The sequence below is a fragment of the Aquarana catesbeiana genome, linkage group LG03 (genome assembly GCF_042186555.1).
Source record: "Aquarana catesbeiana isolate 2022-GZ linkage group LG03, ASM4218655v1, whole genome shotgun sequence".
Classification (NCBI taxonomy): domain Eukaryota; kingdom Metazoa; phylum Chordata; class Amphibia; order Anura; family Ranidae; genus Aquarana; species Aquarana catesbeiana.
In genome coordinates, this window is record NC_133326.1 from 515,636,034 (window position 1) to 515,774,592 (window position 138,559).

Sequence of the window (138,559 nt, forward strand, 5' to 3'; positions counted from 1 at the left end):
CCGGAATGTCCATTTGCAGCAGTCCAAGAGACTCCAAAAAATGGGGTAAATCAGCCTTGCTCCGCAGGGTAGATTGTTTACCGTCCTTAGTTGCAGATAGGCTAAAGGGAAATCCCCACCTATAGGGCAGTTGAGCATCTTGTAAGGCCGCCAGCAATGGTTTGAGAGCGCGACGCTGCATCAGCGTGCGTCTGGAGAGGTCTGGAAAAAAAGATAGTTTGGCTCCATCAAAATCCACATATCTGAGTCCGCGGACTTGAGTCCTGATCTGTTCCTTAAGAGAGTATTTGTGCAGTTTACAGATGATGTCTCTTGGCTTGTCAGGATCTTCAGATGGAGGTCTCAGGGCTCTATGGGCCCGGTCTATCTCAATATGTTCTGGCGCCTGGCGGCCTAATATTTGTTTAAAGACCCCCTGCAGGGTAGGTACAATGTCTCTTGGGCCTGTGGCCTCAGGTAGGCCTCTGATGCGTATGTTAACCCTTCGGCTCCTATTCTCAGCATCATCCATTTGGTCAAGCAGGGCTTCAATCCTGCGATCTTGCAATTTGCAGCGGTCTGTAAGGGCTTGTAATGTGGGAGCAGTCTCTTCCCATTGTGTCTCCAGCGTTTCCACTCTCCCCCCTAGATGTGCTGTGTCAGCTTGTAAATCCTCTATGTCCTGCCTCATGGCCTTCTCCACCCTGTGCACAAACTTCTCCAGATCATCTTTAGTGGGTAAGGAGAGAATATGGGAGCGAATGTCTCTATCCCCCCAGGCATCACCTCCATCAGGGAGCCTTTCTGATCTGTCTGAACCAGAGGGAGAAGAGGGGGGAGGCAGGGAAGGTAGCGGTGTGCGTGGGGAGCTGATAGGAGAGGTAGCTCTGGAAGCGGGGCCTCCGGGCGCCATCTTGGCTGTACTTGCCGTTCCTCTGCGAGTCCCAGAAAAGTAGTTTTCCACTGGCCTCGAGGGGTCCGCTGTGGTTGCAGAGATGTCTTGCGTTTCGGGGGCATCTTCGTGGGCGTTAGAACCCCCTTTAATGCTGCTGATCAGGCTTTGTAAAGAGTGGGCCGCACGGAGCTCAAGGAAAGCACATCTTCACTCCTGCATGCCGTGGCCATGCCCCCTCCATGGAATATTTTATATTGTGACACAAGTTGCGGGAAAGAGACAAATTTTTTTTTTTTTTTTTTTTTGCACAAAGTTGTCACTAAATGATATATTGCTCAAACATGTCATGGGAATATGTGAAATTACACCCCAAAATACATTCTGTTGCTCCTCCTGAGTATGTGAAATACTCACCATGCCTCTCAGCAAATAGCTTGGGGTGTCTACTTTCCAAAATGGGGTCATTTGGGGGGGGGGGGGTTTGTGCCACCTGGGCATTCCATGGCCTCCGAAACTGTGATAGGCAGTGAAGAGTGAAATCAAAAATTTACACCCTTAGAAATCCTGAAGGCGGTGATTGGTTTTCGGGGCCCCGTACGCGGCTAGGCTCCTAAAAAGTCCCACACATGTGGTACCCCCATACTCAGGAGAAGCAGCTAAATGTATTTTGGGGTGCAATTCCACATATGCCCATGGCCTGTGTGAGCAATATATCATTTAGTGACAACTTTTTGTAATTTTTTTTTTTTTTGTCATTATTCAATCACTTGGGACAAAAAAAATGAATATTCAACGGGCTCAACATGCCTCTCAGCAATTTCCTCGGGGTGTCTACTTTCCAAAATGGGGTCATTTGTGGGGGTTTTATACTGCCCTGCCATTTTAACACCTCAAGAAATGACATAGGCAGTCATAAATTAAAGGCTGTGTAAATTCCAGAAAATGTAGCCTAGTTTGTAGGCGCTATAACTTTTGCGCAAACCAATAAATATACACTTATTGACATTTTTTTTACCAAAGACATGTGGCCTAAATGTATGGCTAAAATTGAGTTTATTGGATTTTTTTTTATAACAAAAAGTAGAAAATATCATTTTTTTTCAAAATTTTCGGTCTTTTTCCGTGTATAGCGCAAAAAATAAAAACGGCAGAGGTGATCAAATACCATCAAAAGAAATCTCTATTTGTGGGAAGAAAAGGACGCAAATTTTGTTTGGGTATAGCATTGCATGACCGCGCAATTAGCAGTTAAAGCGACGCAGTGCCAAATTGTAAAAAGTGCTCTGGTCAGGAAGGGGTGGTTAAAGTTAAGTTCCAAATTGAGACCTCTTCAACCGGCACAAACGGATGAGTGGATAGGATTTCCAATATTAGAGGAAGATCCCACTTTGGAAAGGAACGTCTGGATGGAGGACGCATCTCTAATACGCCCCTGAGGAATGCAACCACCAGAGGGTCTTCTGCCCACCTGGTTAGTTGCTGCAGAAATTGCGGACACTTGTACCTTAAGTGAACTCTGGCTGAGCCCCAAATCGAGACCAGTTTGCAGAAAACTCAGAACATCAGCAGTGGAAGGAGAGATAGGATCAAACCCTTTTCCTGTGGCGTTGGATAAGAACTTGTCCCAAATCCTTGCATATATTGTGTTGGTTTTAGGTTTTCTGGCTTTCAACAGGGTGGATATGACCTCTTGGGAACAGCCTAATGATTCAAACCTCCTCCTTTCAACCTCCATACATGAAGATCCAACTTCTGTGGGTCTGGATGGGCCAGCCTGCCCTGGGTCAACAACTGCCGGAAGGGGGGAATTCTGATCGGAGGATCCACACTGAAGTGCATGGCTAGTGGAAACCAAGGTCTCTTCGGCCAATAGGGTAGCACTGCTAGCACTTGGACTGGTTCCCTCATGAGTCTGAGGAGGAACTTAGATATGAGTGGGCGAGGAGGAAAGGCGTAAGCTGTCTTGAAGGTCCAAGGACAAGATAGCGCATCTACTCCCTCCACTTGTGGATGTGGGAAGCGAGAGAAGAATCTCCTGAGTTTGGAATTCTCCTGCGTAGCAGAGAGATCCACCTGTGGGGTCTGCCATAGATTGGAGATTTGGTTGAACACATGGGGATGGAGAGACCATTCGTTGTTCTCCCCAAACCTCCTCGATAAGACATCTGCCTCCGTGTTCATCTTGCCTCTTGCCTGGAAGATATACTGCCCTGATGTCTACCAGGTTCCTCTCTGCCCAGAGCATTACAGGTTCCATTTCCCTCAGAAGTGTCTTGCTGTGGGTGCCCCCTTGCTTCTCAAGGTACGAGACTGCAGCCTTGTTCTCCAAACTCAGAAGTACTCTCTGCTCCCTGACCTGAGATGCAAAAGAGGTTAAGGCTAGAAATTATGCCCTCATTTCTAGGACATTGGGCACTATCCCTCTGGTGGGAAAGGACCATCTTCCCTGAATCTGGAATTCTCTACAATGGGCACCCCACCCCTGGCCACTCGCATCTGAAGTAATTGTGGTCCATGAGTGGGAACCCAAATGATGGGGCCAGGAGAGATTCTCTGGATTCGTCCACCAGTGCAGACGTTGTTAAACGGATTGTCTGGGAAAGATGTTGCCGTCTCCATTGTGTTAAGAATTCCATCTGAAAGTATCTCAGGTCCCAGTGAGACCATTGAACTAGAGGTATGCACGAGTACATCGTGCCAATAAGGCTCAGACACTGTGAGGCTGATAGATGGGACCTCTGTATGGTCTTGGACATCTTCTGAATGATGCTCTCCATCTTCATTTGGGGTAAAGAGACTGTGCCTAGGTGCGTATCGAACATTGCTCCTAGGTAGATCATCTGTTGTGTTTGAACTAATTGGCTCTTTCGATGGTTCACCAACCACCCCAACTCCGACAACGACTGAAGAAGAATCTCTCTGTGGGCTATAAGCTGGCTCAGGTTGTTTGACAGCAAGAGGATATCGTCCAGATAGTGATAAATTCTTAATCCCCTCTCTCTCAGAGGGGCCAAGACAGATATCAACACTTTTGTGAACACCCAAAGGGCAGAGCCTGAAATTGCAGGTGGACATGACCCACTCTGAACCTTAAATATGAAGGATGGTAGAATAGGGACGTGGAGGTAAGCATCCTGCAGGTCTATCAATCTCCTGATTTTATGGTTTGGAAAATCATTTGGAGCGACTCCATCTTGAAGCTTTCGAGATGGATGTATTGATTTAGCTTTTTCAGATCTATTACAGGTCTCCAGTCGCCTTTTTTTTCTGCACCAGGAAAAGGGTGGAATAAAAACCTGTAAATCGCTCTGATGGGGGAACAGGTACTGCTGCCCCTTGACGCTGCAGAGACTCCATAAATTGGTTTAGGGCCAGTGCTTTCTGTGGGAAGGCCGGTAACTGTGTTTCTTTGAAAGACGTGTGAGGAGGCTACTGAGAGGAAGTCCAGAAGTGACCGTACCGGATCGTTGATAGGACCCATGGGTCTTGACACTGAGAGGTCCAGATGGGGAAAAATGTTTTAACTGGGCTCCAATTGGGGGCGTCTCCGCCCCTTTGGCGCCAAAAAGACTTTGTCCCCTCCTGGGGAGCGGTGAGGGACTTGTTCTTTCTGGCTCCCAAAAAAGAAGTCTGGGTGCCTCTCCACGATTTCTTGTTGTCCCTAAAGGGGCGAGACTGCCTGAAGTCTCTAGAATTTGATTGCTGGAATCGGGATAAATAGGCCTTTGTTCTCCGGACCTTCCTGTCCTGAGGAAGTAAGCCAGATTTGCCCCCTGTTACTCGAGAGATTGCTTTGTCGAGTTTCTTGCCAAACAAAGATTTTCCATTAAAGGGAATCTTGCACCAATTCTGCTTTGATGCTAGATCGGCTGTCCAAGGTTTTAGCCATAAGGCACGTTTTGCCATAACCGAGTGCAGCATTGAATTGGCCGAACAACGGATTGTGTCAATCGCAGCTTCTCCTACGAAATCCACCGCCAACTTAAGCTCCTCCAGAGCTTTGATTATGTCATCTTTGGGAACGTCTTGGTGCAGGGCTGTCTCAACATTTTCCATCCAGGACCTGATGGCATTGGAAACAGATTTCAGCTCAATGGGTGGTCTACAAGCCGCCCCTGCCGCTAAATAGCTCCTTTTGAGGTCTAGATTGATACGTCTATCTAGGGGGTCCTTGAATGACGTTGAATCCTCCATTGGCAACGTTACTTTCTTCGCTAGACGCACTACAGCTGCATCAACCACAGGCATTGAACTTAAGGACTGAGTATCCGAATCTGCCAGTGGATACAGTTTGGATAAACGGCTAGAGAAAACTTTTTATCAGTTTTGTTCCACCCATCCTCTATGGGAAAAATATTTGTTTTCTTTTGAGAAAAGGGAAATAGGTTTTTATTTTGAAATTTGAGGAGGTTCTTCCGGGTCTTCCCAGGCAATGGCGCCACCTGCCCCCCCCCCCCCCCAAAGCCAGTAAACAAGCACAGAAACCACTAAACCCCCCAAAAAGCAGTAAGAAACAAAAACCGGTAAAAAAAACCCCGCAAAAAACAGTAAGAAAACCAAAAACCAGTAATGCGGCGTACACATGACCGGTTTTTGCCATCGGAATAAACTCAGAAGGTTTCTCCAACGGAACTCCGACGGAATTCCATTCAAGTGGTCTTGCATACACACGGTCAAACCAAAGTCCGACCGTCCAGAACGAGGTGACGTACAGCACGTACGACGGGACTAGAAAAAGGAAGTTCAATAGCCAGTAGCCAATAGCTTCCGTCTCGTACTTGCTTCAGAGCATGCGTCGTTTTTGGTCCATTGGAACAACATACAGATGATCGGTTTTCCCGATAGGAATTGGTTCCATCGGAAATATTTAGAACATGTTCCATTTCTAGGTCCGTCAGAATTTTCTAAAAAAAAAAAGTCTGATGAGGCATACACATGATCGTAATAGACGATGAAAAGCTTCCGTTGGACTTTTTCTGTCGGACATTCCGCTTGTGTGTACGCGGCTTTAAAAAAACACAAGAAACCAGTTAATAAAACACAAAAACAGTAAAAAAAAAAAAAAAAACTGTAAAAAAAAAACAACCAGTAAAAAAAACCAAAAAACTGTAAAAATCCCAAAAACTAGTAAAAAAAAAATAAAGAAAAGTAAAAAAAAAACAAAAACCAGTAAAAATCCCAAAAACGTTCGGACCCCCCCCCCCACCTGGTGCCTGCGACAGTTGGATTACCGCCAGGAGCGATCCAAGCTGAGGGAGAGGCCACTGATTCATGGCCACCCCCTCACGATCGCTCCCGGCGAATGAGAATCATCCTCTGCTGCTGTAATGTAAACAGCGGCAGAGGAAGTGATGTCATCACTCCTCGTGAAGCCTTTTCGTTCCGGCTTCCAAGGAGAGAAGACATCAAGTAAGTGCACCAAACACTACAAGTACAGTAGAACACTCTAGGCACTTTTCACCCCCCAATCACCCCCCTGTACCCCCTGTCACAGTGACACCAATAGCATTTTTTTTTGTTTTTTTCTGATTATTGCATTGGTGTCATTTGTGTCAGTTGTAAGTGGTAGGGCAGTTAGTGTTAGGTCTCTTTAGGTCTAGGGTACCCCCCTAACCCCCCCTAATAAAGTTTTAATCCCTTGATCACCCCCCGTCGCCAGTATCACTAAACGATCGTTTATCTGATCGCTGTCTTAGTGTCACAGGTGACGCTAGTTAGGCAGGTAAGTATTTAGGTTCGTCGTTTGGTGTTTATAGCGTCAGGTACCCCCATATACTACCTAGTAAAGGTTTTAACCTCCTGATTGCCCCCTAGTTAACCCTTTCACCAGTGATCCCTGTATAACTGTTACGGGTGATGCTGGTTAGTTAGTTAGTTTTTTATAGTGTCAGGGCACCCGCCGTTTATTACCTAATAAAGGTTTAACCCCCTAATCGCCTGGCGGGTGATATAAGTTAGGTTTTAGGAACAGATAGGGTCTGCGTTGCCCCAGGCAGCGTCAGGTTAGTGCCAGTACTGTTAACACCCATGCACGCAGCATATACCTCCCTTAGTGGTATAGTATCTGAACGGATCAATATCTGATCCGATCAGATCTATACTAGCGTCCCCAGCAGTTTAGGGTTCCCAAAAACGCAGTGTTAGCGGGATCAGCCCAGATACCTGCTAGCACCTGCGTTTTGCCCCTCCGCCCATTCCAGCCCAGCCCACCCAAGTGCAGTATCGATCGATCACTGTCACTTACAAAACACTAAACACATAACTGCAGCATTCACAGAGTCAGGCCTGATCCCTGCGATCGCTAACAGTTTTTTGGTAGCGTTTTGATACAGACGCTAACAGTCAGGAGCTTTTTTACCTGTGAGTGTCACTAGTGTACCACTAAATTTAGAGCCCAAAATGGCAAATCGAAGGTACAGTAGTGAAGAGGCCTACACGTTTCTCAGCATGACAGATAGTGAAGAGGAAGTCACTCATCTGTCAGATGTAGACAACAGCGGCTCCATGACAGATACCTCTGACGACTGAGTTTTGGTCCCCGCCAAGGTCAGGCGTACCAGACCCCAATCTTCTTCTTCTGTTGTTGATGTGCAGGAACCGCAGGGCCCTTGTATGGAGCAGAGCTGTACTAGCACCGCTATTCCTTCTGGTGAACTGGCAAGCACCAGCGGCGTACATGCAGCACTGCAGTAACACTTGGTGACGTGGCGAGTCCCATAAGTGCAGTTCAAGCTGGCGAGGTGGCAAGCACAAGTAGTGTCCCGCTGCCACCAAGAAGACGAACACAGGCCCGTCATGTCCATAGTGCCCTTCCTGCTGCATTCGATAATCCTAAGTGGGTACCCACCACTTCTGCAGCACCTGTACTTCCCCCATTCACTGGCCAACCCGGAATTCAGGTGGAAACAGTTGATTTTACGTCACTTGATTTTTCTTGTCAAAAGAAGTTTATTGAGTATACAATGTTATAAAGATACATAAAGTAAGTTTACAAGGATCTATAAAGTAAGCTCATTGTTTTACAGTAGGGTTTATATAGGTATATATCATGAAATTTCAAATATTAAACATTGGGTTCACGTAAACCTAAATTAAAGATATATATCATTTCCTTAGTTACTTTTGTAGGTATTTAAATGATTTATACCTACTATACATATTGTTTACAAGTAGAGTGTATATAGGTCAAATAAATTCTGATAATGAGCTTTAATCGTAAGGTGGAGAAAAGGAAAGAGAAAGAAGAAAAAGGGTTGAAAGGTAGAGGTATGGTCCACAAGGTTGTCCCGCTCGTCAGTTTATTATTCTTTTTAGTTCTCTTTGAAGCCTTAGAATGGGTGTCTCTGTAAGTCATTTAATCTGTTACCATGGCAACAGGACAGAGTCATTGAAGTTTGACAGGAACTGTTGTTTTATCCATGGATGCCAAAGTTTTTCAAATTTTGGAATTTGATTTTGATCGATGGCTACCATCTTAGCATGGGACATTGTATTATTCATTCTGTGAATTGTTTCTGCTAGTACCAATGTAGGAGATTTCCATGCCTTGGCCACTGTTTGTTTTGCAGCCGTTATTAGTTGGATCATAAGTTTGAATTGAGAGAGTGTTAACCATTCCGGTTTTAGATTAAGTAAAGTTAAATATGGATCTGGTTGTATTATTTTTTTAAATATTTTAGATGCAATCACGAAGACTTCCTTCCAGAAGGTTTGGATTACTGGGCACGTCCACCATATGTGTAAATATGTGCCTATTTCTGGGCATCCTCAAAAACAAAGAGCTGAGGTATTAGGTGAATATTTTGCCACTCTAGCGGGTACAAGGTACCAGCGAGTTAGGACTTTATAATTTGTCTCCAGTGCTAAGATGTTGGGTGAAGATGACTTAGATGTGAGCCATATGTTAGACCAGTCCGTGTCTTCTAAAGTTCGTCCCAGGTCCTCCTCCCACCTCTGAACGTAAGAGGGTCTATTAAGATTTGCTACTCCATATATTTGATTATAAAGTGATGAAATTGTACCTTTAGCAAATGGATCTTTTGTACAGATTGATTCAAAAATGGATAATTGGGATAATGGTGTATCCCCCTTTAGCTATGGTGTATAGAAATTTTTGATTTGGAGATATCTAAATATCTCAGAGTTTGGTAGATCATATTTTTCTCTAAGCGATGGGAATGAAAGGAATGATTTAGATGCTATGAAGTCATTTAGTGTCTGAATGCCTGATGTTGTCCAAGCTTTAAAAGAATTTGGGTAGATCCATGCCGGATAAAAGGCCGGATTTCTGATAAAAGAAAGGAGAGGATTGTGTGGAGATTGTAACTGATATTTGGTTTTTAGTTTATCCCAGAGAGATAAGAAGTGTTTAGTTATGGGATTATGAATTTTAAAGCGGTCTTTAGGATCAAGCCATAATAAATTTGATATTAATAGAGGGTCATTTTCTGAAGCCTCTATAAATACCCATAATGGGATTTCCTGTTTTGCATGGTATTTGGACAGACTGGCCAAATGTGCTGCTCTGTAGTAGTTAGTAAAATTAGGGTATCCCAGGCCTCCTTTATTTTTGGGAAGATGTAGTGTGTGTATAGGTATACGTGGTTTAGAAGAGCCCCATATAAACGAAGTTGCTCTTTTTTGTACTATTCTCAAAAAATAGGAAGAAATTGGAATAGGGAGGACTCTGAATAGATAAAGCAATTTGGGTGGAATAGTCATTTTGATTGCATTAATCTTCCCTATCCAGGATAAAGGAAGTTGCGACCATTGTTTTATTAGATTTGTGATCTGTCTTAATACAGGAGGATAATTGGATGAGAATAAGTCAGAATGAGATGCTGTTAAATGAATTCCAAGATATGGGATTGATTTTTCTGCCCATGTGAATGGGAGTGCAGCCCTAGCCGGGATCAATTCCATGTTTGTGAGTGAAATATTAAGCACTAGGCATTTCTTAGGATTAATCATAAGGCCGGAGAGGGCTGCAAATCCATCAAGAGCTGGTATTAAGTTAGGACCAGGGACCTGTGGTGATGATAGAAAAAGTAATATATCGTCTGCAAATATACATAATTTGTGTGTAATACCTCCTACTTCAATGCCAGTTATAGTTTGGTTTGTTCTGATGTATTGGGCCATGGGTTCGAGTATAAGGGCAAATAATAAGGGAGATAATGGGCAACCCTGTTGGGTACCTCTTTCGATATTAAAGGCTTCAGATTTGTATCCAGCATATTTTATATAGGCTTTGGGTTTATTATATAATGCTTTGATCCATGTTAAAAAGTGGGGTCCAAAACCCCATTTTTGTAATGAATATTGCATATATTGCCAGGATACTGTGTCAAATGCCCTCTTAATATCGAGAGATAGAAAACATAAAGGGATTTTCCATTTTTTAGCAATATGTGCCAATAACACTGCCCTGCGTATATTATCGCCTGCCTGTCTATTTGGCATGAAGCCTACTTGATCTCTATGTATTAATTTTCCTATAATGCTATTGAGACGTTTTGCTATTATTTTTGCTAATAATTTAATATCGAGGTTTAACAGAGAGATAGGCCGATAATTCACACAGGAAGTATCATCAGAAAGGGGTTTTGGGATCATACAAACAATTGCCATTAGTGTTTCTTGCCGAAAAGAATGTCCATCTAGAAGTTTGTTAAAAGTTTCAGTGAGAATGGGAGAGAGTATTTCTGAGAATGTTTTATAGTATAAAGCCGAGTAGCCGTCTGGGCCTGGTCTTTTGTTAAGTTTTAGGTCTTTTATGGCGTTAGCAACTTCATCTATAGTTATAGGCTCATCCAAACTGCTTTTTTGATTCTGAGATAACTCAGGTAAGGTTATTTTTGAGAAGAAGGATTCAGCCTCTGTAGGATTAAATTCATTGTTTGTCTTGTATAAAGTTGCGAGATGTGAGTGAAATTTATGGACTATTTTAACTGGATTACAAGTGTAAACATTTTTTGATAATTTCAAACGTATTGGTTTGAAAGATTTGTTAGTTGAATTTAATGCCCGAGCCAAATATGTACCTGGTTTGTTTGTATTCATGTAGAAATTGTGTTTGGAGCGTTTGAGGGATTTATCAACTGACTCAGTGAGAAATAGATCGTATTCCAATCTAGATTTTTCCAGATGAGATTTTGTACTCTGAGATGGATTATCTTGAAATGATATGTAGGCTGCATTAAAATTGAGTTCTAGTTTTTTTGCTAGATTTTTGCGTTCCCGTTTAAATAGTGCCATTTGTCTTTGTATTGTACCACGCAAGACAGGCTTATGAGCTTCCCACAGTGTTATTGGGGAGATGTCTGTTGTATTATTAATTGATATGTATTCCTTTAAAGCTTGTTCAATGGCCATCTGATGTAGTGGGTGTTTGAGCATTATGTCCGGTAAGTACCACGTTGAGTCATGCGCTTTTGGTATGGCTGAGGCTATAGTAGTGTATACTGCATTATGGTCAGACCACGGAATCGGAATTATATCTGATGCAATAATTTCTGGTATCATTCCTATTGTTAGAAAAATATGATCTATTCTGGTGAAGGTTTGATGAGGGTGCGAGAAATAAGTGAATTTCTTTTTCATTGGGTTACTTTCTCTCCATGAATCTACCAGATTGTATTTGGATAGAAGTTGAGAAAAAGGTAATCTAGAGGTTATTTTGGATGGTGTAAAAGGTGATTTATCTAGAAATGGGAGGAGGACCTGGTTCGAATCCCCACACATTATCACTGTTCCTATTTTGTGTGTATTAATCACTTGTAATATATGTGAGAGGAATGGTGTAGGTTGTTTGTTAGGAGCGTAGTAGGAAATCACCGTGATTGCTGTATCCATTATATAACCCATGAGTATCAGGTATCTACCTTCTGGGTCTTTAATTTCTGATGATAAGGTGAATGGTGTGGATCGGTGAAATGCAATTAGAGTTCCCCTTTGCTTGGTACAGGCAGAAGCCGTGTAAATTTGTTGATAAAAAGGAGAAATATATTTTGGAGTAGAATCTTTGGTGAAGTGTGTTTCTTGGAGGCATACTATGTGAGCCTTCTTGTTATGGAAAGTACGGAAGGCTTTGGTCCTTTTTTGGGGGACATTTATTCCCTGAACATTCAGGGAAAGTATATTCAGTGGTGCCATGGCAATAGATCAAATAGTTTTGACTTACTTTTTGTTATGCAGAGCTGACTGCGCAGATCAACCTGTGTGGACTGAAGAGATGAATAGATAGAAAAGAAACCAGTGAATTCTGGAGTAAAGAGTAAACAAAAAACATATGAGATTAGATGATACATTGTATAAATTATTTTTTGCAAGTAATCACAATTTACCCGTGAAAGAGAATAAATATCTCTCTCAGGGGAATAAGTGCCTTCGTCACACTCCCACATAATATGGTTGGGAGAATGAGGAGGGCTAATGGGGGTACACGGATCTTCCGCTTACAGGAGAGAAGTGCTATGTCAAAAGACATCAAAATGATGTTTCATTAATTGGAGTGCAGAATATAGTTTTTGTTGAAATTATTTATTCCAGGGTGGTTGTATATGGTTAGTCTTGCCCTAGGCTAAATAATTCAGTTAGAAAGGTACTGTTAATAACTTTGGTATTGATGAAGATAGTTTGAATTATTTTGGGATTTTAACCCTTTTAGAGTAAACAATTACATATTTTATTCATATGTAACTGTTTAGATATGTTAACTCATAAAATTGAGGTTGTATTGCTTCAGATTAGAATAAACAAAAACATAATTCTAGGAACTAGTTAGGTAATAATATATTTGTTTTAAGAAATGAAAGAAAAAGCTTCCATTACTTCTGGATTATTGAACATATTTGTCCTAAAAAGTAATAAATCTATTGTTATTACCTGATAATATATAACTGAACAACAATTTCCTTATTTCACTTATATGTTCTAAGGCTATATGAATCAGAAGTAATAAGAAATATAACTGGAATGTAACATGATCCCACACAGTGTGTGACTATCAGAATGCAGTTACATTCAGTTATAAATACAGGTTTTTTATAGAGAACCATCTCTTAGTATAATAAATGAAGAGATATCAGGAATTAGGATGTCAGTCCATTGAATCTTCTTGGTCCATGGATAATGTGGCATAACGGCCTCTTTTGTGAGAATGATGATTCCCATTTTGTTCTGAAATTTTCTGGGTGCTGCCTGAAGGTGAAGATGATGCCATTCTTCTGCGTGTGGGAGAGTTGCTGCTTGTGGGTTCTGTCAGATTTAATTTTAAAAGGGTTTGTTGTAGTTCATCTGCTGATCTGCTTCTGTAAATTGTACCTTGGTAGTTAAATCTGACTGAAAAGGGGAAGCCCCATTGATACCTAATGTTGTGGCGTTGCAGTTCCATTAGTTGGGGTTTCATGGATCGTCTTTTAGTAATAGTAAGTTGGGATAGGTCAGCAAAAATTTGATAATTGTGTCCTTGAAAATTAAGTTCCTTTTTTTCTCTTGCAGCAATTAGTATTTGTTCTTTCGTTCTGTAATAATGAAATTTTGTGATTATATCACGTGGGGGTCCGTCTTTCTTTTTGGCTGTGAGGGCTCTGTGTACTCTGTCCAGTTCTAAACGTTCAATAGGGATATCTGGCTTTAGTTCTTGTAATAGAGCAGTAATAGTAGATTGCAGGTCTGTCACAGTTTCAGGTATTCCCGTTATGCGCAAGTTTGAACGTCTGGCTCTATTTTCGTAATCTTCGAGCTTAGTTTGAAGTATTAAATTCTCTTTTTTTAATTGTTCCAATTCTGTTATATTTTCTTGGGTTGTAATTTCAATTTCATCCATTTTTATTTCTAAGGCTGCGGTGCGGTTTCCCAGCTCTCTTATTTCTTTGGTTAGGCTTTTTGTTATTTGGTCTGAGGTTTGTTTTAAAGCCTTATGAAGCATCTTTTCAAATTGTAATAATATTACTGGGGATACTGAGGAGGCTTGTGGAGAAGTTTGTGAGAGGATTTGTTCTGTATCTGACTCAAATGGAGAGTCTTGCTGTGACATTTTCTGTCTGTGAGAGCGCCCTGGTGCTGTATCTTGTGAGGTGACTGGAGCTGCTTCAGCTGCAGTGAGTGCCTGTGAGCTCTTTGTGAGGTGATCTTTATTTCTGCCACGGTTTCCTCCCAGTACCATATTTCCTGCCCAAACTTTCACAGTTTGTTCCCTGGGGCAAAAAGGTTCAAATGGATACCTTTTGAGCCTGCAGGCTCCGCTTTGTCCTTCTCTTCTCTCCTCAGCGGTGTGGAGCTCTAACTATGCATGTCTGCTCCGCTAGGCTCCGCCTCCTGCCCCCATCACGTCACTTGATTTTTATTCGCTGTTTTTCACCGAAGATCTCTATAGATCTATTGTGGACCAAAGCAATTTCTACGCTGGTCAACACATCGCCACTATTCCCCAGTCCTCCCTTGCTAGAGATTGGAAACCAATTACGGTTTCTGAATTTAAGATATTTCTGGGCCTTTCCCACTTCATGGGCATAACCAAAAAGAGTGAGTTGCGGTCAACATGGTCCACTGACCCAATTCACCATATGCCCGTGTTCTCTGCTTCCATGACCAGGGCACGATACGAGCAGATTTTGCGGTTCATGCACTTCAACAACAATGAACTCTGTCGTCCTCATGGAGACCCTGGATATGATCGGCTCTACAAAATTCGGCCCCTCGTAAACCACTTCAACCAACGTTTTGCAGACTTGTTTACTCCCCATCAAGTTGTCTGCGTTGATGAGTCCCTGATTAAGTTTTCTGGCCGCTTGTCATTCAAACAGTACCTTCCCAGCAAGCGTGCCAGATACAGGGTCAAGATGTATAAGCTCTGTGACAGGGCCACAGGCTATACATGTAGTTTTATGGTTTACAAGGGAAGAGATAGTCACGTAGAGCCGACAAACTGCCCTGACTACATAGAAAGCGCTGGCAAGATTGTGTGGGACTTGGTGTCACCCTTATACGGAAAGGGGTACCACTTGTACGTGGACGATTATTACACGAGCGTGCCACTTTTTAGTCACTTGTTTGATCATCAGATCAAAAGCATATGGCACTGTGCGATCTAATCGCCGGGGCTTTCCCCAGCGGCTTGTAGATTTCCGTCTTAGGCTGGGGGAGAGAGCCTGCTTAAAGTGTAATAACTTGCTCGCTATGAAGTGGAGGGATAATAAGAATGTTTTTGTTCTTACCTCCCTTCATGCAGACACGACTGTCCAAATTACTACGGTGGCTGGTGTTGTGGAGAAACCCCTCTGTGTCCACGAATACAAACAAAATATGGGAGAGGTGGACCTCAACGACCAGTTGTTGGCGCCGTACCTAGTTGCCCATAAGGCCAGACGCTGGTATAAAAAAAGTGTCTGTATACTTATTTCAATTGGCTTTGCTGAACGCTCATGTGCTATACAGAGCTTCAGGACGGACTGGATCCTTCCTTAAATTCCAGGAAGAGATCGTCAGGGCCCTTCTATTTCCAGGCGGTGCTCAACCTCACCTTTCCCAACCAAATGCAGTAAGCCGGCTGCATGAGAGGCATTTTCCTTATGTCCTCCCGAGTACCCCTACCCAACGAGCCCCCGTTTTGAGTGCTACCATACACTAGTTGAGTTTTAGCGTACGGTACAGCATTGCATAGACTAGGCACACTTTCACAGGGTCTCCCAAGATGCCAACGCATTTTGAGAGACCCGAACCTGGAACCGGTTACAGTTACAAAAGTTACAGTTATAAAAAAAAATGTAAAAAAAAAAAAAAATACACAAAAAAAAAATAAAATAAAAAAAACAAAAATAGTTGTCATTTTATTGTTCTCTCTCTCTATTCTCTCTCTATTGTTCTGCTCTTTTTTACTGTATTCTATTCTGCAATGTTTTATTGTTATTATGTTTTATCATGTTTGCTTTTCAGGTATGTAATTTTTTTATACTTTACTGTTTACTGTGTTTTATTGTTAACCATTTTTTTGTTTTCAGGTACGCCATTCAGCTGCAGTGCGGATTTATTTATCTTGATAGCAACAGCGTTTGCTCCCACGATACATAAAGCCGTGACTCCAGCGCTGTCGGAGGTGATTTCACCACCACAGTTAAAAAAAAGAGCATATATGCCGAAGCATGGGGGCAGCAGGGGCAGAGGAGCGATTTGCTACTACCTTTTGCGGGAGGATGCCCCATGCTTCGGCATATATATATTTTAGGCACAGGTTGCGTTAAAAAATGTTTTATTTTTTACTATGTTTTTTTTGTATTTGCTTTGCAGGTATGGTAAGTCTTACTGTTATACTGTAATGTTACTTTGTTTTATTGTTAACCATCATTTGCTTAGCAGGTACGCCATTCAGTTGCAGCGCGGATTTATTTATCTTGACAGCAACAGCGTTTGCTCCCACGATACATAAAGCTGTGACTCCAGCGCTGTCGGAGGTGATTTCACCACCAGAGTTAAAAAAAAGAGCATATATGTCGAAGCATGAAGGCAACAGGGGCGGAGGAGCGATTTGCTCCTAACTTTTGGGGTGGATGCCTCCATGCTTCAGCATATATAAATGGTGCATGTATGCCCATCATTAGAAGTGGGTGGATGAAGGGAGGTATTCTAATGGTTGGCATACCCACCGGTCAATCTCTTTTTTTTGTTCAGCCCACAGGCTGCATGAAAAAAAAGATTACAATATATGCCCAACAAGGACCAGTAACGTACTGGTATGTTGCTGGACTTTGAGTGGTTATACCAGAATGATGCCTGTAGGTTTAGGTATCATCCTAGTATCATTCTTTTCAGCCAGCGGTCGACTTTCATGTAAAAGCAATCCTAGCGGCTAATTAGAATGTCCCCCCCCCACCGTCTTCCATGGTTTTCTCTGGCTCTCCTGTCCCAACAGGGAACCCGAGAATGCAGCCGGTGATTCGGCCAGCTGACCATAGAGCTGATCAGAGACCAGAAGGGCTCCAATCATCTCTATGGCCTAAGAAACCGGAAGCTACGAGCATTTCATGACTTAGATTTCGCCGAATGTAAACAGCGCCATTGGGAAATTTGGGAAGCATTTTATCACACGGATCTTGGTGTGGTGGTCAGATGCTTTGAGGGCAGAGGAGAGATCTAGGGTCTAATAGACCCCAATTTTTTCAAAAAAGAGTACCTGTCACTACCTATTGCTATCATAGGGGATATTTACATTCCCTGAGATAACAATTAAAATGATAAAAAAAAATGAAAGGAACAGTTTAAAAATAAGATAAAAAAGCAAAATAAATAATAAAGAAAAAAAAAAAGCACCCCTGTCCCCCCCTGCTCTTACGCAAAGGTGAACGCATGCTTCGGTCTGGCGTCAAATGTAAACAGCAATTGCACCATGCATGTGAGGTATCACCGCGAAGGTCAGATCGAGGGAAGTAATTTTAGCAGTAGACCTCCTCTGTAAATCTAAAGTGGTAACCTGTAAAGGCTTTTAAAGGCTTTTAAAAATGTAGTTTGTCGCCACTGCACTTTGTGCACAATTTTAAAGCATGTCATGTTTGGTATCCATGTACTCGGCCTAAGATCATCTTTTTTATTTCATCAAACATTTGGGCAATATAGTGTGTTTTAGTGCAATAAAATTTTAAAAAGTGTGTTTTTTCCCAAAAAAATGCGTTTGAAAAATCGCTGCGCAAATACTGTGGAAAAAAAAAATGAAACACCCACCATTTTAATCTGTAGGGCCTTTGCTTTAAAAAAAATATATAATGTTTGGGGGTTCAAAGTAATTTTCTTGCAAAAAAAAATATTTTTTTCATGTAAACAAAAAGTGTCAGAAAGGGCTTTGCCTTCAAGTGGTTATAAGAGTGGGTGATGTGTGACATAAGCTTCTAAATGTTGTGCATAAAATGCCAGGACAGTTCAAATGACCCCATTTTGGAAAGTAGACACCCCAAGCTATTTGCTGAGAGGCATGTCGAGTCCATGGAATATTTTATATTGTGACACAAGTTGCAGGAAAAAGACAATTTTTTTTTTTTTCGCACAAAGTTGTCACTAAATGATATATTGCTCAAACATGCCATGGGCATATGTGAAATTACACCCCAAAATACATTCTGCTGCTTCTCCTGAGTACAGGGATACCACATGTGTGAGACTTTTTGGGAGCCTAGCCGCGTACGGGACCCCGAAAACCAAGCACCACCTTCAGGGTTTCTAAGGGTGTAAATTGTTGATTTCACTCCTCACTGCCTATCACAGTTTCAGGAGCCATGGAATGCCCAGATGGCACAGACCCCCCCCCCCAATGACCCCATTTTGGAAAGTAGCCGCTTCAGCCCCGGAAGATTTTACCCCCTTCCTGACCAGAGCGTTTTTTGCGATTCGGCACTGCACGCTTTAACTGACAATTGCGCGGTTGTGCGACGTGGCTCCCAAACAAAATTGACATCCTTTTTTTCCCACAAATAGAGCTTTCTTTTGGTGGTATTTGATCGCCTCTGCGATTTTTATTTTTTCCGCTATAAACAAAATAAGAGCGACAATTTTGAAAAAACGCATTTTACATTTTGCTATAATAAATATCCCCCGAAAATATATAAAAAAAACATTTTTTTTCCTCAGTTTAGGCCGATCGTATTTTTCTACATATTTTTGGTAAAAAAAAATCGCAATAAGCGTTTATTAATTGGTTTGCGCAAAAGTTATAGCGTTTACTAAATAGGGGATAGTTTTATAGCATTTTTATTAATAATTTTTTTTTTACTAGTAATGGCGGCGATCAGCGATTTTTATTGTGACTGCGACGTTATGGCGAACATGTCGGACATTTTTGGGACCATTGTCATTTATACAGCAATCATTGCGATTAAAAATGCACTGATTATTGTGTAAATGACACTGGCAGTGAAGGGTTTAACCACTAGGGGTCGGGGAGGGGTTAAATGTGTCCTAGGGGAGTGATTTCTAACTGTAGGGGGATGGGCTAGCAGTGTCATTACTCTGATCACAGCTCCCGAAGACAGGGAGCTGTGATCAGTGACACTTGTCACTAGGCAGAACGGGGAGATGCTGTTTACATCAGCATCTCCCCGTTCGTCCTTTCCGTGAGGCGATCGCGGGTATCCCCGTGGCGATCAAGTCCGCGGGACCCGCGACCTGACTCACGGAGCTCCTGGCCGGTGCGCGTGTGCGCCGCCGGCGGCGCGCACGCAATGGCATGGCGGGGAATTCGAATGGACGTACAGGTACACCCATTTGCCCAGCCGTGCCATTCTGCCGACGTACATCGGCGTGCACCGGTCGGGGACCGGGTAGACACTCCAAGCTATTTGCTGAGAGGTATGGTGAGTATTTCGCAAACCTCGCTTTTTGTCACAAAGTTTTGAAAATTGAAAAAAGAAAAAAAAAATTCTTTATTTTCAAAAACAAATGAGGGCTGCAAAATACTCACCTCTCAGCAAATAGCTTGGGGTGTCTACTTTCCAAAATGGGGTAATTTGGGGGGGGGGTTTGTGCCATCTTGGCATTTTATGGCCTTCGAAACTGTGATAAGTAGTGAGGAGTGAAATCAAAAATTTACGCCCTTAGAAATCCTGAAGGCGGTGATTGGTTTTTGGGGCCCCGTACGTGGCTAGGCTCCCAAAATGTCCCACACATGTGGTATCCCCATACTCAGGAGAAGCAGCAGAATGTATTTTGGGGTGTAATTTCACATATGCCCATGGCATGTTTGAGCAATATATCATTTAGTGACAACTTTGTGCCAAAAAAAAAAAGTTTGTCATTTTCCCGCAACTTGTGGCAAAATATAAAATATTCCATGGACTTAACATGCCTCTCAGCAAATAGCTTGAGGTGTCTATCTTCCAAAATGGGGTCATTTGAGGGGGGGTTTGTGCCATCTGGGCATTTTATGGCCTTCAAAACTGTGATAGGTAGTGAGGAGTGAAATCAAAAATTTACGACCTTAGAAATCCTGAAGGCGGTGCTTGGTTTTCGGGGCCCCATACATGGCTAGGCTCCCAAAAAGTCCCACACATGTGGTATCCCCGTACTCAGGAGAAGCGGCAGAATGTATTTTGGGGTGCAATTCCACATATGCCCATGGCCTGTGTGAGCAATATATCATTTAGTGACAACTTTGTGCAAAAAAAAAAAGTTTGTCATTTTCCCGCAACTTGTGGCAAAATATAAAATATTCCATGGACTCAACATGCCTCTCAGCAAATAGCTTGGGGTGTCTACTTTCCAAAATGGGGTCATTTGGGGGGGGGGGGGTTGTGCCATTTTGGCATTTTATGGCCTTCAAAACTGTGACATGTAATGAGGAGTGAAATCAAAAATTTACGCCCTTAGAAATCCTGAAGGAGTAATTGGTTTTCGGGGGCCCCGTACGCGGCTAGGCTCCCAAAAAGTCCCACACATGTGGTAAAATGTTTTTCTTGTCTTTCTTCATTTTCAAAAACAAATGAGAGCTGCAAAATACTCACCATGCCTCTCAGCAAATAGCTTGGGGTGTCTACTTTCCAAAATGGGGTCATTTTGGGGGGGATTTGTGCCACCTGGGCATTCCATGGCCTCCGAAACTGTGATAGGCAGTGAAGAGTGAAATCAAAAATTTACACCCTTAGAAATCCTGAAGGCGGTGATTGGTTTTCGGGGCCCCGTACGCGGCTAGGCTCCCAAAAAGTCCCACACATGTGGTATCCCCATACTCAGGAGAAGCAGCAAAATGTATTTTGGGGTTCAATTCCGCATATAACCATGGCCTGTGTGAGCAATATATCATTTAGTGACAACTTTTTGTAAAAATTTTTTTTTTTTTGTCATTATTCAATCACTTGGGACAAAAAAAATAAAATATTCAATGGGCTCAACATGCCTCTCAGCAATTTCCTTGGGGTCTCTACTTTCTAAAATGGGGTCATTTGCGGGGGGAGGGGGGGTTGTACTGCCCTGCCACCTCAAGAAATGCACCTCAAGAAATGAGATAGGCAGTCATAAACTAAAAGCTGTGTAAATTCCAAAAAATGTACCCTAGTTTGTAGATGCTATAACTTTTGTGCAAACCAATAAATATACGCTTATTGACATTTTTTTTTACCAAAGACATGTGGCTGAATACATTGTGGCCTAAATGTATGACTAAAATTGAGTTTATTGGATTTTTTTTATAACAAAAAGTAGAAAATATCTTTTTTTTTCAAAATTTTCGGTTTATATCGCAAAAAAAAAAAAAAACGCAGAGGTGATCAAATACCATCAAAAGAAAGCTCTATTTGTGGGGAAAAAAAAGGACGCAAATTTCGTTTTTGTACAACATTGCATGACCGCGCAATTAGTTAAAGCGACGCAGTGCCAAATTGTAAAAAGTGCTCTGGTCAGGAAGGAGGTAAAACCTTCCGGGGCTGAAGTGGTTAAAGGAGCCAGCTAATTTAGATACATTATTTTGCATAGTGTTCTGTTGTGTTGTATTAATATTAATAGCCTGTGGGTTGAGAAGACAGAAGTGAGTGAATCTGACATAGAAAATAAAGTGTCAGTTCCCTACACTTCTGCTGACCTTTTCACATAGGTCTCTGTGATCGTTTGAGGGTTTTGGACCCTACTACGTATTTTGTACGTCTTTATTACTGCAAGGTTTATGTTACCAAATAGCCTTTTTCATAGTGATATATTGTTCAGATAAAAGTACCTTTCTGATCTACAGTGTAATGTTTTGCACTTTCATGTGTCCCTTCTACTACAGTAAGCAAACTTGAACTGTTTCATTGATATTGTGCAGGTCTCTTATTATTGGTGATAGTTGGTGAAAATGACCGAACCCAGGGTGTTAGAGGTGATGGAGGATTTTCAGAGTCGAGGCAACCAGTGGGGTACAGATTCTATTAGCGACCCTTATGAGGGTAGCGCTACATTAACAACACAGGGCTGAATCTGAATAAAAATAAAATCACCTTGGTGACTAAGTGTAAAAATAATCCTTATAAGGTGTATAGCATCAAATAGGCAACTCCTATATCAAAGGAATATTCCATCTACCTAAAAATCATAAGCTGTGTAAATGCATCTCGCTGTGACATCAAACAGGGCAGAAGAATATGTAAAAAACAAGCGGTGGTAAGAAAGGTACAAATGGGAAGATCAGAAGTGCATATGTGCTCAGAGGGATTACGTTAGCATAATAATACAAACATAAAAGGAAATTGGTGACATATGTCTATCATGACAGAAAATATAAAAATATTGATCAAAAATTATAGGACAGTGGGTATGATATGATAAGCAAGTCCATGTGTGTAGCAAAAATCACAGGGAGAGTAAAACGTTCCAGACTTGTGCAAATGCTCTTCACTACGAAGTGTAAGGCATATCAACTGATAAACAGGATCTCCTTAAAGCACACACTCCATCATGGAAAAATATAATGCCCTTACCGGATAAGTTGGACTCACAGGCCGTTGGCGGTGAGTCATACAGGCTTGCACCGTCAAAACGGTAGGGTTAGGTCTGATTCTGATCCAGAGGAAGTGTCTGGTAGACTGGGAAGAGCCACCGGCTCCGATCTTCAAATCTTGGTAGGGTTTGGGATCATCCGCTGGGTTTGCCGCGATCTCCGACAACACTCACAGTGCAAACGAGGAGAGAGCCAGGAAGGAAAGGAACAAAGGCCTCCACATAGTGTAAGTCCGGTTAAGCAAGGAAAATTTATTTGTATAAAAAATTCCAACAAATAAAAAGAGTGGTAAAAGTTCGGTTCAATTGAACAAAAAATAGCGCAGTACGTGGTAGCTGGGATAGCACAGAGAACCCGCCGCGTTTCGTCTTCTAAGACTTCTGCTGCCAGCAGAAGTCTTAGAAGACGAAACGCGGCGGGTTCTCTGTGCTATCCCAGCTACCACGTACTGCGCTATTTTTTTGTTCAATTGAACCGAACATCAGCAGAAGTCTTAGAAGACGAAACGCGTCGGGTTCTCTGTGCTATCCCAGCTACCACGTACTGCGCTATTTTTTTGTTCAGTTGAACCGAACTTTTACCACCCTTTTTGTTTTTTGGAATTTTTTATACAAATATATTTTCCTTGCTTAACCAGACTTACACTTTGTTCCTTTCCTTCCTGGCTCTCTCCTCGTTTGCACTGTGAGTGTTGTCGGAGATCGCGGCAAACCCAGCGGATGATCCCAAACCCTACCAAGATTTGAAGATCGGAGCCGGTGGCTCTTCCCAGTCTACCAGACACTTCCTCTGGATCGGAATCAGACCTAACCCTACCGTTTTGACGGTGCAAGCCTGTATGACTCAGCGCCAACGGCCTGTGAGTCCAACTTATCCAGTAAGGGCATTATATTTCTCCGTGATGGAGTGTGTGCTTTAAGAAGATCCTGCTTATCAGTGGATATGCCTTACACTTCGTAGTGAAGAGCATTTACACAAGTCTGGAACGTTTTACTCTCCCTGTGATTTTTACTACACACATGGACTTGCTTATCATATCATACCCACTGTCCTATAATTTTTGATCAATATTTTTATATTTTCTGTCATGATAGACTTATGTCACCAATTTCCTTTTATGTTTGTATTATTATGTAAACTGTTAGCGCTATATAAATATTGTATAATAATAATAATAATTATGCTAACGTAATCCCTCTGAGCACATATGCACTTCTGATCTTCCCATTTGTACCTTTCTTACCACCGCTTGTTTTTTACATATTCTTCTGCCCTGTTTGATGTCACAGCGAGATGCATTTACACATCTTATGATTTTTAAGTAGATGGAATATTCCTTTGATATAGGAGTTGCCTATTTGATGCTATACACCTTATAAGGATTATTTTTACACTTTGTCACCAAGGTGATTTTATTTTTATTCAGATTTTTGGTTGTAGCGCTACACTTTGTTGTTTTTTACTTTTCACAATTAGTCAGATTGTAGTGTTGGCTGCTTCTAGAGTTGGCGCGGCAGTTCTCCTTATTTACATAGCAGAAAAAAGCGTTCTAAATGCAGATTGCTCTTCAGAGGCCAAAACACATCTAACAAGTCCATAAATGCTAGGGTTGAACAGGAAGGGGTTAAAACAGAGCAATCACAAATGTGTGAGTAAAAACCCCGTCAGTTACTCTAACTAGCAGATTGTCAGCCATCTCTCAATAGTACTAAAGCTGTCCCTGAAAGCTAACTGGACATAAACAGAGGAGGGGGGGGGGATGGGGGAGATGGTGAGAGTTTAGTCATAGTGTAGAGCTCACTCACCCCAGGCTGGTCTCTCCAGTGGCTCAAAGGAATCAATCCTGCAGCCACCATGTAGTTTCCGGCTGCAGTGCTTCAAATTTCTGCAGTATTGGCAGTTTGGGGACTATCCCATGATGCTGTGGTGATCCAGGACAGGTGGAGAAGGTCACCATCACACCTGTTGCTGCCATCGCTGTGGGAGCCCCCCCACCATGCAGTTAACTTCTCACCACCAGAGGACTGTCAAGAAGGGAGTCGGTGAGAGAACCACAGAAACCCACCATTAGGTTGTAACCACCTGCTAGCAATTTACAGTTGCAGACCCATTATTAAGTTGCATTCACATGTTAACAACTTACAATCAGAGACCCCTTACAGCTGCTGCGGTGCGAATTGCCAAGCTATCGTGGGCAGAGTCCTATGTGGTACAAAAGTCTGTCCTATAGAGTGCTGATATTGTTCTTGCTTTCATATCTGACTGTTATCACTGCATATGTCCCAGTCCCCAGCTGCTACATCTGGGTCTGGTCCCTTTTGTACTTACTTGGTTCAAAGGTGTTTTTGTCTTCTTCTAAGTCCAACATTTGCAATATACTGATGCTATACTCCATCTATTGACGTTTTCTCATCACCATGCGCGCCAACAGTCTTAAAGGGCCCCAGGGTAGCCGGCAGAAAATCCACCACAAACACTTGCCCAGTTTATTCTGAGGGCAGAGCTGTGTTTAACTATAAGTCTAAATTTGGAAAGCCTAAACCTAGCCCCTTTGTTACATAGTTACATAGTAGGGGAGGTTGAAAAAAAGACACAAGTCCATCAAGTCCAACCTATGTGTGTGATTATATGTCAATATTACATTGTATATCCCTGTCTGTTGTGGATGTTCAGGTGCTTATCTAATAGTTTTTTGAAATTATCGATGCTCCTCGCTGAAACCACTGGCTGTGGAAGAGAATTCCACATCCTAACCGCTCTAATGTTGCGTACACACAGTCGGATTTTCCAGCGGGAAATGTTCTATAGGAGCTTGTTGTCGGAAGTTCCGACCGTGTGTAGGCTCCACTGGACATTTTCCGTCGGAATTTCCGACAAGCAAAATTTGAGATCTGGATCTCAAATTTTCTGACAACAAAATCCGTTGTCGGAAACTCCGATCGTGTGTACACAATTCCGACGCACAAAATTCCACGCATGCTCGGCTCGTCGTACGTGTTGTACGTCACTGCCTTCTTGAAATTCGGAATTTCCGACAAGATTTGTGTGACCGTGTGTATGCAAGACAAGTTTGAGCCAACATCCGTCGGAAAAAAACATGGATTTTGTTGTCGGAATGTGCAATCGTGTGTACGGGGCATTACAGTAAAGAACCCTCTATGCAATTTAAGTTTAAACCTCTTTTCTTCTTGTTTTTAGTGAATGGCCGCATGTCTTATTAAATTCCCTTTCGTGGAAAAGTTTTATCCCTATTGTGGGGTCACCAGTACGGTATTTGTACATTGAAATCATATCCCCTCTCAAGTGTCTCTTCTCCAGAGAGAATAAGTTCAGTGCTCGCAACCTTTCCTCATAACTAAGATCCTCCAGACCCTTTATTAGCTTTGTTGCCCTTCTTTGTACTCGCTCCATTTCCAGTACATCCTTCCTGAGGACTGGTGCCCAGAATTGGATAGCATACTCCAGGTGAGGCCGGACCAGTCTTGTAGAGCGGGAGAATTATTGTTTTATCTCTGGAGTTGATCCCCTTTTTAATGCATGCCAATATTCTGTTTGCTTTTATTAGCAGCAGCTTGGCATTGCATGCCATTGCTGAGCCTATCATCTACTAGGACCCCCAGTTCCTTTTCCATCCTAGGTTCTCCCCAGAGGTTCTCCCCCCAGTGTATAGATTGCATTCATATTTTTACCACCCAAATGCATTATTTTACATTTTTCTACATTAAACCTCATTTGCCAAGTAGTTACCCACCCCATTAATATATTCAGATCTTTTTGTAAGGTTTCCACATCCTGAGGAGAAGTTATTGCCCTGCTTATCTTAGTGCCATCCGCAAATACAGAGATTGAACTGTTTACCCCATCCTCCAGGTCGTTTATGAACAAATTAAATAGGATTGGTCCCAGGACAGAGCCCTGGGGGACCAACTTTCCACCCCGGACCTGAGTACTCCCCATTTATTACTACCCACTGAACACGCCCTTGTAGTCAGTTCTCAATCCATGTACTCACCCTATGGTCCATGCCAACAAACCTTACTTTGTACAGTAAACGTTTATGGGGAACTGTTTGTTTGAAAGCTCTCAAGTGGATATATAAAAAACGCACAGACTTCATGATGGATCTCAATCAAACCCTGTGGACCCTCTCCTTTCTATGTTCTACTCCTTCTCTCCTTTCTCTTCTTCCCTATCCACTTTCCGATCCTGAAGCTCTTTTCCTAGTAGATTGTAGTCTCCTTCAGACATTTCTGACATAGCTCAAGTTGTGGGCACAGGTACCATTTGAGAATCTACTTACTCTTTAATAGCTCCTACTTAGGTATTCTACACCTTATCCAGGTTATACCCAATTACCCCAATTTATATGTTATGTAATAATCTATTATTAACTAATAATTTTAGCATCTTATCTTTACCACAATATGTTTACTCATGTATTCGTTATCTACTTATTTATATACTCAATAAAATCTTTTGACAAGGAAAGCTCTCAAGTGATATTGTTTTTCCTACGTTGTTTTTCACACTTTGGGTTGCTTGAGGTGTATCATTTCATACAGAGAGCTACTCTTTATGCTCTTGAGGTCACAGTGTAAGCTGAAATGTGACTTCCCATAAGAGTTACACAGTTATTGTTTTTTTTCTGCCTATTGACAATCGTGTGCCGATCTGCAGTGTTATATTTTGTGACTCTAATCTACCAATACAGTGTTTATCCCTTAAATAGTTGTGTGTCTAATTCTTGTATGGCTGTTGAAGGCATACAGACAAGGTATTCTGGTGGTGTTGGTGAGGGCGAGGCCTCACATAGGGCAGAACAAGAGCAGAGAACCTAAATTACCAGCGGATCCTAGTGCTACAGTATATACAGTATATATATATATATATATATATATATATATTTATATATATATATATATATATATATGTATATATATGTACTGCATCTACAATGAAAAATGGACCTGAACTACTCAGAGAGTATAATAGAAATAATGAACAACTACACACAGAGAAACATGACAGACTTACCTTTCAAACAGAGCCCTTCAGTGCTGAGCTGTCGCCGCTCCCAGCGCTGTTTGAACAGGATGTCATTCCAGTGCATGCACTTGCATCACTATTGCAGCACAACGCTCCAGTCAATGACATCACTGATGCATGCGCAGTAAGCACTGCACACTTAGTGCAGTGCTTACTGTGCATGCACCAGTGATGTCATTGACTGGAGCTGAAGTGAATATCTACGCACAAGTTTAACCTATTTCCAAAGTACTTTTATTTTTATTTATTACGGGTACTTATACAGCGCTGTCAGTTTTTGCAGTGCTTTACACATATATATTGTAAATTCAAATCAATCTCTGCCCTCAAGGAGCTTACTTGGCGACTTATTATATGCTTACCCGTTGGACAAAATTTTAAGTTAGAGATTAACCACTTGCCGACCGCTGCATGCTGATATACATCGGCACAATGGCAGTGGTGGGCAAATGGGCGTACCTGTACATCCCCTTTAATTGGCGGGGCTAGCAGGCGCGCCGCGTACAGCGTGACCATGCCCGCGGGAACCGCGGACTCGATGTCCGCCGGTCTCCCTGTGATCGTGTCAAGGAGCCACAGAACGGGAAGATGCCTATGTAAACAAGGCATTTCCCCGTTCTGCCTTGTGACATGACAGAGATAACTGCTCCCTGTCATCAGGAGCAGTGATCGCTGTCATGTGAGTGGAAGCCCATCCCCCCACAGTTAGAATCACTCCCTAGAACACACTTAACCCCTTGATTGCCTCCTAGTGTTTAACCCCTTCCCTGCCTCCTAGTGTTTAACCCCTTCCCTGCCAGTGTAATTTACACAGTAATCAGTGCATTTTTATAGCACTGATCTCTGTATAAATGACAGTGGTCCCAAAATAGTGTCAAAAGTGTCCGATGTGTCCGCCATAATGTCGCAGTCACGATAAAAATCGCAGATCGCTGCCATTACTAATAAAAAACAATTAATAATAAAAATGCCATAAACTATTCCCTATTTTGAAGACGCTATAACTTTTTGCGCAAACCAATCAATATACTCTTATTGCAATTTTTTTTTACCAAAAATATGTAGAAGAATACATATCAGCCTAAACTGAGGAAAAATTCTTTTTTTTATATATTTTTGGGGGATATTTATTATAGCACAAAGTTCAAAATTGTCGCTCTTTTTTTGTTTATAGCGCAAAAAATAAAAACCACAGAGGTGATCAAATACCACCAAAAGAAAGCTCTATTTGTGGGAAAAAAAGGATGTCAATTTTGTTTGGGTGCAGTGTCACACGACTGCGCAATTGTCAGTTAAAGCGACACAGTGCCCAATTGCAAAAAGTGATCTGGTCAGGAAGGGGGTAAAATCTTCCGGGGCTGAAGCGGTTAATACCACTTTAAATGCAATAAAGGCTTTGCAAGGCAGCAAGACTGAATCAGAGGAGAGTTAGAGGATTTGGCCAGCTGGAGAGGTGATAAACGACCTCTTCTTTTGCAGGAACCTGTTGGCTTAAGGCCTCATTCCCATGAGGCGGTTCGGCTCAGCGGAGTCTGCCAGCTCAGCAGTAGATCTGTCCGTTGATCTCCGCTGAGCTGGCGGATGACATGTCCATCTCTGCTCACTGAGCGGGGAGGGGCCTGTCAGAGCGCCGCCGATTCCTATGGAGGGATCGGACGAAAACGGACAGCATGTCCTTTTTCAACAGATCTCATCCGATCCACGAGGATGGATGCGAACGTATAGTCATACGTCTGATTTTAGTGGATCGGATTAGATGTCAGCGGACATGGTAACCACTGACATCCGTCACATCCGTCTTTTGTGTGAAAGGGGCCTAAAACATTTAGGGACCTGACAGGGTCTCTGTTATGTTTAGAAGGCTGTATGCTGTACTATACTATCTGTGTTAACCATCTTGCCTGGCAGCCACACTCAACTTGTTGACATGAATGAATACACATGAAAAAAATAGCATCCTGTCAGCGAATGACGACAGAGTGTATAGTTACTATGGGCTTCCTGTGGATTTTACCATTTTAAACTATTAGTCAGAACATTGGTTTTAATCTCAAAATAAGATTAAAGTGATTTATTTTTTTTTTATTTCTTTTTACATTTGTATTAAACTAGAATACGTGTGTCTGTAGAATGGGATAAATACTGGATCCCTTAAAGAAAAACTGCAGTCTGCTCACATAATTTGTAATAAAAACATCTTTGCCATTCTGAAGCTTCCCTCCAACCACTTTGCATATCATTTTATATATACTGTGATTCTGTACTTGCCAAATATTCTACAGAAATCTCCCTTCACTTAGTCTGGCTGCATCCATTTTACCTGTGGGCAGCTGAAGCTGCTGCCTGTTCACTTCCTGGATTTACACAGGCACACAGAGGCACACCTCTAGCTCTGCAGCTCTCATTGGCCCTCTTATGACTCATCCTCCTTCCCTTCCCTCTCAGGAGAGTGAGAGAGAGAACTGTGCATGTTGTCATAAGCCTAAGCTTTTTACCAGACAAGAATCAGGAAGTGGGCTGTATAAGGTATTTACTGGCAGAAAAAAAAGTTTTACTATCCAAAGTTATAACAACAAGGGCAGAAGATTTAATAGATGGTAAGATGAAAAAATAACAGAAATTCTGCTTTAAGCATGGATCCCCTGTGGTTTATATGTACATACTTGCCAACTGTCCCAGATTTCCCGGGACATTGTCCCGAGAAATCCGGTTCTTCACGATTCACCGCTGCCGCTAGACAATGTCTCCGCCGGCCGCCATTTTGATGAAGTTCAGGAAGACGGCTGGGGGGGCTAGACGGAGCTCCTGCGTCGCCGCCCACCCTCCGCCTCACCCCGCCTCGCCCCGCCTACCCCCCTGCCCCTTTCCACATCAGACTGGCAGCGGGGCGGGGGGTAGGCGGGGTGAGGCGGAGCGGGGTGGAGGGTGGGCGGCGACGCAGGAGCTCCGTCTAGCCCCCCCCAGCCGTCTTCCTGTCTGATATGGAAAGGGGCGGGGGTTCTAGCCATGCTACTACTAGGACACTACTAGGATACCTGTGGGGGGGGGGCGCACCGCTGTGGGACTCCTGATGTGAGGGGGGGGCTCCTTTGGGGACACACACCTGATGCAAGGGGGGCACCACTGGGGATACCTGATGCAAGGGGGGCTCCACTGGGGACACCTGATTTGAGGGGGGGTCCACTGGGGACACCTGATGTGAGGGGGGCTCCACTGGGGACACCTGATGTGAGGGGGGGTCCACTGGGGACACCTGATGTGAGGGGGGCTCCACTGGGGACACCTGATGTGAGGGGGGGCTCCGCTGGGGACACCTGATGTGAGGGGGGCTTCACCAGAGACTCCTGATGTGAGGGGGGCTCCACCGGGGACTCCTGATGTGAGGGGGAGCTCCGCCGGGGACACCTGATGTGAGGGGGCTCCGCTGGGGACTCCTGGTGTGAGGGGGGCTCCGCTGGGGACTCCTGGTGTGAGGGGGGCTCCGCTGGGGACATCTGATGTAAGGGGGGCTCCGCTGGGGGCACCTGATGCAAGGACGGACTCTGCTGGGACATCTGACGCAAGGATGGACGGCTGGTGGCAGGCGACGTGGCTAGTGACACGCTCAGGGATCCCACTGATTCTGCATTATGGTGAGTTGAATAATTTCATTTTATATTACAATGTAATAATAGAAATAATGCACCTCAATCATCCTGACACCATAACAACCATGGTGCCGGGATGATTGAAGTGCTAAACACCAGGTGTTTGGAGTATCTTTATCTGCTGATTGTTAAACTTTCTAGAATACACATATTTCTATTGTTGTGTAGGATCTGGGGCTGCTGTCCCGTCATTTCCCTCTCCCCCTCTCCCCCTCTAATCCCTCTCCCCCTCTCGCCCTCTAATTCCTCTCCCCCTCTCCCCCTCTCCATCCCTCATTCATCTCAGACTCTAACCACGCCCATTTAAGCCACGCCCACTATGACGCGTAAACCACGCCCATTTTTCGCTGCACTTGTATATTTTTCCTAAGCCACGCCTACAAGCGAATGCCCCACCCCCTAATTATTGTACGGCTCCGCCTACAGCCACAAAAGCGTCCCACATTTTTTTTTTTACAATGTTGGCAACTATGTATGTATAATATTTTTGGAATGCTACTGAAGATATGACTCCTACCAGTCAGAAGGTGCTGGACACATGGCACCCTTCATGTTTTATTGGAAAATGATAGTGTAGTGCTACCCCAGAGGAGCCGCTTGAGTATATTTGGTTCCCCTCTGGCACACCTGGCAAAAATGTTAGTGCAAATATTACCAATGAAAGATACACGTTATAGTAAAACACGGAAATAGTCTTTACTGTGAAATTTCTTTGAAATGGGAACAAACAACAGCAGTATATCTGAACAATAGGCAAATATGTCTCAAGTAAATTAACCGTGTAATAAGGACTGAAATCAGGAGCAATAGAAATCATGGGTATTGTATGGTCTGCTCTCAGGGGAGAGCAGAGGCAAACACTTTAACAATTGACAGATCACAAAATAGTAGACCCTGTAACGGATTAGTCACCACTACTTAAATTTGGCTCTGTGAGTCCAGGCAGGAGGAGAGCAGAGGAATGACCCTTTCTTATGTCAGACCTCTACCTTCTGTTCCCTGCCACCACAGGCCCAGAAAACCTTAAACACTGTACCTCATGCTGCATTTAGTAATGTAACTTCCAAGACCAAACTACTCTGCTCATACACTACATATACTGAGCCCTGGGCATGTGTGTGGGTACCTGTATGACACCAATTACTTCAGTCCCTTGGAAACTGGATGAAGGCCTTGAATCTTCAGCTAGCCACTTTAGTTGGTGCACTTAGGAATCCTGTTTGGTAGGAGTGATGCAAATTGTACTGTGTAACTCGTGGAGCAGAAAGAACACTTTTACTGCCTTTCAGCTGATGGTGTGTAAGATGGTGTTCTTTAGTGTAGGTAACCACAGGCAAGGTTGTCTGCATGCAGTGTCTCTTTAGCTCTGTAAAATGGGCAAGTACCCGCTCACCAATCCTGCGATCAAGGCCCAAATAAAATGTCCTGGATCAGGCAGGCTCTTCAGGTAGCCAGACTGGCTACCTCATAACCGGAACGCTTCACGCCGTCTGTACAGGTGCACCAGGAGAATGCACCTGGGATCCCCCTCTCAGGCAGGATGTCCCTGACCGGCCGCGGATACTTGGAAGGACGGTACGCCAACCCCGGAGGCAACACCTCTCTCCTGGGTCCGGTTTTCTCCTTCCCTCGTGGCCTCTGCCCCCACTCCCAGTCAGCCTCTGGATCTCTTTTCCTCTCCTTCCCCCCACTGCCTGCTGGAATGTGTAGTCCTGTTCCCATAGAAGGCTATGGGGCCATTTTGTGATGGGGACTACATGTCCCAAGATGCACAACTGCAGCACTCCTTAATTTTCATTGGTTCCCTCCCCCTGCCAATAGGGAAGCAGGGGAGGGAACAGAATGGGCGGCCGATCTCCCTGCGAGTGCTGCTCGCACACACTTCGGAACGAGGAGGAGAGGGAGGGGAGAATTCCCCCGCAGGAGCTGACAGGCTGTGTCTCTCTGAGCCTGTGTCAGTCCCGGCGGCGGCCGGCGGGAATTGCGGGGCCATGGGGAACCTGCTGCAAAAGGTGAGGTGAAATCTTCTGAACAGGGGCACAGACAGCAAAACAAACAGGGATGTTAACCCTTCCCTATGCTATCCAAAAAATTTAAAAACTATACTTTTGGGTGGAGCTACTAATGTACCTGTTCTGACTTATAAACAAATTCAACTTAAGAACAAACCTACAGACCCTGTAACCCGGGGACCGCCTGTATACAGATACATTTCAGTGTGTTTTCCCACTTTTGTTCCTTTTTTGGTGTATTTTCTTGTAATTTAATGTACAATAGGAAAAACAAAGTCCAAATAGCAATTTTACAAATTTAAAGAGATATTAGCAAAAGCATGAGCCTAGTGTTAAAAGTGAAAACACCCCCACCACTTTTTTTTCCATGAAACAAACTAGTTAATTGCTTGTTAATTGTTTAAAAGATAGTTAAATGCAACATGTAAAAGCATTAAATAAGCTGCTGATGATATGTAACCACTGTAGTTGTGCTGGAATCAGTCCTGCCTCACAGTACAGCCAGGTCCTGGAACTCTCCAAAGACTACATTGTGGCTTAACTACTTAAAGGACGGCTCACGCTGATATACGTCGGCAGAATGGCACGGCCGGGCAAAGTAACGTACCTGTATGTCACTTTGAAATTCCCGCCGTGTGTGCGCCTGCTGCAAGCTCCGTGACCGTGCCCGTGGACTCGATGTCCGCCGGGTGCTCGCAATCGTGTCACGGAGCTGAAGAACGGGGAGATGCCAGTGTAAACACAGCATCTCCCCGTCTGCCTAGTGACAGGACACTGAACGGCTGCTCCCTCTCATCGGGAGCAGCGATCAGTGTCATGTCACTGCTAGCCCATCCCCCAGTCAGTTAGAATCACTCCCTAGGACACACTTAACCCCTTCCCCGCCCCCTAGTGGTTAACCGCTTCACTGCCAGTGACATTTTTACAGTAATCAATGCAATTTTATAGCTGTATTAATGCCAATGGTCCCAAAAATGTGTCAAAATTGTCCGATGTGTCCGCCATAATGTCGCAGTCGCGATAAAAATCGCTGATCGCCGCCATTACTAGTTAAAAAAAAAAATTAATAAAAATGCCATAAAACTATCCCCTATTTTGTAGACGCTATAACTTTTGCGCAAACCATTCAATAAACGCTTATTGCGATTTTACCAAAAATATGTAGAAGAATAAGTATCAGCCTGAACTGAGGAAAAAAAATGTTTTTTTTATATTTTTTGGGGATATTTATTATAGCAAAAATGAAAAAACATTGCTTTTTTTTCAAAATTGTCGCTCTATCTTTGTTTATAGCACAAAAAATAAAAACCGCAGAGGCGATCAAATACCACCAAAAGAAAGCTCTATTTGTGGGGAAAAAAGGACGTCAATTTTGTTTGGGAGCCAAGTCGCACAAACGCGCAACTGTCAGTTAAAGCGACGCAGTGCCGAATCGCAAAAAGTGGCCCGGTCATTGGGGAGACAAATGGTTCGGGGCTGAAGTGGTTAAACAATACAGCATGGCCTAGGACCCGCTCATCATCATTTCAATTAGACAGTGAAGGAGGGAAAGCACACTGTTATTGTCACCCCCCCTGCATTCCCTTCCTGTAAGCATATTCAGAGACACCTCAGTGCAAAGCAATGAATCCTTGGTTAGCTAGTTGCTCCTTCTCCCACTGTGTGTGCTGTTGTATAGATAATTATGGATAATTATAGGAGACTGGTATACCAGATTCAGATACTTTTGCTATTTTCCAATAAATACAAAAATGGCGTGTGTTTTTTGTTTTTTTCAAATCTGCCTGGACTCTGGAGTTTATATTTCAAGCAAATTCATGGGATGGTTAGGCAGTGGTAAGCTGGCTCCTGTTCTTTCTCCCTGCATGTGCTTCCAACTTTTTTTGCAGAGCTCCCCAGTGGCCTGCAACACAAGAGCTTGTGCCTTCCAATTGGTTATCAATTTGATGGGTGTTGTCACTAGCTAATAGGAAGTAGCAGGTGGTACACTTTAAGTACGTTTGGTGAGAACTCATTTTTACCAATGCATTTTTACTGCCTTGGGTTTGAACTGTACTTAATAGACAAGCTTCCCCTACAGACTAGTGTCTATAGTCATAGGCTTATTCAGCCTGAAGCTAATTCTATTTCTGGATCCAGTTAATCAATTTGATATACTGGCGTACATTCTAGATATACATTCAGTAGGAGGAATACATAACTTTTCAGTAGGAAGTTTATTTGTTACTGATGATAAACCTACACTGCAGCAACTCAGTAAGGAGGATGTGGTTATAGCCTGAGGTCTCAAAACTCGTGTTTAACACCTTGACTTTGCTCATAGATCCACAGATAACATTTCAGAAGCTCCTCCTCCTCCGTCTCTGTTTCTTCCAGACCCTCTTTCTCTAAAAAAAAAAAAAAAAAAATTCTGTTACAGCTCATGATGTCGAACATTTGTGCACTCACCTGCATGGCCGTCCTGGAATTTAATATTTTTTTGCTTTGAATGGATACCAATAGTCATATGATCCACCCTTCACCCCCCTGTGACTCTATGGAGCAGAGGCCAATGAATCAGATTAATAATTCGATCATATTACGACAGGTGCTTATTAAGAGATCCCAGCAAAAAAGAAGGACTTCTCCAGCCAACTTAAAGTCAAGGGTCTTCATCCTTACGCCAACATTACTCAACTACTATGAACACCGAAATGGGGTGAGTAAAGTCACACTAGTTGCTCATAGAGAACATAGCTGTCTATTTAGATATGCATCCATCTTTGGTTTTTATCTACTGTAATTATTGTATTAAGAAATCTTTTTATTTTAATGATTTTAGTCGACTAAAATGTACTGGAGATTTTAGTCAACTAAAATATGACTAAAACTAAAACAATTCAGTTGACTAAAATACGATTAAATCTAAAATGGCATTTTAGTCAAAAGAATATGACTAAAACTAAATACAATAAAACCTTGGTTTCAGAGCAACTTGGTTTGAGAGCGTTTTACAAGACAAGCAAAATGTAAAAAAAATTTTTTGACTTGATATACAAGCGATGTCTTGATATACAAGTAGCGTCATATCGCAACTGAGTATAAAAGAGAAGAGAGGCACCTCTAAGTGTAGCAATATGGTTACATTTAATGAAGGTCTAACATTTAGCAACATATTGCTACACTTAGAAGCGCCTCTCTTCTATGCTTTGTAGCTCCTGCTAGATTTTGCTTCTAATCTCCTTGTGGCGGCTTCCATTTGTGGATGGACATTTTATGGTTACACAACTTATCACATTGCTATAATCTTTTTATATGGACTATATGAAGAACCTATGAATAAATGGTTGTGGAACGAATCATCTGAGTTTCCATTATTTCTTATGGGGAAATTCGCTTTGATATACAAGTGCATTGGATTACAAGCATGTTTCTGGAACGAATTATGCTCGCAACCCAAGGTTTTACTGTAGAAGTTTGATGTCAACATTAACACTGCCCTTTTGACTCTTACTATAACTTTTACTGTGATCAGCTGTTTTTAAAGAATTCTTTTTTTGTATGATCTGAGCCACTATCCTTCATGAGGAATAATCATCTGTTGCATCTGTGCTATAAACCTGGTTCTGGATGTAGACTTGGCCATAAGGGTATAAAGGAATGCTCTGCATGTCTCCATCCAATATCCTAAAATGAGAAATAATACCCTTATTTTTGGGATTTGTGATGGAATAAAATATGTAAACACGTATTGTTCTAAGAAGGACGTGCAGGAAATTTCGAAATTTTCACACAAAAATAAAAACGACTAATTTTTAGGTACATACAGCCTAACCATCCTGGGACCTGTTTTACTTAGATACATACTGTTTTACCTGTAAGAGCAATATAGTGGTATTCAAAATAACATTACTGGGTGGAATATAACGTGACCCTGTTTTAAATCAAATTAGCTTTTTTTTTTTTTAAGATAAGCTTAGTAACATATAGTGAAAGTTAATAAAACAAGCAGGTAATCGGGTGTTGGATTCTGCTCATTCTAGAGAATTTTCATACTTAACGTGTCTCCTGGAAATATTTTACATTTTTTTTTTTTACTTATACAATGCGTCCAATTACTATTCAGTAAGGATGGGCTCAGCCGTGTTCGCACACTCCATGTGCAGAGCCCGCCAGGAAGTCGGCACTGCGCTGCGCTAATCACAGGCAGTGAGACATTTCCTGATCTCTGCAGCCGCACATCCGAAAAATGTCTCACTGCTTGTGATTAGCGCAGCGCCGTGCCGACTTCCTGGCGGGCTCTGCACGTGGAGTGTGCGAACACGCCCGAGCCCATCCTTACTATTCAGTATTTCTTCTATACTGTAACAAACTACGTCAAGTTAGAAGTAGGGTGGAGCAAACTCTTCCCTCTCTAAAATATGTAATCTTCCGAGACATTTGAAGACGATTGGATGTTCAGCCACAGTTCGATTACACATTTTTTCTGGCTGTTGGGAACATAAAACCCAAATGAGCATATTATGAAACTGATCGAGTTTAGGCCACTCAGAGGAGTGGTGGAAGTTTTCTGCAGATACCTCAAGCACTGACTTTAAGGGGAGAAATCCCAGTCATTAGACAAGGTTTGTCAAGTCCCTTCTCTCCCTTGCAAGTTCTGGCTAGCAAGGCTGTATTTACATCTCAGGAGCCTATAGGCAAAGAATTCTGAAGCATCTCCCCAGAAAAAAAAAAAAAAACGCTCACCCCTAAGCACAAAATCGTTCTGCAAGTTAAATTTCTCCCTCATAGTACAAATCTTCTCCCTCAATCCCCCCTCCTAGTACAGATCCTCTCCCCCAAATCTCCCCTCCCAGCACAAATCCTCTTCCCCACTAGTAGCGTAAATATTCGCCCCAAATCCCCCCTCTTAGTAGAAATCCTCCCCCCTCCTAGCACAAATCCCCTAAAATCTGTCCTCTTAGCACAACCCCCTCCACATTACCCTTCCCAGCACAAATCCCTAGCCCCCCCTGCCCCCCAGTTCTCCCCTCCTTGCACAAATATTCCCCAATTCTGCCCCCTAATATATAAGTCCCCCCCCCCATTCCTCCGTCTAGCACAAATCCCCCCCCTTCACCCCAATACTCTTCCCTTCCAATCTTGCAGGAGCAATGAGAAGGTGCGGGCTCTTTGTGGTGTATTGTACCCACAAGTCCAGATAGGAGATGTGTCAGCTAGGAGAGAGCTGGAATAACAGCCCTCCTCAATACAGCGAATGACACAGGATCCTCTTAGATTGGACAGTACATGGTATGGCAGCTCACCCCAGCACCCCCCCTAGATCTGGCCATGTACAGAAGGGCGCTCCTCTAGGAAGGGCGCCTGTACGCACATGCCTACAGTGCCTATTGGGAAATCCAGCCCTGCTGGCTGGTGAATGTCTACTGGTGACCGATACCCATAAAGTGATTTCCTGATCTGCCGATATAGACAGATTGAAAAGTTTCCATTAGATGGCTTTGGCCACCTTTAGGCTAAGCCACGGGTATAAGAGTATTGACGGGTCCATAAGTATGCCAAGCATCTGTGTTTATGTTATGGAGATGGGAAAGGCTGCCTCCAGTGAAGACTTATTAAAGCGATTTTTATTTTTGTACTTTATACTAATGTTTTATATTAACTTTATTTCATACTCTGCAAAGGAGAAAATAGTTACCACTTGCACCGCCGACTGTATACTTTCAGGAAACTTGGGCTACTGGTTCCCGACTCCACTCAGTGGTTACTCCCTCTGGTCCCCCACCAATACAGGACACAGAAGTGAAGTAGGGGCTGGCAGTAGTCACAGTATACAGTGGAGAATTAGGGGGACTAGGTACGGATTCTGAAGTTTCTCCAAGAAGCATTTTTTTCCACATCACAGTGGAGGTAGATGATTGGTAAAGTATAACTAAAGGCAAAACTTTTTTTTAGTTTTGGATAAAGTGGAGAGGGATTAGAACACTTGTCAGGATTTGTTACTGTTTGTGCCCCCTGTTGAGTAGAATTCCTCCTCTCTATTTGTCTTGTTTACCATTATCATAGAAAGTGAAAGTAAAAAAAATCCCCAAATTTTGGGTTGTCCCCAGAAAAGTAATAGAGGGGAAGTCTACCAAATTTGGACACAGGATATGCCAGCCAATTAAAAAAGCAGGCAAAAGCTATTAGTAGTGGTCCAACCCATAAAGGTTACAGTGTATTTGTCCCGTTGCCATCAGGGAAAAGATATAGGACACTTAAAATGCACACTAATATAGTTTTTTTCACCTTAGGGCTGTATTGTCCATAATCCCACCAGGTTCAGCTTTTTAGTAATTTTATGTGGAAGTTTAATAAAAAAAAAAAAAAAAACATTTTACATTTTGTTATATTTAAACAGATATGTGGACATGTGCTAGGAGTATATATGTGTGGTTTTGTTTGAGTTTTTTTTTTTTGTAAAGAGTATCCTTATAAATTTTGTTGTATGTATACAATGAAAATAAAGTATATTATCTTATCTTATCTTATGAAAAAAAAAAAGTTTTGCCTATAGTTCTACTTGACCTCAGTTGGGGGCACATTATTTAGTAGTTTTGTTTTAGTGACAGAATTGCTTTAACGTAAAGTAAATTCTCACCAACAGGGACACAGACATCCATAAAAACCTCATAGAAGTTTTAACCCTTCTGCATTATATCCAAACTACAAAAACATGTTTTCTCTTCTGACTTTTCTTTTAAATAATCCCAATGGCATATTTTATGGTGTCTTGCTTAAATTAATTATAAAGGTTTTTTTTTTTTAAATAACAAACAAGTTAAACTCACAAGCTCTGTGCAATGGTTTTGCACAGAGCAGCCCCAGTTCTCCTATTCTTGGTGCTCCTGCCCCCATAGCAAGCTGCTTGCTATGAGGGCTGTCGTATGCGCTCGCTCCCTCACCACCCAATGGCTCCTGCTGTTGTGTCCCAATTAACGAGGATAGAGAGAGCGGAGAGATCCTCTGCTCTTGTGCACATTGCAGGTTCGAGATCTAACTTATGTAAGTATAAGGGGTGCTCTGCACCCTGTAGGTTTTTTACCTTAATGCAGAGAATGCCTTAGGGTAAAAAACATTTTACCTTTGCAATCACTTTAAAGCAACTCAAAAAAAGAAAAAAAAAAAAATATCCCCCTGCTAAAGAAGATGAAGAATAGGTAACATTCTGTAGGGCAGTGGCTTTGATCTTTGCCCTTTTGAAGAGCTATTGCACTATAAGAATCTTCTACATCTAACAAACTTCTGAGGGTTTTAGATGTCTTGTTTATTGCTGGGTGCTATGGTTCCACTTTCCAGCTCTTATGTCACTACACATTTAAATAAAAAAATCAGCTTTGTCCAGAGATTTCCTCCAAAGCACTTTTTTTCTGCTAAGGTATGTCCTCAGTCTGACCAGCATCAATTATCCCACTTCCTCCGAGTCCAGGTCATTCCGGACCTGACACAGCCTGTGGCTGGATAGTGAAAGGAGAAGCAACACAGTGATCAGCTCCTCTTTCTGTCACCCTGCTTTCTGTTCCTATCAACATTCTTCTTCTCAGCACATGAATTGATCGGCTGCTTGTCTTACTTCATCTTGCTGTACATGGACTGCACCAGGCTGACACCAGGTCAAATGCACTTACACTGCTTTCATAAAAAAAAGACATTTAATGATTTATTTATATATGTCTTTTATATTTGCTTTAAAGCTTATATGAACCCAAATGCTGAAAAAAAAATGTATTTACAAAAATGGTAATTGTCTATTATGAGAGTGCATTAACCATTTGCCGCCCGCCATATAGAAGAATGACAGCGGCAAAGTGGTTGTGATATCCTGACTGGATGTCATATGATGTGCCCAGCCGGCGCCCCCCCCCCCCCACGGCATGCAGCACGGCGAACGGGGGTGCTGTGTGTCAGCCTGACACACCGCAACTCCGATCGTGGTATGAAGCCTCTGACAGAGGCTTCTTACCACGTGATCAGCTGTGACCAATCACAGCTGATCATCGCATGAACCAGGAAGTGCCGGTAAATGGCTTTCCTCGGTTCACGTTGACAGGGAGAGCCAATCAGCGGCTCTCCCTGTCAGAGGGGGGGTCTGCGCTGATAATCAGCACATTGACTATCAGTACAGCCCCCATTAAAAAGTGCCCCCCAGGCTGCCAATCATTGCCCAACACCTGCCAGCCCGATCCCCATAATAAACGCCTGTCAGTGCCCACAACAGTGCCATTCAGTGCCACTCAGTAATGCCTGTCAGTAGCTCTTCATCAGTGCTGCCTATCCAGTGCCACCTATCAGTGCCCATCAGTGCCGCCTATCAGTGCACATCAGTTTTGTTTTTTTTAATTGTCACTCTTTTTTCGTTTATATCGCAAAAATTAAAAACCGCAGAGGTGATCAAATACCACCAAAAGAAAGCTCTATTTGTGGAAAGAAAATGATAAAAATGTAATTTGGGTACAGTGTTGCATGACCGCGCATTTGTCGTTCCAAGTGCGACAGCGCTGAAAGCTAAAAATTGTCCTGAGCAGGAAGGGGGGAAAGCACCTGGTAAGGAAGTGGTTAAAAATCTGAATGTCATTCAGTTAGGGTTTACATCTATTTTATATCTTTTTATGAGATTTCTGTGGGAATCGGTTGGGCTGGTATGTAAACACAAGCTTCAAAGTGGTCAAGGATTGTCCTACTATTATAATATGCTATATGCAGGAAGATTTCAATTTGGTATAATTAGCACATTTGCAAAAATTTCTGCATTAGCACCATAATATAAGCCTAACCTCAGCCAAACTTTTTTTTTTTAGTCTTGGATAGAGTCAGGGAAAATAAGGGCTCTCACACATAGGCAACTGGGCCAGTTCAATGTATTTGCTGGTGTATTTCCTCCTCCCGGGTAGCCCAGGTCCTAATGACATGAAAGGATGTGTTCTGCTGGCGGTGCTTATTGTGAACACGGGTACAGCGTACAGGCATGTGCAAAAAATAGAAAACAAAAGTTTAGCCCTTCCCTGTTCTACTGTTGAACTTTTACTTTCTACAAAGATTACCACAAAAATATTGGACACGTCCAATCCTTAAAAAGTTCATCAAGTTCATCTCTAATGCACAACAGGAAGAAATGAAAATATTCTAAAAATTAGTTGTATCGGACAATCAAATTGGTTTGTGCCTGCCATAAGTATTATTGTCAATATGGCATATCCTGGGTAATTGGTTAGCACCTAGAAAAAAATGTATGATATACTGCGGCTCTGCCCTGGATTACCGTATTTATCGGTGTATAACACGCACCTCAATTTAGGAGGGAATTTTAAGGAAAAAAAACTTTTAGGAGGGAAGTTGAAGGGAAAAAAACTTACATTTAAATGCCCATCATTGCAGCCTTCTCAGTGCAGCCTTGCCCCAGTCCAGCCTTGCCCAGTGCAGCCATGTCAGTGCAGCCTTGCCAGTGCAGCCATGTCAGTGCAGCCATGTCAGTGCAGCCTTGCCAGTGCAGCCATGTCAGTGCAGCCTTGCTAGTGCAGCCATGTCAGTGCAGCCATGTCAGTGCAGCCTTGCTAGTGCAGCCATGTCAGTGCAGCCATGTCAGTGCAGCCTTCCCCAGTGTCCAGTCCAGCCTTGCCCCAGTCCAGCCTTGCCCCAGTGCAGTCTTGCTGAAGCCTCTGAGCTTCAAAATCGCCGACCGCGATTTGAAAATGGCGCCGCCGGCGCCGAAATACACAGAGCCGGTCCTCGGCTCTTCTCGGCGGCTCTCGTTTACTTTCGGTTCCACTCGGGCGGTGAGCGGAGCTATCCAAAACTAGCCGAGTATACTCGGCTAGGTTCCGGCGGCGCTCGAGTGAAACCGAAAGCCGCTGAGAAGAGCCGAGGACCGGCACTGTGTATTTCGGCGCCGGCGGCGCCATTTTCAAATCGCGGTCAGCGATTTTTTTTAGTTCTGACAGGTCAGGATCGCAGGGGATCGGCGTATAACACGCACCCGCGATTTTCCCCTGATTTTAAGGGGAAAAAAGTGCGTGTTATACGCCGATAAATACGGTACGTATCTGATACTTGATCCAGCACTTCCAGGTAGGTAGTGCGATCGCCGTCCCGACTGTGCGGTTGATTTGGCACAGCACAAGCCGATCAGCAGGTGCCAGTCAATGAATGATCAGTTCTGTCACGTCAGGGAAGGGAGCTCTGTTTTGTAAACAACACAGAACTCCAAACACTGACAGGAGATCTTGCTGTTTTTTTATTCCCTGCAAAGCAGGGGAAAAAAACTGCAAGATTTCTTAGTAAAAGCAAATACATTAAAAACAATACATTCAAATTTTTATTAAATACATTAATACAACTAAATACATTAAATAAATTAATAAACTAATTTATGAATTAAATAAATGAATGCATTAAAATTAAAAAAATACATTAAAAACAAGTAAAAACAAATACATTACACACAGTTAGGCACATATTTAACCTCTGGATAACCCCTAGATGTCAACCCCTTCCCAGAAAAAGTGTCATTAGTACAGTGACAGTGTTTAGTATTAGCACTGATCACTGTATTAGTGTCATTGTTGATGTCAGTTAGTCCGTTAGTGTACTCCCCAGCCAGCATCAGCTAGTGTCAGATTGCCCGCCATACTATCACAGTCCCACTATAAGTTGCTGATCACAGCCATTTTTAGTATAAAATTATAAATAAAAATTCCAGTATCTGTACCAGATGCTATAATTTTCACACAAACCAAATAATGTACACTTATCAGGATTTTTTTTTTTTTTTTTAGCAAAGACAGGTAGCAGAATTAAATTTTAGCCTAAATCCATCAAGAAATTCGATTTTTTTTTAAATTGAATATGTTTTATAGCAGAAAGTAAAAAAATATTGTTTTTTTTCTCAAAATTTTTCTTATTTTGTCGTTTATATCACAAAAAATAAAAAACCCAGTGGTGATCAAATACCACCAAAAGAAAGCTCTATTTGTATGGAAAAAAAAACGATATGAATTTCGTTTGGGTACAGTGTTGCATGACCGCGCAATCGCCAGTTAAAGTAGGGCAGTGCCAAATAGAAAAAATGTCCCCATCGTGAAGGGTGTAATACCAAAAATGGTCAATTAACTGCATCCCACATTTCTGTTTAATAAACATTTTAAATTAACTTCCAAGCAAGGCAACATTTCTTACCAAGAGCTCCTAACCACTTAATAAGGATTTTCCAATCGCAATTAGAGAGTTATGCCCTGTACACACGGTCGGATTTTCCGACGGAAAATGTTCGATGGGAGCTCTTTGTCGGAAATTCCGACCGTGTCTAGGCTCCATCGGACATTTTCCATCGGAATTTCCGACACACAAAATTTGAGATCTGGATCTCAAATTTTCCGACAACAAAATCCCTTGTCGGAAATTCCGATCGTGTGTACACAATTCCGACACACAAAGTTCCACGCATGCTCGGAATCAAGCAGAAGAGCCGCACTGGCTATCGAACTTCATTTTTCTCCGCTCGTCGTACGTGTTGTACGTCACTGCGTTCTGACAAGATTTGTGTGACCGTGTGTATGCAAGACAAGTTTGAGCCAACATCCTTCAGAAAAAAAACATGGATTTTGTTGTCGGAAAATCCTATCGTGTGTATGCGGCATTAGAGAGGCTGCAGCCAAGGTTCATAACCAGGCCTGTTCACACCTACAAGTAACACGGGTCTGCTTCCCCTTTAAAGCACAAACCCCCCCGTGGGAACAACAGCACAAACAATTCTCAGCTGTACAGGTCCAGCGCTATTGCACACCTACCAGATCCTGCCAGTTCGTCATGTAAGTTGGTGGAACTATGTTTGACCCTGAACTTGAAGTCCTACATCAGTGTTACGGGAGATGCTAGGCAACTTTGGCTCCTGCACTTTCTCACACCTATTCTGTTGTTTCACACAGCCACTAAATCTTTCCACAATGACATGAGTCACTGAACATTTAAAGATCAACGCAATCATTTCCTAAAATACTTTGCATCAGTGGGAATATTTTGATGGCTATTTAGAGAAAGATTTTTGTCTGCACTATCATATCAAAATAATATGACATCCTATTGGAAAATCTGTTGCACAATGCACAGCGCCCCCCACAGGTTTGAATAGGGCTGTATACTGAGTTTCTATAAAATATACAGGCTGCCATTGCTAACCTTCTATTGGTTGTAATGCAAAAGTTTCAATACCTGTAACTCACTGACCCAGAACTAATTGTTATATAGAGAGTTCTGGTATTGACATTGCATGCTTGTTCCTGGTCCGCAGTTTACAAAGTGCTGGGCTTGGTGATGGCCAGGCAACTAGCATTTTTATTAGGAAGTCAGGCATAACATCTTACTTCTTTCAGTAAAAGTTTTATTTGATATTATAATATAATGACAAGAAACTGACTGCAGTAACATAACAAACATTATTCTCTGTCCCCAGAAAGTACGTAGCCTCAAAGGTTTTGTTGAAGTGGCTCACATTAAATGTGTTGAAATTGTTACCACTGATGTCAGCATTGCCTGCAAGAACAAGTACGCCTTCCAGGTAATTGTTTTATTTCATTTTTTTTCGCACAACGTAGTACAAGATATAAGGTATAAAAGCTGTTTGCATATACACACACTGGCCACTTTATTAGGTACACCTTGCTAGTATAATAAATCCTGTATAATGATAATAGTACCAGTGTCAAAAGAGCCAACTCGTCAAAATCTTCAATCACGTCACTTCCGGTGACTCTCCAGCAACAGTATTTGCAGATTTCGACCGCAGCATATACACTACGGTACACAATATGAGTGGACATTGTTAGTCCGCCCACTAGTAACCAACAACATGGTTATCGTTGTTTACTTTTTAGCCGATTTTCTGTCAAAACAGCCAACTCGTCGTGTACCATAGGGCACTGGTCATCAACCCTGTCCTCAGGACCCACTAACAGGCCAGGTTTGCAAGATAACTGAAATACATCACAGGTGATATAATTTGCTGCTCAGTGATTGCAGTATTTTAGTCTGCATCTCCCCAAGGTAATACATAAAACCTGGCCTGTTAGTGGGCCCTGAGGACAGGGTTGATGACCACTGCCATAGGGTATACACTGCAACTGCTGGAGAGTCACCGGAAGTGATGTAATTGTAGATTTTGACACGTTGGCTCTTTTGACAGAACACCGGGTTGGACCCACTTTTGCCTTCAGAAGTGCCTTAACTCTGTGACATAGATTCAACAAGGTGTTGGAAACATTCCGCAGAGATTTTGGTCCATATTGACATGGTAGCATCACGCAGTTGCTGCAGATTTGTCGGCTGCACATCCACATACACAAGCTGGAAGACGCCACCAGAAGATGGGTACACTGTAGTCATAAAGGGATGGACATGGTCAGCAACAATACTCAAGTAGGCAGTGGCGTTTAAACGATGCTCAATTGGTACTAAGGGGCCAAAAGTGTGCCAAGAAAATATCCCCCACACCATTACACCACCACCACCAGCGTGAACCATTGATACAAGGCAGGATGGATCCATGCTTTCATGTTGTTTACGCCAAATTCTGACCCTACCATCTGAATGTCGCAGCTGAAATAGAGACTCATCAGACCAGGCAACGTTTTTCCAATCTTCTATTGTACAATTTTGGTGAGCCTGTGCAAATTGTAGCCTCAGTTCCCTGTTCTTGGCTAACAGGAGTGGCCCCCAGTGTGGTCTTCTGCTGCTGTAGCCCATCTGCTTCAAGGTTTTATGTGTTGTGTGTTTAGAGATGGTATTCTGCATACCTTGGTTGTAACAAGTGGTTATTTGAATTACTGTTGCCTTTCTATCATCTTGAAGCAATCTGCCCATTCTCCTCTGACAACAACAAGGCATTTTCTTGCACACAACTTCCGGTCACTGGATATTTTCTCTTTTTTTGAACCATTCTTTGTAAGCCCTAGAGATGGTTGTGTGTGAAAAAGCCAGTAGATCAGCAGTTTTTCAAGTACTCAGACCAGCTCATCACCAACAATCATGCCAGGTTCAAAGTCACTTAAATCCCCTTTCTTCCCCATTTTGATGCTCAGTTTAAACTTCAGCAAGTCTTCACCACAGACTTGCTGCTGTGCGATAGGCTGATTAGAAATTTGTGTTAACAAACAATTGAACAGGTGTACCTAATAAAGTGGCCGGTGAGTGTAGTTATACTACCAGATAAAAAGATAGTTAAAGGAAAGTGGACCTGGACAAAAAAAAAAAAAAGATTTGCTGTCATATAGGGAACAGCTAGAAATGTTATTTATGCCTGAAAGTGTTACATTCCAGCTTAATAGTTGTGTATGTGCAGTGTGTGATCATCTGTGGCACTGTGGCCCGTGAATGATAGAATTACATGATTTGTAGATATGTGTATTAGGCTGTACACTTTACACCTTGCTGGAGAGGAATCTGTACCTGAGAATCTGCAGTGCAAGGATCTCCCTGCTTCTGCTGTTTTCATTCTGTTGATCTGTGCTTCCTGCACCTTTCCTGCTGCTTTCTAAAAATTCCCCCACCAGTCTTCCGGTGGGGGAGGCGTGACAGTATAGGTTTTTTTTAAATTCTTTATGTGGCCATATCTGTGCTTTAATCTTGTGACAAAAAAAGGAAGTTTGTGAAAATGAATTATCTCCTTGTAGGAAGCGAAGAAAAATCTCCTCAAATACATTCCAGATGATTCAAAACAAAAGATGTACAAATCCCTTGGGCTCATTTACAGTTGCAGTTGTAGGTCTGTAAAAACAGACTGAGTTTTTATGGCCCCCTCTTCTTAAAATGCAAAGGCAGCCAGATTGGAGTTTACACATGCCACTCCTGCGATGCTTTGCTTAGCGTCTGCACCAAAAACTATACCACCTGTCACCTTTGGTAGTGGTACAAAATTGACTCAACATATTTCGCTGCATTTACCAGTTTCATTAGGGGTTACTAATAAGGTGCTCAGTGCATGCGCAAACAGCAAACGAAAATAATAGCAATGGCCCATTTTTACTATTTTTGTTTTCAGTTTGCACTGAGCACTGAGGACCTTATTAGGCTGGCCATACATTATACAATTTTCTTGTTCAGTTTTCAAGTTTAGATTTGCCAAAACTATATAATACGAGTTAAAACCTAAACACTAATGCAATCAGGCAAGCCCTCATACTACATAGTTGAAGATAAATCTAAAGGAAATTGAACAAGAAAAATGTATAATGTATAGCCAGCTTTAGTACATATTGTACCCTTGAACAAAGCCAATAAACACGGCAAAACATGTTGGGTCATTCTTAGATTTGTTTATGGGTTTACTGTGGGTAAAATAATTATTTGATCCCCTGCAGATTTTTTAGGTTTGCCCACTTACAAAGAACTTAAGGGTCTATAATTTTTATCATAGGTGTATTCAAAATGATAGAGGTAGAATATCAACCAAAAATCCAGAAAAAACACGATACAGATGTTATAAATTGAGTTGCAGTTCAGTGAGTAAAATAAGTATTTGATCCCCAAGCAAAACATGACTTAGTACGGTATGTTTTGGGTCATTGTTATGCTGAAAGACCCATCCACGACCCATTTTCAGTGTTCTGGCTGAGGGAAGAAGGTTCTCATCCAAGATTTTACAATACATGGTCCTGTCCATTGGCCCCTCAGTGAGGCAAAGTCGACCTGTACCTGTAGAAGAGAAACAGCCCACCTCCATGCTTGACTCTAGGGATGGTGTTCTTAGGGTCATAGTCAGAATTTTTCTTCTTCCAAACAGGGCAATTCGAGGTACTGCCAAAAAGCTTAATTTTGCTCTCATCTGGCCACTTTTTGAGAGTACTTTCTCTCAATCCTTCAGTAGTGGTACCCCCGTAAGGGCTGCTGTGAACTGTAGTTTGTCTGTCACCCTGCCCAGCCCTGCATTCACTCTCAAGCAGTCCGAGACATAAAGCAGTCAATGAACTTTGTTTTTGTTGTTTATTGAGGGGTATAACTTGGATGGGGATGGGAGCTATGGGATACCCAGCATGGATCAATATAAACAGCAATTGGTTTTGGGACAACTATGTACACTCCCCGTACATACTCCTTCAGCTTCCTCCTGCACAAACTTGCTTGAAGCTCATCACTCCTCACTCTACCAGAACATCACTTGCTGCAGACTGTTACTCCCAGCCACCTCCAGCACATCACTTGATTCCCCAGGAACAGCTAGCACTATTTGTTGGTTAGGCCTGACACTGACACAGCCAGGCCTCAGCAAATTCCTTTTGCAGGCTGGGACCGTGGGCCCCAATGGTGTAGCAGAAAAGTCCTTGTGCTAGCTAGCTGCCCTACTATGGCTACTGATCCCAGATAGCCCTCTACAGGCCCTGCCAGCCCTCCTGGCTGCAGCTGCCTATTTCGGCTGCCCCTTCCACCACAGTCCATATTTCTGGTTCTGCACCCATCTCAGACTGCAAACTCCCAGTCCTCTCAGGCGTGCCTCCCCAGTCCTCCTGACTGTGCCTCACTCACCTGCCTTCCTGGCTGCGACCAGTTGTCCTCCCTGTAGTCTCTTAGCAGTGCTCTCTCCCGCTGTCCTCTCCTTGCTCTCTCTTGTGCCTCCAGTCCAAGACCTCTTCATGTGTTCCTGGAAGTGGTCCCGACTGCATCCGAGCCCAGGCCCAAGGTCACCCCCCCGGCTTGGGGAGCTCCCTCAAAGGCTCCGACAGCCCCCGCACCCTCTCACTCCAGCTCCCCCCCCCCCGACAACTCCTCCTCAAGCTGGGCTGACCCTGGGTATTTTACGGAAGCCTATCCCCTGCCAATCCAGATTGGGGATTGGTCAGGGCTTCTCAAACAACCCAGGTTGTTCCCCCCCCCCTTCCCACCTATCTATCAATAAAGCACTAGAAGCTTCTGGAAAGAAATGGGAGGTCCTGATGACACCACCTGTGAATCACCCAAACCTACCCTAAGCCACTCCCAGCCCAGAATGAAAACAAACAGGCCTAGCAACCAGCCAGGCCTGCTTAAATGTACCTATTCCAGACATCCCAACCTGCAAACACTAATTTCAGGGAGGTGGCAAACTAATTTCAGGAAGGTGGTCGTGGCTTAAACTGTGCTACATATTGCGTGTGGCTTAAATGGGGTGTGGTTTTGTAGAGTATGAGATGACTTACATAGTGCAGAATGTAATAATGTTAAATAGGGACTGTACAGTGCGGAGTGTATGGCGGTGGGTAGTTTGTGCAGGAGAGGAATGCGGAGTGTATGTAGGTGGGTATAATGTGCATGTGAGGAGTGTGGCGTGTACAGCGGTGAGTAGTATGTGCAGGATGGTGTCAGTAGGGCAGTGGATGGTGTCAGTAGTTCTTTATTTGTATTATTATTTTTTTACAATTTTATTTTTTTAATAATTTTTTCCAATTTATTATTTTATTTCTTGTTTTTCACAATGATTGGGGGTGGGGGTAGTGGACAGTGTCAGTAGAGCAGTGTGTCAGTAGTTTTTTGTTTTTATTATTTTCTCTATTATTTTTTTACAATTTTGTTGTTTATTTTCTTTAAATAATGTTTTTAATATTTTTTTAACAGTGCTTCTGGGGAAGGGGTGGGGAGTATGTGGCAGTGATGGTGTCAGTAGAGCAGTGGATGGTGTCAGTAGTTTTTATTTTTACATATTGTTTTTTTTACAATTTAATTTTTTTTTGTTTATGCTTTTTGGGGTGGAGGAGGTTGGGGCAGTGGACAGTGTTGGTAGGGCAGGGGGGTAGTGTCAGTAGTTTTTTACTTTAGAATTTGTTTTATAATTTAATTTTTTTATAATTTTTGTTTACAATCTCATTTTTTAATATTTTTTGCATTTTTTTTAAATCCACCCTGTTGGGGGGGGGGGGTCTTCGGTCTGTTTCTAAACAGACCCCTGACATCTCCCCTTTGAGACAGAGAAAGAGGCTGAGGACAGAGATACCCCAGTCCCTTTCTCAGCATTGAAGATGAATGGACAGGAGACAGCGGCTCCTGTCCATTCATAAACTGACACACAGGTTACTCTGCACAGTTCTCACAGGACACAGGAGAGATCTCGCTCACTGTGTCCAATTCAGAAAAGGCAGGGGCCGCTAAATTACCGGTCCCTTTCTCCGCTCTCCATCCTGACAGATCCTCACAGCCAGAGGGAGAGGAGGGAAGCCGGCTGTGGGGGAAGAGGGAGGGCGGAGGAGGAGGACAGGGAGCCGGAGAAGAACAGGGGGTGAAGGACATGGAGGGGAGCCATAGAAGAACGGGGGTAGAAGGATACGGAGGGGGGCTGGAGGAGGAGGATACAGGGAACAGTCAGGGATGATCAGTGCAGCAAGAGGGACAGCTGTGATCACCGATCTCCCTGTGTAGCTTTTTAACTGACAGCCGTGGGAGGGAGAGAAGGAGAAGCGGATGTCAGCTATACAGTGAGATCGGTGTTCACAGCTATCCCTCCTATTGCACCGATCATCCCCAACTGTGAACCAGGGGACCATCCAGGATCAGCCCCGCAGCCGGGATATCGGGCAGCACTTGCGGGTGTCCGGGAGCCGCCCCCGAAATGCGGGAAGCTCCCGCACCTCACAGGAGACTTGGGATGTCTGCTATTCTCTCTAGCACACTACTAGAGGGTGCTACACTTCTCTGAATCATTTAGATGTTCATTGGAAAACTTCAGATGGGCCTCTACATGTGCCTTCTTGAGAGGGGGACCTTAAGGGGAATGCAAGATTTCAATCTATGGCAGCGTATTGTGTTACCAATGGTTTGTTTGGTGACTGTGGTCCCAACTGCCTTGAGATCATTCACAAGCTCCTCCCGTGTAGTTCTGGGCTGATCTCTCACTTTTCTCATGATCATCATTAACCTATGAGGTGAAATCTTGCATGGAGCTCCAGAATGAGGGCGATTGATTGTTATTTTGTATTTCTTCCATTTGCGAATAATCACTCCAACTGTTGTCTTCTTCTCACCAAGCTTCTTGCTGATGGTCTTGTAGCCCATTCCAGCCTTGTTCAGGTCTACAATCTTGTCCCTGACGTCCTTTGACAGCTCTTTGGCCTTGTCCATGATCATGAGGTTTGAAAGGAAGAAAGAGATTCTGTGGACAGGTGTCTTTTATACACATAACGAGTTGTCGTTAGGAGCACCTTCTTAAATTGACAGGACTAATCTGTGTATCCCATGAACACATACTGTAGCCAGTCTGTCAGAGCCAGCATTATTGTTGGTTGGTAGGGGATCAAATACTTATTTTACTCACTAAACTGCAACTCTATCATTTATAATACCTATGATAAAAATTATAGACCGTTCATTTCTTTGTAAGTGGGCAAACGTATAAAATTTGCAGGGGATCAAATAATTATGTTCCTCACTGTATGCTATTTGGGATGGTAAGGCCAGCTTGTAGCATTTTAAATAGTTTTTTTTTTTTCCTTCAAGTAAATATTTATGGCAACAACTGATATTATAGTGGGCCAATATGGCATATTGTATGTAGGAGGGAAGATTATTCGGGCAAGTTTAATTTTACAGGACAATAGATGACTTTTCAAGTCTCCTGGAAAACTTTTTGGAAAGAAATCGATCCTCTAGTAGGCGTAATACCCTCTAGTGTGGGTAATATCACACGCAGTGGCTAGAGATATATAAACCACTCCTACTGCCATATAGGCTCTCAATATGTGGCAGAATCAGTGAACTTAGGGATGGAATTTATGTATATTTGAAAGTAGATAGAATATTAGACAGGCTGGCATTGCAGCCCAAGTGTAAATTTGAAAGGATTTAAATGTAAATGTAAAAGAACACACACAAGTCAAATATGTTTTACTAATGGTTTAATGAAGCTCAAGATTACAAGATCTCTGATAGGGTTCATATGTCAGCAAGTAATGCACGTCACGCTATTTACACCAGATATATTTTAATCTTATACCCCAAGTGCAGTGGAAAGTTTATGAAAAATTAAAATTTTGAATATGTAAATGCTTTCCAAACAAAATTATTTATTTAGTTACCGTATTACCTGTAACCAAAGAAAACTATTTTCTGTGTCTTTACTTAGGTCCTCCATGAGAATTTTTTTCTGTATATTTATGCTCCAGACAAAGAAAGCCGGCAACAGTGGGTGCTAGCTTTGAAAGAAGGTAAGAAACAGACTTAACTCATAGTGATAAAGCGCTGGCACAATCACATTAACAAATAGCACATAATTTAACATTCATCGCCAGTATATACAGTATTTGGCACAGATGCTTATCATGCTTATATTATTTTGGTATGAAAATAATTAGGTTGAAAATAATTTTCTCTAGCTCTAACCCTGAACCCCAGCCTAAACAGTAACCTTACCCTTTAAACCTTAAAGTGATTGTAAAACTATTTTTTTTTTTTTATGTTTTAATAACAAACATGTCATACTTAACTGCTCTGTACAATGTTTTTGCACAGAGTGGACCTGAACCCTCTCTTCTGCGGTCCCCTGCCAGTGCCCTCAGTTTCTTATCCTTCCGCCGCTTCCTATGGAGTACCACCTGTGAGCTCGCTCCCGAGCCACGCTGCCTGCATCCATAGACACAGACAGTATGACTCAGCCCCGCCCCCACTCCCTTGTCACAATATATAACTGACAGTAGCGGGAGCCATTGCCTCAGCAAAGCCTGTGAGAGCCACTACATACAGGCACAGTGCTGGATCGAGTGAGGACTCAGGCAAGTAAAAGGAGAGGAGGGGGTGAAATTGTTAGCTAAATATTTTTTTATCTTCATGCAGGGAATGCATAAAGGTAAAATATGTTTAGGCTGTAGAACCACTTTAACCACTTGCCACTCACCCACCGTAGTTTTACTTCGCAAAGCCAGGCCAGGTGACATACTGTTGCCCGGCACATGCGCACTGGCACACCCTCGGGAGGGCACAGCTGCACAATCCCGTAAGCACTGTGTCCGGTGGACACAATGAATTACGGCGATCGGTACCAGCGGCTGGGGTATCATGTAGTCGCTATCATTAGTCATAGTGATCACATGACTACCATATAAACAAACAGACATGAATGATTACCATTCATAATGGAAAAATTTGGGTTTTTTTAATTTTTTTTTGTATTTTTTCATTTTTATAGCAAAAATATAAAACCCAATGGTGATTAAATACCACCAAAAGAAAGCTCTATTTGTGTGAAAAAATTATAAAAATGTAATTTGCGTAAATTGTTACATGACCAAGCATTTGTTGGTTAAAATAGCACAGTGGTGAATAGCAGAAAAATGCCCTGGTTATGAAGGGGGTAAAACCTTCTGAAGGTCACCCCCTGTTAACCATACCCCTGATCATTAACCTTCAAATTAACCCCTTCAACCCCAACTCACCTAGCCTAAACATTGAGGTCTAAAGTCCTGCATTGGACCACAATAAATTTGCAATCCAATGGTAAGGGGCACAAGTCCCCAAACAGAGTCCCAAGTTAACAAGTTGGGGCATGTTGTCCCTTTAAGAGGAGGCCAGCGGCCTCTCACTACTATGCAGTCTGTTGTGAAGCCTCCTTCACTTCTTCAGTGTCCGGAGCCAGTGGCATTAATGGAAATTCCAGATGCTGTAGCAATGATCTATCACAAAACCAGTGGCGCTCCTCTCTTCCAGCTCACTGAGTCCTTTCCGACTGCAGTGGCCCCTGGCCAAGAGTAGCACAGTCTCACTCCAACACAGCGGCAAACTCTGGCAACATGAAGCATCTCCAACCGTCTTTTCTCCCTCCCCACCTGAGATTCCTCCAGTTAAGGCCTCTCTTTCCTTGTTCCTCCTTTTATTAGCACACCATCACTGCTCGGACCTTTAGTCCCATACAGTACTTTGCCTATACAGAGGTTGTCTCCTGGGGACTACATCCCCCATAGTTCCAGGCGGCTCCTCAACTAAACCGCTGACCATCAAGAGAGCATTGAAAACCTCAACATTTTTCTAGGAAAACTTTCTTTAAAATACCTTTTCTATTTAAATCGATTTTATTCGTTTTTCAAAAAGTAAAAAAAGAGATATAACCATAGTGGATAGCAGTAGCAGAGGATTAAAATACCTTTTCACACAGAGAAAGTGCAGAGGTATGGCCATTAAAGCTAAGCTCCAGGGAAAAAACATTTACTCTTGCAGTGGTTCCCCTCTCTATTGCAGGTGTTAACTGCTCATTTTGTCTAAGCTTGATGAATAAGATAATTATCTTACATAATGCCTCGCTCCTGCAGGCGTCACCCTCTTCATGCGACCAGTACCCCAAAGCCTCTTCCCTTTGCTGCCTAACTGGTCTCTGAATTCATCTCATACATTGCATGACCAGTAGTCTGCCCACATTCTGTAGGGTCGGACAGCAGTGGAGAGTGCTGCCTATCGAGGAAGCCAGGAATAAGTTACATATAAATCCCCTAGGCCAGGGGCCTCCAAACTGCAGCCTGTGGGCCAAATCTGACCCACTGGAAGATTTTATTATAGAGGGGACTCTGATGGGGACTCTTATGTAAGGAAGGATGCCAATGTAATGGGAACTGTGATGAGACTCTGATGTAAGGGGATTTTAATGGAAACTTTGATTTAGAACAAAGGGGGACTCTGATGAGCTCAAGATTATTTGGAATTTCTTTACTTAGTTTCACTGAAGTTTTGCACTGTTCTAAACCATAGCATGCTGATTACAAAAAAAATTCCAAGTAAAATGTATTCATTCATTTAAAATGAATTCTTTAACTTATAAAACATATTTTTTTGGCCCTCAACTACTTGCAAAGAATATGATGTAACCCTCATACTGAAGAGTTTGAAGACCCCTGCCCTAAGCATCTTGTTATATTTTGCCATCAAGGCCACAGGTTCAGGTTGTAGAGGTAAAACCTTTATCAAGACACTGAAATAATAAACAACAGCTCCATACTCATGGAAATGCGTGATTGTGCCATTTTAGTTGTATGTTTTAAAATGGTCCATGTGAGCATAGCCTAAATCAGTACCAATGACCTATGAGAATAGGGTGTGGGCTGCACTGTTTGCACCCAGCTGCTTCCATGAATAGTGGCAGGCAAATAAGTGGGTGCGTCTGCCTCATGTCTGCTATTCGAAAATAAAGACCAGCATGAAGCAGACCCCACCCACTTGTGCACAGCTCATGGACACTGGCCCAAACCATTTAAATGAGCAGCAATGGGAGGCACTAAACACTCTGAAGGTATTTATCAAAACTGCAGGAGCCAGAATCTGGAGTAGTTGTGAATGGCAACCAATCAGCTTCTATCCTTCATATTCAAATATTTAGGCTACATTCAGAAGAGCAGTGGCCAGGGGTGGTCACCAGCAGGAATCAGTAAATTTTTGCTGGCAGTTGTAAACCCAGCCTGCACACACTATGTTCAAACAGCTGTAGCTGTCAGTGGTGGCTGTCAAAATTTTAAAAATCTATAGCTGGCACCACTGCTATTAGACACGCAAATAGAAACTCTGACCAACCCTGAACGCAGCCGATGCACCTTCAAAGTTATTTCTGCTGGGTTTTGGCCACACACAAACTGGCCATGGCTAATCCATCACTTTATATGCAGCCGTAGCAGTGTTGCTGCGTCCTGAGGTGGTGTTTATCTGCCTCTGAATGCAGCAAAATATCTGCTCTTCGGCTGTCTGGATGTAGCTTAACAAATAAAGCTAAAGAGAGAAATTGGTTTCCATGCACAACTGCTCCAGATTCTGTCTGTTCCAGTTTTGCAGTCCTATTTTATGGGTGTAGAGGTAGGCATCCCTTGTTTACTAATGCCTAATTTTTTTTTTGTTTTTTTTTTTAACAAAGTACAGCTATCCTTTAAATAAAAGAGGCCAGAGCCACTGATTTTAGTTTTAATCTGCTGTACTTCACTGTAAGGTTGCCACCTGTCTGGGATTTACCCGGACAGTCTGGGTTTTAAATCATGTGTCTGGGTTTAAGTCCACCTGAAACCTGGACAAATTATTTCGACAGGAATGTGATTCGGAACAGGGTTTGACAGGAGGGTGAGGGTACACTATGTGCACTGCATTCAAAGTAATTAATTAATAAGTAATTCAAAGTAATTTCTCAACAAAATAAAGCATTGAGACATGGATGGATGGGTGGGTTTGCTTTAAACATTAAAAATGCATTTAAATTCCACTTTAATGCTTTTTCTGTGATTACGAAAGTGAACTGGAGGCTTATAGAAACTTTCTCTTCATGTACAGTGATAAAGAGCAACCAATGCATCATTCCTAAGTACCACCCCAACTTCTGGGTGGAGGGTCGGTGGAGATGCTGCTGCCAGACGGAGAAGATGGCAGGGGGATGTACATTATACGACCCCAGTATTGGCTGTAAGTACCACTTTGTATATAGACTGTGCTGTCGATATGCAGATTTAATGGTTAGTTCAATTACAATGGTTGTTGATGTAAATTTTACTTTATCTATACACTTTAATTTAGAGGCAAGTAAAACACTTTACCTAACTGAAATTTACAGCAATTTGGACTATATACTGTATTAGCCCAATGCCTCACTACCCAGAATAATCTATTTGTCTTATAAGAAATGTTACATAACTGGGATGAGGAATTGTTAGAAATTCTGTATATAGCCCTACAAAGCACAGTGCACAGTCCACATGGGCTTTGCTGCTTAACTGTAGACTGAAACAGGAAACTTTATTATAGAGCCATAGAGCAGATCATAGATGCAGCTACAAACTTATAAACACTGCCATCTACTGGTTGAAGAATATATCTCTACTAAATACTGATATTGAAGTAGTTGTTGCATAAAATGCAAATCTGTATTCCAACACCCCCGCTTAACAACTACTCCTTATATTAGTCCCATTTAGGATCTCAGTTATATACATTTTAAAGCTTGTCAAATTTTCTGATCCACTTTTGTTTCTCATGGGTTGGAAGTCTTTGCATCTCATCCTAGAGCTGGGCGATTTTCTTAAAAAAAAAAAAAAAAAAAAAACTTGATTCACGATTCGAATTGAGTTTTTTTTTGGACACAGCGCCGGTCCTGAGGAGCTGCGGGCACAAGTTTTTAGGCGAGGCTGCGGCGTCCTCGTGAAAAAAAATCTAAAAAAATCGATTTGCTTAAATTTTGAATCGATTTGACCTCTCAACCCGATTCAAGATTTAAATCGATTTTTTCCCCAGCCCTATCTCATCCAATGAATCTGGTTCTGGTTTTAAATCTACATAAGCAACATAGAACAGAGAATTGGCTCGCATGCTTCTGGTGGATTTCCTGATTGAAGCTTCTTGTAGCCTGGTTTCTTCTTTTACAGTATTGGATTATCTGCGGTAATCTCAATTTTTTTTGTCTCTTTGTTGCTTATCTTTATGTTAAACAAATGTGGAATTTCCCTCATTTTGTGTTTGTGTTCGTTCGTGAAATTTTAAATACACTGCAGTTTCATCAACAATTATACTTCTACTGATGGCTACCTTGTTTGCATCTTGGTGTAGAATTCTGTATCCCTTTTGAGATTCACTGTATCCCACAAGTACACCTTCCTTTGCACAAGGATGTGAAATGTGCAAAAATGTTTAGATGGTTCAGATTTGGGGCTTTTCTATTCCATAGTTCATGTGGAGTTTTCTCAGTTGATTTTCCTGGTAGTTGATTTTGGAGATAGCTGCTGCCATAAGTGCCTCCCCCCAGTATGTGGTTGGCATCAAATAGCATGGTCCTTCTACTCTCACATAGAGTACAGGTCATTCTTTCTGCAAGCCTATTTTGTCCCCAGTTGTATGGTACAGTAGTTTGAAATATTATGCCATGCTTTTTGAAAATTACCTGTGTGTTATCACCTATATATTCAGTCCCATTGTCTGTGCACAAGACACTCAGCATTTTGTCAAATTTGTTGCTTACTTGAGAAAATATTGTTCAAGTTTCTCTGGTACTTCACTTTTGTTACCCGGAGCAATCATCTATAAAAGTGAAAAAATACCTCTTCTTTCCTGGAGTAAATTTTTCTATTGGACCGCAAAGATCTAAATGAATTAAGTTTTTTAGCTCTGCTGTTACTGCTGTTGCTTTGGAAATGCTTTTATTGTAATTTTTCCGTTTATACAGCTGGTGCATTTCATTGTTTGATCACATGGACTGATTTTTATTCCACCTGCATAGTCCTTCTCAGTTAATTTCTTTATTATGTCAGGACTTCTGTGCCCCAGTCGTCTGTGCCAAGTGTGAACGCAGTTTGAATGTTTTTCTTCCTTGGCAGTATTAACCACCTTCTTGCAGTTCGGCTGATACAATGCACCTTTAATTTTAGCCTTTGCAAGTAAGATATCCCCTTTTGTGATGGCACAACTGTCATCTTGGAAGGTCACTATACTGCCTTGTTTTTCAAGCTTCTTCACTGACAAGAGATTAGTTTCAAGAGCAGGGACATAAAGGACTTTTTTCACAGGTATCTTTCTGGTGACACTCAGGGAAATAAGACAGTAAAGAAAACTGTCTCTGATTCCTTCTAATTCCATTATTTTCCCATTAGCTGTGGTGTTTTTTCTGCTTCACTCTGGTCAATTCTGTAATTTGTCATGTGACTCATAGCTCCCGAATTAACACACCATACCTGCAAAGATGAGGTGCAACTTTTGGATTGAAAAACATATTCATTATCTGAAGAAAAATCTGTTTCTTTTTTCACACTTTTGGCCTTTTGTAGTTTAGTTTGTTTTTGCATTTTAGCCTTCCAGATTCTACAATCTGCTTTGAAACAACCTTGTTTATTGCACAGAAAACCTTCACGTGTTTCTTGTTGCACGTTACTGTTTTTATTCCTGTTTTTCTTCTTTAAAGAAAACAAAAACACAGTCTATTATTTCTGTTTTACGCTTATATTCATCCCCAAGCTTGCCCTTAACATATTCAAATGTCAGTTCATCATCTGGATGTGCATCAAGTGTTATGACAAGTGTTTCATAACTTTCTGGTAAGCCACTAAGTAATAGTGCTGCGACATGAAAATCTTGTATGTCTTCTACTTTGCCTATCAGTCGTACAACCATTTCCAAGATGTGCCTTATGCAATCCTGCATTCCCTGGCCTTTCATCAGCGTGGTTTGGTATAGCTTTCTAATCAAATACAGTTTATTTCCGAGATTAGCTCTTTCATTGGCCCTTTTGTAATCCTTCCCACATTTCTTTAGCAGTTTCACGCTTACATATATGTATGATCTGATCATCTTCTATGCTAAGAGAGAATGTGCTCTGAGCTTTTTGGTCTTTCTCTATCCACTCATCTGAATGATGTTCTGGCCTGACATAATTTTCACATTTCCACGTACCCTTTCTTATTACCAGCATTTTTAACTTGAATTTCCAAGACTGATAGTTCTGGTTTGTCAGATTTGCAAATGAAAACTTTGTTTCAGCTGTGTTGCTGGCCATTTTCTTTTATTCTGCTGCAGTCTTCTTTCTGTTGCTGTATCTTGCTGTAGCAGGTTACGACTCGGCTATGACTGGGTTCTCGGCTTTTCTCTGGGTGGGTGTCTGGGCTATGTCTGGGCCCATAACCTGTTACAAATTGTGTATATAGCCCTACAGAACAGACAGTGCAAAGTCCACATGGGCTTTGCTGCTTAACTGTAGACAGGAAACTTTATTATAGAGAAAAGACATAGAGCATACCATAGATGCAGATACAAATGTATAGACACTGCCATCTACAGGTTGAAAAATCTATCTCTACTAAATACTGATATTGATGTAGTTGTTGCATAAAATACAAATCTGTATTCCAACAAGAATCCTTATACACACTTCCCTGCACCCTTTGGAGCTCAAAAGTTGGATCGTCATTGGATCCTGTATTATGGATCCTGTATGGCCTGGAATTGCATGGGTTGGGTGGGGGTGCCTATAATCTGATATATTCAGTGGAGCCAATGCTCTATTTAATAGTTCACAGTGCTCTGAGCAGGTTAGGATTATCCACTAGACAGAGCAAATTGAATCATGAATCAATGAATCATCCAGATGACACAATGCGTCCAGCCGTAACAGCGCATTGAAATCACGGACATCGTACGGCTGGTGCATATGCATTGCGCCGATGTGTAGGTGGCCCCACCCGCTATTAAAGCAGGACAGCAGGGGACAAGAAGTCCCCATTGGAAACACATCGCAGCTCCCAAAGCAGTCTTCTGTGTACTTATTATTTAAATTGTTCAATTTTACTTTATGTTATATTATCTCTCTGGAATTTTTCTTTAAACTTTTTATTACTTATCAAATGTTTTGAGATTGTGATATTGCCTATTTTGAATTCTTGTTACTGGAAACCATGTTTCAATTTATTGTTACTTTCCTTTTTTTTATTGATGTACATGTTATACATGCATGTTTTCTATAACTTGAAATTACAAAAAAAACTTTATTGAGAAAAAAATAAGACCAAACTCTAGCTAGGGTTAGAGTTAGAATTTCTGTCTGAATTGTTTGGCTTCCTGTGCCTGTAACACCAATACACAACATAAAGGCAGGAAGAACTATTTTTTTGCTGTTTGTGTCCCTTCTATAGGGATTTCCATCACTATTTATTCCATCGATAAGAGGATATCTAATTAAATGGGACACACCCCACTCATTAAAAAATTAAACAAGAAAAACATTTAGCTTGAGTTAGTCTTTAAAGTGGAAAAAAACTTTAATTTCCTGTTTCAATTCACAAATTGTATAGGCATTTTTGTGCAAGTACTGTATGTTCACAAAATGGGCACCAGACCTTTGTATTTATAAACCAACCAAGATCCTGCTCATCTGCAGGTTTTGGAAATGGTTTACTATGCGCATTGCCTCTGTACATGTTTCTAATTTCACTAGGCATTACTTTGTGTGGTGCACACCCATTTATGCTGTGCTACCCCATTGAGTCACACATATATTTTTTCTGGTCCTACCATGAGCATATTGAGAGCATGGGCAGAAATGTGCCTCAATAAAATATGCACTGTGCGCCCTACATTCAGCACCTGCAGAAGCATACAAGTACCATTTCTTATTGAGGTTTTTTGTACTTACAAAATTAATAAGACAATGATATCTGTGTTTACATAAATCTCTAGCAGCTTCTCAAACCACCTATACGGATTTACAAATTGTTCTAGCATCAAGATATCAACCCACTAAGATCAGATAATAATATAAAAGTGTAGTGCCCATAAATGTAGTCAAAAATAATGAAACATTCAGAACACCAATAGATAGCAATCACATAAATAAAATACAATTTATTTAGCTGAAGGTAAGTAGTCCATAGACAATGATTCCTTTAGAGCAAACATAGTATAAAACCATTCCAGTGAGAAAGCTGTATCACATCGAGTGAACCTCCACCAACAGACAGATTGCAAACTCACCGGAATAAATGGCTGCCATTACAGCAGCATGGAAGCCTCAAACACAGAGGGAGACCATCACATTGGATCACTACCATCAGAGATACAGGACCGGATCTAGCTGGAAAAAAATAAGCTCACCCAGAACCCAAAAGGAGTCTCATAATATAATAAGGTTTATTGCAAAGGTTTAAAACGCATTGCAAATAGAAAAAGTAAAAACTCACATAAGGCAGCTGCTGGTGACCCGGAATCGCTCAGCAGCAAGACGTCAATGCCAAGTATCCCGCCCAACATGATTAAACATTTTGACACGACTCCAGTTTCAGAGGCTCCCAGTATAATGCTAATTTAGTTACAGTGTGCCTATGTTTAGGCTTGTGGCTGTTTTTCCATGAAAGGTGAAACATCTTTTCGTGTTGTAAGTGGTAGCCAGAGTAGGTTGTGAAATCATCATTGCTTCAGCAAAAGGTCAGTGTTTCTCAGAATTATGAATTTTGTGGGCAGAGGCATGTAAACTATGAGGAAACAAGGTTCATTATTAAAAAAAGCCTCAACTGTATGGTCAACTTAAAGTGTATGTATAACTCAAACTCTATAAAGTGAGGTGCATTGTCATTGAAATCGATGTTTCCATTGGAAGATTTTCTCTTACATTTTTTTTAAAACTTTATTTATGTTTTTAAAAAAATACAGTAAAATGTCAGATCAGGGTCAAAAGAAAACAATAGTAAGCCATAGTAAGCATAACAAACTGGAGTATGCTATAGTATATCAAAAATACAGGATGGTATCTCAAAGCATAAATAGTTTTCACAGGCATACACAAAAGCCTGTAACATTGAGCCATATCATGGAGTAAAATAACAATAGAATAAATGACAATGAGGTACATTAATAAACTATAAAATATAAATAGGCAACATAGGACAGCAATTATGAGCGCCATAAGCATTATCGCATGTCAACCGTTACTCCTGAATGTGTCATATGTCTGTTGTGCATGTCTGATCAAGATTATAGGGTGTTGGGGAGGGGTATTGTATGCCTGACCAAGATTATAGGGAGTGAGGGAGGGGAGGGGTATTTCCCCTTACCTTTCGAACTGGTGGCAACTCTAAAAATTCCCATGAATTTCTGTGCCATTTTCAAAATGACAAGCAAGGAAAGCAAAATAAATTGACAAGATTGGGGATCTGGGTTTTAGTTTCTTTGTTTAGGCCACAAATTTATGGAACTTTTTTTTCAATCCAAACAGTACATCAGAAAACAGACTTAAGCTGGCCATAACACATACAGATTTTCCAATCCATGATAAAGAATGTGGCTAGAGAAATCTATTGTATTGTGACAGTTGGTACCTGTGGCTGTTAGAATACTATTACAGTGACTGCAGTTGAATGGATGCAGTCACTGGTTGACTTTTTTCTGCCCAACTCCTTTGATTTCTCAGTCAAAAATTGTTGAGCAGTATAGTGTTGGTAGGACCACAGGAATGGTCTGAAATTCAAACTGTATATGACCAGTTTTAAAACAGCGAAACAACCACAAGACCCCAAATTCTGAATACGGTACTATCTTTATCTAACAAATCAGACATTGGCTAACATCCCTACGTAATCTGGGGGAAAATCAGTATTTGAACATACCTGCTTGCATTCTCCGAGGGCTCCTGGGCTCATCTCAATTATATATTCAACTGTGAATACCCAAGGAGTCCTTTTCTTCCTTTCCTACGTAGCAAACTGGGACCAGGAATTATCAAAAACTATGGACTTGGAAGACTGTCTTGGGTGTACATTGCTAAATGGTCTTTTAATACTTCAATTTGTCTGCATCAGGGGCGTTGCTAGGTTTTCAAAAGATCTGGGGCTAGAGCCCATAGCAGCAATACACATGTATATAACACACATGTATGGGTGGGCATACACATGTATATAATATACGTGTGTGTGTATATATATATATATATATATAAAAAATATTGTTACATATCTGAGTGCAGATGACCCCTTCATTACATAAGGGTCCCCAGAGAGCCCCCCCCCCTTACATCAGGGTCCCCAGAAAGCCCCTTCCTTACATCAGGGTCCCCAGAGAGCCTCCCCCTTACATCAGGGTCCCCAGAGAGCCCCAGGGCTCAGGAGTGCGCTACATAAAGAATGCAGGGTTCAGCTGTGCCCATCTATGCAGCCCCACCTGTGCCCAGGAATGCGACCTCACCTGTGCCCAGGAATGTAGCCTCTCGTTTGGCTGCACTTCTTCTGTGGATCACAGGAATGCAGTTCGTTTTGCACTCCTGTGACATGTTTTTAGCAGACAGCAGGTTGAAGTACACTCTCTGCTGACGTCACAGAAATCAGTCCAGGCTCTGTGTCATCACGACCACTGAGTCGGGATCTGCCAGGTCCCTGGACCGATACCTGGCTCAGCCTCTCAGCGAGCCGATGAGAGCCTAAGCCAGCCGCTCCCCGCCCCTCCACAGCTCAACGCTCCAGTGTTCAGTGCTCTGCTCATGGAGTTGTGAGAACCGAGTTATCTGCGATGTTCGATCGCTTGGTTCTCAGTGTAGAGGCGACGGGGGACAGATGCAGCATCCAACGAGGTAGGTATGATTCTAAAATAAGCAGAAATTCTCACTTCTTTTTTAAAAAGACAGTTATTAAGCATTGCTCACAAAGCCAGGTATAAAGCATTGGCCACAAAGCCAGATATACAGTAAAGTAGAACTCTTTTATAACTGACTTTGTGAGAAATGCATTATATCTGGCTTTGTAAGAAATTCATTATATCTGGCTTTGTGAGCAATACTTTATAACTCACTTTGTGAAAAATGCTTTATAACTGGCTTTGCAGTACTTAAAAAGACAGTTATTAAGCATTGCGCACAAAGCTAGGTATAAAGCATTGCTCACAAGGCCAGATATAAAGCAGTACTCTTTTATAACTGACTTTGTAAGAAATGCATTATATCTGGCTTAGTGAGAAATACTTTATAACTGGCTTTATAACTGGCTTTGTGAAAAATGCTTTATAACTGGATTTGCAGTACTCACAAAGCCAATTATAAAGCATTTCTCACAAAGTCAGTACAGTGTGGGCAGGTGGGGACAGTACAGAGTGGGCAGGAGTGTGCAGTACAGGGTGGGCAGGAGGACTCAGTGCAGGGCGGGCATGAGGACACAGTGCAGGGTGGGCAGGAGGGTACAGTGCAGGGCAGGCAGGAGTGTACAGTACAGGGTGGGCAGGAGGGCACAGTGCAGGGTGGGCAGAGCAGGCAGGAGTGTACAGTACAGGTAGGGCAGGAGGGCACAGTGCAGGGCGGGCAGAGGGTACAGTACAGAGCCGGTAGGTGGACGCAGTGGAGGGCGGGCAGGTAGGCACAGTGCAGGGTGGGCGGGGGGGCACAGTGCAGGGCAAGTGTGAGGGCACAGTACAGAGTGGGCACTAATGTATAATACAGCACAGTTCTGACAAGAGGGAGGATATGGAGGAGGGAGAATACAGCAGAGCCTGCACCTCCTCCAAGCTCTCTTCTGTTTGCTGCTGTCACTTCTGTCCCAACTTTACTGTTCACTGTAGGAGTTCACTGCCAGGCTGCCACCACCCCGATCCCCCCTCCCCTTGTCCTGGACCAGAGCATTCTCTTCTGCTCAGGCCCTGTCTGTGTCTCTTTGCTGACCTTATCCTAGGGGAGCGTTCCATCAGAAAACTTGTTAAAGCGGGATTCTGGCCGTGAAAAAAAAAATCAGCAGCTACAAACACTGTAGCTGCTGACTTTAAATAAGCACACTTTCCTGTCCTGGGTGCCAGCGATGTCCCTCGGGTCCCGGCACCGCCATCCTAACTAAGGGAAACACGCAGTGGAGCCTTACGGCTTCACTGCCCGTTTCCTACTGCGCATGCGCGAGTGGCACAGCGCTTTGTGAATGGGACGCGATGTGTTGTGGGACACACACAGTTCCCATAACACACCGCGCCCCATTCCTCAGAAGACAACACGGGGAGGAGAAGACTGAAGATCACCGCGGCGTAGGAAGAGGCAGATTAGGAAGACTGCCTAGCAACAGCCATTTCATGTAAATTAAATTTTTTTTTTCCTCCATTTTTTTAGGTATTTTTTTTATGCAATTTTTTTTTCAGGGTGGACCTCCACTTTAAGGATGCAGAGCTTTGTGACCTGGAACGGGCATAGTATCCAGGAGTAACGTGACCATCTGCAGGGCAAAGGTATCCAGAACTCCTGTGTGCAGCTCCAGGTGCTCTGCTCTCATGCCTCTTAGCCAAGGGGGGAGAGATGTCAGACCCTTATCTGTCATTTGTCCACTCAGCCTGGCCGGTATGTTCTCTGCAAGCAGTGGGGTAGTGGACCCTTCTCTGCCTGCACTTTGAACTGCATTAGGCAGGGGCAGGAAAATACCAGGCTCCTGGGATTTTTAAGCACAGCAGCCCCCACCCCCCCTGTAGTGACACCACTGCTTACACAGACTGGTAAAAAACCCCATCCACAGCCAACATGGTCTCCCCTTCAGCTAGTGACATGGCTACTTATGGAGAGGAGTGCACACTCAGAAAACAGAAGCCTGGCCATGAGCCAGCTGATAAAAGACTGCCGCTGCCACTCACTACTGCAGTGTCTGACCCCAGGGCATCAGACTCCCTCACTGCACAGATGGATAGTGCCAATGCCAGCGAGAAGAGAGGTGGGCCGGAATCAGCCGCACTGCTCCTCTTATACAGCCGCTGAATTAGACTGGCTTTTGTGCGTGGGAGGTGGTTTTCCAGGATCGCTCTGATGTGTCAAGTCTGGTGCGCGTACAGGGGCCTGCCAACCCCTGCCCTAGAGATTCAGGGCTATGGGCCACAGTTTCAGGGCTATAGCCCCAGTAGCCACCCCTTAGCAATGCCACTGGTCAGCATACAAGGTCCTCTTTCAGTAGTTTTGGGTGCCAACCTGCAATGACTGAGCAAACTTTTTGAGGCTGCGGTCTGCGGGGGTGATGTAGGTCATATGTGGTGTTCCTGTCCAAAATTAATTGTGTTCTGGTCCAGAGTGTGCAGAGTTTTTAGCCTTCAACAAACCTTCTCATCATTTCCAAAGATTCTTGCTTGGTTCTTCTACATTTCCGGGCCTATGCTCACGACAGCAGAAACTCGCTGCCTGGGTACCTGGCCCTTCTAGACCATTTCTGGGTATTTTGTCTTAGATGATTTATGGGCTCTTATGTTGTTCTGTTCTGTCAGCTTGCCAGGGAATCCTGTAACATGTTATCTGTAACATGTGTTTCGCATTTTTTTTGGTGTATAATGTTTTGCTCATTACTTGTGCCTCTGCATAGGCACAACTTTTGCTGTTGCAGAAGTATTTCTTAATTTGTGTATTTGTATTTATAATGAGCTTTGCCTGGAATTCTGTAAATATGAAGCTTTGGCTGATCACAGATTTGCACTGTACAGGTATATAATAGTGAACCGCTGGAGGGATGAAGACAAAGCTGTAATTGTTTTCAGAAAGTGCAGCTGGGAAAAGTAAAGCGAGGGCGAGGGACCTATTGGCAATTTCAAAAACAGGTGAAGTGACGGATTGAGGTTAAGCAGGGAATTTCCAAAAGGGGGCAGGAAGTGGCGATTAAATCTTTTTGTTTTTGCTGAAAAGCATGAATGTGGTCTAACATAGTAACATATTAGTAACTTAGTGCATGAGAATATGTTTTGTAGTCATAAGAATTGTTTTGAACTTGGATTACATCACAATACAATTATTATTTTCCCCTATTTACAGTACACCCCTCACATTTTTGTAAATATTTTATTATATCTTTTCATGTGACAACACTGAAGAAATGACACTTTGCTACAGTGTAAAGTAGTGAGTGTACAGCCTGTATAACAGTGTAAATTTGCTGTCCCCTCAAAATAACTCAACACACAGCCATTAATTTCTAAACCGCTGGGGGTGAGTACACCCCTAAGTAAAAATGTCCAAATTGGGCCCAAAGTGTCAATATTTTGTGTGGCCACCATTATTTTCCAGCACTGCCTTGACCCTCTTGGGCATGGAGTTCACCAGAGCTTCACAGGTTGTCACTGGAGTCCTCTTCCACTTCTCCATGACGACATCACAGAGCTGGTGGATGTTAGAGACCTTGCGCTCCTCCACCTTCCATTTGAGGATGCCCCACAGATGCTCAATATGGTTTAGGTCTGGAGACATGCTTGGCCCGTCCATCACCTTTACCCTCAGCTTCTTTAGCAAGGCAGTGGTCGTCTTGGAGGTGTGTTTGGGGTTGTTATCATGTTGGAATACTGCCCTGCGGCCCAGACTCCGAAGGGAGGGGATCATGCTCTGCTTCAGTATGTCACAGTACATGTTGGCATTCATGGTTCCCTCAATAAACTGTAGCTCCCCATTTCCGGCAGCACTCATGCAGCCCCAGACCTTGAAACTCCCACCACCATGCTTGACTGTAGGCAAGACACACTTGTCTTTGTACTCCTCACCTGGTTGCCGCCACACACGCTTGACACCATCTGAACCAAATAAGTTTATCTTGGTCTCATCAGACCATAGGACAGTAATCCATGTTCTTAGTCTGCTTGTCTTGAGCAAACTGTTTGCGGGCTTTCTTGTGCATCATCTTTAGAAGAGGCTTGCTTTTGGGACGACAGCCATGCAGACCACTTTGATGCATTGTTTGGCATATGGTCTGAACACTGACAGGCTGAACCCCCCTCCCCCCCTTAAACCTCTGCAGCAATGCTGGCAGCACTGACATGTCTATTTCCCAAACACAACCTCTGGATATGACACTGAGCACGTGCATTCAACTTCTTTGGTCGACTATCGCGAGGCCTGTTCTGAGTGGAACTTGTCCTGTTAAACCACTGTGCTGCAGCTCAGTTTCAGGGTCTTGGCAATCTTCTTATAGCCTTGGCCATCTTTATGTAGAAGAACAGATCCTCAGAGAGTTCTTTGCCATGAGGTGCCATGTTGAACTTCCAGTGACCAGTATGAGAGAGTGAGAGCAATAACACCAGATTTTACACACCTGCTCCCCATTCACACCTGAGACCTTGTAACACTAACGAGTCACATGAGACTGGGGAGGGAAAATGGCTGATTGGGCCCAATTTGGACATTTTCACTTAGATATTGTACTCACTTTTGTTGCCAGCCCTTTAGACATTAATGGCTGTGTGTTGAGTTATTTTGAGGGGACAGCAAATTTACACTGTTATACAAGCTGTACACTCACTACTTTACATTGTAGCAAAGTGTCATTTCTTCAGTGTTGTCACATGAAAAGATATAATAAATTATTTACAAAAATGTGATGGGGTGTACTCACTTTTGTGAGCTACTGTTTATATACAGTACAGTACATGATGTAGCATTTTACAGAGTATATACCTTTCATTTAATTTCCTTTACCCCTCAGATTCACATTTGAATGTTCCTATCACACAAGGGTAATTGTGGGAGGAAGCCAATGAACGTGCTGTTTAGGCAACTCATATCCTCATATTGTTTGGTGATTCTAAATGAATAATAACCACTGTAGTAGATAACAGACACAAAAAGATGCTCAGCATCTTTCCAAATCACTGTTCTGTTTATTCAGCGCAGTTGAAGTTTTTTTTTTATATACCCATGTTTACGTAGGTATCACAATAATATTACAATTGTGCTTTTATGGTAACAAGGGGCCTAACATAAGCAGTCTAAAATCTTATCAGGGCTCAAAAGAATGCAAATACGTAAGCAAAATATTATTGGTGCTGTGTGCGCAATGAGTGCATTCTGCAGTACATAAGCAAAGCATACAAAATAGAATTCAGTTTCTTTCACGGTGCTAGTGTGTTTTTGGAAAGGTTATAGGAAATCCTTGCAGACACTGAGAGAAAATGCAAACTCCATGCAGAGAGTGTCCCAGGTGGGATTTAAACAAAGGAGCCAGGGATACAAGTGTGCTAATGTCGTAGCCACTATGCTGCTCAAATAATCATATTACATATGAGCATTTGTGACAATATGTGTAAAAAAAACAATCATTAACTTCAAATGCATAAAGATGGTTTATGCGCAAGTCACATTGGCACCTGCACATGAGTCTGTACTGAGAACAACAGCCTGGTGGTCATGGGTAGTTAGTAAAAACCTGTGCTGAGCTATTCATAATATGGAGATGGCAGCGCATGCAGAGAGTGCCTGCAACATTATGGGAGCAAAGGGAATTGAGGGCAGCTTCGGACAATATCGGGGAAAAATGAGATGAGAAACTTCATTCCATATTCCTGGGATTTGTTTCAGCCAAAGTTTTTTTACACACACACACACTTCCGTACATTTTTGTGTGGAAGACACACACTGCTATCTTTGTGGGTCCTACTGTCAGACAACATTTGGACACATATAGAAATGGGCAAAATTGAGCAGAAAGGTTCAAAGTTAGTAGGAGACTAATCCAGCCCCAATGAAAGGTGCAGCAAATCACCGAACAGAGGCTACAATGCTAAAATATACAGATAATGTGGTCTTTGGTTTTACAATATTCCACTGTAAATTATGATGTCATCAAGCACTGAGCAATGATATCACCTACCCAACCAACCTATAGATCCAAGCTTTCCCTTTGTTTGCCCGGCCTATGATTTTACAATATTATATTATTAATTAGGTCAAATCCATTCTTTGCTGGCCCTATTTTCTAAAATAATTTTGCCTTGGATTTAGTTTGAGCTACATTCAGTAACCAGAGAGCAGCTGTATTGGGGGGGGGGGGGCTTTACTGTGACAGGTCTTTACTCTTGGGGGGATGTGTACTGTGGGGGGAGCTCCGTTTTGTGCGGATGAGGCTCAGTGTTGTGTGAGGAGGCTCTGTACTGTGGAGGGGCTCTGAGCTGTGAGGGGCCTCTGTATTGTGTTTGGAAGGCTTTGTACTATGTATGGGGACCTCTGTATAGTGTGTGGAGGGCTCTGTACTGTGTGTGGGGGGTTCTGTACTGTGTGGAAAGCTCAGGGAGGAGAGCTCTGCACTGGGGGGGTTGGGAGAAAATTAATTTTTGGTTATACACTGGTCTGTGTTACCCACTCCTGCACCCTTTGTGATACGCACTCCTGAGCCCTGTGTGATATGCACTCCAGAGTTCTGTACTCGTTTTGTTTTCCTGAACCTTGCTCCTTTTGTAAAGGTAAGAGGTTTGGGACTTTGTGTGAGGCCAAGACATAGAACGTCAGATGCCTCCATCCTTAATTGCTATTAGCATGGGAAGAAGGTTTGGGACTTTATATGAAGTATGCAATTAAATTGGCAACATGAACATGAAGTGGCTGGCGGGTATAAAGTAAAGGATAACCTAATAACATTATGTCATCTCATATATACAATAGCATAACATAAACACATTATGTAAAAATAATAATTGGAGTTATTAAATATATATCACATGGTAGCATAATAGCATGTAAATTAATAATATTGACACAATGATGATAGTAATAAAAACACCAGACTCAAGAATCCATGCACACATAATAGTAACAAAATCATGACACATTGGTAAAGGCCAGTATAGCATATTAAAAGAAATGGTTGGTGACACACTTGATTTAATAATTATAGTAGCATCTATATAGCCTGACGCGTTTGATGGATAACCTCCAATCTTCAATATTGCATCTGCTCCTGAAGATTGGAGGTTATCCATAGAGATGCTATATAGATGCTATTATGATCATTAAATCAAGAGTGTCACCAACCATTTCTTTTAATATGCTATACTGGCCTTTACCAATGTGTCATGGTTTTATTACTATTATGTGTTCATGGATTCTTGAGTCTGGTGTTTTTATTACTATCATCATTGTGTCAATATTAGTAATTTACATGCTATTATGCTACCATGTTACTATGTGATATATATTTAATAAATCCAATTATAATTTTACATAATGTAAGCGGTGCACGTTTAGGAGATATTCATTTTACCTACAGGTAGGCCTTATTATAGGCTTACCTGTAGGTAAAAATCACAAAGCAAGCTATACAATGCAGATATTTTGTTTGGAGCTTGCTGGCAAAGATTGGTAGATATGAAATGTTTATATGTTACCCATTTACCTGCTATAAACAAAAAAATAACTAGTATTAACTATATACATATATGTTATACAATTTAATGAACTGGAAATTCCATTTAAACCACTGGAGTTACCTTTTCTAAAGCAAAACTCATAGGTGCTGATTGATGTAACAGTATATGATTCACAACTCCCGTTTTGAGTGTACACATATACACTTACCTCAGATTAAAAAATTTAAGAACCTCTGCTTTAAAGGTACACTCAAGCTCAAACTGAAAATGAAACCTTCAGATTCCTGGATGGAGCACAGATTACCGTTCACTAAACTCTGCCAAGTAATGATGATTTTATTAATGCTCCACCTATTTTAAACAGGAACTCAAACAAATATAAATACATTCTAAAGTGGTTGTAAACCTCTGAAATGAAAAATTAACAAAAGCATGTCCTCACATAGTGTGTACTTGCCCCAGTCAATAGCACTGTCTGCTCTCTCCTTCCTCTATCTTCATAAGGAACTTCAGACCATTTTCATTGACACCCGGCAATCCTGGGAGACAGCCCCACCCCCTCTTGCACAAAGCAGGTGATTGACAGCCTCAGATGTGCCTGTTTCCCAGTGAGCCTATATAAGAAGGAGTGTCCTTTCCCTCTACTCAGGTCTCAGATTACACTCAGCTTTGTGTTGTACAGTGTGCAACATCAGATAACCGCCCCTGCTGGGAAAGACCATTTAAACAGTGTACTTTGGAAGACTGTAAAGGAGAGAAGGATGCACATAAACAGGCCCAGCTTATGTAGGAGAATTTCATTATTCACTGTGTATCACTTAGTCACTTTGCTTAAATAAGAGTGTATGATTCAACCTAACATCAGTGTATATTTATTAAAATAAATCAGTACATCCTCCTCCTATAAAGTCCCAAACATCAGAACACATATACAGAGGAAGAGCCAGCATTGTCAGCCAGTCGGTATCTATTGTACTGCTATCAAGAAGAAAATTGGGGCAGAAGTTTTGAGGCAACTATGGACTTTCATGGGACGGCAAAGACTCACATAGACATTTGTTTAAAAAAAATTGTACTGTTATCAATCTAACGATGCACTGTGTGGCTTTAAATATTCACAATTTAAAGGGATTTTCCTCTTATGGAGCCAAATCCGGCTATCCATTTTCCCTCTCAGTCGGTAGATTAACTTCTGTGCAACCACCTTGCCCATACATGGATCAAAATTCGGCTGGTCCCTGATGAACCAGACACATTTCTATCCATGTTTGGCTGGCTTACTTGTCTATTTAGATGTTTTTTCAGACTACATTATCAATATCAATGGTGGCGAGTTGACCTCCAACCGCATGTCACTTCCTCCTGCTTTTACTGACTAGTGACTACCATACAAGAAGAACTTTACAATATACTTGTGTGCCTAAAAACGGGTACAGACAATTAGAACCTGCTCACCGATGCCTCAGCTTCCTTCATATTTACCAGAATCTTATGGTTACAGTGACTTTGCAAAATCAGTGTTACTTTCTAGCTAAAGCAGGGGTCCTCAAGCTTTTTAAACAAAGGGCCAGTTTACTGTCCTTCAGAGCTAAGGGTACCAGCCTGTGGCCAATGGGAGTAGAAATTCCCCCTAAGATTTAGAAGGTATTTGGCCATTGTCAAAAACACCTGACAGGTTCCTTCTTTTAAAACCCCTAGCATTTCTAGAAGGAGCTTAGGTTTTCTTTAGGGCCCACATTGTATATAGCTTAAGTTTAACTAACGATGCTCAGCTTGTTATAAATACTGAAGACAGATCATACCTGTAAATAACATTTTTACTGTGTATGGCCACATTCTATTTCAAGATAGAAAAAAGTTTGGGTTGGACATATACTGAGGGCACGTTCGCTGCCATTGGTCAGTGGAAGTGCCCCCATTATTGGTGAGCAGTAAGAGTAAAAAATGACCTATTGCTGTAATTACTGGGGGGAGAAATAATGCCATATTGTTGGTATTAGAGGAAGGACTAGAGTCCCTTCATTGGTGTCAGTGGAAGGAATAATGCCCTATTATTCATGTCAATAGGAGGAATAGTGTACCATCATTGGTGACAGTGGGAGGAATAGTGTCCCAAGAGCCCTTTAAAGGCAGGCAAAAGGCTGCATTAGGCCACAGATTTAAAGTGTATGTCCAGCCCAAGCTGTTATCTTGTTTGAAATAGAGCTCTAAATGAAGCCATACGCAGAAATACTAGAATACTAGAAATGGTATTTACAGGACTGATCTGATGTACCACTTCTGTATTTGTAACAAGCTGAGTTAATCTTCTTTACACCAACCATATACAATGTGGGCCCTGAAAAAATACCTAAGCTCCTTCTTGAAATGCTAGGGCTTTTAAAAGGAGAAACTTGTCAGGTGTTTTTAACAATTGCAAAGTACCTTCCAAATGATGGGACTGCAGTACTGTACTGGGCTAAACTGGATTCTATATAGACATTTGCAGAAATGTGCACAGCTGTTCTATGTGTTACACTGCCCCCTCCCCCAATCCCAATGCAACCGGAAGACCCCTCACCAGGAGAGTGATTTGATGGGTGATGGAACGCTGAATCCTCTTGTGCATTCATGTAAATAGTGCCTTAGTAAAATGCAGAAACTATTAACTATTCCCTACTCTATAAAAAAAGGTTTGGCTTTACATAGTACATGTTAATTGTCTTCAATATAGCTTGGCCCTTTGGTATGTAAGTGCTACTTTTGAGACAGGAACCCATGACTGGTGCCATGTTCTGCGTGAAAGCACAACATAAATGAATAGAATAAATATATACAGTATATTATAATATTAAGCCACTTTGTTTGGAGAAACAACCTGGAACTATATAGGACAAACCTTTCCTTTCTTCCAGATACATTTTCTTTGTAGAAAGACATTCCTAGAATTTTTTATAAAATCTCAGGCTTTAGGTTAGGATTTCTTCTAAGCCACTAGACAGTACTTTTATTGTCATACAATGAAACAAATCTCACACATAGTTTGCAGTAAAAAAAAAAAAAAAAAGTAAAAGGATCCTTTTGAATTTTCAAGAGGCAAGATATATGCACTTTTATTAATTTTCATATGTAGACAATGGACTTAGTATACAGTAAGACATTTCAAAATAGGTGGTCTGAAAATGTAAATCATATAACATATTCAGGACTGGGACAAAGCTTTTCTCTTAACCTTGAAAATCACAATTGCCTCACAGGCACAGTAAAGGAATTATAACATTTTGGCCAGATGTTATAGATGCTTGGCCATGCTACATAAGAATATCCCATCAATGCCAGATCAGTGCTGGAGATGCGGCGAGCCAGGTGGTACACCTCTCCTTATATGGTGGTGCTGTCCAAAAATAAGACTGTCCTGGACCACCATCTTTCACCTAAGCTTATAATGGGTAGAGCATGGCTGGTGGTGGCTCTCCTTTCAATGATACCTGGTATGATTAAAACTATTAAGAAGAGTCTGTTTTCGATTCCTCCTTATGGCAAGATGTGCTCTGATTCCCAAGCACTGTAAATCCTCCATGATACCAACCACTCAAGAGTGGGTTACTGAACTATACTCCATTATGCAAATAGGAGAGTTACTGTCCATGGCCAATGATAGCTCTCCTAAATTCCATGATTTGTGGTTCTCGTGGATTGACTTTTCTGATTCCCTTGAACTTTTGTCTTTCCTTGGAAATTAGGCTTGCAAAAATGACAGCTGAGTTTGGTTGGATGGACCCCATCCATCAGATATTTCACTCTTTGCCCCCCCCCCCCTTTCCACTTGGTCTTCTCACATTCCTTCCTTACTTTCTTCATCCTGTTTCTTCCATAGCTCTCCTTTATATTAAACTCTACCATCGGGAGGGTGGCTTTATGCATCTTGTTATGCTAACCATATGCAAAGGTTTCCATTATAGAGCGTACACACGGTCGGACTTTGTTCGGACATTCCGACAACAAAATCCTAGGATTTTTTCCGACGGATGTTGGCTCAAACTTGTCTTGCATACACACGGTCACACAAAGTTGTCGGAAAATCCGATCGTTCTAAACGCGGTGACGTAACACGTACGTCGGGACTATAAACGGGCAGTGGCCAATAGCTTTCATCTCTTTATTAATTTATTAATTTTATTAATTTATTTATTATTTATTTATTTATTATAGCATGCGTGGCACTTTGTCCATCGGATTTGTGTACACATGATCGGAATTTCCGACAACGGATTTTGTTGTCGGAAAATTTTATATCCTGCTCTCAAACTTTGTGTGTCGGAAAATGTCCGATGGAGCCCACACACGGTCGGAATTTACGACAACACGCTCCGATCGGACATTTTCCATCGGAAAATCCGACCGTGTGTACGGGGCATAACAATGACATTTTCATGTTTTGATGTAATATAATCGAGAGGGGGGGGTTTGGGACTTTAAATAAGGCACAATATATGTACCTCCATCTCGGGTTCAAGTACATTAAAAAAGGGGAATGTGGGACTTTGAATGAGGCAATTGACTTGTGGAGGTAGAGTGGTTGGTAAACATTGTTTATTTGTAACAATAATATAAAACAGGTAAAAAAGTATTTTCATATATCTGCACATACACATGGCATAAACATAATGGATACATATATGTCAACTTGGCAGCACATGAGAGATAGTAAATATTAATAAAGCGTAATACAAGGTATTTCCTATTAGCAGGCATTGGTACACCATATGCAAAAGAACTGCTGTAAGATAGATACACATACACATTAATGGTTACATACTACTCAATGAATTTTGAATGTATAAAAGATATATATAGGCCAGTGAATAGGTAGTGAGCATTTCATGGCTATCTGTCATTCATCAGGAGTTGGGTACAGAAGTAAACTGTAAATACAAATGGATATGTAGTATTAATTAATATGTTCTACCCCTTTAAGGGGAGGAAAGACCTCATGGGGAGAAAGAAATCTATACTCACAGGTCAGCTAAAGCACTGTGATTGGCTGGCAGCGAGGAAGATGGGACCCCAAATGGTTGTCTGTTCCGGAGCTGAGGCAAGGAACCCCACCCCAGCCAAGGAACCATTCACATAGCATGCCTGACTGCCACAACACATTCCACATGTGTGGGGATGATTACAAGTATGGTGTTCTGGAAAAAATGTATAAAGAGATGTGAAAAATATGTTTCTCGATCACAGTATTATAACTCCATGTTACCTGGTTGGTCATTCCTTGTAGCACATACTGTTGATTTATACATAGCTACTGTTGCAGCACTTAGTCTATGAGATTGTATGAATGCTGCTTTTTCTCAATAAATTTATTGACATGATCTTATTGGTCCTGGTGTATCATATCATACATAAAAACATTCAAAAGCTGCTGTAAAGTGGACCTGTCATTAAATTGCAGACTTCATATGCATGAATAGGGCGCATGTGAGCATTACCAGATCAAATTGTTATTTTGAATTTAAAGTACCTCTTTCTTGCTCTACAGAGAATGTTCTCTTCCATCAGGTCATCTGTCTGTTAGACTTAGGTCTTGCTCACACGTACTACAGCTTTTCTGATGTCTTTCTTTTACATGGGCGGCTGCAGTTCAGCCACCTCTTTTACTCCCCCCATCCAAATCATTCACCTAAAACATAACATGCAGCCAGAGAAGACTAGACACACACGCCATGGCAAACTTACCTCAGCGTGACCCCCCTGTCAACCTCGCCCATTGAAGTCAATAGAGCCATGGCACAACTAGGAGCCAAATGCTTAGCTTGTGGTGCAATCTTTCTCTAAACAATCCCCATTCAGCTGGAAAATATAACACTGCATATTCAGGAGAACGACAGGATAACCTCCTGAAAGCCTAGAATCCGCTGCTCTGCCCTGACCTTCCACTGCAGATCAGAAACTGAAACTGACACCAATGTGAAAGAGGCCTTAAAGTGGTGTTCGCCCCCCCTCTCCAAACATAGAAGTCAGCAGCTATACATATTGTAGCTGCTGACTTTTAATATAAGGACACTTACCTATCCTGGAATCCAGCGATGTCGGCACTCCAGCAATGATTCCATCAGCTGCCAGGTGCTGCCGCCGCCATTGCCAGTAAGGGAACTTGGTAGTGAAGCCTTGCAGCTTCACAGCCGGGTCCCTACTGCGCATGCATGAAGCACGCTGCGCTCTCTGACTGGGGAAGGAGGAGGGGGCCAAACTTCTGACCTACCTCGCCGCAGCGATGTCCGACGGAAGTGGGGACAGGGTACCTGTCAAAAAAGGGTACCCGCCTCCCCCTCCCCCCCTAAAGGGGCCAAATGGAGGGGGGGAAGAATCAGATAAGCGGAAGTTCCACTTTTGGGTGGAACTCCGCTGTAAGTAATCCATCTATTTCCAGTTTGGCAATGCTAAACACAGATCTTAATGGGAGTGCTGACTGTAAATTTAAACAAGCTCCTAGCAGGCGTTTGACAAACTTCAAGTAGTACTGAATCTTACTGAAGCCTGCTAGCAGCTTATTTAAGGTGACTGTCAGCACTCTCATTAAAGCAGGATTGAACACTTTATCATTCACAACCAAGGAATTTAATTTGCAATCTTTCATCTTATAAACATTTGTTGAATTTTATAATTGTTAGAGGGATCAAAATGATGGTCGTTTTTTACTACAATGTTGAGAATATTCGAAGAAGCGGGATGGAAAATTTTTCTTGAATGCACATATTTTTAACAATGTGTGTGGTTTTCATTCAGGAAATTACATTCATACCAAAATTGAATGTTACATGCAAATTAAATTTTGCAGCACTTTCGAATACATTTTGTACATTCATGGAATAAACAATGAATTTTCATATGGATGTTCAAAATCTAATGTATGTTTGATTCGTAGTTGTCATGATTCTACACAGGTGATCAGTTATGACACCAGCCCCTTAATGGCTTGACATTTGAGACTAACATAAGCACACTAATAACTGTAATGCCCTGTACACACGGTCGGATTTTCCGATGGAAAATGTGTGATAGGACCTTGTTGTCGGAAATTCCGACCGTGTGTAGGCTCCATCACACATTTTCCATCGGAATTTCTGACACACAAAGTTTGAGAGCTTGCTATAAAATTTTCCGACAACAAAATCCGTTGTCTGAAATTCCCATCGTGTGTACACAAATCCGACGCACAAAGTGCCACGCATGCTCAGAATAAATTAAGAGACGAAAGCTATTGGCTACTGCCCCGTTTATAGTCCCGACGTACGTGTTTTACGTCACCGTGTTCAGAACAATCGGATTTTCCGACAACTTTGTGTGACTGTGTTTATGCAAGACAAGTTTGAGCCAACATCCGTCGGAAAAAATCCATGGATTTTGTTGTCGGAATGTCCGATCAATGTCCGACCGTGTGTACAGGGCATAACAGTTATCATTTAGGCCCCATTCACACCTTCACGTTCCTGAAAATGCACCAAAATGTGCATAGCACTTGCAGTGCCATCTTTTCTTAATGACACCCTAAACACAACTAGCAGATTCACATTTTGTTGCACGTATTACAAAAATGTGCAAGGCTTAAAAAGGTGCATGAGCTAATTTGGCGCATTTGTCATGCCGAGGACAGCCCATTCAAGGGAATATGTAAACAAAATAAGAAATAAGAAAGAAAATAAAACCAGGTTCTACTGTATACATGACCCCGTGATAGGGAAAAAAAATATAATTATATACCCTTTAAGAACTTACCAAAAGTCTGGTAATGTTGCTATAGCCAAAAGGACAAAGCATACAATAGGAGAATCGACCCCTGTATCGCTACAGGGATCAAAAAAAGTGTCTACTTAAGGCAACAATAAGTCAACACCCGGGTATGTATATAAAAATATTAATGTATTTATTGTTTAATACTGCTTCAACACGCATAAAATGCATCCACATGCAGGGCATGAGCTCATGCATATAATGTGCGCCACCAGGTGCTACAATAGAGCACTACCTTGGTGGGCACTATGGTTAGTGAATACACATCAAACAAAAGGAAAGGTCACATGAACCTGAACAAAAAAAAAAAAAACACACAAGGGACACATACATAACACAACCACAACACAGACAGTCCGGACGCCGGCTAAACCGCTCACAGTGAAGCTGAATACAATCACCACAATGTAAACTCCATTACCACCCTAAGGGTGGGCAGGAGATGTAGGGGTCAAACCCAGTGTAATATATTCAAGCAGGGATGTACCCAGTGTCACTGTGAGGGCTCCCCCTAGGGTGGCATGTAGCCATAAATGACAATGATAAACTAGGGCTCAATGGACATATATTGCAGGGTAAATGGTGCTATCGCCCAAGTATGACTGGGTTCAATGAGTTATTCCCAGCCAGGAAATTCAGAGGATCTTACCAGAATCCCTCACAGAATGCAGCGTACAGCAGCTAATGGCTGCAGTGGCCTCTTTATCCGCCAAATCATCTATACAGTCACATAAGGCAGTCCAATCCCACAGTTAGAGCATCTGTCAGTTCATCAAGTGATTAATGCAATATAGTAAACGTATTTCAAAGGGCATAGGAAGCCCTTGGTGCTGGCATAGATTGTAACAGCAGGCATAGGTAGGCAGGTATCTGCAGGTAGAATGACAGGTGAAGGGTGAAGGGGGTGTAGAGGCGAGATTTACATTACCACCTGACCGGTCAGCATACATGGATCGCCATATTCATGCCTTGATTCACATCACCGCACATTTATGTTGTCCTGTGTGCTTGCGTGTGGTGGTGCTGTCTTCGCTCATCGCCGGGAGGGCGCGGAACTTCTAAGATTAATCCGCCGTGGCCCCAGTATAGCGGTGGAGCAGTAGAACTGGTAGAGGTGCTCGTCTACTCTATTTTCCCCAGCACTTGTCTCCTTCAGCGTGACAGTAAACGATGGGGGAGTAGGCGTGTCGTCCGGCCGGCGTCACATGACCGCTGTGACGTCAATGCGTTTCGCTTAACCAATCAGCGTAGCTTCATCTGGACTAGGCGTGGTTAGGAGCTGTCATTCTTTTTATGTGTATCTTCATTGCGGCAGCTCCGCCCAAGTTGTCATAAGCATCGTAAGTCCAGGCCATGCCTTCGCCTTCTGATTGGGATGATTCACCTGCACATAAACATAAACACTTCACCTCTGTCTATACTTCTCATGCCTTTTTGGGAGTGTTTATTCATATAGAAATCTTGATAGTTCAGAGTTCTTTATCCCATTCTTTAACATCACCTATTCCTGGTTGGTATAATCAGTGGTGATTAATATTAGCAAAAGTCACTGTTATGATAGTCTATTTAACACCGTTTGTGCTTGTTTATTAACAAGCACACGGGGCTATTCCTAAAGGTATTTCGATTATACCCACTCTCTTGTTTAAAGGGACATACTCACAGAATCACAAGAAAGACAGGACTCACATGAAAGGTACTGACAAAACATGGCATAGAAATGCAAATACAGGTACAGGTGCACTGCAGTACTCTGGGTTAGACCAAATGGGTGGAGTCAGATGGATTAAACTGTAATTATTAACCTGTAATCATTGTTAATCTTATAATAGGAGAGACAAAGAGGTCAATCGGACCTATTTGTAAGGATGGAAGGCCAGTATGCTTATTATGATGTATGTATGTTCTAATAAGGATTAGGCTCCTGGACTATAATAAAAAAAAGGGAATAGGCTGCCTATGATGTTGCGCTACAAAAGTGCAAAAAAAGTTTAATATTCTCATACTGGAGTTAAATGGTGCTTTAAAGGTTTCAAAACTCTTTCTGAAAGTCCTGCAATTCTTTGTAAAAGCCTTCTATATACATTGCTCTTTTAAATGCCATGTGAGTAAGGCCATAAAGTAGAATAAAATGGCCAGCGTGGCACAACCATTGTACAGCATAACTAAACAGACTGAGCATGTTGTAAATAAAAAAAAATATTAACATGCATTGTTAAAATGATTTATATTCAGTTGATCTCCTTTAATGTATACTAAAAGTTAATTTTTAATAAAACAAAATCAACATTCTTCATTTAATCCTGAGGCTCATCAGTTTCATGCACTACATGGAACTTTCATATATTATTCTTAAATAAATGCATTTTTTCTAGGTTTCCATTACCATTCTTTGATATTTTCAGTTTTCTTTTTTAAAGGGAAACCTCTGCCTCCCACTCCAGATGACAACAGGGTAAGTGTTTTCATGTATCCTCATTGCTTATTCTCCATTATATTTCATCTGTATGCAGTCAGTGTCTCTATAACTGTACATTATATGACAGGGAGCATCTCACTTTAAAGTACTGTGAGCCTAGGCCGGTGTAAAGGCATGTCCATGACGGCTTGCGTTCACTTGAGGAGGTATGGATATCATACAACCCATAAAAGGAATGGTGCTGTATCCCAAAGCGATGAGTCTACATTGGACATGCCCATAGAGGAGATGCGTATTGCAGGGCCACTATTTTTCCATTTATTGAAAGGTGGAGTTGGGCTTTAAAGTGAACTTGAGGTCTGTTTAATAGTGGTGAATGGGTAGTAAGCAGGAAAACATGCTCTCTTAGATACTGTACAATGCAGAGAGAACCAAAATCTGATGTGCATTATTATGAAAATGTAAAACCGCTTCTGTGTTTGGCAGCTCAGGGCAGTCCCTACTCCACCTCATTAGTAGACAGCAAGGTAACCCATCAAAGCTATGGGCCTCAGCATGTTAAAGTTTAGCAGGTTTGAGTTTGGAATATTAAAAGGTCCTATAATGGTTACCCCTTCATCCGTTGTTTTAGTCCTGGTGGCAGTCTTTCAATAAACCTGTTGGACGGATGTTGGTGTGCAGCTAATTTTCTAACTTGGTCTACAGTGGTTGGACAGAGCATAACTAGTAGTGAGTACAGACAGCTTTTTCTGGTGCCTCATTTAGGAGATCAGTCTTTTTTGCATTGCAGAGGACCTCACTAGCACTGGGATAAGGTTTATCTGATACAAAAACATAGTTACTGTGTTAAACCAATTTTTCACATCTCCAGATAAGCAATTTAGAGCCAGGCTGGTCACTGGCATTATACGATTACACAACAGGAAATCCAGAAGAGCTGGCACTCTGCAGAGGAGAAGAGTATCTGTTACTGGACACTTCTCAACAGAATTGGTGGAAAGTACAGGATAAAAATGGGTAGGTGGACACCAACGAGCGCATAATCTTTTCATCATGTTTGGGTTTTAGGAATGTCAAGATATAATTTTTAGGTCAAAATGGGTTTAATGTAAGTAGCATACTTGCCAAAAGTCAAATTCTGCATCAAAGTTTGCCCCCTTCCTGATCAACTTTACCCACGCTTATCCGAAAACTCTGTGCAATTCCAGGTGAACAGCCATCCAAACTGCCACCAAAATCTAAAGGTATTTTAAAAATCCAGACATGTTGGCAGAAGAGCCATTTATTTGCCACCAATGCTTCTCCCAGTGTTTGCAACAAACCTGAATATTGTTTGTGATCATCAAACAATCAGTGTGCTCATTATGGTCAATACATTAGCATTTCAAGCACGCTGGTTAGTTGTTGGCACAGAGATCTTGAGTCTGATTTTTTAAATTTTTTAAATTAAAGGATAAGAAATAAAAGGAACGATCAACGTACAGGCATAACACAAGTGAGGTACACAGGACTATTTACTACACAAAAAAAATCTTGATGCAGCAAAATATCACATATACCTTAGGGCCCTTTCATACTGCTCTGCTGAAAAAGTGCAGTAAAAATGCATATGCGTTTTTACTGCATTTTTTAATCTGTTTCTAATGCGTTTTTAGGTGCGTTTCCTGTATTCCTGACTCCCAGCATGCACCTGTGAAACTTAGACATCAAAAAACACACCCCGGGTGCATTTTTGAGGTGTTTTTCAATTCATTTCAACAGGAAATTGAATTTTTGGTGGGCTTTTTAAACATGCACCACAAATGCAGCATGCGGGACTTTTAAACATGCGCCGCATGCATTAGGGTGAAGAGCTCCATAGGATTTAAGGGGATATATTTTTCATGCATTTTTGTTCTGCTTTTTAAACACCACAAGTGCATCAAGAACTGATCAGCGTGAAAGGACCCTTAAATTAAAGTAATTATATAAAACAGTTAATAAGTACAACTTATCACCTCACGTAAAAAAACACCACCGAGCCAGCACCCCACCCCACCACCACTGACTGTGCATGCCCCTTGCATGCCCCTTGACCTTACTACTACGCTTGAAACTCCACCACCACCATGCCTTCACGCCACACCGCCATCCCAACCACAGCTGGCCCCTATACTCCTTCCCCCCTACACCTATACACCAAACCCCCACTCTCACCACTGCACCTGGCCCCTAAATTTCCATGATGCTCTGACCACCTCTCCTGAATGTCCCTACTTAACTCATAACTATACCTACTGTATGCTCCCTATGCACTTACTGCCACTAGTGTATCAATGCACATTTCTGTGCTAGCCAGCACTGCAGTGATGCACTCTTCCATATACAGCTTATTTAATAAAGGGGGTCACACATGCTAGTCATCATGTAAGACCGTTATTAAGAGAAAAGTTTGCTGCAGATCCATAAGGCTATGGATTTGGATTGGGTTTATTTATGGCTCTTACTAATTGGCAATCATCTCCTTTTCCTTATAGAGGTCAGTGAGCATGAAGCATAATAATATATTTATATATTTTGTTTCAGACATGTGGGTTATGCTCCAAGTGCCTACTTGGCAACACAAACTGAAGACAATCTCTTGGCCTATGAGTAAGTAACAGTATTTCATTTGGGAAATAAAACAATGACTAGTATAAATAGTAGCACAAGGTGGCATTAAAAAAAAAAGCATATCTGTTTCCATTAGTATTAGCAAAGTTTAAAACAACTTTGCTAAACTTTCCTTGAGTAGGTTATATAGTTTATCAACAGGCACTACATTTTGTTTAATAAGGGATTGGCGGAAAAGATTGGAATATTCATGGTCTGCAAATAAAGTGTATGTATAGCCAAAACTATTTCTTAAAGATAAGGGGGGGGGGGAGGTAGAACCTCTTAGGTCTTTATTGATACCTGGACTAGGTATATTAATCCTCTCTAGTTGTCCTGGGTACTTAGACAGAAAGCAATGGGAAATCCTTTTTTTTTTTTTACCAGAACAAGAAGTGAAGGTAAATCCAATGGGGGTACATGTTCCAGTGACAACAAAGGGAATTCTCAGCACTTTGTAGAGATTTCTCCATGCTTCTTGTTGCATCTCTGGAATTAATCCCCCAAAAGGAACACAGGCATCAGAAAATAAACTAATAGATGCTTTACCCTTCCCTACTCTATTGGAAATAATAATAAGGGTTTGGCTATACATACACTTTTTATTTACAGTATTTTTTTTATTTTTATTTTTTTTTTTTAATTCAAATATAACTTACAGTGCAGCCTACAGTATATGACTTTAAAAAGAGGCACCTTTTGATGCACCAGCCCTTCCCGGCATAAGCAGCAAACAATGCTCATCTTTGGTGTCAGTGGGAGGAATAGAACCCTATCATTGGTGTCATTGGGAACAATTGTGTTCCTTTGTTGGGGTCAGTGGGAGGAATAGTGCCACATTGTTGGTGTCAATGGATGGAAAAGTGCCACATCTTTGGTGTCATTGGAAAAAAATGTGCCCCATTGTTGGTGTCATTGGGAATAATTGTGCCCCTTTCTTGGAGTCAGTGGGCGTAATTATGCCCCATTGTTGGTGTCAAAGGATGGAACATTGCCCCAAGAGACGGATAAAAGAAAGCAAAGGGCCACAGTTTAGAGACCCCTGATTTATAACATATATACAACCTAATATTGTAGAGTCAGTTGGCCCAGGGAACAGAATTTTCATGACCCCCTCTATCCACTAGCTTAAAGATTAGGAATAAATCCCTTATTTAAACTTGGATTTGTAATGGGAGTGAAGCGTACAGATATCTTCTCTTTTTAGAAGGCTGTACGCTCATTTGCACTTGTTAATTATGGAACTTTTTAGCTCCCCATTCTCTGTCTGGTTATATTTTCTTATAAACCATATTGCAATACAATTTTGCTGGTCTTGGCAGTAATGTGTAATTGTGCATCTTTGTTTATAGATGGTACAACAAAAATATTAACAGGAACCAAGCTGAAAAGCTTCTGATTGATCAGGCAAGTTCTAATTTGTATGCATTATATTACAAGACTATTTGGTAGGCTTTCTGGTTTAAAAATAAGAGCAGTATTTGAATTTCAGTTTGCATGTGCCTTTTTTAGTTTGGCTGACTGACGTCACCTGCAGTTGTTACTATACACCAGTTTTCATCTGTTCGTATACCACTTCCCCTAAAGCAAGTCTTGCAGTAAATTGCAGTCTGCTTAAACGTTTGTAGTGACCACTGCTGGAAATCTATAATGTAATTTAAGCATTAAATTTCCATTTAACAATATCATTTTTTGCTAAAGTTGAATTTAAAATACACAAATTAAAACTCCATATTTGTAAAAATTTTTAGTACAGAATAAAAAAATAGTAAATGGAGAAACTACTCTGGTAAACACAGGTTTAACATCCTCTGGCACAATCGGATTTCCACACAACCATGTAATCATTAGGTTACTAAAAATGCATACCACACTGAGTATTAATAGAGTATTGAAAACCTCATAGTGTATTGGGAATAATAACGTGCACTACTGTTAAGTCATACATTCCTCAACAGCAGTATGTTATAGAGCTGTTACTTGATAAGGGCTGACATTTTGTCCTGTGAAAGCTATTTACTTGGCAGGCTCATTGTCATTGTATGCTCATTGTAAGGGGAGGTTCGTTGACTTTGCACAAAGTGCAGCAAGCTCTAGAAACTAATTGCCATTTGTTTTTGACTGCAATCAACCGAAATCTGATTGGTTGTAATGGATAACTTCATTTACTACACAATAATGCCCCGTACACACGGTCGGACTTTGTTCGGACATTCCGACAACAAAATCCTAGGATTTTTTCCGACGGATGTTGGCTCAAACTTGTCTTGCATACACACGGTCACACAAAGTTGTCGGAAAATCCGATCGTTCTAAACGCGGTGACGTAAAACACGTACGTCGGGACTATAAACGGGGCAGTGGCCAATAGCTTTCATCTCTTTATTTATTCTGAGCATGCGTGGCACTTTGTCCGTCGGATTTGTGTACACACAATCGGAATTTCCGACAACGGATTTTGTTGTCGGAAAATTTTATATCCTACTCTCAAACTTTGTGTATCGGAAAATCCGATGGAAAATGTGTGATGGAGCCTACACACGGTCGGAATTTCTGACAACAAGGTCCTATCACACATTTTCCGTCGGAAAATCCGACCGTGTGTACAGGGCATAAGTGTGCATTATGCTAATTTAATAATGTCTATCATTGCTTATTTGTTCTGTGCCTTATCTGGTGTTCTATTTTATTTAATTTATTTTTATTATGTTCTGGCATAGGGGAAAGAAGGTGCTTTCATGGTTCGGGACTCAAGACATCCAGGAGTGTACACTTTATCCATATTCTCTAAGTCTCTAGGGTAATACCATTTATTTTCTGTAACAAACTACCTAACTGTGCATAGGATGCTTCTGTATATGAACTAACCGTTCATAGAGTCCTAGAAGTTCTTACCTTTATACATCTGAATATTTCAGGTTGTGGGCAGGTGGGTCATTGTTAGATAGTCTGGGCTGCCCAGGTGGGAAAGGGTTAATACTAGATCTGCTGGTTTCCTAGGCTTTTTGGGTTCTGCCCTCCACCCTGTTCATTAGGGGGAAGGCCAGGCTCGGGGAGGGAGGTACAGAGTAACCTACGATCACCATCGCCCTAAGGGAACCCACCTGCTAAGGACTTTGCCACTAATGGATTTCTACCTGCAAAGGTATACTTGGGCAGCCTAGGAATAGCTAGTTTGGGACTTAAATGTTCGTGGACTGTACTGTTGCAGCCTTCAGGTAAAGCTTAATTAACTGTTTCTGAGCCTGGTCTGAAGTTATTCAAAGGGGTGCATGGCGGTACATGGTGTATCACATGGGTGCTCAACCTGTGGCCCTCCAGCTGTTACAGAACTCCAAGTCCCATGAGTCATTGCAAGCTTGACATTACAAGGAAGGCTGAGGCATGATGGGACTTGTAGTTCTGCAACAGCTGGAGGGCCACAGGTTGAGCACCCATGGCTCATATCATAAGAACCAGACCTGTAAAGCACACATGGGGTGCAAGAGGAAGGCCACCACTATAGGGTTAACTCAGCAGGAGAGTTGGAGTAGAAGAGTAGTTGCCATGGGTAACCATGAACTGGAGAGCATGAATGACAGCCAGACAGAGAGGAGCGGTACCAGGCTCGAGTGGCAGGTTCTCCAGTAGCGAGAGGGGTCAGTATCCTGCCTCCCTTCCTAGAGGTCAGTTCCCCAAACACTAACTAGGACTGGACACGGGGTATGGAGACCCCATGGACCTAGCCACATGGTACGGATTTGCTGAAGGAGTTTATTATGCGCACTCAGAAGGTCCACGCTAGTGCACAGCGGAACCCCATTCTGTTACTGGGAGTAAGGTGGCAGAGGTACACTGAACTGGGGAAGAGGGCAAAGGCTCAGTGGTTTCCCTCTTAATGTAACATTCATTGAGTAATGGTGTGTAGTAACAATGGACAAAACATTTTACAGAGGGACTGATTTCCTGGCCTTGTCACAGTTCCATGTACATTGATCAGGCGCTAGGTTTTTCCCCCTGTCCAAGTTGCTCGGGTTCCTGCCACTCCGCCCTGAACCTAGGTATTAATAAGTATAGATGGGCTTGGGCGTGTTCGGGATCCCACCTACCTGATCCCGCCAGGAAGCGGACACTGCTAATCACAGGCAGTGAGACATTTCCCGATCTGTGCAGCTGCAGACAGCAAAATGTCTCACTGCCTGTGATCAGCTGTGTGCAGTGTCGGCTTCCTGGCGGGATCAGGTAGGTGGGATCCCGAACACGCCCAAGCCCATTCCTATTAATAGGCCTATGCACCTGTGTGTTAGTGTTCGAGCAACGTGTCCTTACGTGGAAGCTGGACTCCTCTGTTCCTGTGGTGTTCGTCGCTGTCTGAGTTTTCTCTTATTTTGTGTGTTGTTTGATCCTGGCTTTGTTCTCAGTGTTTTCCCTCTGACTATCCGGTTACAGTGCCTTGAAAAAGTATTCATACCCCTTGAAATCTTCCACATTTTGTCATGTTACAACAAAAAACGTAAATGTATTTTATTGGGATTTTATGTGATAGACCAACACAAAGTGGCACATAATTGTGAAGTGGAAGAAAAATTATAAATGGTTTTCAATTTTTTTTTACAAATAAATATTTGGAAAGTGTGGTGTGCATTTGTATTCAGCTCCCCTGGGTCAATACTTTGTAGAACCACCTTTTGCTGCAATTACAGCTGCAAGTCATTTTGGGGATGTCTCTACCAGCTTTGCACATCTAGAGGGTGACATTTTTGCCCATTCTTCTATGCAAAGCTCAAGCTCTGTCAGATTGGATGGAGAGCGCCTGTGAACAGCAATTTTCAAGTCTTGCCACAGATTCTCAATTGGATTTAGGTCTTGACTTTGACTGGGCCATACTAACTCATGAATATGCTTTGATCTAAACCATTCCATTATAGCTGTGGCTGTATGTTTAGGGTCATTGTCCTGCTGGGAGGTGAACCTCTGCCCCAATCTCAAGTCTTTTGCAGACTCAAATAGGTTTTCTTCTAAGATTGCCCTGTATTTGGCTCCATCCATCTTCCCATCAACTCTGACCAGCTTCCCTGTCCCTTCTGAAGAAAAGCATCCCCACAACCTGATGCTACCACCACCATGTTTCACAGTTGGGATGGTGTGTTCAGGGTGATGTGTAGTGTTAGTTCTCTGCCACACATAGCGTATTGCATTTAGGCCAAAAAGTTAAATTTTGGTCTCATCTGACCAGAGCACCTTCTTCCACATTGCTGTATCCCCCAGATGGCTTCTCACAAACTGCAAACAGAACTTCTTATGGCTTTCTTTCAACAATGGCTTTCTTCTTGCCACTCTTCCATAAAGGACAGATTTTTGGAGTGCAGGACTAATAGTTGTTCTGTGGACAGATTCTCCCACCTGAGCTGTGGATCTCTGCAGCTCTTCCAGAGTTAACATGGGCCTCTTGGCTGCTTCTTCTATTAAAGCTCTCCTTGCCCAGCCTGTCAGTTTAGGTGGACGGCCATGTCTTGGTAGGTTTGCAGTTGTGCCATACTCTTTCTATTTTCGAATGATGGATTGAACAGTGATCCATGAGATGTTCAAAGCTTGGGATAATTTTTATAACCTAACCCTGCTTTAAACGTCTCCACAACTTTATCCCTGACCTGACTGGTGTGTTCCTTGGCCTTCATGATGCTGTTTGTTCTTTAAGGTTCTCTAACAAACCTATGAGGGCTTCACAGAACAGCTGTACTTATTCTGAGATTAAATTACACACAGGTGGACTCTATTTACTAATTAGGTGAGTTCTGAAGGCAATTGGTTCCAAGGGGTATGAATACTTTTTTAAGGCACTGTATATCTCCTTTGGCTTCTGTCAGTGAATCACTTCATTCCCTGTTGCTGTGTGTGTCTTTCTCAGCATAGCCGCTTGTTATTTGCCTGCAGTCCTTTCTAGCTTGCTGTGTCTCTCTCTCTACACCTTTGCTGAGCATTCCCCTCTCTCCTGCGCCTTATGCTTGCTGCCTGCTTCCTCTCCCCTGGCGTACCTCTTCGTAGCTAGTTGCAGTAGGTTTCTTGGTTTATAGTCTCCTGTGGGTACCTTCCAGCGTGCTTTTTGGTTGCACTGTGCCCGCACAGGTGAAGAGAGCCCCACCCTGCGGGCTGCCTTGCAGTGCATCATCCACAACTCCAGTAGCTCTGGTAAAGGGGTGGCTCTTTAGATCCTACGACTCTGGCACACCTCTGTTTGCGTGCGGCCACACTGCTCCAGCATCTGTAAAGACCGGTACACCTCTTTAGTTGTTCTATTGGCCGCTAGATCTTTAATTTACGGTCCCGGGTGGTCTTACCCTCTGATCATGTCAACACACATGTGCTGTACTTTATCTATGGGAACCACATTATTATCTTCAAAGACAACTACTGAATACCTGCTCTATTCCCCTTTCCATAGAGGGAAGGTGTTCTGTAGTCCACAGAGAAACCTGACAAGAATACTAGAGTGGACAGGAAGTTATCAGCCCATAAGATATATGGCAGGAACAAAAGTTATTTTGATGTTTTTGCATTGATCCGACAGACATACAGTAACAAAACACTTTCAATTGTATATTTAACCCCCTCATGACCAAGGTCAAAACAAACCTTAGATAAGTTCACCTTTGGGAACATGTTACATGTTGCACCAGTTTTTAGGGAGGAACATGTAACATGTTCCCACCCCATACAGCATCTCCCCGATCCACTGCATCTAGTGATAGCAAGCGGGAGACCTTCTCCCCCCACTTGCTATCACTATTTTTTTAAAATGTGGCTGTGTGGAGCTCCGCCCGCCCAGCTGTGTCATTTATTCACAATTCACCAGTTCTGTGAATGGGAAAATACAAGTACTGACTGCCTTTGCGGCTGTCGGCTTGTAGTTCTCAATGAACTACCTGGGTGCTGTTCAGCGCTGTGGTAATTCATCCATTCTTCCTGTCAGTGTGTATCTGCCTGCCCGTAAAAGCTGACAGATACACTGACAAGTCTGCAGGAGCCTTGCATATCACCCTCAATCTACTGACTGCGAGTGCAATGCTTTCCAGGCTCCTAGTAAAAAAATAAAAAATAAATGCACATTTTTTCACCTGTAAAAAGATGTGCATTCGTTATTTTTTAAAAAAAGTGAAATTATCCTTTAACGCCCAGATCCAATTTTGCAACTTTGACATGTGTTAGTAAAACTGTACATATCCTCGCAACTACTTAATGCATCCATATTAATTTTTATTTTCAGGACAATTTAGACTTTCTCTTGGTAAATATTAATTAATATCTCCTGATTTTGTTTTATTATAGATGGAAAACTGGCCCAAAATGGTCATAAAAATCATTTTTTAAACTTTAACCGTATATTTTCATACCATTACCCACTACCAAAAAAACCTACAAAATAAATTCTTCTACTCCTGACAATCAAGGGAATACCAGATATATGTGCGTGATTAGTTCTTTGCACCCATAGTGGGGCCAAAAAACAATAGTATGCACTTTTTTTGTCCTACCTAAACACACTTAGGCCCCTTTCACACGATCGGACCGTTCAGGTCCGCCTGTCAGTTTTGACGGCGGACCTGAATGGGCGCTCCACGTTAGCCTATGGAGCGACGGATGTCAGCGGAGACATGTCCGCTGACATCCGACCCGGTCCAATCCGCTAAAAGCAGACGGATGGCCCTACGTCCAGGTCCGTCGCTGGCGGATCCGATCGGGTGAGATCTGATGAAAACGGACATGCTGTCCGTTTTCATCCGATCCCTCCATAGGCGGCAGCGGCGCATGACAAGCCCCTCCCCGCTCAGTGAGCAAAGAGGGACTTGTCATCCGCCGGCTCAGCGGAGATCAATGGAGAGATCTCCCGCTGAGCCGGTGGACCGAGGCGGACTCCGTGGAAGCGGAGTCCGCCTTGTGTGAAAGGGGCCTAACACTCTCACTGACACTAAATACAAAACCTTTTCTTTTCTTACCTACACACTGTATCAACACTGCCACTAACATTAACTGACACTTACACTGACACTAACTAAATTAAATCAAGCACTAATCTAATTATCTACTTGCCGCCCGCCCGCCGCAGATTTACTGCGGCAAGGTGGTACGGCTGCATGAATCGAAGTACCTTTACGTCGTTTGGTGCACTAGCCAATGTTGGCGTGCCAATTGGCCAGAGGGGGAGCCAATCAGTGGGTCCGGTGGACGCGATGTCCGCCAGCCACACCCGATCGTTGCCACAGAGGCAGAATGGGGATCTGCCTATGTAAACAAGGCAGATCGCCATTCTGACAGGGGAGGACATAGAGATCTTGTGTTCCTGCTAAGCAGGGACACGGATCTCTGTGTTGTCCCAGTCAGTCCATCCCCCACACAGTTAGAAAACACTCCCAGGGAACACACCTAACCCCTTGATCGCCCTTGATGTTAACCCCTTACCTGCCAGTGTCATTAGTACAGTAACAGTGCATATTTTTAGCACTGTTAACTGTAATAATTTCACTGGTTTCCAAAAAAAGCATCAGTTAGTGTCCAAATTGTCTGCCACAATGTCACAGTCCCGCTAAAAATCGCTGATCACCGCCATTACAAGTAAAAAAAATAAATACATAAAAATATCCCATAGTTTGTAGACGCTATAACTTTTGCGCAAACAAAGCAATATACACCTATTGGGATTTTTTTTACCAAAAATATGTAGCAGAGTACATATTTGCCTAAATTGATGAAGAAATTAGTTTTTTTTTAATTATTGGATATGTTTTATAGCAGAAAGTTAAAAAAAATTTTTTTTTTCAAAATTGTCGCTCTGTTTTTGTTTATAGCGCAAAAAATAAAAAACGCAGAATTGATCAAATACCACCAAAAGAAAGATCTATTTGTGGGAAAAAAGAACATCAATTTTATTTGGGTACAGTGTTGTCAGTTAAAGTAATATAGTGCCATATCGCAAAAAATGGCCTAGTCAGGAAGCTGAGAAAACCTTCCAGTCCTTTAAGGCCCCTTTTACACGATAAGCCCGCTTGAATTCGCCTGTCCGTTTTTCAGGCGGATCCAAGCGGGCCACCCATTGACTCCTATGGGCAGGCGGATGTCAGCGGAGATGTGTATGCTGACACCCGTCTGCCATCCCATCTGCTCAAAACAGACGTATGGCGATACGTTCACCATCCATCTGGGGGATCGGATGGGATCTGATGAAAGCGGACATGCATCCGTTTTTGTCCGATCTCGCAATATAAATCAGTGGGGCTCTGACAGGTCCAACCCTGCTCAGTGAGCAGAGACAGACCTGTCATCCGCCGGTTTAGCGGAGATGAACGCTTAACGGATCTGTGTTTTTGTTTTTTGTTTTTTGTTTTTTCTCAACAGACCTTTTTTTTGTATAGACTTTTCCTCACTAGAGGGAAAGTCTGTTTTTCTCCTCATCAAAGAAGAGAAACAACCCAGGCATGATCTATAGAGTGGATGATTACTGTGATACCCAATCACAAGCTATCACAGTGATCATGTGATTGGGATCTTGTTCCTCTGGGTCCTGATCAAGCATCAAGGGATTTTAACAAACTTCTATGCAGAGTCTTACCAATTTCTGTTCAAAAAATACTGAAATATGCCATAGTAGTTCCTTAAAGAGACTGCTATGTGGGAGAACCTGCCTGTTATAATCACACAATCAGTTCTTGGGCTGTGAAAAGGAAAAATCTGCATCTCATCATCCCTATAGACATGTAGCATTCTTGGCCAGCATATTACTAGTGATGAAAGGCTCACTGCAGCATACCTAAAGCAGTGCAGTGGATGCCTGATATTTTAACTTAAGTTCTGTGGAGAATTTTGGTAAAATTGATGAGCTAATCACAAGCAAGAAACCACATATATACATTTATATATGTATAAATACATAAGTGGTCCATATAGTGAACTTGGTGTTGAGTTATTCACTTTAAAGGGGTTGTAAACCCTTGTTTAAAAAAAATAAAAAATAACAAACATATCGTACTTACCTCCAATGTGCAGTTCGTTTTTCACAGAGTGGCCCCAATCTGCCTCTTCTGGGGTCCCCAAATGGCGCTTGCGGCTCCTCCCCGCTTCGGTAAACCCCCTAGGAGAAGGGCTCTCCCTGGGAGTTACCTTGCGGGCACCCTACTGAGTCCAGCATTTGCGTTTATAAACACAGAATGCCGGACTCGACCCCGCCCACCAGTGCCCGCGTCATTGGATTTGATTGACAGCAGCGGGAGCCAATGGCTGCACTGCTATCAATCTATCCAATCAAGAGCTGAGAACCCCAGCCAGAGAGGTGGATAGAACGCATTAAGGTGAAAAAACACAAGGGTTTACAACCCCTTTAAGGTCATCACAGAGGACAGGGGGGCACTCTTTACGTCTGGAAGAAAATACATTTCATTTCCAAATATGGAATGTATATGTGTAAGAAAAAAACAAAAACTTTAAATTCAATAAAAAGTATTTGATTTAAAAAAAAAAAATACGGAAAGTCTTCTTACAGTAAAAGCTGTGAAAATGTGGAATAGACTCCCTGAAGAGGTGGTTCTGGCCAGCTCAGTAGATTGTTTAAAGAAAGGCCTGGATTCTTTCCTAAATGTACATAATATAACTGGATACTAATATTTATAGGTAAAGTTGATCCAGAGAACATCCAATTGGCTCTCTGGAGATCAGAAGGGAATTTTTTTCCCCTGCTGAAGCAAATTGGATCATGCTTTATTGTTATTTTTTGCCTTCTGACAGTTGGATCAACTGTGGGTACAGAATTGTGTATGTATAGCATTGTATATTTTTTCCCTCCTATTGGTTGAACTGGATGGACTTTTCAAGCAGACTAATGCCCTGTACACACGGTCGGACATTGATCGGACATTCCGACAACAAAATCCTAGGATTTTTTCCGACGGATGTTGGCTCAAACTTGCCTTGCATACACACGGTCACACAAAGTTGTCGGAAAATCCGATCGTTCTGAACGCGGTGACGTAAAACACGAACGTCGGGACTATAAACGGGGCAGTAGCCAATAGCTTTCATCTCTTTATTTATTCTGAGCATGCGTGGCACTTTGTGCGTCGGATTTGTGTACACACGATCGGATTTTGTTGTCGGAAAATTTTATAGCCTGCTCTCAAACTTTGTGTGTCGGAAAATCCGATGGAAAATGTGTGATGGAGCCCACACACGGTCGGAATTTCCCACAACAAGGTCCTATCACACATTTTCCGTTGGAAAATCTGAACGTGTGTACGGGGCATAACTATGTAACATGGCTGTTTTTGTGCAGAATGTCCCCAGTGTTACCAAGGAGGCATTGGGGTGACTTTTCAATTATTTCTAAGTTTTACAAAATAAATGCTGCAGATTGCAAAAGGTCCTTCTAAATAACATTGAATCACAAATGTACAGTAATATCAATGTTTTAGTGAAAGAAGCATTTTCTGTTACTGTATCCTTACATGTTTGTGGTATTACCGTATCCTTACAGAGAGGGTATTCACACAGTGAAGCATTATCGTATCCGGCAAACAAATGACTCTCCTCAAAAATACTATGTGGCTGAAAAGTTTGTGTTTTCCAATATACCCCAACTCATCAACTACCACCAACACAACTCTGGAGGTATGGATATATGAAAATCAATATATAATATAATTGAGTTGATAGATAGATAGATAGATAGATAGATAGATAGATAGATAGATAGATAGATAGATAGATAGATTCTTTGTTACTGTCATATCTTTGTTTTGCATACAGGTCTAACGTCTCGTCTTCGTTATCCAGTCTGCTGCTGGAAGGAGACAACCCCTGTCACAGCTGGACTGAGCTATGGTGAGCCTCCTCTATAAATATATTGTATTTGGCTATACTGCTATTGGTGCATAAGCATGTAAAATTTCAATATTTTTTGTTCTGTTGACCAGGTCAGGCTTCTTGATCTGCTAGCTAAATGGCAGAACTTGTTTTCAATAATTATTACTCAGTTGTGTCCTGTAAGGGTCACCATACACATTATAACCTGACCACAACCGTCATAACCTGAGAATCTTTGTACAATTAAAATGGTCACTTCCAGGGCTTTTTTTCAGGGGGAACTTGGTGGAACTCAGTTCCACCACCTCTGGCTCAGACCCTTTGGTGCCTGCTCATCACAATCACTTGTAAACACAGAAGTCTGGTTTCTGGGTTTACAGTGACAGCTCTGCACTCTGTATGTAATGCAATCCTGGTATTTAATGAACCTTTAAGACCCTCCTACTGTTTTCCTGAAATTTGACTGAACACACCCACTATTTGATGTGTTTTGGAGGGTGTGTGTAGGGGGAGGGGTTTTGTGGGGTCGTGGTTAAGTTCCAGCACCTATTGTTTGAGAAAAAAGCCCTGGTCACTTCCATCAACCAAGACCAGTCTTTTACACTTAGGCCTCATGCACACAGTGCGTTTTTACAGCTGCTTTTAGCAGCGTCAGACTTTTTTTCTTTGCAACTTAAAAAAGCCTCTCCATGTTATTCTATGGCCTCATGCACACACAGGCTTTTAGGAGCTGTAAGTGGCATAGGCGTTTTCAAGCTGAAAAAAAAACTCAGGGCCAGCGCGTTCTGGGGAGCGGCATTTCAGCTGTAACCGTCTGATACTGCTAAATGCGGCTTGACGATGGAAACAGCATTAAGCTGTGTCAATTTTTTTTTTTTAATGTCAAAATCAATGGTTTCCTATAAGAGCCCATTGATTTGAATAGAAGTCACATCCAAGTCGGATCATGATGATGATGGTGTACTGAGGATCTTGAAGGGGAAGGGTCTGACCAGAGGGCCTGGTATGGATCCTGGGGGGACCCCACGCCATTTTTTTTTTCATTTTGGTGTGGGGTCCCCCCCAAGATCCATACCAGACCCTTTGGTCTTGTATGGATTTTGATGGGAACCCGCATGCCCCAAAAAATGACGTGGGGTCCCCCCAAAATCCATATCAGACCCTTATCTGAGCATGCAGCTCGGTAGGTTAGGAAAGGGGGGGCAAGTGAGCCCCCCTTCCTGGACCATACCAGGCCACATGCCCTCAACATGGGTGGATGCTGCTGCGTCCCCCCACCCCAAAGCGCCTTGTCCCCATGTTGATGGGGACAAGGACCTCTTCCCCCAAACCCTCACTGGTGGTTGTGGGGGTGTGCGGGCGGGCGGCTTGTCGAAATCTGAACCCAGCCCCCACCTAATGCGAATGAATAGAGGTACATTGTACCCCTACCCATTCACCCAAAAAGGTATCAAAAATCCATAAAAACAGTACACAGGTTTTAAAGTACTTTATTAAAGCAGCTCCTACGTATCTTCTCCCTCCCTTCTCCCCTCTCCGGTAAAGTATTTTCCACTTTCCAGCTCTTCTCCCTCATCCGCTGATATCTTCTCCCCTCTTCTGTTCTTCTCCCTCCGCTTTCTTCTTCCTCTGGTTCTTCTTCCTCTGATGTCTTCTCCTGACCCTAGCTCCCACTATTGTGTTAGGTCCGGTGTGTGCCGTTACTTATATAGCCATCCCACACAACAGTGGGAGCTAGGGTCAGGAGAAGACATCAGAGGAAGAAGAACCAGAGGAAGAAGACAGCAAAGAAGACAGCGGAGGGAGGGGGCACTTGCTCGCCCCTCCCTTTCCTGACCTGCCAGGCTGCATGCTCAGATAAGGGTCTAGTATGGATTTTTGGGGGGGAACCCATGTCTTTTTTTGGCTTTTGGGTACCTCTCAAACTTCATACCAGACCGAAGGATCTGGTATGGATCTTTGGGGGGGCCCACAATGGGTTTTTTTTTCATTTTGGTGAGGGGTTCCCCTTCAAGATCATCAGCGCACAAGTCGCACCACAAGTCGGATCATCATGATCCGACTTGGATGAGACTTCTATTCAAATCAATGGGCTCTCCTAGGTAACCATTGATTTTGAATAGAGGCAGAGAAACGCTGCTAAAAGCTAGCGTGGCTAAACGCGCATTAACGCCAATGCAAAAAGCTCCTAAAAGTGCGTTTTTACAGCAGCTTTTTCCTGGCGTTGGTAGTGGCTTTGCAGCTCAGTTTTTCTAGCGCCCTGTGTGCATGAGGACTAAAGGCTGGTACACATCAGCCCTTGTGTGCAGCAGCCTGTCCAACAGAAGCCAGTCTAAGGACTGACTTTTATCGAGGTGCTGGGGCATGCAGGAAATCCAGCATCCGGTCAGAGCTTGCAGCCAATGGCTGTGAGTGCTGACTGGTGTGTTCTGGTGGGGGTGGTCCCCCTTGTCAGAACACAATAGCACAGCGCGGGAGATTGCTTGAACTAACATGGCTTGTGTTAAGCCTGGTACACACTATGAGTTTATTCCATTTAACCCAGAAAGAAGAAAAAAACCTATCAGCTCTGGTTGGAGCCACTGTGTTAAAGATCTGATGTTAGTACAGCGATCTTCCCCTCTGAGCTGTTTTCTAAAAGGGGGACACACCCATACACACGAGCCTAATGTTGGACGATTTTTATTGAATCGGCCAATGTCGCCATTCGGCCCATGTGTACAGGGCTTTAGCACAGTGATCTGTCTGTTTTTTTTTTTTTTACTTTCAGCCTGCTGGGTTGAACGAAAAAAAAAAACTCTGTGTGTACCAGGCTTAATCCTTCAGTAGTATTGTTGCATGTGCCCCTAGTTTAATGTAATCAGTTTTGCTGTCTTTACAGGTAAATGGGAAATTGACCCCACCCACCTGACATTTATTCAGGAGATTGGCAGTGGACAGTTTGGAGTGGTAAAGCTGGCATCTTGGCAGGGGATAAAGAAAGTTGCTGTGAAGATGATTCGGGAAGGAATGATGTCAGAAGAAGATTTTGTCGAGGAAGCTCAAGTTTTGATGTAAGAAACTTAAAAAATTCAGCCAAATGCTGAATTTTGTGAAGTGGAATATGAAATATCTTGGGAAAGTGCAATGTTCAAAAAAGAGGCTGGGTATTAAACATGTGTGCAAAAATACAAACCAATGAGCCAACGGATGGACCTTTTTAAAATAATAGAGAGTAATAACCTAAAACAATGTTAACAGCAAAATGTAAACTGAACAAACCCATAGCTTATTATAAAAAAAATATTCCTCTACTGATGTAGCACCCTCTAGTTAGGTAGGTGCCAGAGTGAGGATTTTTTGTTGGCAGAGTAGGTAAATTTAAGCAGGCCTAGCTGTTGGCTAAGCCTGTTTGTTTTCATTCTGGGCTGGGAATGGCTCAGGGTAGCAGCTGGTGACTAACAGGCAGCATCACTGAGACCTCCCTCTTCTTTCTAGAGCTTGAGAGACATATCTGGAAAGAGAGGATGAGAGGAGAGGTTGGGCTGCCTGGGGTGTTTTAGGGAGCCTTGACCAATTCCCAACCTGGATTGGCAGGGGGCAGGCCTCCTTAAAGACCTGGGGTCAGCCCATTTGCGGAGGAATTGTCCGGTGGAAGAGCTGGAGTGAGAGAGTGTGGAGGCTGTTGGGGCCCACGGGGAGCTCCCCAGTCGGGGGGGGGGGTGACCCTGGGCTGGGACTCGGGTGCATCCAGGAGAAGAGACGAGATCCTGGAAGGAGAGGCACATGAAAGAGGACAGTGGGAGAGAACACTTCTAAGTCTCCAGGGAGGACAACTGGTCACAGCCAGGAGGGCTGGTGAGTGAGCACAGTCAGAAGGACTGGGGACGCATTCCTGATGCCACGTACACACGGTCGGACTTTTCAGCTACAAAAGTCTGACGGCCCATCCGACAGACTTTCGACAGACTTTCGACGGACTTTTGGCGGACTTTCAACAGACTTTCTAACGACCGGACTTGCCTACACACGATCACACCAAAGTCCGACGGATTCGTACGTGATGACGTACACTGGAATAAAATAAGGAAGTTGATAGCCAGTAGCTGCCCTAGCGTGGGATTTTGTCAGTCGGACTAGAATACAGACGAGCGGATTTCTGTGTCTGGGGGAGTTATGACGTAAAGATTTGAAGCATGTTCCAAATCTAAAGTCCGTCAGATTTGCGACTGGAAAAGTCCGCTGAAGGTCTGGTGAAGCCCACACACGATCGGATTGTCCGCCGGATTTGGTCCGTCGGCGTCCGTCGGACAAGTCCGGTCGAAAAGTCCGACCGTGTGTACGCTGCATGAGAGAACTGGGAGATTGCAGTTTTAGATGGGTGCAGAACCAGAAGAGAGGACTGTGGGAAGGGGAGTGGAAAGAGGTCTTTTCAGCCATGCTGGCTGGCAGGGCCTGAAAAGAGCTATCTGGGAGTGGTAGCTGAAGAGAGGACAGTTAGCACCTGAACTATTTCTACACCACAGGGGCCCGAGGTTCCTGCCCGCAAAAGGCAGTTCATTGAGGCCTGGCTGAAGTAGTGTCAGGCCTACCCATGTGGTGCTAGCTAGTCTGGAGGAGTAACAGTCTGCTGCAAGGGAAATGCTGGTGGAGTAACAGTCTGCAGCAAGTGTTTGTGCTGGAGAGAAGAATGGAGTGTATATACTGGAGTGTATATAGAAGTCCCAAGCAAGTTTGCACAGAATATTCCTGGGCATCCCTTAATTCCCAATTTCCCATCCAAGTTTAATCCCCTCGAATAAAAAAAACAAAAAAAAAAACATAGCTATGGACTGTTCTATGTCTTTGAGTGACTGAGAAATGGATGCCTGGCTGGGCAGGGTGACAGGTGAACCACTACATACAGCAACTCCTACAGGAACATGGCTACATTGACGTTACAGTAAAATAGAGGTTTCAGTGGTTGCTGTGGCTTTCTGCACTTTGCACATCTCTGCTGCCTTTTGCATTGTGTTAATAGTCAAAGCACAGAGAGGAGATTGATTGGCTCTCTTTAGCAGCTAAGCATTTTTTTTCATCCATAAGCTTTTCTATTTTATTGATAGACTTTTTAAACATTAATGTATGACAAACTTTGCATCATTTGCTCCAAAGTTGCTTTAGAGAAATTTATACAATTACCAATGAAGGCCTCTTGACCCTCATAGGGAAAGGGAGCCTTGACTGATGGGGGAATGGCTAGGAGGTAGGCGTGGTAACATGCAATCTGTAAAGCGGTTACATATGATTGGCTGCATGACATGGGGTGATGGGGCTGGGCCTGAACTCATATAAAAGTTCTGCCTGAATTAAAATGTGTGCCTTTTGAAGAACAGCATCTTGAAGAGTTGCCCATCCTCCCGCCCAGCATTAAAAGTTGCCATAATGGGCCATACCCTTGATTGTAAGTTAAAATTAGTCTGTCTGTCCAGCACTTATGATAAGGACAGACACCTTTGGAATTTGGCAAGTTAATGTTAAAGCGTGTTCACAGTACAACTGTGACTGACGCTGGTTAAAATTGTTTACAATCGTCTGTGTTGGGAATTAAAGGGGATGTAAAGGTTCAGGGTTTAAAAAACAAAAAAAAATGTCATACTTCCCTCTGCTGTGCAGTTGGTTTGCACAGAGTGGCCCTGATCCTCCTCTTTTGGGGTCCCTCAGCCGCGCTGGTGGCTCCTCCTCTTCTTGAGTGCCCCATCAGAGAAACGCTCTCCTTCGGGACACCCGTGCGGGCGTTCTCCCGTGTCCTGCTTCTGCGTCTATTGACACAGAAAGCAGGACTCGGCTCCGCCTCTGGCGCCCGCATCATTGGATTTGATTGACAGCAGTGGGAGCCAGATGGCTGCGCTGCTATCAATCTATCCAATCAGGACACGAGACACCAGCCGGAGCTGGTGTACTGGTTCCTGTAGTGGGAAACACAGGGCTCAGCTAAGTATAATGGGGGCTTGGGGGGGCTGCTGAGTGACAGAAGGTTTTTCACCTTAATGCATAGAATGCATTAAGGTGAAAATCTTGAGGATTTACAACCCCTTTAAATAAAGCTGTGGCCTTGCCCTTTTTTCCAACTTAATGGTTCTACGTGTGGTTTCTTTTATGGGGGGCAAGGTTAATGAATTACTATCAGTCGGTTTTCCCAGGCCTATGCTCCTCAGCAGTCATGTGTGTGCCAACATTTTACCAAGTCAATTAAGGTAACAAGGAACTGTTTCAAAGTCACTCTATAGCACATCCCGGCTTGTGTGTAGTTGGTGAGGGTCATGTCACCATAAAGGTTCAATATGAAAAATATGCATTGGGGGGTGGTCTCCATGTGTCCATACTGAGGGACAGTACTGAAAGTGGGTGTCAGTTTTTGTGATAGATGAACTCATGGGGAGGGAAGTGTAGAGTATGAATGTTGTCACAGTAGAAGTAACCACTAAATATTTTGTTCCTTTCTCTCAAATCTTTTCAACAGGAAAATGTCTCACCCAAAACTTGTTCAGCTGCTTGGTGTATCCACCCAACAAATGCCCATTTTTCTTGTGTTCGAGTACATGGAGCATGGCTGCCTGAATGACTATCTACGCAGGAATAAAGGGACACTGTTAAGGAGTGTAGCTCTCGGGATGTGCCAGGATGTCTGCGAGGGCATGGAATATCTGGAGGCCTCTAATTACATTCACAGAGATCTAGTAAGGACCACTGCCTTACCTCGCCTCTAGCTCTTGTGTCCAAAGACCAATAACCCAGAGCAGCCAATGACATGTATCCAGTTCAACAGCTAAGAACAACAGTTCAGAAGCTTAAAGTATAAGTTCACCTTTCAGGAAGATTTTCAGAAAATCTCTGTATGCAATTTTATACCTAATAGATAGTACATACCATAGCTACTCCTTTTGTAAAGATGAAGAATTTCCTATTCCAGATGGAGCTGTTTTGGGTTCTCTCCAGAAAAAGCATTGGTTCCCAATACCTCTCTTTCCTGAATTTCACTATACTTTATTTCATTACATTATTGCCCCACTTAAAGGAGAAGTACAGCCAAAGCTCATTTGGCTGTACTTCTGTGGATTACAGGAATGCAGTTCATTCTGCACTTCTGTGAAACATTTTCAGCAGACAGCAGGCTGAAGCCCACTGTTGGCTGACGTTACAGAGCCTGTCCAGGCTGGGGGAAGGATCGCGACAATAAAGTCAGGATCCACCCACAACCCTCGACCAGCACCTGGCTCATCCTCTCAGCGATCCTCTGAGAGCCTGAGCCAGCCGCTCCCTCCCCCTCCACAGCTCAACACTCCAGTGAGTGCGGGGGGAGAGCAGAGAGCCAGTGACTGACAGTCACTGGCTTTCTGCTCATGGAGCTCTGAGAACCAAACGATCAGCAGTCTTTAATTGCTCAGTTCTCAGTCTCAGTCGGACCTAGGTATGTAAGTATGATTAAAAAAAAAAAAAAGCTGAACTACTCTTTTAATTTCACTATATTGCTCTGCTTCGGGCCCTTTGGAGAGGACCCAAAACAGCTGCAATTGGAATGGAAGGACCTTTACCATTTCCAACAGGAGGCCCTATGGCGTGTACTATTCATTAGATGTAGAATTGCATAGGGGGATTTTCTGAAAACCTTCCTGAAAGGTGAAATAAAACGTTAAGCTTGCCACATGCTTTTTTAGTTCTACCAACAACTATGTAGTGCAAGGTTCTGCCTGACTGATAACAAATGGTTGGATAGTTTAGGTGAAGGACCTCAATTTAGGTTGGGTAAATCTTTAGTTTTGGTAAATCTAATGAGGATAGTACAGTCAGATTGTAACTGACTATACTTTGGGTTGGATCATCCAGGTAATTGGTTGCAGTGGGCTACTGCACTTTGTATTCTGCTCTTTACCTTATAAAATAAACTGCCTTATAAGCGTCTAACCTACACTATGCATTGCTTAACCTTTGTGAAGTTGTTACCCTTCTGCAAATATGTATAATGTAAAAACTATTTCCTGTGTCACAGGCTGCTCGAAATTGTCTGGTTGGAGAGTCATTGGTGGTTAAAGTGTCAGATTTTGGGATGACTAGGTAAGACTGCTTAGTCTATTTATTAATGTTATGTTTGTTTGAATAAGGCTCTCCATAGCTTGGCAGATGTCTTGTCTTGCCCATATCCATCTCAAGATTTTTTCTGTATATTGTTTGGTAAAGACCTCCCACTATGTCAAAGGATATAATAGGGCAGGTGTCCTTATCCCTATCATGTCATAGAGTCCATTGTATCAAAAATTGGGACTATATTAATGGTAAACCCGCTGACAATAAACCCCCCACTGACTGTTGTTATTTAAAAAAGCATCTTATTTATTATCCAAAAAGAACATACAGTAGTTTAGTGGAGGTCATATGATGATCATTCCACTTCCCGCCCAAGGTACATCATATGACGTCATGGACTTTGAGTGGGGATATCTGAATGATGCCTGCAGCTACAGGCATCATCCAGATATCATCTTTTTCAGCCGGTGATTCTGTGCACCGTAAGAATGATCATTGCGGCAGTTCAGCTGCTTGATCATTCTTACATGCGGTGGGATGGGACATCCACCCCCCGCCGCCCTCTGGTGCTTCAACCGGCTTGCCCCTATGATCGGCGAGTCAGAGAACAAATCATTCACCGCCAGAAGTTGAGCATAGAAATTTCTGGTGACCAGACGGTCCCCAGTCATCTCTGTGACCCTCGGAGTCCCTGGTGTGACGTTATGATGTTACATCCGGGCCGGTAGAAATAAACAATCCCGGGGATGCAGCTGGAAAGGCCGACACAGATATATATTTTTTTATTTCAGCCTTTCCAGCCTGAAGGAGACCCCTTATAGACCCCACATCTCGCCATAAAGAGGACCTGTCACGCACTACTCCTATTACAAGGGATGTTTACATTCCTTGTAATAGGAATAAAAGTGATCAATAAAAAATGTAAAAAGAAAGTGTAAAAAAATAAAATAAAAGTAATAAAAACATAAAATAAATTTAAAGCGCCCCCATCCCCGCGTGCTCGCACACAGAAGCAAACGCATACGTAAGTTGCGCCCACATATGTAAACGGCGTTCAAATCACACATGTTAGGTATTGCTGCGTGTGTTAGAGCAACAATTCTAGCCCAAGACCTTCTCTGTAACTCTAAACAGGTAACCTGTAAAAAAAATGTAAGCGTCGCCTATGGAGATTTTTAGGTACCAAAGTTTGGCGCCATTCCACGAGTGTGTGCAATTTTAAAGTGTGACATGTTAGGTATCTATTTATTCGGTGTAACATCATCTTTCATATTATACAAAAAAATTGGGGTAATTTTACTGTTTTTTTTTTTTTTTTTAATTAATGAAACAGTTTTTTTCCCCCAAAAAACGCGTTTGAAAAATCACTGCGGAAATACCGTGTGACATAAAAAGGTGCAACAACCACCATTTGATTCCCTAGGGTCTCTGCTAAAAAATCATATATAATGTTTGGGTGTTCTGAGTAATTTTCTAGAAATATTTTTTACATGTAGGTCCCAGAATTAGCCAGATGGGAAGTGGGTAAATCCAATACAAACAAAGCTACATTCGAATACAATTTCCATACTGACAACCATATAACAGTATACTTATAACATATCTATCTCCCAAATAGAATTGGGTCTGCGCATTTCGTGACCACCAGCCACTTCTTCAGTACAACAATACTTCACATCAGTCCATATTCACATGAAATATCTCACCAAATTATTCTGAAACATGAAATGTACTCAGCAAAAACATGTAGAAGAGGCCAGTCCCCTGGTAGTTCACTGGATAAATTATAGTGTGCTCCTTTCTCAATACCATAAGTTTGCGCTTGAAGAGGGGGGTTGGAGCCAGGAGCGCTGGCGGGGGACCCAAGCATAGGAGGATCAATGCTGCTCTGTGCAAAACCATTGCGCAGAGCAAGTAAGTATAACATGTTTTTTATTTAAATAATAATCACTGTAACCATTTTTTACTACTCTTAGCTTCTGTAACGTTTTAGACACATTATAACCTGTTCCTATTTTTCTAGGTTTGTCCTAGATGACCAGTACACCAGCTCATCAGGCAGTAAATTTCCAGTGAAGTGGTCAGCTCCAGAAGTCTTCCAGTATGGAAATTACAGCAGCAAATCAGATGTGTGGGCTTATGGTATGGCTTGTACTTAACAATTCCATTTCCATTTCCATTCTCTGCAAGGTACCTCTTCCTCCATTTTGAGGTTAAGTAGCCTGGTATTGCTTATTAAGGGGAAGGGGGGGGGGGTATATTCACCCCCCCCCACACACACTTCCTGGCCTGCCAAGCTGCATGCTCGAAGGGTCTGGTGTGGATTTTTTGGTGTACTTCACACTTTTTTATTTTTGTGTGGGGTCCCCCCTTAAAATCCATGCCAGACCCAACTGGTATAGAATATTTTTTTTTTTTGGGGGGGGGGGGGTGTCATGCTGTTTTTTTTTTTATATTGGATCCCCCCTGAAAATTCATGTAAGACCTGAAGGTCATCTATATCAGACTTTCCACTGGGATAATGGTCTTGTATATATAAAGGGAATCCCTGGCCTGGTGAAGCATCTGGGAATTGTAATTTTGCTGGCAATTTAACCATATGAGCTCTGGAAGGTTTTACCCCCTTCATGACTAGACCATTTTTTGCTATTTAGCACTGTGCTACTTAACTGGTAATGGCGCGGTCATGAAACTCTGTACGCAAATTAAATTTTTATCACTTTTTTTTCACCAATCGAGCTTTCGTTTGGTGGTATTTGATCACCTCTGTTTTTTAAATTTTTTCAAATGTACGTGTATTGGTGCGCTAAAAACAACCTCCCACCCTACTAAATATAAGTGAATGTAAACTAAGTGAATCGTATTAGGAACCAATATATAACATTAACAAGAACACATCAAATAAGGGAATCAGATAGCCCCATATGTGCAAGATTAGCTCAAAAGATGCCAAGGTAAATAATATGATGCATAAAATAAAAATACAAAATAAAAAATGTATTAACTAATAATGAGAGCAAATAAATCACCGCTATAGATATTCGGGATCAGTCCCACAATAAAACTGGCCAATCTTAAGCTTTTATACTTGCTTGCTGTTCCACTCCACCATTTTAGCGATGTTTTGCATGAAATAAATGAAAAAATGCATCATTGCACAATGATACAAGTTACATGGATCAATAATATTAATTTGAATCCACTCACATTTGTGTAGTAGCAATAGCGCTTGTGTAAAAATGGTCAGACGTTAGACACCGCTCTTCATACAGCAACTGCTGTGCTGACAATCACATTAGATACCGTCACTGGCTCCTCCTACCGACGCGTTGCGTCACATGTCACGTGACTTTCTCAAGGGTAGCCTTGAGAAAGTCACGTAAGTGAGGTGTGTACTCACTTTTGTGAGACACTGTATATACAATATACAGTATGTACTCTGTGTGTGTGTATATATATATATATATATATAAACTATATTGCCAAAAGTATTGGGGGCATGCCTTTACGTGCACATGAACTTTAATGGTATCCTAGTCTTAGTCCGAAGGGTTCAATATTAAGTTGGCCCACTCTTTGCAGCTAAAGGTCAGGCACTGATGTCGGACAAATTGTTCTATTGGGTTGAGGTCAGGACTCTGTGCAGGCCAGTCAAGTTCCTCCACCCCAAACTTGCTCATCCATGACTTTATGGGCCTTGCTTTGTGCACTTGTCCAAATCATTTGGTGGAGGGGAATTATTGTGTGGGGTTATTTTTCAGGGGTTGGGCTTGGCCCCTTAGTTCCAGTGACGAGAACTTAAGGCATAAGCATTCCAAGACATTTTGGACAATTTCATGCTCCCAACTTTGTGGGAACAGTTTGGGGATGGCCCCTTCCTGTTCCAACATGACTATGCACCAGTGCACAAAGCAAGGCCCATAAAGACATGGATGAGTGAGTTTGGGTTTAGGAACTTGACTGGCCTGCACAGAGTCCTGACCTCAACCCGATAGAACACCTTTGGGATGAATTAGAGTGGAGACTGTGAGCCAGGCCTTCTCATCCACATCAGTGCCTAACCTCACAAATGCGCTTCTGGAAGAATGTTCAAACATTCCCATAGACACACTCCTAAACCTTGTGGACAGTCTTCCCACAAGAGTTGAAGCTGTTATAGCTGCAAAGGGTGGGCCAACTCAATACTGAACCCTACGGACTATGACTGGGATGCCATTAAAGTCCATGTGTGTAAAGGCAGGCGTCCCAATACTTTTGGCAATATTGTGTATATCATTTGTACACAGCCAGATGAGTATAATTAAAGTTATAAAAAAGGCAATTTAAAAAATAAAATAAACAAACATGTCATACTTACCTGCTCTGTGCAGTGTTTGTACACAGAGCAGCTCTGATCCTCTGCTTCTCAGGTCCTTTGCCGACACTCTTGGCCCCTCCTTTCTGCGAATTGCCCCAAGAGCAAGCAGCTTGCAATGGGGGCTTGCTCCCAAGCCACTGCTCTGCATATCCAGTCACACACAAAGCCGTGGCTCAGCCCCACCCCCTCTCTCTCCTCATTGGCTTACTGGCTGTGATTGACAGGGAGGGAGAGCCAAGGATCTCGTGCACATTGCTGGATGGCGATAAGGCTCGGGTAAGTATTTAGGGGGGCTAGGCGGCTGCTGCACAGAATGCATACAATACATGAAGGTAAAAAACCTTGAGCTTTTAGAACCACTTTAAATGCTAAACAACAAAGTTATTCTCTGGCTAACATAGCTCATCTCTACTTCCTGTGCAGGTGTTCTGGTTTGGGAGATATTCAGTGAAGGAAAGGTGCCTTTCGAACACCTTAGCAATGCAGATGCTGTGAAGGAAATATCATCTGGATTGAGACTATTCAAACCTAAACTGGCCACAGAAAGAGTGTACCAGCTTATGCACAGCTGTTGGCAGGAGGTAAGTGGCCAGGGTTGTCAGATGTGCCCTGCGTCCAGAAAAGGCAATTCAGTTAGTGCTTTGTTACCATACAGGAAGTGGAGACACAAGACATACTGGGGTTGATTTACCAAAGGCCAATAGACTGTGCACTTTGCAAAGTGCAGTTGCACTCAGTTGCGCCAGAGCTTAGTAAATGAGCAGATGCTCTGCTGATTTCCATCATCCAATCACATGTAAGCAAAAATTGTGTTATTTTTATTTTCCTTGTACGTGATTGGGTATTCTTTACAAAGTGGAGCTTTACCTCATTTACTAAGCTCTGGAGCAACTGCACTTTGCAAAGTGCATAGTCTATTTACCTTTAGTAAATCAACCCCACAGTGTTTGTATGAACAGTTTGCAGCCAGATGTAGGTAGCTGTAGACTGTTGTAGACACACCTGTGAAAAGTGGCAAAGTAGATGATATATTACATAGATACCTCTTAAGAGCATGTTACTCTGTGTTGTAGATGTAGCACCCTGGTGTTTAGGCAGGGTTGCTAAGTAAATTTTGTTTGCCAGGCAGTAGTTGCCCTGGTTAATTGTTTAGTAGATCCACTGAATGCTCTCTAGTTCTGGACTTGCTGCACCTTCTCTCTTCTGTCGCTAGGTGGCGTTATGCTGGTGACATTAGATAGACAAGGGCTTAGCAAGGTCAGGTTATGAATGGATGAGGTGTCTCAGCCAATTGGCGGGGGTTTGTTTGGTCCCGAGGCCTGCTGGGAGAGCCTATTTATTTGGGTGGAGTCAGATGATCGGGGTTCTGTGCCACCTGGACAGCTGTCTGGGTGGATGTGTGTTATGCTGCCCCGGGCTGCTAGGTCGGAAGCCTGAGGCTTATCCCAGGGACACCTGGCTGCTAGGGTGTCTGAGGGCCTATCCAGAAGCTGGAGAAGCAGCGCAGGGTTGGGACTGCAAGAGTGGAGTCCAACCGAGAGTAAACGGTTCTGCCGGATGGGGAACTAATTGAGGTCGGAGGTAGAAGGGGAAGCTGTCGCCACTAAGGGACCATCCACCTTGTTACCGGAGACCATTGTGAGTAAACGAGTCAGTACCAGAGCAGTCTTCTCACCAGCCGGGGACGGTGAAGAAGTGGGAAAACTTTAGCAAGTGCCAAGCCAGGGACCCAGCGGGACAGCAGAGGTGACACTTGAGGAGAATCAGTGAGTGCCAAGCCAGAGAACTAGCGTGTCAGCAGGGGTGACGCTTGAGGAGTATCTGTGAGTGCCAAGCCAGGGACCCAGCAAGGAAGCGAGGGTGGCGCTTGAGGAAGATACTGAGTAATGGAAGTGGAAGAGCTCAGGGGATCCAGTGGAAATTGGGTCTAAGAGTCTAATGAGAAACTGGGAGTGAGTGAAGACCTACAGTGAGCGACTGTAGCGTGCAAGGAGAACTATTCTGTGTTACCAATAGTTAAGTACAATTACCGTTAGTAACTGTTACAAGATTTGTTGCCATAGGAGACAGCGGTCCCACCTATACAGATGTTGTGTCCAGCTGGAGGCCTTCCACTGTATAGCTGTCTACCTATAGAAGTCTCGGAGTCTGACAATTATCATTGCATGTACTTAAGGGTGTCCTGGCCCTAACCCTCTCTCCTACAGTTCTTGTTCAAGAGACAGTAAATCTCTTTGCATTCAAAAAGTGTCCGGCGCCCATCACTTCAGCTTGTATTACACCCACCATGCCTTGTAACCCACTCTACCAAGAAGGATGTCAGCTCTCCCTGACTCTGGAGGTCACCATTAGGCCTCTAGAGGTCCAGGACCTCGTTACATATACAAAAATAAACCATTTGTATTTGTTTGGGTCAATCCTTCTCTTTGCAATTGGTAGCATGAGGTTAGTCTAAAAAGTTCACAGAAAGAGTGACCACACAGACATGAATCTTTATCACTTCACCAAGCCACTTTTCCAGATGTTCAGCCCTGAAAACGGTGCATGCATGCTATACAGTTTTCATGCCCTCTTTGCAAACAGTTGGCTTCCCCCATAGCTAAGTTGAAAATGAAGAACATGGAAGAAGGCTTTGAGTGTTCCATCAATGAGCAAAGTTATGGCAACAGTATCCTACACTGCTGCTGCACACCCTCGTAATCCCAGAATTTCAGCTTTAAGAGTTTCTTAAGCTGGCTGTAGACAGAACGATTTTCTTTCCTAATCGCATGATTCCCCCATCTACAAAGTCAGTGTTGATGGGGGAATTTCTCCTGCAGATCTATTGTGTTCTCCCGGTGGGGAGGTGGTGGTGGTGGTGGGGGGTGTTGGGGGGTTATTGATAGGTGAGTGGCTAAACTTTTGCCCCCTACTTCCCAATGTTTTTTTGTAGTAATTATCTGAGACATAAACATGTCAGTTAAATACCCATGAACTTTTACACTGTTTTACTAACATGAATAACTTTTAGAACTTAGGAAAATGTTTATGGAGTGGAAAAGGGCCATGGGGCAGATATGGGCATGCAGTTAGTAGGCTGCAGATAACTATATAAATGTTGCCTTGATGAGTAATTTATCCAATTTTTCACTACAACTTTGTTTTGCCAACTTATATAACACAAAGCAGGTATTCAGCTACATGGTATAAGACTAAAATAATTGCTAATATCTTATTTTCTTCATTCCACAACAGAAAGCAGAGATGCGTCCATGCTTCAGCCATCTAATGAGAGAGATCACCGACCTTGCAGAATCCGAATTGTGACCAGACTGAGGGTTTTCGAGATTTGACTTCAATGGGGCATTACATTTATAAGCTTGTTTCCAATAGGGCTAAGATTACATAGAGGGAGGGGTAACCCTCTGTCTTAAAAAGACTTCCTGTTTTTCCTGTAGATTTACCCTTCCCCCTGGACCTCTTGATAGGTGATACAACAACTCCTGCAGAATTCATGTTTTCATGCTATCACTTCCATTGTGGGTTTTTGCTATCAAGAAATTTGCCCTCTCTGCTTCCTGGGAGCTTTGACAGCTGCAAAGTACAAACATAATGTAAACGACAGTCTTCCTGTGAACAAAGTCAGCGCCAAGGCTGTAGATAACAATAACCTATATAGTTAACAGCATATAGATTGCAATTTGGTTAATTGGGGATATTTTGCATTGATTGAAAACAGCACAATTTAAGCTGGACTTCTTTTATTATGACATGAAATTGAAGTGATAGTTAAAAGCTAGGATTACCTGTATATTGCATCTTGAGTTGCCAGGGAATATATGTTATCAACGGCCAGCTCTTAGGGACTTGCATTAGTTTTACATTTTGCTCTGATGACAAGTTCACTTTAAAGGAAAAATAAAAGAGTTTGTATTGCCATCTGCTGGTCAGAATTGGTACTACAAAGTGTACATTATTGGAGAAGAGACATGGCTTGACAGTTCATTGTTCATTGTATATGTAGTACAGTATTTATCATCATTTTTAAATAATTAGTTGAATAAGCCTTGATATTTTAAATTTATGTGTAGGTTTTTTAGTGTGGGGAGGATTAGTGGGGACATGTCATGAAAGTTTCTGAATGAAGCATACAGGTAAATCCGACCATTAAGAGCCCCTATTATGGATGCTCAACCTGTGGCCCTCCAGCTGTTGTGGAACTACAACTCCCATCATGCCTCTGCCTTTGGGAGTCATGCTTGTAACTGTCAGCATCTTGCAATGCCACAGGTCACAGGTTGAGCACCCAAGCGGTAGACGATCACCTCCTGACCAAATTGACCGTCTTTAGATCAGGAAACAATCATTTATCTACTTGTAGCTGACCAGGCCGAAACAGTTGTCTCTTACCAGCTGATGGCTACTGTTCCTTTAAGGTAAATCTGTTGTCAAGAAGATCTATTGTATTCATCCACAAGCTGGGAGGCAGGGAGGTGACCAAGTTATATTGCTTTACCTTCAACAGAGAAAACTCAGGTCATCAATCTGGCAGGGCTTATAGATCTCAGGATTGTTCGGACAGAATTACAAATCCTTTGGAAGATAATACAGCTGCCTATTCTATTTCAAATGTTTCTTTGGCTGTTTACCCGGAGCTCAGCTATAAAACATTCCCACCCAGCCCTGGCATCACTTTAACAGGGTCTGCATGCCCAGGGGGGTGAGCAGGACTGGGCCGATCAAGTGACCATGGTGATTGGCTGTCACAGTGGTCACAAGATTGGGTGCCGGTCCCACCGACTCTCAGTCCTTAGTAGGACTGACAGCTGTCTTAGACAGCTCGGTCACTGTGCTGGGAGCGCACAGCAAGCTGGCTCTCGACACAGAAAGCTCTGCCTCCCATAGATACACATGCAGGAAAAAGGGAAATGTCCCCCATGTGGGGTTTTCTAGGCAGCAAATGAATAGAAAGGTGATAACATGTGGTTTAAAATTGTTTAGATTTTATTAATAACATAATCTCAAAATTGACAATGACAGTTAAAATATGAGCTGTGGAACAGGAAATATGAAAGCAACAACACAAGTAAAAGTAAACATAGTGTTCTACAATGTTCAAGCGCTACAGTGAGAAGTTAAGTGAATTCTGATGCGTTTCGACCCCACCGGGTCTTCTTCAGAGGATTTGGGTGCTGTAGAGGAATATTATTTGTATTGAGGTTTATAGATATAATCGCAAAATAAAATGAACTATAATAATGGTGGACATTTTTCAGTATAGTTACCAATCACATTGTGTTGAGCGATTTCTCCTGAGCCTGAAATCCTCTAGGACCTCCCTCAATCGATCCCGGCAGGGGTCTCCGGCCAGCCGACACACCACCAGAGGGAGCCAACCGTTTATGCGTGACTTACGAGAAGTCACACAGGTGGATAGATTCCCATTTGGCAGGAAGGGGCGTGAGGGCGAACAAGCAGCACCTGCAATTGAGGCATCAAGTAACAATGCTATCAGTGCATTTTTATAGCACAGATAGGGGTATTAGGTTATTCCCAATAATTAAATAATGGAATGAATAATTAATAATATTATTTAATTATTTAATTCATAAAATAAATAAATAAATAATGAATAATAAAATAAATAATTATTAATTATTTAATTATTTAAACAGCCATAAAGCATAATATTTGTCATGATGATCAAATTTTTTGGCCATGTGATAGTTGATTTAAGATCTTCTTGATTCTGTGTTCTATAGCTTGTTGAATTGAGCAATGGTGCACACCTGCCCCAGAAGATTAAAGTGGAATTCTGTAAAGAAAAAGAAGAAATATTGGTAGTCTCCCCCATATTCTCTTGTATATTTTTCTTGTTTTGTTTAGGGGTACCGTAATAGAGTACTCCACAGTTTGGTAGTCTCCCCCCACGCAAAACGACTAATTCTTCCATAGCCAATCCTGTTCCCTGACTGTGCAGCTCCCACCCCGCTGACATCATTGTGTACAATGCAGAACCAGTGGTCCTGTATTGTATGTGTTTATGTTATTGCCCCTTTTCCCACAAGACTGAGGTGTTAGGTGAGTATTTTCCTCTAGTTAAACAAATCGAGTAGTGTATTATGTGCTTGTGAAGAGCCTACCAATATTTCATTTTGTCTCAAGCCTGGCATTGGGCCTTATCTTGCTGTTTTCTGCAGCTTGAGTGTTCTGAGTGAGATTTCGCTACATGTTTTTCAAGTTCTGGGGTCATAATTATAAATCTTTTGATTACAGGGCATGAATGGTTATGTAACTTCTGAACTGCTGAACCTATACATGGTTTTCATTATAGTGTGGATTGCTTGGACTGTGAAATGTAAAGGAATAACAATTTTCAGGATGCCAGACACTGGACTGTCTAATAGACATGTGCACTGCCGAAAAATTTGAAAATTCAGTCGTTTTCGTTTCATTTGGTTTTTTTTTTGTTTTTTGGGTCATTCGTTATGATCGCAATTCGTAAATTCCAAAAAATTCGTAAATTTGAAAAGTCGAAAGAAAATCTGAAAAGTCAAAAGAATAACTAATAATAACTAACTATTAAATTATAGGTATTTTAATTTCCTTTCAAATTTGGCTGTTAGTGAATGTAATGAATACGAATTTATCCGAAGTTACAAATTATCTGAAATAATGAGATCTAAACAAATGGAACGGAACTAATTAATAATAAATAATAATAATATTTTTATATTATTATTATTTATTATTATTAATTTGTTACGTTCCATTCGTTTAGATACGGCATTCAATATTTTGGATAATTCTTAACCTCAGATAAATTCGTATTCATTACATTCACTAACAGCCACATTTGAAAGGAAATTCCAATAGTTAGTAATAGTTAAGTTAATATTACTTAGCTATATTTTCGGATTTTCGAATATTCGAATTTACAAATATTTGGAAAAATTCGTTAAAGGGTTTTCGCTAATTTGGATAGTTCTGAATTAACGAATTTGATGAAATTCAGAACGAAACGAATTGCAAATGTCTACTGTCTAATAATTTATCTCCAAATGCAAGTAAAGGAGATAAAATGGTTAACATGGTATTATTCTGAATTTTTGACAGCCCCGTGTTTAAAGCAATTTTTTTTTTCATTAGACTGAGTTCTTTAAAAGCTAAGTTCCCCTTTTTGGACAGAATTTCAATCTTCATAATAAATAGAAGTCTTTTCTAATGTCCTTTCTGCCCAAGCTATCCCAATGTGCTGATCTCTCACTTACCGAGTCCATGGCAGCGTTGAATGTTCACCTTTCAGTACAAAATTTTAAAAAATGCTTTCTCAGCCCATCACTTCCTGAGTCATCATGTGATCTTCCCGGAAAACTTCATATCTCATCATGCACTATCCTACTGCATCATAGAATAGGGTGTGTTTACCTCTCTGAACCACACCTCCCTCATTACTATATCATCTCTTTTTTTATTTCCACTCACGTTCCAACTTGTTCCATTAAAGCGGAACTAAACCCAATGGTTTAACAGTTTCAAAAAAAGTTACATTCCTGGCACATGCTAGGAATGTAAATGGCACATTCTTTGTGCTCTCAACCAAACTGTCAAACCATTAAATGGCTGGTGCCATAACTGATCACATCTGCAACATCATAGCAGTTGAAGATTAGAGGCTAAGATGGCAGCTTCCTTGGATGAAAATGATAGGAAGGTTTAGTTCCACTTTAAGATGGCCATACAATCTGATTGTACAATCTTCTTTATATCTATCATCAACTATGTAGTACAAGGGCCTGCCTGACTTTATAAACAAAATAAATGGATTGTTCAGGTTTGTTACATAGTTTTGGTATATCTAGAGGTAATTGTAGATATTACACAATCAGAATGCATAGTGCATATCCAGCTTTATACAAGTACATGGGAGGGAGACATTCATCTGTCAACGTGCTTGTAATCCAGTACCAGCCTAGGGAGGGGGAAAGTGTAAACACACCAATTTCATTTTTAGGCCCTTTTCATGCACACAGTGTAGTGAGAGCACATGTTTTTGGTGTGTTTTTCCAGCAACATGCATTGAAATCAATGGGCTGCTCTACACACGACAAACACAGCAAAGTAGCTCATGGGGCATTTTGGCAAATTGCGATTTGCACAATTTTTACAGCGTGTTTCTTGCACTTTTTTTGCACTTGACAAAATGTGTGATTGCTTCTGCGTTTGGGGCACTGTTAACAAACTGCAGCCCCAGATGTGGCCCTTTGCTTGCTTTTATCTGGCCTTGGGGCGTCATTTCATTCACTGAAACAGCAATGGGGTAAAATCCCAGACCCCAATGAAGGGGCACAATTCCTCTTGGTGACACCAACAATTGGGCCAAATGACACCAATGATGGGGCACAATTGAACCCACTGACACTAAGGATGGGGCACACTTCCTCCCACTGACACCGAAGGTGGGGCATTGTTTTTTTCCCACTGATGTCTGGGAAAATTTCTACCCCTAAAGGCCACAGTCTGGCCCTCCTAAAGTCTGAAGGACATTAAACTGGCCCCCTTTTTAAAAAGTTTGGAGACCCCTGATCTAAAGGATACCAGGGGCACACTTCTATTGTTTTCAATACTACAGCTCTGCTCCACATAGGCTCGTTCGGGTTCTGCACACTCTGCCAAACAAATGATCCCAGCAAGAAGAGGGTGCAAAAAAATTGATGGTTGTGTCAATGGTGTATTTAGGTTTTGTGCTGCCCTAGACCTGACTAAATTTGTGCACCCCCTAATTTAAATACGACCCACCCATTCCTGTCAAGGCCACACCCCTTACACTTTAGGCTCCACCTTTTCCTCATAGAGCTCCACCTCTTCCTCTCTGTACATTAAAAGTGGGTACAAAGTGCCTACTTGTAAGCTCCTTGAGGGCAGGGACCGATGTGAATCTACAATGCAGGCCTCAAAATTTCAAGTCCTGAGCCACTAGCCAGGCCTTAAGAGTTACTCACCACCAGTTACCCAACCCAACCCCTACCCTGCCCCTAAACATGCTCTCCTAAATTCCTCTGGTGGCGCTGGGCAGCGTGGCGCCCTCTCTGGTGGTCCTCAGGGGACTGGTCAGGGGGGCTTTTTTCGTGGGGGGGTGGCTTTTTTGCCGCCCCCTGCAAAGTGCTGCCCTAGGCCTGGGCCTCGTCGGCCTAGGCCAAGAGACAGTACTGGGTTGTGTATAGAGGGAGAACATTGCTCACTGGCATTGCCTGAATTGAAATAGCATGGAACTTTAGAGGTGGCAAGGGCAATCTCCTGGAAGGGGAGGGCAGGTGAAGGGTGTGTGTTAATGAGGTTATCTGCTGAACTACTGCCTTGTAATTGTTTTTCTGTCCCAAATACCACATTTCAGGAGGGGTAATGGAGGAGTTTTCTACAGGAGACTGGGGGCTGATGTGAAGCCTGTCCTAGAACACAGAGAAAGTTTTTTCTTTTCTTTAACAGATGTATATTAACAGTATATTCGTATATAGGGAAGCCTGTAAACTTGCTTGTTATGGCCCAATAGCATTATTTCTATTGTCTGTGAAAAAATACATATTACAATCCAAGACTGAAATTCAACTTTAACTGGACTAGTTGTTCATGATCACATAAACTCAGAAAATATATTGCATATATAGTTATTTATTGAAGTTGTATTTTTTATTTTCTAATAAAATTGCTTTCACAATCAAACTGTTCTCAATTAGTTTTTCTGCTTCTGGGCCAGCTTTAATAACAGTTATGCTATTTTCTATAATACTCTTGTAGCACTAACTCACTGTGGAGCTGCTGGTTTAAGCGGATCTGTTACCTTCACTTTGCTTCCCTCTGTTTCACCGGCACCGGGTCTAGGGGTTCCGTTGAGTTTACTGCTGGACGACACACGCACCAACACTGGAGTACGTTTTCAATGCTTTATTGAACAGTCAAACTTTAGGAAGTAGCAGGAAAGAGACGGAAAAGGAAACTCTCAGGAGAAACTCAAATATCTTCTTGCAAAATCTTAGCGACAAATGTCCGGTAGAATTCAAACAATTATGTGGAATGTGTTCCCCTCATGGGACACACACTTTGCTCGTCTGGATAGGCCTCTCTCACCGGTCTAGCAGCCAGTACGCAGCATGAATCGAAAGTCTCTGCCACAGACTTATTTGGGGGGGTAAATCTGCACAATCCTCTGCCACAGGATGTATCAGATCTTCTGCAGTGAACAGTCAGTCACAGTGCCTGAACCTTTAAGCCAAACCGGCGACACTATGCTGTATGGTTACTTCTTTTGGATACGTCCTCCAGCCGAGTCACCAGTTCCCTCTAAATACCTGCAAGCTGCGTGATCTCTCCAAGACGGGTCCTCCCCTGGGATCTCTTTGGCTGTCCAGCTTCGTCACACAGGACCGACAGCTCAGGACCATTCCTCGGCCGCGGTGGTAGGCCCCAGACAAGCCTCTGGACCCACCCCTGCGCTGTAGCATCGTGGGCCTCCTGATCGGAGGACCACGAGGTAGCTCCTTAACGCATACCTGTCGGCCAGGAGGGCCAGCAGGTGGCTGCAAAACGACCTTAGAACATGGCATCTGTCCCATAAATACCCTCGCCCAGAATGCAACTCGGAGGACCATCTCCACCGAGCTTGCCTCCGAGACAGAGGAGCATCTATACACTTCGACACATTGCCTTTCCAACACTGACTAATGGTAACAGCGACACCCACCGGTCAGCACGGAAACACACACGTCAGCCAAGCTGGAACAGAGGCGAACTTTTAATCTTCCTAACACACAATTTACTAAATGTACCTAATCTCTGGTAGATTGTAAATCTACCAGCGCTACATACTCCCCCCACTACAATAGACGTTGTCCCCAACGTCTGTCCCAAACGCAGTAACAGTAACTCTCAAGCCTGAGAGTAGCATTTGAGGTTTCTCATAACTTTAGATAGGCAAAGAGAGAGAAAAAGACAGTTTAAAGAGATTATGAGACATATATCTATAAAACATTATGTTCACAGCCGCAAACAAAACCACAATATAAAGAATTTTTTTTTTCTTACGACCTCACTAACTAACTAGCTGAAAAGCCTCCCAGCTATACATATGATCCGATGATCCCTGGAAAAGAAACATATTTAAACACACATATATACATACTACGTAACACCAGGAGCAAAGCCTCATTTAAAAATGAGACTCTCTTTCTATGATTTGTATTAGAAAGAATATGTACTTTTGGAGTCCATCCCTGCATAAGAACTTTTCTTGTAAAGAAATCCGGCTAGCAAACAGAAGTCCTTGGATTTAAACACAGAACAGAATCTGTAGATCTTGACCACGCAGATCTCTTTGCCCTGTCGCTATCTAACTAGCTAACTTCAAAGTAATAGTGTCCACAATTACCAGTAAAACCGAGGATCTGGTAGAGTCACATACTTTCCTTCTTTATCTACAGTGGTAATAAAGTATACAGCATTGTCCTTTCCCGGTCTGCAGATTTCCACTTTATCAGCATAGATATGCCGACCATAGTTCCAATGAACAAAGCATCCGTTAAAACGTTCATCCATCCGGACAGAACATCCAGTCTTTCTAAAGGGTTTAGGCACAGACAAGTAGTCCCAAATAGATTCGTTGTACCAAAGTTCCCGATTAGCTTCAATCTCCCGCATGACATCCTGGGGCACATAGGGGAATTCTAATCCATACTCTGCGGCCACACGCTTGTTTAACATCCTTTGCAAGCGAGCAAGTTTTGGCAAAGATCTGTCTTTTCCCATACCAGGCGGTACACAGGAGTCCAATGACTTTTTCACCATAGACCCAGCCGGTGTCTGTAGCGAATCATTACCTTTTGACAAAGTCCCAGCAACAGCACTGTGCGTCTCAACACAGGGCGACGTCTTCCCAGAACTCATGGCAGTCCATTCAGGAAGGGTCATTGCGGAGGCAACATCCTCGCCTTGTGACCACAATAGCTCTTGCGACATGGTTTCGAACAAGTCATCATCCCCGGAAAGATCCGACATGGATTCTATTTCCGAGTCTCTCAATTCCTCTGCTGGCAAATACTTATTTACAGTCCCCAACAATGGCTTACCCGTTCCAGATGTAGACTCTGGTATCTCCGGCTCAGGTAACCTCTGGGGTAGGCCTCGACCACGGCCGCGAGAAGCCTTCACATAGCCCAGAAGATAAAAGTGTAGCGCTATCAACTCAACAGATGTGTACATCAAAAACCCATAAGTGCATATGTACAGTAAATAAATTATGTCAAACCATGTACGGCTATAAAAGTGGATAATACTATGTAGTTAATCAGCAAAGCTATTAAGTGAAGCAGTGAATAGTACACCTTATAAACAAATGTAACAGTGACTAATATAAAGGAAACAGTGACGGTTCCATAAACTCAACAACTCAAATAATATAGAAAAAATCCTAAAACATAATAGTCAATTTCAAGATTGTGAAAAATTTGTGAAAAACACCACCAAAAGTCTATGGTGGTAGTGCATAAACAATGGTGGAAATATAACTCCCAGGTTCGCAGGAGGTTAGTTTCACCAAATCTGGCAGGTAAGTGGACAGTGGGAGAACCGTAGGTGCACAAAAGATTTAAATCGGTGCCGGGGCCATCACCAGAAAATGAAGAGGCTTACCGGAACTCAATGACCTGAAATGGCATACGCCATACAAGTCAAAAAGGCTTAATGACCAACAGGTCTGGGCAGTGTGTCTTGTCCGATGTCATCGGCATACAGCAGAAAGGGGTATCAGCACAGCTTCCACATCCATAGACACTCCAACATAAGCCAAACGAGTGGTTCATGTGCCATGCGAGGAGCAAGAAAACTCACATAGCGTGATAACGTTTAAACACTGGTTTATTAAAATAATTAAAAACAGACTCACATATTAGAAGATAGGAAACAGCTCAAACATCATATAACGGCAGTCGTGAGGGGTCCACCCGACATGTTTCAACTAAAAAGCCGTCATCTGGGGTGTGGAACCCCCTCACCCCACCGCTCTATAAACAGATAATGACCCCCACTGGGAGTGTCCAAATACCGGAAGTGCAATGAATGAATGTTACTTCCGGTTATAGAGGTCATAGGATAGCTATTTATAATCCCACATATACAAAGGTTCAAGGACAAAAGTCATTGAATAGTATACCTCAGAAATTATCAATGGCCAAGAAATGTTGTAAAAAAATAATAATACACTGTGCATTAGCTCGGTCCGCCTGTCCGGAAACCAAGCCTCGCTGTCAGTATATCAACACTTCCTGTGTGGGCACAGCGGCGCCGCCGCGCTCCACCCATATGCCCAAGCCTCACTTCCGTGTAGCGCAATGACGTCACTCCCGCACTACAAGTACGGCGTCAGTGCGCTCCAGCTCGTTCACCAAGCCTCATTCTCATATTACTGCCCAACCCATCTCATATAGAGACCCCCTTCACCCCCCCAGGTCGACCCATAATTAGTGGTATCGACTCGGTCACCTCTAAAATTGGGAAATACATAGATTTTTTTCTACAGCCATCTGTACTTAAGATCCCATTTAAAAGACACCAAGGATGTGATCAGACTATTATCGAATGTTTCTTACTCTGGTGATCTCATTATGGTCACTGCGGACGTGGCGTCCCTTTATACCTGCATTCCACACCGTGAGGGCGTGGATGCAGTACAATGCTTTCTAAATAGGGATGCCTCCCTTGCCTCACCCCAGATAAACTTTATTATTGATTTGATTGAGTTTGCAACGCAACATAATTATTTCTGGTTCGATGGCAAATTCTATCGTCAACATAAAGGGGTGGTAATGGGAGCAAAATTTGCTCCCAGCCTGGCCAATCTGTTCATGGCCAAGTGGGAGGAGGATGTCGTCTATGCCATGGAGAACCCACACCTTTTGATGTGGGCCCGGTACATAGACGACATCCTCCTCCTGTGGACAGGTAGTCATGATGGTTTGGTTGACTTTATCATAACAATGATAGGGGTATTGCCTTATCGTTTGAGGATAGTACAACCTCAATTCATTTTTTTGGACCTTGTTATTGAGAGAAGGGAATGTTCCACACCCCAGATGACGGCTTTTTAGTTGAAACATGTCGGGTGGATCCCTCACCACTGCCGCTATATGATGTTTGAGCTGTTTCCTATCTTCTAATATGTGAGTCTGTTTTTAATTATTTTAATAAACCAGTGTTTAAACGTTATCACGCTTTGTGAGTTTTCTTGCTCCTCACATGGCATATGAACCACTCGTTTGGCTTATGTTGGAGTGTCTATGGATGTGGAAGCCGTGCTGATACCCCTTTCTGCTGTATGCCGATGACATCGGACAAGACACACTGCCCAGACCTGTTGGTCATTAAGCCTTTTTGACTTGTATGGCGTATGCCATTTCAGGTCATTGAGTTCCGGTAAGCCGCTTCATTTTCTGGTGATGGCCTCGGTACCAATTTAAATCTTTTGTGCACCTACGGTTCTCCCACTGTCCACTTACCTGCCAGATTTGGTGAAACTACCTACCTGCGAACCTGGGAGTTATATTTCCACCATTGTTTATGCACTACCCCCATAGACTTTGGTGGTGTTTTTCACAAATTTTTCACAATCTTGAAATGGACTATTATGTTTTAGGATTTTTTCTATATTATTTGAGTTGTTGAGTTTATGGAACCGTCACTGTTTCCTTCATATTAGTCACTGTTACATTTGTTTATAAGGTGTACTATTCACTGCTTCACTTAATAGTTTTGCTGATTAACTACATAGTGTTATCCACTTTTATAGCCGTACATGGTTTGACATAATTTATTTACTGTACATATGCACTTACGGGTTTTTGATGTACACATCTGTTGAGTTGATAGCGCTACACTTTTATCTTCTGTCGTTATCTTTACTCTGAGTCTATAGGTGTGTTAGCTGCTATCTCAGTGTTCTTTTTGATCTAGCGCAGCGCTGTACTTACCCTTTTATCTCTTCACATAGCCCACCTTCTTCTGAGTAGGCACCACAGGAACAGGTGTAGTGGATTCAGGAATCAAAGAATCAAAGCAATGTCTCCTGATGAGACGGCAGCAGCAGCGTCTCTTTCTGAAACATTTTCGGCAGCAACAGGCGAAGTAGCGGCCCATCGCTCTCTCTCTGTAGCGATAGCAGCTTCCACTGTAGCGATACCTGTCACCCAATCCATCTGGTAGGCATGGGGTGGCATAGTAGGTGTCTTCACTACAAACAAGTACTCTCCACATTGCGGACATCGGCCGAATGGACAAAGATGCACGGCCAATCCTCCACATCAATGGCAGGTCATGCCCAGTCCCTCAACATCTCCCGAGACATACACGACAAACTTCCCCTGCGGCTTCATTCGAACTCCAGTATCCGTGAGCAGAGTTCCAGATTGCACAGTATTCATCACGGTGCTTGCAGGGAACACTCTGGGTCCCACAACCGATTGCAACGCTGGAAAAGACATGGCCACACTCTGATCTTTTCAGCACGATCACGAGGCTTCTCTTCTCTTCTGGCGCCAAGCACACTACACGCGTCCCACACGGTAGCAAGTAGGGTAACTCCTCCCACTTGTTCTTTCAGTCACGTAGCTCCCGGGCCTCTTCTGGCACCCAGCGTCTACGCACCCAAAAGCAAAGTCCTGTAGTTTAACCTTTCCTCTTCCTGAAAAGATTTTTTTTCAAAGTCCAGCTCTCTCTGTAAACTCCCGGTAAAACACTGCACTGGGTTGCAATAACTGTCGGTCAACAAATCCCGGACGACACCCCCACATGTAGCACTAACTCACTGTGGAGCTGCTGGTTTAAGCGGGTCTGTTACCTTCACTTTGCTTCCCTCTGTTTCACTGGCACCGGGTCTAGGGGTTCCGTTGAGTTTACTGCTGGACGATACACGCACCAACACTGGAGTACGTTTTCAATGCTTTATTGAACAGTCAAACTTTAGGAAGTAGCAGGATAGAGACGGAAAAGGAAACTCTCGGGAGAAACTCAAATATCTTCTTGCAACATCTTAGCGACAAATGTCCCGGTAGAATTCAAACAATTATGTGGAATGCGTTCCCCTCATGGGACACACTCTTTGCTCATCTGGATAGGCCTCTCTCACCAGTCTAGCAGCCAGTACGCAGCACGAATCGAAAGTCTCTGCCACAGACTTATTTGGGGGGGTAAATCTGCACGATCCTCTGCCACAGGATGTATCAGATCTTCTGCAGTGAACAGTCAGTCACAGTGCCTGAACTTTTAAGCCGAACCGGCGACACTATGCTGTATGGTTACTTCTTTTGGATACGTCCTCCAGCCGAGTCACCAGGCCCCTCTATAGACCAGCATGCTGCGTGATTTCTCCAAGATGGGTCCTCCCCTGGGATCTCCTCGGCTGTCCAGCTTTGTCACACAGGACCGACAGCTCAGGACCATTCCTAGGCCCCAGACAAGCCACTGGACCCACCCCTACGCCGTAGCATCGTGGGCCTCCCGATCGGAGGACCACGAGGTAGCTCCTTAACACATACCTGTCGGCCAGGAGGGTCAGCAGGTGGCTGCAAAACGACCTTAGAACATGGCGTCTGTCCCATAAATACCCTCGCCCAGAATGCAACTCGGAGGCTCATCTCCACCGAGCTTGCCTCTGAGACAGAGGAGCATCTATACACTTCGACATGTTGCCTTTCCAACACTGACTAATGGTAACAGCGACACCCACCGGTCAGCACGGAAACACACACAACTTCAGCCAAGCTGGAACAGAGGTGAACTTTTAACCTTCCTAACACACAATTTACTAAATTTACCTAATCTGCGGTAGATTGTAAATCTACCAGCGCTACACTCTCAATAGTCATTTTTACACCCTACTTTAGTATTTCGTTGTTAGTTATTAAAACTACTTTATGGTTTTTGTGTAAGCTCTAGGAAAGGAGATTTAGAGCCCATTTACATATTTTGAAAGTGTTAATGTGTGTTATGTCACCTGTTAACATGTTATGCATTAGGGCAGCCCATTGAAATTACTGGACTGCCAATGCACCAGAACACTGCGAAAATCAGATGGCATGATGACCTGCATGGGCATCTGGGTGCCATTCAGAATGAATCCCAACCCAGTGATGCCTGCTATGTGTGTGACCTTATGTTGCAATAATGCACACAATAATGTAGTCACTACCACAAAGTGAAAGAGTAAATGGCCCTCAAGCTATTTTTCAAAAGGCATATCATAAGCCACAGTGCCTTTGCCTTGTTAAACATCTTCAGTTCTGATAGATTTTTTTTTTTTTTTTTAAGCACAAGATGTCTGTATGTACCTTAATGCAGACCTGTATGAAAGCCTTAAAGTGGTTTTAAAGCTCTGACATGAAAAATGAACAACGCATATCTTTTTATAGTGTGTACTTGCTTCAATCCAAAACATAGAGTGTCATTTCTCTCTGCTGTCTAATTCCTCTTTCACTTCTGAAAGGGAGATGAGGAGAAGTGCTCAAGCACACCAACTGTGATTGATGGCCTGTGCATGTTTCCCTGTGTGCTGTGTAGAGGGGGTGTGTCCCTTCCCTCCAATCAGCTCTCAGATTAAACTGAGCTCTCCTTTTTGACTTGTGCATTGTGTGACATCAGATCCCACCCCCTGCTTTCTGAAGCTTAGACAAGCTGTTTAAATACTGGTCTTTGATCTGATGTAGAGAAGAGATAGCTACAGATAAACAGGTACAACTTACGCAAGAGGACTTGTCTCATCTCTGTGCAGCACTTCGCTGGGTGTATGTAAACCATTTTAGTATTAGCTTCTCTTTTTTTGCTCTCTTTTGGTCTGTTAAACATAACATTAAAAATGTTGGTATATCTGTTAAATAAATGCAAAAAACCCAGATGCGCGAGTCATCAAGCAGGTGCTGCAGCTAGTTGAATACAATAGCCAGCAGGGGGATTCCTCCATCTATGTTGTTCAGAGTGAACCTTAAATTGTTTTTTTATTTCACTAGGTTCACTATTGTTGATATACTGATACCATCATAACTCACTTGTCACAAGGTGTAATTATTTTTACATCATTTTATATATGTTTTTTTATATATATTGTTTTCACTGTTATTTGTTGCATTTCAGTAGGGTCATGCATGTTGCACTATTGCTCATCAATTCACTTGGTTAAGTGATTTTTCATCTCACTAGGTTTTTTTTATGTATGTGCATTCATATCATACAGATCATCTATTTCACATATGTTTTTTTCATTTCACCATATATGTTGATAAGTTTAACTTATACTTCAACACTAGTTCAAGGTGATTTACACTGGTTTAGTCACGATACTGTATTGTATATGGATTATCATTAGTCATTCATTTTAGTTCACACAGTTCATCATCATCTCACTTTACGTTGTTAGTAGTGATTTTTTGTGCTAGGGCCACTATCCATTCTTACATTTATTGAGGGTTGGATTCAGACCACAAAAAATGAAAATTACCCCCTTGGTCTCTTCTGCCATCAACCCTTTTCCCTGCCTGTCAGCATTTGTGTACACTGAACTGCACATGCTCAGATCTGCATACGTTTGTGGCGCGGCTCTGTGTTGTGACGAAGCTCATGGGGTCCAATTTATTTTTTTCAAATGCACTGCTTTTAACCCCACTTCAAGTTGTCCTTTAAAAAACATTTCCAATGGGCAACTGACAGAGTTTATCCTTTGGCTTACTATTCTGGAACTGTTTATCTTATTTGACAGGCAGCTGATAGTGGCAAAAACATTCATCAAAAGAAAACTATAAACTATACTATAAATATGGATGGCATGAAATAGATCAATGTTTGCTCATTTGAAAACAAATGAAATCATCAACTGAGGAACTAAAGCACAGATATCACATCCCAGGAGATATAAGTAACTGTCAAAATTAAAATATCAGTTTTGTATAGACTGTCCATTTATACAGTACCCAGGAATGAGAAGGCTGAGAAGATCGGTAGAACTTTTTTTTTTTTTGTAACATTTTCTGCCTTTGTTGCAATACACATGACTTTCTCTTAAAGCTGAGCTTCTGGTATGATCTTTCCTGCATACTAATTTTGGTCCAGCTTAACACAATGTAAATCTGCATTTCAAATTTCTGAGTGGCTGCTGGGGAAGCTGATGATCGCTGTAGTAGTCGACGCTACTTCTGTAATAACTACAATCCTCCATCTTCATGCTTTAATTCTATGCAAGCAGCTGCCCCTCTGGACACTAAGGCCCCATTCACATCTGAGCGTTTTGTAGCTTGAAGCCTGAAGCTACAAAACGCTGGAGGGGAAAAAATCAATTATTCTCTATGGAGATGGTTCACATCTCCACTCCAAAATACCTGAAGCCAGAAGCTCCAAAACGCCTGAAGTTCAAACAAGTTCTGGAACTCTTTTTTTAGGCAGATTTGGGCACTTTTCTGCTTTTTACATTGGTAACCTTTTGATCTGGACAAAATCACGGCAAAACGCATCAAAATCGCGGCAAAAATGTGGTTTAAACTGTGGCAAAATCGCGTGACTTTCTGCCTATAAAAGCTATGCTCAGGTGTGAATGGGGCCTTACCACAGGGGTTTGCTCGCTCAACACTGCCGCCATGCATAGGGGTTTATTTACTAAAACTGGAGGATGCAAAATCTGGTGCAGCTGTGCATGGCAGCCAATCACCTTCTAACTTCAGCTTGTTCAATTAAGCTTTGAAAAAAAAAAAAACTGGAAGCTGATTGGTTTCTATGCAGAGCTGCCCCAGATTTTGCACTCTCCAGTTTTAGTAAATCAACCCCATTGCATTTTTTTCAATGAATATGAGGATTGGACTGATTGGATGAAGTAGAGATCGTGACATTATTACCACTCCCCCTCTTCACCTCGTTCGCCTTCCCATAAACTTACATAGAACTTCCGATCGGGTCCTCCTGAAAAACTGACAGCCACCTGTCAGTTTTTCACACCCAACCAAAAAAGCCTGTGTGAATGAACCCAGGGGTGAAAATGTCCTAGTTTATCTGCCTTCTCCATACTCTAATGCCCCGTACACACGATCGGACATTCCGACAACAAAATCCATCGATTTTTTCTGATGGATGTTGGCTCAAACTTGTCTTGCATACACACTGTCACACAAATCTTGTCGGAAATTCCGAACGTCAAGAACGCGGTGACGTTCAACACGTATGACGAGCCGAGAAAAATGAAGTTCAAAAGCCAGTGCGGCTCTTCTGCTTGATTCCAAGCATGCGTGGAATCTTGTGCGTTGGAATTGTGTACACACGATCGGAATTTATGACAACGGATTTTGCTTATCGGAAAATTTGAGATCCTGCTCTCATATTTTGTGTGATGGAAATTCCATGGAAAATGTCCGATGGAGCCCTACACACGGTCGGAATTTTCGACAAAAAGCTCCCATCGAACATTTTCCGTCGGAAAATCCGACCGTGTGTTACGGGGCATTAAAGAGGTTGTAACCTCCGGGAAAAAAAACAAAAAACCCTGCAACACCAAGGCATAATGAGCTAGTATGCATCGCATATGTGCAAAGGATCGGTCTAGGCAACAGGCAAACGTGGTCAATAACAGGCAAATCAGGAACACTGATTTTAACTACACTGGTCTGGCCACACTGCGGCTGGTGTGGTGGTGATCGAAGGACTGTGACTGGCTGCACTATTAGGACTTGTTCACACATGGGATTGGGGGACAGTAAAACTTTGTGGTTGAGCTGCAGTTTTACCACCCCAGAGGCTGGGTATATATACCTGCCATGAGTGCGATGATTAGCTTTGCAGCTGTGGCAGGAATTACACCCCCTGTATGCCTGCCAATCGTGACCCATTCAAGTAAATGGGGTTGCTTTTGCAAGGTCCAAGGGGTTAAAGAAGGTGGGGAGGTGATACAATGCCTACTCGCTGCCTGTCAATTGCTCTCTGAAGAGCGATCCGAACATGGATGGCTCTTCAGAGAGCATTGTACATGTGAACAAGTCCTTATGGTGGGACAATGACTGCTGCAGCGGTGATCAGAGACACTGTAACTGCTGTGGTGGTGAGCAGGGACCTTTAACTGGTGTGGCGGTGATCCCGGATACTGTAACTGGGTCTGGTGTTGATCATGGATACTGTAACTGGTTTGAAGGGGATTATGGATACTGTAACTGGTGTGGCGGTGATTAGGGACAGTATAACTGGTATGGGGTCATCAGGAACACTGTGACTGGTGCGGCGGTGATTAAGGACGCTGTGAATATGTGGAAGATTAAGGATACTGATTGGTGACAGTATGTAAAAAAATAAAATAATAATAGATATATCGTTTTTTTTACAATTTGTATTACTTTTTTTTCATTTACATACTGTCACCAGAGTAGTTCAGTGTCACCATAATGGACTCTGCACTACTATGGGAAGGTTATCTGAATTTTTTTTTTCACACTGTGGTTGCTTGTTATAGTGATGATCACTGTAACAGCAATTGTTTTAACTGTCATCAATCAATGTCATTTATGACAGCTTGCTTACTATTGTGATTGCTGTGATTGGCTACAGCTATCACATGGTACAGGGCTGCTGTTTATTTACATGTTATCATGTGATTACTGTGTTTGGTCACAAGTGATCACATGGCACCTAGGCCGCTTGCAGCAGCCGGGTACCCAGCACTGTAATTAGCACGGGGGAGGGGTGAGCTGGAGGGCATTCATGGATGCCCCTCCTGGTACCAGGAAGCTGCAAGGCTGTATTTTGACAACACAGTGGGCTGAAAGTGGTTAAACCATTTGATTTAAATGTTTTTTCAGAACAGTTACATTCAAGGCATGCCATGAATTATAACTGTCATAACAGCTTTACAATTTCCAGCAAACTGTAAAGCCATCATAACTGATCAAATGTGCAACACCATGACAAGTGAGGATCAAACCAAAATGAAGATGGCAGCTTCCTTGTCTGTGAAGGATAGAAGGGTTTAGTTCCACTTGCAGCCCTAATAATTGAAGCGGAACCTGACATCAGAAATAAAAATTTATCTACTGCAATAAACAATTCTTATCTGCCTGTTCGCAATGTACACTGCTCTGTGCACTCAGTGAGTATAGTTCTGCTTTAAATGCAGTAACCTATAGCAACCAATCAGAATTCATTCTGCTTTCAGACCAATAAAATATTTCACTTTTATTTTATTTCCAGTATTTATTTAGAGCCAATATATTACCAGTGCATTACAGAAAGCACAGATCCATTCACATAAGTATTTGTTCCTCAAAAGAGCTTGCAATCTGATGTCCCTAGCACACTAGGGCAATTCTAAGATTTTTAGAATTTCGGGATTTAAGATTTTGGCATTCAGATTGGCTTCTATTTGTTTTCTCCCGCCACTGAGCACTACTGTATGTTTGGCTGTGTGAAACAGTTTAAATTAATTCACATATTCACTGCTAAGAATATGTAAATGCTATTGTAGCCAAGTTCCAGGTCCCTTTTGGGCTAATGAGAACCTCCAGTCCAGAGTTAGGGACAGTTGACATCCTTCTATGTAGAGTGGGTTACGAGGCATGGTGGGTATAATGCAAGATAGATTCATGGGCGCCAGAGATTTATTGTCTCTTAAACAGAACAGTGGGAGAGAGGGTTTATGTCCAGGACACCCTTTAGTAGTTGCAATGTTAATTGGAAGACTCTGAGACTTCTATAGGTAGACAGCCATGCAGGGAAAGGCACCCAGTCGGACACCACATCTGCATGTGTAGACACGCTGTCTCCTATGGCAACTATCTTGAACAATTTCTAACTAAGGTTGCAGTGACCTCTTTCACTTCCTCTACAATCTCCTATTGTAGATCTTCACTCAACTGAGCTCCCAGTCCCTCTCACTAGACTTGCTGATTCACTGCCACTGGATCTCCTGAGCTCTTCCAACCTTCTCTCTCAGCATATTCCTCAAGTGTCACTCCCACTTCCCTGCTGGGTCCCTAGCTTGGCATCCAAGATACTCCTCAAGCATCACCTCACTGGCTTGCTGGGTCCCTGGCTTGGCACACAAGGCTGCTCTGCAAGAGTCACCTCTGCTGGCTGGGTCCCTGGGTTGACACCTGCTGAAGTTTCCCAATTCTTTACCGTCCCCAGTTGGTGAGAATACTGCTCTGGTACTTGCTTCAGATACTCATGGTGGTCCCCGGTAACAAGCTGGATGGTCCCTTAGCGGCGACAGCTTTCCCTCTACCTCGACAGGTTCCCCTCTACCACCACAGGTTCTCCGGCCGGCAGAACCGTCACTTCTGGTTGGACTGCAAGCCACAATCCCAACCCTACCCTCTCTTGCTTCTGGATAGGCCCTCAGACAGCCTAGCAGCCAGATGTCCCGGGATAGGCCTCAGGCTCTGGCCTAGCAGCCCGGGGCAGCACAACACACATCCACCCAGACAGCCGTCCAGGTGGCACAGAACCCCAATCACCTGACCTCACTCAAATAAATAGGTATATAATTTTAGATGTGGTCACCCAGTAGGGTAACCATGTTTCCAAACTGCCAATCAGGGACAACCCCCAGCATGTACCGGACGGTGACGTCACAGGGGGCCGTGCCACCATGTGACGTCGCTGGTGGCCCCACTCCTTACCTATTTAAGTATTTGTTTCATGTATGTTAGCCCAACATTGCAGCTGCAGGTGGCCACTTAGCTTCACAGAGTGTAATTGTTCTTACAGTGTTGGGCTAACATACATGAAACAAATGCTTTTTATATCTAAGGCACTAAAGTTGTATATAAAATGCTGTTCTTTATACTACAAAAGGAATACAAATGACCTAAGGGACTTGGAATAAAACTGGACATACACTGACCTACCTGACCAATACACTGACCTACCTGACCACTACACTGACCTACCTGATTCCTACACTGACCACTTCACTAACCTACCTGATTCCTACACTGACCTACCTGACCACTACACTGACCAACCTGATCCCTACACTGACCAACCTGATCCCTACACTAACCACTACAATGACCAGCCTGACCACTACACTGACCAACCTGATACCTACACTGACCACTACACTGACCTAGCTGATTCCTACCCCCTCCATTGGGGGGGGGGGGGGGTGGCGTGTCACATCCTCAGCTCTGAGTGGCTCATGCTGGTACCTGTAGTCCTTCATTAGGAGGATGAGGTCAATGGCAGTGCTGGGGGGGATGGTTTTAGTGGCAGTGCTTGTGAGGGGATGGGATTACTAACTCTCACTTGCTGTCACCTGTTAGTCAGTATCCACTTGGGATCAGAAAGGGGGTTGGTGAGGGGGGTGGGTGAGAGACAGCGAGAGAAGGGGGTGTGAGAGAGAGAGGGGCAGAGTGGGTGAGAGAGAGAGAGAGAGAGAGAGACGGGAGGTTGTGGTGAGAGAGAGAGAGGGGGTGGGTGAGAGAGAGGTGGGAGAGAAAGAGAGGGGGGTGGGAGAGAGAGAGGTGGGAGACAGAGAGAGAGAAAGGGGGGTGGGAGAGAGAGAGAGAAAGAGAGGGGGGTGGGAGAGAGAAAGAGAGATGGGGTGGGAGAGAGAGAGGGGGGTGGGAGGGAAAGAGAGAGAGGTGGGAGAGAGAGAGAAGAAAGTGAGAGAGAGATGGGAGAGAGAGGGGAAGGGTGGGAGAGAGAGAGAGAGAGGGTGAGTGAAAGTGACCCCCTATCCCTGCCTGCAGTCTCTCCTACCACCTAGGAGAGGTGGCGGGGAAGCTGCGCTCACTGCTGCTCATGTCAGGGTGGTGGTGAGGTCTTCTCCCACTCCCTCCCTGGCTGTTCTTTCTAGCCAGCCTTGTGCTGCTCACCAGGGCCACCACTCGCTATTTTAAGATGCTGCTGCTGTCTCTGCCGCTGGCCAAGCGGCAACTATACCTGGCAGGTAAATTTACTACCAACCCTGCCTAAACATCAGGGTGCTACACTATAATGGCCATAGCCTGGCCACAGGGTTACATTAATGGCAGCCCCACTAAATCACATCCTAATCTTCCATTTTCTACCCCACCACTCCACAAAAATACCCAGTATGTCCAGGTATGGGGAAACATGTTTCATTCACCTCCACTTCCTCCCACATGACAGCAATGGTGCTTGGTGATTGGCTGCTCTGGTGGGGAAAACTGTCTTCAGCCCTGTGTAAGCTTGGACCTGGAGCCTATGTGCAACTAATGGGGCCGACGTTAAAGTGAACCTGTTGCTTCACTTGGCACGTGCAAAACAATGTGACTTTAAGCTGAACTCTGGAAATGTAAAAAAATCTCGAAAAAATGGAGGGGACACTGGAGAGGAAAAAAGAGGATTGCTGCTCACCCCTTGAAAATTAGAACAAAAAAGGAAGGTTTCCCCACATTGGGGTTTTTAGGCAGCACAATAACAGATATGGTCAATGTTGGATGAAAAAATAACAATTTTATTGGATAATAATGTACCATCAGAGTTAAAAACAATGAGCTCCAGTGGGAATTATTTTAAAAGAATAAATGGCTGAACATACATAAACAGACATGTGTTCATAACAATACTTTAAATCATGAACATTAAACTTGACGCGTTTCAACCCCTATAGGTGGGGTCTTCTTCAGAGGATCAGTCTGCCGAGGAGAACACGAAAGTAAGGTTGATATACATGTACATGTTCCATTCATATAAGTATAATATAAACTACATTGATTATGCAATACATCAATACAGTATAGTTACCAAGTAAAAGTATGTCCAACGAAAAACACAGGTTCCCACATGGAGATCCCTTTAAAAGATGTATTGCCTCGTCCTCTTCTCCAGAGGGGGAGACTCTGACCTCCCCTACCGCCGCCACAACCCAGACCAGGATGGTGAGAAGCAACGTGGCTTACGAGAGGTCACACTTTTGAGCACCGCCCGCCAGGGCAGACAACCAGCCGGAAAGCACCAAATCACCTGCGATGAAGATTTGCAAGGAAAAGTAACTAAAAGCCATATTAAGGTAGTCAGGTTTGATCCGTGGGCTAAAAAAGCCACTGAAGGATCAAGGGCATTGTAAGTACAATATATGGCCCAGGCCAAAAAGGAGTTCTGGACCATATTTATCTGGTGTAAGTTTAAAAGGAAATACCATATAAAGAACAAATATGGTAAATATGGTAAGTGTTATATCTGTGCTAGAAGAGAAATGGTAGTAGTAGAGTAAAAAGATAGAGAAAAGGGATAAGGTGAAACATACAATCTAAATGTGGTAAAATGTGGAAAAACATAATGGGTGCAAACAGGTGTCAGTGAGTGGAAAGGGGAAGAAAAGAGGGGGAAGGGGGGGAAGGGGGGGGGGAAGGGGGGGGGGGAAGGGAGGGGAAAAGGGAGGGAAAGAGGGGGGGGAGAAAGGGGGAAAGGGGGGGAAAGGGGGGGGACCGTTGGGGAGTGGTAGTGTAAAAACAAACAATGTATTGTTATTACCTCAGACAGGTGCTAAATAGCACATGTGGATGCATCAAGTTGTCCCAAATAACTAGACTGTTGCTTGTTAGCCAATCCGGTATTGGTCATAAGCTGTGTAAGACTCAGGTGATAGTATCCAAAACCTGAGTCAACCAGTCTAGAAGTAAGCAAGGTATATAATTGTAAGAAGTGAGACCACATATATTGTCAGTGGTCAAAAAATATTATCAATCATAGGGGTCGGTAAACCCCAATTATTTTGGGCAATACGATGCTATAGCAACACATGGCTATGAGAGTGTACTTACTGTGTGGTAGCCGAAAGTGACAGCAAAAGTGGTGACAGGCAGCAGAGTGTGTTAGTAGTTCACCAGATAGGAGGAGATTGAGAGCATGCATCAAGTGTAGGTTTTTATACCCATAATTAAGGGGGTGTGTACCTTGTATCAATCCATCCAGGTGTGCGCAATCCGGTGATAATCCCATGGCGGGCAGCAAGGCGGCCATCATGGCAGCCAAATGTGGTCTCCCTGGCGTTCCGGAAGAGCAGCGCTCCGAAATCTCGTCATCCTCGCCGAATTCTCACGATGTCTATGACGTCACGTCGCGCGCGCGGGGCCCCGCGCATGCGCAGTGACGGAAGACATCCGAGGATGTTCCGGAATGCCGCCGGCAAGGAGGGAAAGATCCCCAACGCGGCGCTCGGTGGCCAGCCGAGCGCCCAATGGGGAAAACATGGGGGGGGGGGGGAGCCGCCTAAACGCGGGTAGGCCCGTCCCCCCCCCCCACCTTGCCGGGAAGGCACGTCACAGGTCACTCCCGCCCCGGAGATGACGGCAGAGAGAGTGCCAGAGCTCCCCCAGTGGGGGGAAAAAGCTATTTCAAAAAGGGAGAAAACCAATACTAATTGTAAAGATGACATTTTCTCACAGTTCAAGGTTAACACCATTATTGCATATTTTATATATACATAATCATGTAAGGAGCTTCAGTAAGGAATAGGGCAAACTCAGTCACATGTATAGATAACTTTACACCGTCAATTTAGGAATAAAGAAAAACAGCAAAATCTCATCGATGAAGTATGGTAGAAGATGCAAATTGGGTCAGCACAGGGGAAGAGGGGAGGGACCAAGAAGAGGGGAACTCTGGAGAAGAGGACGAGGCAATACATCTTTTAAAGGGATCTCCATGTGGGAACCTGTGTTTTTCGTTGGACATACTTTTACTTGGTAACTATACTGTATTGATGTATTGCATAATCAATGTAGTTTATATTATACTTATATGAATGGAACATGTACATGTATATCAACCTTACTTTCGTGTTCTCCTCGGCAGACTGATCCTCTGAAGAAGACCCCACCTATAGGGGTTGAAACGCGTCAGGTTTAATGTTCATGATTTAAAGTATTGTTATGAACACATGTCTGTTTATGTATGTTCAGCCATTTATTCTTTTAAATAATTCCCACTGGAGCTCATTGTTTTTAACTCTGATGGTACATTATTATCCAATAAAATTGTTATTTTTTCATCCAACATTGACCATATCTGTTATTGTGCTGCCTAAAAACCCCAATGTGGGGGAAACCTTCCTTTTATGTAAAAAAATCTACCCTTACAGTGGCCTCTCCCCCTTCACTTGCAAGGGTTAAATGCTCCTTGAGGCCCCATTCACATTTGAGCATTCTCGCATACGTTTCTTTTGGAGGTTTCTGCTTGATGCTCATAGGGCGAGCACATTCATGTGAATGAGTAGCACCGGCCCTGACTCCAAACACACCTCCAAGACGACCACTGCCTTGCTAAAGAAAAAAAAAAAAAAAAGAAAAAAAAAAAAAAAAAAAAACAAGTAAAAAGGCGCAAAGCAGGTATACCTCACATAACAGATCCCAAATAGTCCAATGGCAGGGTAGGTGACTGTAGGTGTATATAGACATATACACAAGAGGAAGTCTATCAGGGCTGCCACCAATAAAAGACCAGAAGCAGGGTCCAATAGGCTGAGGAAGATAAAAACAAGGAAGAGGGGCGCCTCTGAGTATAAATCAATAATCATTTATTACAACAAACAATATCCACTCACATGGAAGACTGTAGTATTGCGTTCCGGTGCATCTCTGAGTAGAGGAGAGGTTGGAGGACCACAAGTCTCAGCGAGTCCGTGCAGTACTGGTCACACATCAAGTCCTGGCAGGGATGGATGGTGATGGCAGAACACGGTGGAAGTTCCCTCGGGTCTCCAGATGGCACTTCAGAATGGGTAGTAAGTTAAATAACAAAGACCAACGGTCTGTGGGTTCCAGGGAGGGGGTGGGGGGACGTCAAGGCCGATCGCCGGGCGCGCTGCCGTCTGAGGCTCGTACGGCTCCGTGGAGAGAGATGGTGACGGCCGTACAGGGAGCCAGAACGAGGCCTGGAAAGCAAGCGCAGCGCGGCGCCGGGCCGTGACGTCACAGCTCTGCGACGCGTTTCCGAGTCTGCGCGCTATAGATGACAGGAATAGCGGCACT

At 42.7% G+C, this 138,559-nt stretch overlaps 1 protein-coding gene across 1 annotated transcript; it reads left to right on the forward strand.

Annotated features, from left to right (window-relative positions):
* The first annotated feature begins 35,436 nt into the window (after positions 1-35,436).
* On the forward strand, positions 35,437-115,146 carry ITK (IL2 inducible T cell kinase). The gene is made up of 17 exons (XM_073621166.1): positions 35,437-35,728; positions 45,494-45,598; positions 53,120-53,201; positions 57,286-57,414; positions 82,725-82,759; positions 83,595-83,740; positions 85,289-85,354; positions 86,707-86,761; positions 88,075-88,154; positions 96,852-96,985; positions 97,124-97,198; positions 100,062-100,233; positions 103,662-103,878; positions 105,189-105,253; positions 107,247-107,365; positions 110,004-110,161; positions 112,815-115,146. The coding sequence occupies exons 1-17, from the start codon at positions 35,519-35,521 to the stop codon at positions 112,884-112,886; spliced, it is 1,920 nt and encodes a 639-aa protein (XP_073477267.1). The 5' UTR covers positions 35,437-35,518; the 3' UTR covers positions 112,887-115,146.
* Positions 115,147-138,559: the final 23,413 nt, after the last annotated feature.

Bases quoted from the DNA above. Each gene is read 5' to 3' on its own strand.
- ITK (XM_073621166.1), top strand. From the start codon at position 35,519: ATGGATACCAATAGTCATATGATCCACCCTTCACCCCCCTGTGACTCT. The intron at 88,155-96,851 runs GTAATACCATTT...GTATCCTTACAG, and splicing joins ATATTCTCTAAGTCTCTAGG to AGAGGGTATTCACACAGTGA. The intron at 107,366-110,003 runs GTATGGCTTGTA...CTTCCTGTGCAG, and splicing joins ATCAGATGTGTGGGCTTATG to GTGTTCTGGTTTGGGAGATA.